The sequence below is a fragment of the Lineus longissimus genome, chromosome 5 (assembly GCF_910592395.1).
Source record: "Lineus longissimus chromosome 5, tnLinLong1.2, whole genome shotgun sequence".
NCBI lineage: Eukaryota > Metazoa > Nemertea > Pilidiophora > Heteronemertea > Lineidae > Lineus > Lineus longissimus.
The window spans coordinates 18,985,672-19,103,681 of record NC_088312.1 but is presented as its reverse complement, the minus strand read 5'-3'; the positions used below and the strand labels follow the sequence as shown (position 1 = coordinate 19,103,681).

Genomic DNA, 118,010 nt, shown 5'->3' with positions numbered 1-118,010 from the left:
AATAAACAACTGACAGTTGTAACGGAAAACCTTATAGTCTTATAGTGTTTGATCCTAACTAATATATTATTACAATAACATACAACCGTAAATATACGCACTACGATTGTGCAAACAGTCTTTTTGTCAATCTATAATCTATAGACTTTTGATGTAAAGGTATGCAATTGTATCCGGAATCAATAAGAACGCGCATCCGACTTGTTGCATGCGTCACTAATAGGTAATACATTGATGATAAGAAGGCGGCGATTTAGTTGCAGGGTGACATTGCTCGCGACAACCACGGAAAGGCAGCAACCCTCAGCCGCAAAGCTATTATTCATATCGCGGGCTTTCATTGGAGCACGCTAAGGTTCTTGACCCTGTGCGCAACCGAACATAATCCTGTCATTAGCCTTCAAATAGAGGTTACGGGACTCGCATTGAAACCGCAACTCCGCCGGCAACATCCATTAGACTTCCCGAAGGAATGACGATTATAGTGCAGATGTGTTCCGTTTGTCCTGTTCGTATCTAGTAGACGATACCGTGAAAGCTTTGATGACAATGACTTACCAATCTCAAGGATAATTTATATAATTAGCGAGTAACTCCAATCCGATTTTCGCCTTTCAAAACTCGCCATGGTAAAAGCTGATTATCTACAGAGCGTATCAAAGATGGAGATAAGTTGCTTGCCGTTTCCTTTGATGAGAAAATTGTGTTTATTCCCAGGGACCATATCACTGCCGAGGGGTGCATAGTGGACGTTAGCAGTGACTTCGGCTGTGACCATCTCTCCTCCTAAGCGAATGCGTTATCAACTGTCTTTCCTTAACCGTCCATTCCAAGGATACGGCATGCTGCTCTTGGTGAAGTCGATTTTGCTGTTAGCAAGTGCTGGTAAGTAATCTTTTGCAACTTACACCTTAACCTTTGGTACAGTGTGTTGACTTGCACCCCAGAGCCCAGCCTTGCTGCGGCCAGAGTCTTTCAAATAAAATTTATTGGAAAGACTCTTCTGACGGTAACCCCCAGCCACTTCCCATCCAGCCCCAATCTGATGGAAAGCTCTTTGAAAATCTTGCAATGGAGAAGATACTATTGTCTTTATGGAATGATTTCAGTCTGAAAAGCTTTTATTTTTGCAATGTTATCTTTCTGCTTTTGAGACTTAATGCAGGAGAAGAAATCACTGACGGCTGTACTGGGCCCAAGTATACTCCAATATCATCAAATCTGAGATGACAGTGCTCGCTCGGGCAATTGTATGTATCGCTAATAAAGTACTGTCTTGTTGAAGACCATTCCTGTCTGATATATTATGGTTGCTTTTTGATTCATGCAAAAAGAAACATGGCAGTCATGATCATTGCTGCTTAGAAAAAATTGGTCCGGTAAATGTTCGATTCTCCGGCCTTGCCCGATTTCCTCAGGATGGTAAAATAGTATCTTACATGCAGTTCATTGTTTATGATGCAAAACTGTATCGTCTTGGAGTTTTCATTATTTCGCACCTACGCATTGTAGGTGGCCCTGACGTAATTCTGAAAAACATGGCCGTAGTTTACGTATATCATGCCCTTGACCTTGGTATCAAAGATGATTCATTCGATTGCATGACAAGCAGTTTATTTTCTGTCTTCAATTGAAAACGGAAAGTAAAAATTGTTGAGGTAGAGAAAGAAGGTATGATGTTCTGTTCTGTTTGTGGATGAAAGCTTTCGATGCAGTGTCAATTCGTTGATCTGCATGCATGTTTTCTGTTACCAACCACCTATTACCACCCACTCTCATCTCCCATTTCCCATTTCCCCGAGTCAAGGCCAACCATCTCTCAAAGCAAATCGAGGCAATGCCCGGACACCCAAGATGCCATGTCAATGCCTTTAAACCAATCTTGTACCTCAGGCTTCCGTGTTTGAACTACGCCGGGTTGAGATGGTTGCTACGATTTCTACCATAATTAAGCGCAACACGCAACTGAGATGCAACATCGTTTTGGGTTTCCTGTAGTGTACATGTACCCTCCTTGCCGCAGTGACACCTTTTCTTAAATGTACTTTTCATTGATTTTGTAATCTTCTAGCAAGGAGAAAATAAGGTAATGTATAAAGAAAGATACATCATGCAATGTTATCGAATATGACCTACCCTTCTTTAACATTTGCAGTTTGTGCTTCCGGTCAGTACACGGATGAAGAGTTGAGTCCGCGTCTTCCCCGAACGTTTCTTCCCTACCACTACGACCTGGAAGTCCAGCCGGACATCTACGGCGAGGACGAGTCTGAGTTCTACAACCACGGACGGGTAACCATCCACATCTACTGCAATCAGAGCAGCGATCTTCTCATATTCCACGTCCGGGATTTGAACATCCAGGAAGTCCTTTTTGGCAATGAGGGCGGTTATTCTAAAAAGCCTGAACTGGTGCGTTGGGAGACGGACTCCCGACGAGACTTTTTCATTGGACACTTAAGTGAGCCAGCCGAAGAGGGGGTGAGATATTTCATCATTTTGAAGTTCAGCTCTCACATGAAGTTAAATCTAAAGGGAATCTACTTCAGCAAGTACAAAGTCAGCCAGTACAAAACGGGGTAAGTATCCGCAAATTCACATTTCAAAATGTCATTCTGAGTTCGGATTGGACAAAATGCGACTCGAGCGCAAATGGAAACAGAGACAATGCACAACTCGATTGGCCAAGACGCGTTCTCATTATCTCGCGGCTTTCAAACTGGCCAATAGTTTATGAGATTGTGGGTAACCGTGTATTGCGAGAGCTTGCAGGTGATAATGAAGGCTTATATGTCTGTTATTTAAGGCTTACCAATGAATTATTTTCCAAACTGCTTGTTACTGTAGCAGCCAGCTTTGTCGATACCAGGTACATCGAAAATCTGAGAGGCAAGTACGACGGTTTGGTGATGCTGAAAACGTCGTATTTACCCTAAGTAAAAGGGAAGTCATCTCGCCGAGTGAAATCAGGAAGTTGTTTGCCAAATGTATGAAAGTACTAGAAACAGTCATTTCATGCATTAAATTTGGAGACAAGTTTCATCTGGTGAAATATCTATTCACTGCACTCTGAGGGATATTTCAAAGCGAGATGGCCGTCTCGACGTCATGACCGCAAACAATCGTGCCATTATTTTGCGTGGGCTCCATGAGAAAGATTATGAGCTTCCTCACTTCAGTATATCATCTGAAGTGTACTGGATGGATGTGTCCACCAGATGGAACTTCTTACTTGAGCTGAATCCATCAAGTGCCTGTTTTGGGGTCGTAAATTTGGCAAATCCACTTTTAAAGTTGACAAAAGATTCAGACAAAATCATTTCCCCTCCCCGCCCTTTTGCTGCATGCGTTTAGCATGTTATGCTGCATACAGGCCTTGTGAGTTTTCTCATGGTGACTGAAAAAAAAACAAAAAAAACACAAAAATATGCCTACCTTCTTGAAATAAAGTTTATTTGTTTCCATCATATGGTCGAAGTTCTTCTGAATTCGCAAGCTCAAACTAGGTTAATGCTTCCACATCTATCACTGCTTTCCCGATTGGTTGTTGTCTCCTGTACAGACAGACCATTTCGAAAAATAACCGTAAGCGCATTATAGACATTTTAAGATATTTTCATCTCTAAGTTAGTGGGTACTCAGACTAATAAATACAAGATGATTATTGAAATTCTTTGCTCGATGGGTTTATAAATATCCAGTGTGGAAACTTTCTGAATCGATTTTTTGCCCACAGGGTATTTTTGATCAATTCCTTTCTAATGATGACATGCTATTGCGGATTCGATTGAGCAAAAATGTCAATGGTGAAATGAAAATAGCCACTTTCGATTTTTTTCATGAAGCCTAACTTATAAATATGATTTCGTGCGGGGGTTTTCTCAGGAGAGAAGAAATCATGGTCTATATAGTAAACGGTCCGATGCTCTTTTTGAAAATGCAGATGATGACTCGTGGACATTTCAAAACATTGTAAAGTTTGATTTTGGGGAAGGAAAGGGTGAATTTCGTCAAATTCTCAAATTTCCTATATCTTTTACAAAAGTGCTTAACTTTTCAAATATCATTCCCAAAATCTTAACAATATTTAGAACAGCAACAGACACAAACTTATGTCCCTTCTACATGTGGTCATGATAAATTGACCTTTTCAGCAAATTCTGTCCTCAGACAGTCTACAGTTGTAAGTTCTCAATTTTCAGACGGAGGACGGAGGGGGTCTGATGAACTTGAGAAGTTTTCTCGAATTTTACTGTGTTTCTAATTGTACACAATCCCTTTGACATAACTACGACATAGCTTGGATTGTGTCTCCCTGGTAAACTTTTCACATAAAACAAAATACGAGCATCAAGCCATACACGGTGAAGAAAATTTGATATGATGACAACATGATTCCATTCCGAGGCGTTTTCTAAAAAAATGTATTGACAGATTTATTTTAGCTATCACACTTATTACCGAAAATGACTTTTACATTGCCAACATTGCACATATAAGGCATCGCCGTCTGAGGCTTTGGTTTTTTATTTTTTGCCCACCAATAATGTCCATTACTCAAATTGATTCTCTAATGTACTCCTAATCCACGACGGTTGATAATCCTTCTTCATACTGCCTTTGATCTTAACACGTTCTTTCCTGATCCTGCGTTCGACGCAGAATAAAACTCAACTGATGATGGCTAGTGTTAATCTGACGTCATTGATTTTTTTTCTAACAGTTTAATGCCTTTAGAATGAGCAGAAAGATTATAGGTCAATGTCTCGTTCCAAATCTTTAAAAATGAGGCTATCCACCTTATAGCCTGCGTTGAGATGTAGCGTTAAAATGTAAGAAATAACCATCACGTCTGTCAACATTGTTGTCACTGGTGAGACTGGTCACCTGAACTGTCTCATATAAAGACATCGGCACCATCTTTAAAAGGCACAACGGTCAACTGCCATATTTTATAAACGACCGTTCGCCATGTTTTACGCGCCCTCTGGATATGACAGACTACTGCCTTGGTGTTGTTGCAACCATTTACATAATAATAATAATTATAATAATAAACTTTTATTAATGATTAAGGTTATAGTTTTCCTGGAGCAGTCATGACAACATCCACAATGCATTTCAATGTAAATTCTCATTTTAATATAATTGTGAACTCGTTCGTTGTTTTGTAATCTGCAACGGACCTGTGGCAGATGAGATGCATGGTTTCCTCCTTATTTACAAATCACAGAATTCTTGAGTGTTTTTCTTATCTAAAAATATACAAAAGTAGGGCCAAGTTGTCCACCACCAAATACAAATCATGTTGTTGACTGCTTTGACGACAAGAGATTTAATTCTTCGCACAAAGTTCAACTTCACAAAATAGCATATCAAACTAAACAGATCTGTCATTCTATTTCCTATTGCTATTTTCAGTTATGTAGCAGCCACCAACATGGCGCCCACGTACGCCAGGCGGGCATTCCCCTGCTTTGATGAACCCTCATTCAAGGCATCATTTAGAATCTCCGTACTCAGGAAGTCATCGCATGTCTCCATCTCAAATATGGGCCTCGCGGATACGGGAGAGAGGTAATTAATTTCCTACTTTTTGTCATTTTCAATCAGTTTTGCAATGTCAAAATGCCGACTTGATGAAATGTTGCAACTATTTCTGACTATTTAATGAGTAATAGATGGGTTACTGCATACAGTTTGGCACGAAATAAAACTTTAGCATTTTGTATCCTAGACTACAAATATGAATACTACAATGTCGTACCAAGCACTTGTGTACCGACCCCCCCCCCCCCCCCCCGCCCCCTCCAACCATACCCTCATCAGGTCCATTATCGACGTATTACTTTGGTCCAAAACAGCACTCGCAGAAGAAATTGGCTGTTTTTAAGGAATTCAACTATCCTCGGCGTGCATGGACTTTGCACCAGCCTTTTGGCAGGTTCCACTCTCTTCCACTGCTAGGAGAACAACGGCATTTCCCAGTCGGGAAGGCCTGAGCGGAGGCATAACGTTCTGTTGATATTTCAGGCACGATGGTTGGATCCAGGACAGATTTGAAAAGACACCCATCATGTCTACCTACCTCGTGGCAGTGGTTGTGGCTGAATATTCTTATGCCAAGACGAAAACAAAACGCGGAACAACGGTATGGGGAAACTTGAACTTTTTAAAATGTATCATCATTATTCTAAGCGGTCTCATAATTTCCACCATTTCTCCAAATGGACGTAGGAATTTACTTCCGAAAAAGCCTTTATAAGCATCGCTTCATTCAGTAATTTTCTTTTCAGATTCGGGTGTGGGCGCGGCCAGGAGAACTTCACAAGACTGGGTTAGCTTTACACAGAAGTAAACAGATCTTAGAGAATATGGAGGATTACCTGGGCGTGCCGTATGAGATTAACAAGATTGGTAAGTGAGAACTGGGCCCTCTCTCCAAACCCCATTTTCTTTTTCCTGTTTCTGGTTCCCAATGTTCGCCGTAGGCTGATAAAGACAATCTATGTTCGTGAAGAGGCGCCATGACCGCGTTGGCCAAGGGACATCATAGGGTCGCGTTTCAGGGATAAGCCCAGAGCAATCTGCTTGTTGCCCAATACACACGTAGAGTGCTTGGCGTCAGTCACTTTATGAGGGCCAAAGCCAGGAAATTATTGGAAGCAACCATATCTTTTAATTAACATTTTATAGCTCTTGAATGAACTACGTATCTGCTAATGATATGAAGATAAAAAAACAAATAAAGATAACAATCCCACTGCCTATATTATCCCCTTTAGCATTATGTTATTGGTGAGCAATCACAAATTATGTGCCATGAATTATTCTCTTAAATCTGCAGACCATGTTCCAATCCCAGACTTCCTCTACGGAGCAATGGAGAACTGGGGCCTGGTCACATACGCCGAGCCATCATTACTCTTTGATCCGCACAAGGAGGACACGGCAACGAAGAATGGCGTTCTCTACATTCTGGGGCACGAAATCGCACATCAGGTCAGTAATTTTTTTAAATCCATAAGATGATGAATATTTGGCAAGGAAAAATTTAAGTATCGCCTAATATCTGTATCATTTTTTGGCGAGTTCTTAGAGACTCCTGCAGTGTTGGGGACAATTGCGGTTGAAAGCCGTGCACTGCAGGCGGAGCACCACCGTCTCTGCAGACGTGGTGAGGACCATACAGCGGTAGAAAGCCACCATTGCTGGAGGAGTTACCACTATCTTGGGCAAAACAGAACCTGTTAGATAGGTCCGGGTTGAAAATCCACATAAAATTCCTATAAATTTTGTTAAGAATCTTGTAAGATTCTTACAAAAATCCTACAAGAATCTTGTAAGAATCTTACCTAATCGGATTTCAGTGGTTTGGCAACCTTGTCACGATGAAGTGGTGGAATGACTTATGGTTGAAAGAAGGTTTCTCGGAATTCGTGGCAGCTATGGTTCTTCCTGGTGTTGACAGGGACTTCTCTGAGGTAAGCTAGCAGGAGAAAGATATACCCGGGCTACGTTTAAAGAGAGTATAATAAGACCATGATGTTCAGGATGGCGGATTTGTGGCGTTGTTACCATTGTCTCCTTTGTATCTTCCCTGGTACAACCCATGGGGTCGTCGAATAAGCCAAACGAAGGTTAATCTTTCGTGTTTTGCGTAAAACGGTCCCAATTCAACCGAACACGGTTTAGAAAAAACAGCACAACAGAATAATAGTCTATGGATACGCAGCCTTAACATCTAATTGGCTTTCGGGTTATCACGTTATTACAAGAACATCAGAAATCTTCTATCCGGTCGTACAAAGAAACAGCACGTGTCTGACAAGTTTTGATAAAAAAACGTTGCGTTAAAGTGGGCTAGCAACTGCCAGATCGCAGCCAGGTCGGCTGAGTCGGCTGCGCCATCTAAATTTCAGAACAGATGAAACGATCTGGTCGCAATTAACAGACACAGAAAATCTCCATTTCACATGAAAGAACTCTGTGATGATAGGGACTAAGGGAATAATAGTCTTCTTTTTGATTGAAGGACAAGCAAGTGTTCAAACAGAGACGGTATGCGGGTATGAAGGACAGTTTCCGCTCCTCCCACCCAATGGATCATCCCAACATCAACTACGCCCGGGATGTCAGACTGGTGTATGACAGTATCACCTACAACAAGGGTGGACTTGTCATCAAGATGTTACACTTTATATTGGGGGATGCCACGTTCAAGGAGGCTGTTCGGGTGAGTAAAAAAGCCAACCAGAAAAAGAGAAAAAATCTCAGGGTTTTATGGTAAAATATAAATAAGGAATTACATCTTGCAAAAGAGTCAAACTGAATATCGTAATAATGATTGGAAACAAGGATCATTGAAGGGGCGTCCATCACTTTTAACATTTTCACGAGCGTACAAACTGTACACTTTTTACCAACTCACTCATCTAAATGTGTACTTCCTAAAAAGCAATACAGTAATGACGAGGTCCATATTCCGAAAAAAAGGCGGCTCGGAAACATTGGGAGTGTGAAGAGGAGAAAGCAGTGAGGATAACTGCCCGCAAGCCATGAACGCATCGACATTTTTCAATTTCAAGGTGTACGCTGGCCTTTACCCTCCCCATGCGCACGGTTTGTCTACGCCCGTGAAAATCAAAGATGGTGGACGGTCCCTACCTTAAAAAAATAGTTTTTCATAGTAAAAGCAATAGTTTTACCGCTTGTTGCTTAACTGGATATTCCCCTGTTTTCAGCTCTATCTGAGAAAGTTCGCCCATTCTTCTGCCGATCTGCAGGACTTGATCAAGGTTTTAGAACAAGTAAGCCATTTCTTAATCATTCGATTTCCAACATGTGTCTTGTAGTATAACTTCATTTGTCGACTTCGGGTTTGCAGTTTTTATTCGTTGTGTAGATATCCGGCACCCAATCTTTCAGATTCATCGTTAAATCACCCGGGGTAACTTGGGCGTGGTATTTTATCTAGTCAGTAGTATATTGTGTCAACTTGCCACTATGCGCCATCACATGTAGTGTCACACTAACGCTGATGTCTATATGGTTTTCGCAGTGTTCCAAGGCAGTTTTAAGTTTTAGACAAGACTTGCGAATTTCAGATAGGCCTGTGGTTACAATGCGTTCTAGTGAATTGTTTATTGCAGTATAATGATTTTCGATTTTCCTGATTGGAAGCCATATTTGCATAAAAAATCAACATATTTCATGCGCTACCTATCCCATTAACGTTTCTCATCTCACTCTCTTCAGATTATTGGCAAATATGGCGACCGAAACGGAAGCAGGAAACTTGATATCGGTCACGTGCTCAGCACGTGGGTGAATCAGATGGGGTATCCCCTGGTGACCATAACGAGGCAAGGCAGGAGAGCGCATGCGCTGCAGACTCGGTTCCTTCTCGACCCGGAAAAAACGTCTGTGAGGCACTTTGACACTGAACACGAGTAAGTACCAAGGAGAGAGAGCAAAGAGAACTTACCAGAAGGTGGCAGCAATAGTTACCGGATTGTTCCTTTCTGACTCTCACTATCCGTTTATCGATCACAGCACTGATCAAATGCTTTTCTCTCACAGTGCTGCCACCCTCCGATCTACAGAAAACACAAAATATAGTTTTTCACCTATTTTCAAACGAAAACGGGTTTTAAAATAATCGAATTCGGCCAGGCGTTCGTGCATTATCCTGCGTCCGAGCGGTCCATTGAACAAATAACTTAGAGAAAGCATTAATTTTCCTTTCACAAGAAGTATTTTTGTCATCTGAACGGTATACTTTCGACATAGGGCGCTATGCGATTTTCAAGTCATAGCAACTAGGGGGCGTTGTGCGAAAACACAAAAGGTATATTATAGGCTATATATTAATCTTGATTATCATTCCTCCAAAAATCACCATGATCAACGTTTTAAAATCTGGTTATTTGCTCACTCAGTGTTCATCTTATTTTGAAACATAATGTTCTATACTTTACAGCTATAAATGGGAGATTCCGTTGACCTTCACAACGAATGCCACATACAAATGTAAACCAGATAAGATATTCTGGATGCACAAGAAAAATGGTGCGTACAGCAATCAGTACATAGATCGTAAAATAACATTTCTGTGAGAATTTTTTAATCTTAGACTGATATCACTTTGGTAGTAATCCGTGTTCACCAAACCTGAGCTGGGAAGTAGTGGTTCGTTGATCGGTGCCTCGAATGCTGTTCTGCCACCGAGAAATTAAATCGTTTACCTTTCGCTGCGCCATATCCTGTGCAAGCTCCTAAGCCGAGAGTGGATGTAAGGGAATGAATAGCACACATCGGCTGCGGCTACTGTTGCTGCTGCTTCATACCTTCTTCGATTTCTTATCGCTTTTCCTCGCTTGGCCTTGCCGAATTCGATCTTACCGCCATGATTTGTTAGGCGGCCTATACTCCCCCATCTTGAACAAATCACCTCATTTCAAAATCCTTCAGAGTGAGCTGATATAAAACACTAGGTACTCAAGATACTACTTCCCAATGTTGAGAATCATTTCCGGGGCCTGGGTCCGGTTGTTAGAAGGCATGTTAGCACATAACATCATGCTGATATGTTGTTACATGTGCATTGATGTACATGAAACAAGATGTCAACATCATGTTATAAGCTAACATGCTTTCTAACAACTGGACCCTGGTTGTTCAAAACAAGTCTTGTCACTAACGCTGGCGTTAAATTAACAAGGCGTTAGGTCTGAGGGCTTAACTGAAGGAAACAACGCTACGTTTAGTTAACGCGTTAGTGACAAAATTTGTTGTGAAAAACCAGGCCATGTATTTGGTTTGTTACAATCATTACAACTGTTTAACCATTCCCTCTAGTTACCCTCGGCAAGATGCACGGTGTGTCGGCCTACCCGCAGGACTGGATCCTCGCCAACGTGGGCATGAATACCTTCTACCGCGTCAACTACGACAACAACAACTGGCAGTCCCTGGCCGAACAACTTGACAGGGATTACTCCGCCATACCTTACATCAACAGGGCTCAGCTCATTGACGATTCCATTACGCTAGCTAGGTTAGTTAAAGATGGTGCTGCTTGAAGCGGCTAATAGAAAGCATAGGTAAAAACTCCTTATTTGGAAAAGCTGAGTAGTAACTTTTCGACTGGCAAGGATAATTTATGCAATTGGCCTAAATATAGGTCAGCTGATGTGAGGAGTTTCATAAAGCGCCCGCAGGTAGCATTTGATTCTTCAATGAAATTTTGATCGGGCCGTTCAAATTTTTGCCTGGGTCGTTTTAAAACCCCCGTTTTATAGGCATTTCTTGACTGATGTTTTTTTAATCTCTGTATCACCCGCCATGGACCAGCAAACCCCAACCGAAGCAGGTTCCCAAGAGATGAATGTGACAACGGACAAGTACACAGTGAATGCTTTCCGATATGTAGACGGTATTCCCAGTGTTTACGATTAAAAGTGAGTTCCCCATATTGCCTTCCGGACGCTGGATTTCAAATAACGTCTTCAACTTTTTCCTTTAGGGCTGGACAGCTAGACATGGTATACGCCTTCAGAATCTGTAAATTCCTTCGCCATGAGCGCGATTCCTTGCCATGGAACATCTTCCTGACAGATACTCAGTATATGCGGAATATGCTCCGGTTCTCTCCATCGTACAGAGATTTCAGAGTAAGTAAACACGAAATTTCGAGAAAATCTTTCACGTTGAACATTTTTTTCCGAAAAAAAATAAATCAAGCACGTTGCCGTGGACAAAGCTCAAAAGAATCTTACGATCATCTCTTATTTCAGTCATATATGCTAAGACTACTTGGTCCAGCGTACAAGGAAGCAAGCTGGAGTCTTGACCCAAACCCTCAAAAAAGGTAAGCACCATAACATTAGTTTGGATGATCATAATCCCTCCCTTTTCAAAAAGCACCATTTGACTAGCGATTCCAAAACCAAGTCATCATTTCTGTATATGTTCTAAGAGTTTGACTGGCGAATCAAAAACCAAGTCGTCATCTATGTTCACATTCTAAGAGTTTGACTACCGAATCAAAAACCAAATCGGAATATATGTATACACTCTTTGAGTTTGACTAGCGATTCCAGTCGTCATGTGTACACCTTCTTAGAGTTTGACTAGCAATTCCAAAACCAAGTCGTTCTATATTTACACGTTCTAAGAGGTTGATTTTTGAATTCATACTTTGCTATATTCCAGCCAATGGAGTCTCGATATCATCAAGTATTCCTGCCGTTACGAATACGGTCCGTGTCTAAGGAAGGCAACTCAACTATATGACAACCGACACATTCTCAGGTAAGCCATTCCATGCTTCAAAAACACGCTTAGCGCAGAATACCTTCCTCAACCTGCATCATCAGCTACCGGCCTAAGGCCGGAGTTTTATAGCATTCACGTTGTCACTTGTCGAGTTTCACCTGTCACGAGTTACCTGACTTCGGCAGGCTTGAAAACACGACGTGAATTGACATCGTGAATCGTAGGCAGCCAACTCTTCTGAAATTTCTTGTTCGTTCTTCTATTCGTGTCAGGCATGCAAAGTGAAGATGTGAATCGCGCCCTCGTGCCTTCTGTGTTTCTCGAAGTGATTTCGGCTCATCGTATGGGCGTCATTCTCTTATAATCCTAATAAAAAAGGACGTTGCTACAAAAACCGTGTCATATACTCGTTCATCAAAAACAATACCATTGGGCAATAGCTACACCTATCGAGAACATCGTGCAACGTAATTTGGCTCTATCTCCTGCCAACAGACAGTCTCCCTCCAACATAGGAAACCTTTGCAATTTTCAGCATTCCCAAGGACTTGCGCCGGGTCGTTCTGTGTGCCACCATCAGCCACGGCGGAGGGGACAGGTGGAATAAGGTATACCAAGAATACAAGGCCTCGCTGGAGAAGGATGGCAACGTAGATGCGGACTACCTCGCTGCTCTTGCCTGCTCGAGACAACCATGGGTATTATCAAGGTAACTAAAGCAACAAGGACTTTTTTTATGTTCCGATTTGGATTAGACAGTTAGGGTATCTCCATGTACATATAGACAGCTGAAGTATAAATGCGAACAGATGCAGTAAAGTTTGCCAAAATTTCGATCAACTTGGTCTTTGGAGGCCGACAACAAATAATGTGACCGGGGTCTAGAAGCTTTGGAGCTGACCTGAGTCTGAAGGTCCCATCATGTCACGCCAATACCTCAGGATGACATCCGTCTTACTGGTTTCAGCTGACGTCTCCAGGCGGCGCTTACTGCTCTAGCCGTCGACTGCTACAGTACAATTTATGCTATCTTTAAGTAGCCTTCTACTTCTGTCGAAGATGGAATGGTGAAAATAGTTGATAGCCAGATAAAAAAGTCACTGAGAACATGTAGGCTTACATACATTATATTTCGAAATCATATTAACACTCAAATTAAAGTTTTCTAACTACTTGTCTTTGCAGATTGTTGGCAAGATCTCTGAACGTGTCCGAGGTTCCCCCAGATGCCACTCGCATAGTCTTCCAGGAAGTGGCCAAGAATCCAGTGGGGGTATCTCTCGCTCTGGATACCCTTCTCATCAACTGGGAATACTTCAAGAACAAGTAAGTCAATGTTGTAGCAGCATTCTCCGCGCAAACATGATACTCAAGCATATTCTCTCTGCCAGTATAAGAGATTTGTTTCCGATGTCTACTTTCGGCCATGAAGTGTAATGCAAGCAGAGGCAGAAACAACGATATCGACAACTAAGAGTTCCGGTCATGGGCCAGGAGGATGCATTTAAGATATATGTACTTACTGAGAACGGTGTCATCCCACTGCTGGCCAATGGCTCGGAAACATGATGATGATAATGAATGACACTATCGATTACTTACGCTGCACTTATGTGCATGTACACGAGTGGGCGCCATAGCCCATTAAAATAGGCTCCGCTGTACCTCATGTAGAGAACCAGGCCAGCCTATGGGCGCCAACAGCCTTCGCTTACCCCAATGATGTCACAACAAGCGCTTGTCGCGTCTGGCCGGAGTAACCTCCTCGCTGAGCAGGTGACTTGGGCTCCCATCCCTAGTATTCTGAAGTTTTGCGACAAGAAGGCAGGCGACTTTTTGCCAAACGAGATTTGCGATTGATGTGATAAAGTCAAATCGAAGTGTGCTAGTGATAAGTGTGTCCAAGCGTTGATGATGAACAGATATAACGAGTACAATATCGCAGTTCGATGTATTGTCTTATCTTCACCAATAGTTAACACTACAAACCCAAAAAACGAGTTTCAAAAATCGTAACGTGACATCTGCTACAGAGAATGTACTTAACATTAACCAGGCGCTAAATCGTTCGTTTCTACTGCGCATGCTTTAAAACTCTTTGATGCGTGCTGGGAGAATCGCGGCGTGAGTAATTCGCTCAATATTGTCGTTAACACGCAAAATATTGTTCCTATCAGCTTTCCACTTCATCAAATCTGATGCGTTTTTTTCCTTCGGTTTATGCAGGAAGGATAAGTCGTACGTGCTGCAGACGATGAGAGACACTCTCAACGGGAAGGAGAACCTAATATCTGTAAGTAAATAGTTCCAGCTCATTTATCGCTGCACTCATCTTTCATGTGTAATGTTTTTGGGTGTTTCCGATTCTGATTGTGTCTCCTTATTGTCAAGGGAACGGTAGTTTACATGATCATGCGCTTTTATCCTTGATATTCCGAGTGAAAAGACTTTCTGTCTAATGACGTACGGAAAATGCAGAGATGTAACGGCCTATTTAGTACTGGCCGCATGTACCTAGTGTATACTTAATTGTAATGCCTGCGCAGAGAAGAAAACACCATTCAAAGTCATGTCCTGTTCGGATCAACATTTTATATTGTCTTTGGAAGCAAATCGTGTAAAAAATATGTTGCCTGGAACAAAACACGATGTAGGAGCGATTTACAGAGGTGCGGTTCGATGGGTTCGAACTCCCCATTGATCTTGGTGGGAATTCGTTTTAGATACATTCTTGGGCGAAATGTGTCATAGCCGACAGTACGATGCTTTCTGACTTTTTATGGTCGGGAATGGCCTGAAATCGCATCTTTGCGCATCAAGATTTAAAAAAATGTCCTTGGGTAGGTTTCCGCTAAATGCGATTTTCTGGAATTGCAGTGGATGCGACATCGCAAACATTTGTTGGTTCGGTTTTAGGGCAGTGAAGGACTGAGTAACAGAGTCACGGCGCGTGCGTTCTCGGAATCGCCCTTGATGGAAATCTACCCTAATGTCCAAAGCCGTTGTCGCAATCGCATCTAGTAACGCCTAGAAACCTTCCCTTGGGGTTAACATATTGTCATTACCCCAGCGATTTGTAATGTCGAGAAAGAAAAAAATTTAAATAAACATAAACATAGACATACATTATAACTGGTGTTCTACTTCTTCTCGGAAATTCTAGTCCATTCGAATAGGTTAGAACTCCTTGTTTTAGGAAACTAGTTGTAATTGGATGCAGTATATTACACGTACATGTATTACTAGACTTCTAGTGTATCCTTGATCATATTGCTAAATACTTCATTATCAACTCGTCTGCCTTTCAGATTGAAGACTTTTTGGCCAGTAATCCCGACCTCGGAAATAGTAAATGGGAATTCGACCTCCTATTGGAAGCTCTTCAAACTAATCTACGCTGGATGGAAAAAAACGAACCGAAAATCAGTGATTGGCTGAAACGAGTGTAGGCCAAGGTCACATCAAAATGAACATGGAAAAAAGCCGGAGGAATATATATTTATTAATAGAAGAAACGGCACCCGTATCTAATCGTGGCGATTTCCTGTCAGCGTGAGCTAAAAGTGATGATGTTCACTGACGATTATGATGACGCGATAGCAAAAGGTGATGACGATTACCACCTGCAGCTCCATTTAACTGCAATGATGGAGGTGTTTGATAATAAAATAGAGAAATTTGTAAACAGAATTCTCAATAGACACAATTATATTGTAATTAGCTTCCATAACTGTGTTAGTCCGGACATCAAGATAAAAAGGTTGTCGGATAGCGTGCAGTAGTGAACCCGCAAAATCCACTTGTAGCAGAGATATTGAGTCGGGTGTAACAGAGATATTGAGTGACATCTCAGAGGTACAATTAAATTGACAGAACTGATGAGAGACCTTGATATCGCCTGTTGAGGAACTAGAGATGAACATTGCGGAGATAACACGCCATTGGGGACTCGGATCGTTACCAGTTTCAGTGTAGTTTAAAAAAACACAGATAATGAAATACTCTTCCAGATCATAACGAAAGGTGCGAATTAGAAGAACGATTATAAAATTGTACTGGAAGTATCATTATAGTGCGGTATATAGACTATTTATATTGAGAAAATACTGTAGCGTGATAATGCGAACTATGTGTAACTCATACGTATCGGGTACATTCATCTGCGCTGTGGAGTCGTTCTAGCCGAACATTGACAACTTATACTTGATAATGCAAGTGTATTTCTCCAATACCAGTTCACTTGGCTTTAGTTATGGTCTAAATCAACGTTTATGAGGACATTATGACCATTTTACGTCATCGTTGCTAATCGAAAACGACAAAATTGGATTCCACCTTGCTCGATGTGTTGATTTTATTATCATAGACACTCATAGACTCGACAAGGATTACTGCCTGCTTAAATATAAACTTGAAAAATTTGAATATGAATAGTAACTTCACGAGTACAAAGGAAATTCACTTTTTCTACCCTGTCTTGGCGTAATGGACTTCTTTATTTGATAAGCTTATAGATGTATACTGTAGTTAAGTGTGTGGTAGCTTTTAAGGGCGCTTATACAAAAGGCCTATGATACGTGTTATAAGCCAATGTGAAGCAAATAGCGTCTACATAGGATCTTTGTTGTCAATGTCGCATTTTGTTGGGAGCTTTCGAAAATTACTTGAAATAATTTTTACAGCGGTTGAGGTCATGTGTCCGAGTTAAGGGAAGTGTCCCCAAAAACCACCAATGCCAGCCTCGTCTCAAGTCACTGCGCCTCCGCCAATTCCTGACGCAAGGTTGGATTGTAGCTACGTTTGACCGTAGCGGTCGACCACCCAAATATCTCCAGATCTCGCCGCTCGGTTCAGATAGCATTTCGGTAACCTCGGCTGCCCTCTCGTTTTTGGGCAAACCAATACCTCCATTTCGGTATCAAGCCTTTACCTCAAATAGCCAATTACAGAAAGTTAGCACAACACATGTTTTCTGTAACGCAAAGCTGAAAATCAAGCAGTATTTTATATTCTCATCAGATTTTTTTGACGAGTTCTGAAAAAGAAATAACAACCAAACCAGCTTTCAGTTAGATATTATTGTCTTGCTTTATTGTGCATACGTTATGTTTGTTATCTGGTCATCCAAATAAAGGAACTATATGAAAATATCATCTTCCTATTTTGCATGATGACATAATGAGATGGTATCGCCGTGGTGGCGTTAAAGGGAGAGTATAGGCAGGAGCCACTTAGGTCAGATTAAGTTACACGAGCTGACCGATTGGTGTCTCCCCTATATCCCGTACATCAAAACAATTTATAGCTGTGCGAGGAATATAATCATCACTGAATCAATCCAAACCGAGCCCCGAAACTGAACTTATTAGCCACAGGAACACATCCAATTTGACCCCATAGCTCCTGCCCCAACGTTTCCCCAATGTTTTTTCAAAGTGACGAATCGTGAAAATAAATTACGGCAATTTCGATTCGCCATGGTGAAAACACATTCAATACGAATTTAAGACAGTCATCAATAGTTTCTACTTATAAGAGAAAGCAGCTGTGTGTGATACCCTTTACATTAAGCAGGTTTCGCGACACTTGCAGCTACGAAGTACGAAGCATGCAAATGCATTTTACTGACCATGGTTTTGGAGTTGCTGGATTCCTCGCGTAAATGAATTCGCGCAGTACTTGTTTTAACACCACAGAACTTCGTACTTCAACGTTCGAGGGGATTGTGAAACCTTCCTAATATGGACTTGCCTTCTTTATTAAATTTGTCAAAGGCACACTGCTCGTCGATGCGGTTAAAATTGTTGCTCATTCGCTTTCACGCTGCCACATATTGGACTTGGAATACAATAATCATATCTGACATCCAAAAGGCGAGCATGAGGATGTTACAAAGTATTTAAGAGTGATCATCAAGTGACACACGTCTTTGGTCACAAAAGAGAATGATCACTGATGCCATATTTCATCAGAGGATATGTTATTAATATCCCGATCACATCGTTGGTAACTAACGCGTCGTGGTCTATTGTCAGTTATGCAGCGGTCAATGCAAACCATGTACCCCTCCCAGGTTAGGGGCACTACTCACCGGCTTTAGTGTCTAGTTACCTAGAAAAAGGGCTTTTGATGAGAGAAAAAATTAATGTCGTCGACTCCTTCATTATGTTTTTTAGACTGTAATTTAGTGTATAAGAAGGGAAAATTAGAGAAAAATATGGTGAACACCCCAATCTGATTGACTGGTTTCTCATGCGCTGATTAAGCCGCCATATTTGTTTGATTATGCTTCGTCTCTTCCGGCGCTCCATATTTCGAGACGTCACCATTAGACACCATACTTATAGCGGTATTTCGCGAGTTGTTAGACATGGACGAACCCCTTTTACCTCTTTGTGTGAAGCAGCAAAGCTTCTTGCTGAGGTCACGCCGAAAGTTGGCACTGCTTATGCAGTATAAGTAGCCATTTATGCAGTTATTCAAGTCGAAAAGATAGTAGCTCGTTATGGCCAATCGAGTGAAATTCATGAAGCCGTCGCAGGTAGCGTACAGGTCTGCGAAGTCAGCATCTATGTTGTAGACCATTCTGGGTGTGGTCAGAGTCACGAACGATACGGAAATGACCAACATCGTGATAGTGACCTGGCGCTCTTTGGCGCTATCTTTCTGCTGACTGCCCTGTACCATGGCGGCCTGTCGCCTTCCGGCAAGCGCGATACCTAAGACGATGGCGAAGTTGCTCAGTACCAGGACAAAAGCCGGGATGAACCCGATCAAGGTTGATTCAAGCCAGCGAGACGGAATGGCCGTTGGATATCCTGTGTCGAGGTCGCACATGAAGCTGTCCCGGGAACGGTCCCACATGTAGAGGGTTGCAAGTTCTCCAGGTATCCTAAAGAGGGCTAGCAATAGAGTCGAAATGACCAGCGTCGTGACAGCTACTCTGATCGTCAAGATCTGCGTTGCCTTAAGTGGCATCATTACTACAATGACCCTCTGCACCGTCATGATCACAACAATCCATATCGCGATGCCGTCAAAGAAATAATTCCAGAAACTAAGAAGATGGCATCCAGCCTGTCCAACTGGGACTTGGTAGAGCTCTAGATATGTTGTGGCGTGTCGTACCACCAGAGCCACAAAGTCCATAATGGAGAGAACAGTCATGTACAAGTGGGGAGAGCTTCTACCCGCCTTCTCGTAGTTTCCTATAAACGCTAGGATGTTACCTACCAAGGCAATCGGCAGCATAACTATCCATTGGTTCAGCTGCAAATTTCGAACCAACACTAATTCGTCGATGTGATGTGCCACAAGGTATTGGTACGTACATCCGGCTGGCAAGGGTTGGGCAGCATTATCACTTGTGCTCGTATCATTGGGCATTTCACTTAATGTTATAAATTGATGAATAGTTGAAGTTTCCGTGAATACTGCATCTGTATCTGCCGTTCCAGTGTCGTCTGCAATATTGTTAATAGTGACGTCATTTGCGGATGTGACATCATTTGCGGATGTGACGTCACAAAATGTTGCATCAAAGCACAAAAGAAAGGAGAGGACGAGTGTAAAAATAATCTTTGGTGCTAACATGGTTCGACTTAGATCTCTATAATAAAAAGACGAAATCGCGACCAGGAGCAAATCACCACAGTCAAACCTGCGCTTATTGGCTGAAGAAGATCACGTCACCCGTGTTATTCATTCCAAAAATCAAATTGAAGATGTTACCACATCATTGGAACTGCGAGTTCATCTTTGACATTCTCCAACAAAAGTTACAAAGCTGCGGTGTACAGAGCAGTGGCCTATCCATAATCCTGGAACAATAGAATTTAATCCAATTTTACTGCACCGTTGTTTTTTCACTGTCTGAACGTCTGGCGTGTCGCTGACTTTAGTTCAGGACATGAGCATGTGCTTGGCAAGGCGTTCCTAGCGACAAGTCCATGTGGATTTTGTTGGTGAGATTTACTGCTATTGAAGTATCCCTTGTGCTACATCCATTTCTATTGTCATCTAGATTTTACCAAGTCCCTAAAAATATTAACGCAGCTGATAAAAAAAGCGTGCCAACCATTTCTGTGCACCTAACATGCTTAATAATAAACTGAAAAAAGAAACGTTAATTCCAACTTTTTAACACTATAATTTTGCTCCTTGTTTTTCTGGTAAAAATAACAAATTAGACTGTTATGTAGGCTTACAGATATAGTAGTTATCGACATGGTATTCAAATTTTTAGTCTAAAGCCTGCGTAAGTCACTTTTTACAAACTTCGTGTAACCCACGGCTACTCGCCTATAATGCTCGCAGGACTGGTGAATGATTTCTCAGCTGCAGCCGCCGCCCAGTGGGTGCCTTCATGGGAATCTTTCGCAAATTATTACAGGGTGTCCCAAACAAACCCGCCAGCAGTATAACCTTTAGCCAATGAAGAACTTGAAGGCGTAGCAAAGGGGTTCGAACGAGCAGCCCCCAACCCCGTCGAGAAAGATTCCGCCCAAGACGACAAAAATACTTTTGACTGTGTTTAATGGTTAATTCCATCGCATACACTCTTTTTTCAGGGGTTTCACTTCAGCAATATTTAGACTGACACCAAAATACGCTACTTTATGATTTAAAAAAATGTAAATAGAAAATATTAGAATGTCACTTATATACGGCCTTTTCTTTTTAAAGGGACGAAATGGTCTTATCTGCTGGTTAGACATAGATCTACAATAGGAGTCTGGCCCACTGGTAAACACAAAAGACTCATCTGTACAATCGTGCTAGGGAGTAGGCTCCAATCTTGGTCTATTAAAGAGCATGGACTATTCTCCATGAGGGGCTCATTTTACTTTCACACTGGTATGAAATTAAAAGAAAATGTACCAACCTGTGATCTACAGCCAGCTAGCGATTCTGCTCAAGATATGTCCAGCGCCGGAAAAATCCAGAGATGCTTTGATCGAGAGAATGAGATGACACGCCCGAGTCAGAACGGACAACCCACGTGATAGCCTCGGTCAGAACACGCGCGCCGGAAACCATTAATTACGTCACTACTGCTTCCAGGAGCGAAATGACTTTGTCGCTTTCAATGATTTGCCACGCGTGCCGAGAGCAGCGGAAGTGAAATGGGGAGTAAGGCGGTTCGAGGGACCAACTTTTAAACCTCCATTGTTAGGCAAGAGATTGTTTACAAACAGAGGTATACAATGCTGTACAAAAAGGTCACTGACGTACACAAAACTCACTTATTTGGAGGAATTAAATGACCGAACTTTACTTGAGCAATGAAAACATATTTTCAACATATGATCACATCAGATTACTACGAATGTTCATCCTTTAAGCGCCCAGCAAACGAGCGATATTTGTCGCTGCGACCTGCTATCATCATCGCGAGTGACAAAATATCTCGTTTGCGCTGGTCATCGCATGCGACAAAAATGGCTCGTTTAAGGGGCGCTTAAAAGTAAAGGTTTTTCTTTGGTGGATCAAACGGCGCTCAGTACAACGAGCATGGCCTTCCGCATCGGTTGTCAAAAACAACATCAACTTTGACAAGATCGAAGTCAAAAGAGTCCTGATCGAAACATTTAATGATCATCTGCGGTTGACCTGAGTAGACCAAAGCCCAAGCCATACAATACGTCTGCTGTCCTAACAGCTGGCCCGCGAAAACAAAGTTCGATTCTCCTCTCATCGGGATGAGCAACGTGTTGATATAGAAGTTTCAGTCAGCCACAGCCTTTTGCAGTGTGCGATCTTCTGAGGTGTGAGGTGTTCCTTCGATTCGGTGGATAACGGTTGGAAGCTGCTATCTCTTTGAAGACTTGACCAGCTTTTTTGCAAGATGAAAAAGGCATCGTTTTACGTTATTTTGGGGATTCTTATTTATATCTCTTTGGCTACCACTGCGGGTAAGGAGTGTGATTTGTTTTTATTTTCAAGTTGTAGGAAGGTCAAAAAGTGAGTAATGGATGTCTGGAGGCGGAACTTTAAACTTGGAGCACAAAGACGAGGGTAATGTCGGCGTTATCATGTCGCAGAGGTCTTCTCAATTCATCAGTACAGAAAAGCGCACTTTTTGTTTGATGGCATTGACTCAGACGACACAGTCCCACTGTCGCTGATACTGCGAAACTAAATTTTCAATTTCTATGAAAGAGGATTTCGCATGATCAGAACTTTAGCATTCTTTTGACATTTTCACCAAGAAAAATGTACCAAGAATTATACCTTCTCATTTCCTATTAAAGAGTCTGCCGCAGATTAGTTAGCTAGATTCGGCCTGATGAACAAGGGCCCGTAATAGGGTTTCATTCATAAACTAGCGTTATGACTTGATTCATCAATTGCCTTGCTACCGACTGAGGCGCGGGAAGGGCAATATATTCCTCGTAGTACAAAATTCGCTTTAATATAGGCGTTTTTTCAACCTCTGCGACACGACCTAGCAGACCTTTACCTCAGTGTGCCCCAAGCTTATGTCGGAACCAGGAGATCCACTTTATACAGCAAGCCCATTACACTTATTACATCGATATTTTACACCAACATTCGCTTCTTTGCTCTGATGATATTATCTTTTGGTATAGGCCTACTGTCATTTGCAAGTGCGGCCGATGTCGTATCAAATACACTCATTGTTTATTCTTGGTCATATCAACAAACGATAACTTTGTTTTAACATACATGTAGTGCTATCGCTAGCGAAAGTTTCGATTAAAACACCTACATATACATTTAATACCAGATCCGTGCCTGAGCAATTTCCATGGTTTTATGATACGTAATCTTTGGGTGTCGGACCAAGCATTGGGCAGCGGTACGCAATGGAAAGCAAGGGCCTAATGATCTATCGTGGGTTCCAATCCCGGCTGAGTACCTGCTTGATGGCCTTAACTGATTGAGTTCAAGTCAGCGCCTTATAACGCGCCCATTCGGGTATGCGCCTGTACGGATCGAATATCTCCCAAACGGACGTGCCCATATGGATGTTGTGATGTGTTACTAATATTTGATAACTCCTCAAAAGCACGGGTTTTTTTCTTTTGAGATCGATATTCATGTAATAATCTCACCGATTTGATCAATGTTCAATGCTATGAAAAACGCTGCAAAAATGATATATATTGTTAAATCTTAAGCTGGCGTTCATCTTTTTTTTCTTCAAAATGTTTTTTTTTGTTTTAGTTGACGAATTGAAAACTTATAATGAAATTCTGTCTATGCCCCTGCGGCTTTCGGCGACGTCTGGTAAGCCAATGAAAGAATCATCGTGCTTTCAGGAAATATTCCAATCTCGAAAGCAGACATGTTTTCAAGCAAATTCATTCTGTATTTTTCTGAAAAGCTGGCGTTTATCACGTTTTTCAAAAATGTCTTATTTTATTTTAGTTGGCAAATTCAAAAATGATACTGAACATTTGCCCACCTGCAGCTTTAAACCGCCGGTGACATCTGACAAGCCAATGAAAAATAATCTTACATATGCTACGAAAAAAGTGCTTACATAAAAATAATCTTCCTTTTAAGAGAAGATATTCCAGACAATATTCCATCCCCAAATTAAGTACGAATCCGTGACAGCGGCCATTTTCAGTTCTGAGTTACACTACACAATAAAGTAAAATGCATAGTGACTTTCCAGCATGGAAGCTGATACTGGCAGAGAGAATATGTTTGAATATTATGTCTGCGTTGGAGAATGGGTCAAAAAGCGATGATGGGGATGTACATGTAAGGACATATACTGTACATGTTTGTGTTGAAGTGCAAGTTCACAAGAAGGTCACAAGTACTTTTCAAGGCCATTCGGAAACATATTTGTTCAAATTAGCGTTAGAAGTATTGAACCAAAGTCATTAAAAGAGGACTGAACATTACATATTGAACAAACGGTCTAAAGGGGCGCGTCATCGGTGCATTTACTGGTGGCTCAGGTAGAAAAGAATGAACGCAGAATCGCTGAAACTTATTAATCATAGAATTTGCATATCAGTCTACACAACGCCATTGCTGTTCACATTCAGTGCGTTTTTACAGAATTATTCCAATTCGTGTTCAATATTGAATTATTTTATAGAACGGATAAAATCTGTAAAGGGACAAGTAGGGTGTGAGATATGTTATTTTTACATGCTAAAGTGGCATTTTGGGTTTTTCAATACATTTTCATGAATCGGCTCATAGCTATTTTTCATTGGAAAGTAGCTGGGTCAACTCTGACACCAAGAGTAAATATATAAACAAAGGAAGGCATCTGAACAACAAAATTGTTTTAACCAACTAACTTGTTAGACCCAATGCCAAGTCGTGCGTATCAACACTAAAAAAGAGTTGTCCATCTACAATATCCAAGTGGTGTATAAAAAAAATGCGACACCATAAACTTAGGCAACTCTAAACAATTTGGTTTCTCTTTGGGCGATTCCGATGTTCCTGTCTATGTTTAGGCTTCAAAATCGGTCAGCCAGCATGAAATCTTACTATTTTGTACCCTTGTTTTGAAATAGAATTGAACAGGCAACGCAGATGCAAAGATGACACTGATGAGAAGCAGGGCTGTGAGTACTGTATTGTGTCCATCCTGGTTAACCTCGCTGCAGTGGCGCTCCGGTCTCTTGTTGTTGTTGTCGTGTCGGATGAATTGGCCTGAAACCCTTTCTTTCTGCCAAGTCATCATCATTCCTGGTCCACGGGTATTTTGTCAATCCACCGCATATCCTCGTCCGTCATTCCGGTTACCCTGGCCTTTTGCATTTCTACATGTCTGCAAAAACTCGTTGAGCTCTGATCTTGACAGGATAAGCTCTAGTCGTGGAAATCGTAGGTGAGGTTTACTCATATTCTGTGCACGAGACGTCAAATACTTTACGGTATGCCCATTGAAATAGGCTCCGATCCGCTGTCAAGCTCTTGAGGAGGGATGGGCTTGGTGACCGTCTGTAAAGTCATGTATCTCTGCTTTTATTCCTTTCGCTACGAGAGAATGTTCGTAATGTATTACAAAGACCACTCGATCCAAAACGATATTTTTGCGTCAATCATACTTGGTCATGAAGATTTAAGCCGCCTTGTACAATTCACGTACATTGTAGCAGACATTTATATTGATTTCCGTTTGATTTTAAAACTTCTGAATTCGTGCACTTGTGATATACGTGCATACTACTAAATATTCGATCGGACCTCCAAAATACTGTAAGACTCATGGTATCAGCAATACATGTATGTATCAAAAAGAACATCGCAGCATTAGCCCATCCTGCTGGTGGTCATGACGATAAGCGGAATCTGTGGAAACTTAGGAATCTGCGTAAAAAGCCTCAAAAACAGTATACATTAAAGAAATAAAATATTTGTAATATTCGCCACCTTTTGTCCTTACCCAGCTGCAACCGATGTGGAAATGGTCCCAAAAATGCAGACCAATTTTCCATGTTGCTGTTTTCCGAAATGCTTGATAAATATCGCGGTTCAAACTATTTGATACATAAGGAATATTACAAATATTAATAACATATCTTATATCGCTATTCTTATACCGTTTGTACGTTTTGCTGTTTCCGCAGATACCGCAGTTTCCGCTGATTCCGCTAAATCGCCGCGGCCATGGTATTAGGCGGCTACGGTGATTTGATGCGGAGTTAAATCTAGTGAACCGTACTGCCACCCGAATTGGTTCTAGAATTTTGGGTATGCCAGAAAGTTCTCATAGCAACGCCTCCTATACGTCATTGAAATGACACGTAATGTTTGGGTCAGCGGCTCCGCATGATAAACCACAGAGAGATCTGATTTTTTTTCTGTTACAGATTGGTAATTTTTGTTGCATGTATAGGCCTGTGTTAGAGCATATACTAGCATATAACATGATCCACCCTTTGGAAACTCGCTGTAGTTGGCCTATCATTGAAATGGTAATCAATGGGAATAAAGTACCATCAACAGATCGATGGCCTTCGTATAAAACTTGCCAGATGGTGTTCCCATACCCTGCCAGTACCTCCAACTCTAATCCTAACCAACTCTCTTGTTCCTTCTTCCAATCCTTGTAGTATGGCTCAGTGACAACATGTACTTGAAAGATGTGTTCAGGATTACAAAATTATTGGGGAACATCTCGTCTTGAAAGAAAGTCTTGCATTTTCAATCCTGGTTGATCTGTCTGTTTTTGTAGTCGGCAATCTCTGCATGCAGGCTTTATTCTGATATACACTGAATTTACAAATACCCTTGGAGCATAATTGGTCAGTTCTACATTTGACCTCATGATGCCTTTTAAAACAGCAACTAATGATTTTCATCCTCGCAAACCATTGACTAAATGTACAGCTCGTCAACCTTACTAACCTGAAAATTGGTAAGATCAAGAATTGATAAAGATTTCAGTCGTTTTTTATTCTTGGTAAGATGGAGTAAAAGCCTTGCATGGTTGTCAATATGCGGTATCGTGTGACAAAGGTAAATCCTTGTCGCTGAGTGGTTGTTTCAGATAGTGATAGTGACAGATTTTGGAGAACCCACCGCCTGGCTTTTACTAGTCAGTTGCTGGCCTGGTTATGTAATCTAGTGTCAAACGCATAAATGGTTATATCGGGACAAATTGCATGGGGTTTTCTGTGTTGTGTGAATTGTTTTGTGCACTTTTCATATCCTCTTTGACAGCAGAAAATGGCAAAATAACTGGATTATTTATGGCATGATATATGTTGCAATATTCAATAAAAATATTTTTCATGCAATATTGATTTTTGTTCATTCATCGTTTCATTTTTGATGCAATGTTACACTTTTTGATGCAATGTTAAAATTTCCATTCAATGTGTGTTTATATTTGATGCAATGTTACATTTCGTTATGCAATGTTTACTCGATAATTGTTCATTCAATGTTTCATATTTGATGCTATGTTTCACTTTTTTCATTCAATATTCAAATTTTCATTTGATTATTGCCCTGATAATTGTTCATTCATCGTTTTATTTTTGATGCAATGTTACACTTTTTTTCATGCAATGTTCAAATTTTCATTCGATAATATGCATTCAAAGTTTCATATTTGATGCAATGTTTTCAATTTTCTTCATGCAATTACGATTAAATTTTCATGCAATATTTGGCAATTATTCATTCAATGTTGGCGCAACCTTTTTCTTTCAATAATCTGTGAAAATATTTATGCGAAAACTGCATTGTGGGTAATCTTAGAAACGAAAACGCTGATTGACTAATCTCGTGTAGTGGAATAGGAGCGATATACTGTAATATATATGAGCTATATGTGTTTATTTATCAGTTAAACTAGTAATTAAGTCTTTAACTGATTGGATTCTGTTAGAAAATGCAGGTTTTGATGATGTTTACCTTGGTCATGTTGGTTGTCTGCTAAAGAGCAACCATCTTGGATAATGCAATGTGGTATTTGCCTAGCGACCTTAGCAACCAATCAGAAGCCAGTTTACAATATTATAATTAGATTGGTGATGTCATTACCCAAATATGGTATTTGTCAACAATCAAACATGTGGGTTTGTTGTGATTTGTGACGCGTCTTTTCAAGGATTCAGAGTCCAGGTGTGAAGAGAACAAGTTGTGTTTTTATCTAAGAGCTGTGTTCTTTCAGTTATTTCATAAGGATTACAATACCACTAGCACATTGTACACAACTTTTTCCAAAGTCGTTTGATACGAGCTTGGAGGGAGGCTGTCACGACAATCACAATTGTATGGTTTGGTCTCATTCATATACAGCCATTGACAGCATGTACACAACAATGGAGTTTTTGGTACGTCTGTCTTATTCCCCGTCACGAGATTAGCCAATCAATGATTAGATTAGCCCACAATGCAGTTTTCGTATAAATATTTTCGCAAAATATTGAATGAAAAAGCTTCCGCCAACATTGAATGAATAATTGCCAAATATTACATGATCATTTTATGAAATTTAGAAATCGTTATTGCATAAAAAAGTGAAACATTGAATCGAATACGAAACATTGAATGATCATTATCAGGGCAACTATCGAATGAAAATTTGAGCATTATTGTATGAAAAAAGTGAATTATTGCATCAAATATGAAATATTGAATGAACAATTATCGAGTAAACATTGCATAAAGAAATGTAACATTGCATCAAATATGAACACACATTGAATGGAAATTTTAACATTGCATAAAAAAGTGTAACATTGCATCAAAAATGAAACGATGAATGAACAAAAATCAATATTGCATGAAAAATATTTTTATTGAATATTGCAACATATATCATGCCATAATTATTGGCCTGTATAACTGTATAAGTTCCATTTGTACAATTATTTTTTTCAGCCGGGAAGTGCAAGCCCCCCAAAGGCCTCGACGTGGTGTTTGTGATTGACAACAGCAAGAGCATACCCCCAAAGGACTTCGAAGAAGTAAAAAAATTTGCGGTGGGGATGATTGACGAAATGGTGAAAGCAAAAACGGACTTGAAGATCGGCTTAATCGAATTCTCTGGCAAAGCTGTTCCAAGCCTCTGGCTATCTGATGAGTTGAATAAAGAAAGAAAAACTTCGGCGATTCGTAAGAAATTTCTCTCGATAAAGCAGCCAGATGATAATTTCAACACCAATACGCACCTCGCCCTTTTTATAGCGCGGACGCAGATGTTGAATGTGAAGTATGAGGAAGGTGCGCGGTGCAACTGCGCAAAGATCTTGATCTTGATCACAGATGGCGCCCCCTCTTGGCCAACGTTTGCCTACACTGAAGCATTGGCAGTTATGAAACAGGGGATCCACCTCTTCGTCGTCGGCACGGGCGCGGAAGCGAATTTCCCCTCGGGAAATAGTGGAAGTAAGAAGTTGCTGAGTCAATACTTCACTGGTGGGGACGAGTCGAAAGTTTTCCGGGCGGACGAATATAAAAAGCTGCCGGGAATCACATCACAGGTCGTGGAGGCTACTTGCAAAGGTACGAAACCACGCCCGTGGAAATCCTGCGAAAGCGGAGTGGAATACTCGGCAGTGCTCATTTAATCTGTGACCGGTGGTAGAGGCCGATTCGGCCGGGGAAGGAGGGGGTCAGTCTCAGATTAACTACGGAAGAGGTCATCATCCGACTTATGCTTATCACACTTTAAAACCACGGTCTATGATCGAAACCTTTCAATAGAACTCAAAATGAGTTGTTCAATCACCGGCTACAGCCTGAGCACCCGGCTGAGCACTACTGACCGGTGTAGCGTTTTTGAGTGATTCGGATTCTGAGTGTTTCCCCTCATTGTTAGGTAATATATCCCAACTTAACCCCGACGATGGTGGAACCAGGCTACAAATCTTTTCCATGTTTTTCAGTTGTCCGCAGCTTGGAGAAGAAGGTGGCCGGCAAAATAAACACATTGCAGACTGGCGAGTATGAAAAGTTGCATAAGGAGGAAGAGGAAAGGGCTAAGACGCCAAAGAAGAACTAAGAAGAACTAAGAAGAAGGTGATGCCGCGAAAGTAACAAGAACACGCAAAGGTGTTGAAACTAATCACTGCCATTTTCAGTAAGGTTATTGTTGTCTTCGTTAAAGGTCCGACGCAAGCTCTCACAGCGCCGAAAAATGGCGTTTTCGGGACCAATAAATTTCCAATAACATACTAAAATGTCAGTGATTATTTCCCTATGAGCGATGCCAAAGGACTCGTTCGTACAACATTGTTCACCTGTGACCCTCTGGTATTGCTAGTGTTAACCTATCTCAAGAGGTGGCAGCAGCGGTGGGTATAAACTTGAGTTACACTACAGTGCAAAACATGATGGGTACACGCATGGTGCATTTGATAAGGTACTCACTTCTGCCTTATCCCTGTACATTGTACACTCGTAGATGAAAAGGTTTTTCAGCTGTTGAAAAAGATTTGTTCGGCCAACACGAATATGCACTCCGTAAAGGTTTCTCAGCGGAGTGAAAAACCCGTAGAGGAGTCAAAAACCATAAGGGGTTTGGAGCAACTGCAGAATAGCCGGCCTGTCCCGGCTATTCTGTAGTTAGGCCAGGGGTTTTCAATTTACAACCAAAAAAACACCACGGGGATGCATAGTTTTGTTGGCCGAAAAAGGTCAAAAACCTTTCTTTCTAAGTTCAGGGGGCACGGGTAAACATTGTACGAACGACCCAGGCATTTAATGGTCGATGTTGTGCATCCTTTCCATTCGCCACTTTCCCCAAGCAGCAATTTAGGATTTCCTGACAGGTAAAGACCAATCAGAAGAGAGCTATCATACTTGTTCGTCTATGATCATACGGGGGTTCGATTGGTCAAAACCTCTCACTTGACATGAATAATTCCCACATGATTTCTGCTTGAGGAAAGTGGTGAACAAATGAACGTTGCACGTGGTAATGGATATACTGAATGTAGTGTAGTCTAACTGTATTGTTCCTATAGTGTTGTCTAAGAGCATAGTTTGGTGTTGTGGTGCATTAAATTCATCTTTATTTAGGACTGTTTTGAGATGCAGGGCTGGCAATGCAGAGTTCCTGAGTAGAGGGCGCGACACTTGTGTGCAGAAACTTTTGCACTGGATTGTCTGGGTCCTTTTTCCGATACATCCAACAACTGGTATTCCATAAGCTACAGCAGTAAACACCCTCAGTGCCGGTTTATAAGTTTAAAATGTCCGAGAATAGAATGTCCGGGGAACAAATAGTCTCTTATATGCACTTTAATCTCTGATATATTGACGTTCGTGGCCTTTATAGAACTACATTTATACTAAAGTGTACCATAATCCGTCAGAATACAAAAGGGACGGACGCTTTTTACAGCGGGACATTTTCTACTTCTACATCGGCGAGATACTCCTTTTTTAATGAAAGATGATTTGAAGGAAGATTCTTCGTGGTAAGAGACTTTACTTCTGCTCATGTATGTGGCATAGCTATGAATAGACTAAATGACTATTGTATACTTGACTTAAATTGTAACCACATTCAATCATCATCTTCATCATTAAAAATAGCCTCGTAGCCCATAATTGAGCCGTTGCAGTATCTTTTTCTTTGCACGATTCTTATAAGGCCTATAAGGCACGATTCTTATAAGGCCTATAAGGCCTTAAATACTACAATTAGATAACATTCCAGGTCAGGTTATGATAGCACATTTATTTCAATCTTTAGAAAACACAAATATTAAAAAAACAGCACACAAAGAACTAACTTTTCTATATGTACAGATACAAGTAGGTGAGATATGTTGTTTTTTGCAAAAATGGCTTCCGGTCGAACCGTGACATCTCCTACATATAACAGCAATCATTGAAAAATCATTAGACTGCAATAAACACTTCTATTGAACGGATTGTGACGGTAGACCTGCCTCGCCACACCAACGAAAGTCATATATTAAGATACCAGTGTAGTAAGCTGTTACATGTTGCGGCATACAGTGGCGAGTTTGCACATTCTACCTTTTAGCCATCTATAGTCCCATGCCAAAGATGGCCCTTTAAAAGTCAAGAAGGTTTACACAAGAATGTCACTCCAGTTGTGTCAAATGGTGGGTATTTCCTCCCTAAGAATAACAAAGTCACTCAATGCCAAACGGGACGAATACTGTATTACAAACAGAATCAGTTTTCGCAGAATCAATAAAGCCGTTTGATGCTGATCCTGCCATATTTTGAATGTGTCTTGACGTCACTTTATTGGTCAGAACGGTATCACACGATAAATTTTGCAGACGTTAGACATTTTGATTGGCTGATGACGTCGACCAATCATTCCCCAAAATGAGAAGCAGAATCGCCAAAATGTCTGACGGCTCTTTGTGAATCCGGGTCCTTCTAACTGAATAATGGCCACTCTTTCTCGTAGTATTTCTGTGTCATTGGGACAGGTGGTGTGCTCCTCTTTTGGTCGTAATCTGAAAATACAACCGGCAGAAAATGAGAAGACGTTTCAGACAAAACGAATCAAGGAGATTTATTTGTACGAAGCCCATATTTGCAGTGTTGAATTTTCAGGGCGATCTGGGCTGATCGTTCAGTCCTTTATAAGCCGTTGCAATGCTGTTTATGTGTTTCCGTTCATGTTTGGAGAACGCTTGAAATCACAGTGATACGTTTTCATGGTCGCTCCAGATGTATCTTGAGAATTGTTTGGAAAACCTGAGATATAGAGCAGCCGATGATGTTACACCGCCGGGCCATCACGAAGTTGTGGAGATTTGATGAGGGCAACCGACGCGTTCACTGCCCCATCGGAAAAATCTCGAGCAACGGTCTGCTTGTGTAGTGGTGTTCAAAGGCGACTCCCCTCATCGTGTGCATGAGACCCCCGCGTGTTGCACCCTTGCGTCAATGTATCAACGTATTGCAGTGCAGCGAAAAAATGGTCGGGACTGGAGTAAAAGGAAACTATGGCACCTACCTCCACACATTTTCTTTACGACCACGTCCACGAACGATCCCAACTCACTCGCCTTCATCACCCGATCTACGCGGCGTTTGTCTCCATCGGTGAACATAGCTGCGAGATTCTCCACCGTCGCCCCCTGGAAATTGCTATCCTCTCCCATGGCCACGACGAAGATGTGGTATCCAAGCTCCCGCGCGACCCTGGCCTCGAGAAACGCGGAGCTCGCGTAGCTAGGGAACCCATCCGTGAGCAAGACAATCCCCTTCGGTGAGCCGCACGTGCATGTTGTCTTTTCGCTTAACTCCAGGCGGGCGAGGTTCAAACCGAGGTGCGTATTAGTGCCAAATTCGGCGTCATGTGTGATGTCATTGATGGCCTTCTGAAGTTCCGGTCGGGAGAGGTTATTGTCCAAGTCGACCTCCACGACAGCCGTAGCACCATATTTAACCACGCCGACGTCCAGTTTCGTCCCCTGCTCCCTTAAGCCTTTTATGATTGCGTTAGCGAATGTCTTCAGTTGTTTAAAGTCCTCTGGGGTGAGGCTGTAACTAGTGTCAAGGACGAACATGAGATCGAGGCGCTTCAAGTAACATTGGGACTTCCCTGAAAGTAAAAATCAGTGTGAATTTATATTTTAGGCCTGTAGGCCTACAGACACTATTCGACCACGCTTGCCAACAGGATTTTTCGAGTATCATTGGCAGCAAAATGTCAGCTCCACGCGTTAAAAAGATTGATTCCGCCCGGTCTCGAACCGGGGACCTTCTGCGTGTTAGGCAGATGTGATAACCACTACACTACGGAATCCGCTGATTGCACTACTTGTCAATCACAATTTGTTCCTATCGATTGGTACACCAACGCATCTCGCGGAGGGGGTCGATTATTTTTTCTTTGGTTTCCATTCGCTCAGTGTGCAACCACGGACTTAAACGGTTGGCGATGGCGTCGGATTTACCTGGTCGACAACATTGTCCGTCATTATCAGCTATGCAAAACAACGATTCGCCCGGCCAGAATTTGTGTAAACCTTTTGTGTTCGCCCAGAACTCAACTCAAATTCTACGTCGATCTCGATGTCGTATTCTTTTTGGGGGAGGGATTAATGGTTGACTGCTGCATAATGTGACTATCATGTGAACTAGCAATACACACTAGAGTTTCAGTTAGCGCTGCCGTTGACGTGTAGAAAACCGGGTAGGCCTATATGCTTGTCCAAAATTTGAGCACGTGCAGGGCAATGTGCTCTTAGTTTAAACTTTTACTTACCTTTTGCGGGCCCAGCTTCAGCTATCAACACCAATGACGCCAACACCAACGTTCCAAGTTGAAGAAAATTTGAAAAATTCATGATTCGAGTAAAATTTCTGCCTCCGATTAACTTTATTTCCAGGCCTGCCTAGGTATGTGGACTGACCGCCCAAGACCTGCCTAAATAGTAGTTGTCTAGGGCCTTGACCTGCTTGGGTAATGAGTTCTTGGCAGATGAGATGAAAACACTCGAAAATTTGGCTCAGAGTGGGCTATCCCCCATTTCGACATTTCAAATACGTGTACCACGTTGGAGGTCATACCAGATGGTATAAGAATTTGTGGTAAATCTTTTGAAATTCAATTTTTGCAAAACCAACACCCTTTTACAATTCATGGTGACGACGAAAACTTGACACTGTTTTCCTATTTATTTGAGCTCCTGATAAGCACATAGTGGCGAAACGTGATGCTCTTTGAATATGTATACAAACAATCAGCTTCCTCTTCAAGAAGTGAATGATTTGCCAAGGGCCTTCGAAATTTAGAAAAAATTGGAAAACCCACAGAATATTTCCGAAATGACTCAACAGTCAACAACAGAGAGATTACGATTTGGGTGAATCAGAAACAACGCAAGGTGTTTTTGAATCTTCCTCAACAGAAGGAATTCAATGGCGAAGGACCTCTTCAAGGCAAGGGTGGAAAACCCTACAGAATAATATCCGTGATTTTTCGGAGTGACTTTTCCAATGATGCATTGTGTAACTCGGCTGATGTGCCCGTATTCTTGGTATCACAACTGACAGAATGACGAGCAAGCTCCGATTAGATCATCTTCCGAGTTTTCAAGACTACTGTGGGAATCAGTGTAACCAAGCGCCTCGTAAGCAAGCGATTTTGTCGCTGCGACCTATGCCAGCTTTATTGCTGCGATTAGCGATAAAAGGATGGCTCATCTCCGGGTAAACCGGTAATCGCTGGGTTTGATCCAGTGTCTTTCAAATAAAAAAACTGGTTGATCGGAGGTAGCGGCAAACAAGGATTCTTATCGCAAGCAGCGATGACCACCGATATAAGCGATTTTTCTCAGATGCAAAATAATCGTTCGTTTGCAGTTGTCACTGCAGGTCAACAATGGGTAATCATAGCGACGATGCGAGCTGTATTGATCAAACCCGGCGCATACTGGCTTAACCCGCAGATGAGAGATCTTTCTGTCGAGCAGCCGAGCGACTATAATCGCAGCTCACTGCAATTTAAATCGCTCGTTTGTAAGGCGCCGCTTCCTGAGCCTTTTTCTATTCCCGATCTATCGCCCATGCCGATCTGGCGTTGCGCGTCACAAGATGTGAGTTTGACGGAATATACATGAGAACTCGGACGGGCACATGTATGGAGAAGAAGCCGTCTTTCATATTCTAGAGAGAGCACGGGGAGTTAAAGTTGCAGGGGGCTCCTTGAAGGATAAGACTCAAGGATTGACGCACACCGACGATAAATCAGCATGTCGACCGGCAATTGATAGGTTGGTTTTGGCTTAAGGAACTCTGTGTGGGCAGGGATAATATTGATCTTTCATCTGCTTAATTGGAGAATGTGAGCGGACCTGTCTGAGAACCTACTTTTTGTGATATGATTCGTTAAAGGGTATACACCGTTCGTTAAATATCTCAAAATTGTAGTTGTAATTGAATTTGAAAAAAAATCCAAATTGTGTAAATAATGAATTGGATATCAGTTTCAACAACACATTTGTGTAAACAGATATACAAATACATGTACTATAAATAACAAGTTTCAGCCAATTCATCGTCATAATTACTGCACTGTATATACGGCATTGTTTATAACTGCATTTCTATTTACCTGGACCACCAGTAATTACGAATGGTGTACCCCTTTAATCCAAGCCAAAATTAACATGGTATTTATTAACATTAAGCAAATACATGTCAGACCTACTTTTTTTAAGATGTTCTTTAAGATAACCTTTATAAGTCAATCAGTCGATAAAGTTGAATGACTTCATACGCAAGGTAAGCTAATATACACGTATGTCGATATTTATTTAGCGGTGAGTGTTGATGGATGGAGTGCCTAATATTTACTCAAGAAATCAGAAAAACTATTTGGTATGAATGATATTAGAGAACATTTCTGTCTGATGAAATAGGAATTTTAAGACCAACAAACTTCCATAAAACGATTCTTTAAAACGATCATTATAATAATGGGGTGGATAATGCATGATTGGCGTTACAAACGTACACTGTACGCAAACTATCACACACGCGAAGACTGTCAAAAATCGCGTCAATCTGCAATCGCCGTCAACGTTTTACCAAGACGATTTTCGTCGGGTGCGGAATACGGCACTTTAGCCCAAACTTTCATCGAGGCTTTAATCAATTGGGAATCATTTGGCCACGGCTTAAAAGGGACAATTTCGCAAGGGATTTACCTAGCCATGAGGATATTGCCCCTGTTTGACACCATGCGCCGCCACTGGTTACATTACATCTGTTAACAATTTTCGCCAGTGTTGCGAGGCAGTTTTGGACTAGGCTTGCAAATTTCAGGCAGGCCAAAGGCTACCCGCCGTTCTTTTGCATTGTTTATTGCAGTTCAATGGCCATGTCTTCCGAGAGGTGACACAGTGATTCATAGCCATGCAAAGTATAAGTCAGAATAACTGTCAAAGACTGTAAAATCTGCCAGGAGCCGCACCGACTTTCTAGATGGATGGAAATGCCCTGATCCTGATGTAAATGATTCTATCTTTGACGCTGTCGCGGCGAAAATTGCAAGAAGGGTGCTAGTATAATGTAGGGACAGACAAAGGGTGTTCTAAAATCACATTGAAGATTTGAGATAACTTTTTAAGTCCTGTCCACTTTGGCCCTGTCAGATGGAAACGAGCAGAGGCGGAATCTACAGACGTTTTTGGGTAGTCTACTGTAAAATCAGCCCAGGGCCGTCCCGACTTTCTACATAATAGAAACAATATCTATTCACTGGTATCTGTGAAAAATGCATGTGGAACAAATTTATAAACCTATTTTATGGACTTTTATCCAATACGATTATTCAAGCCCGTCGGTGGAGACATTTTGCGAGGACAATACGTCATGGCCGACTGACGACGGAGTGGCCGCAAGGGGTATTCAGAAATATTGATATATTGATATGCGAATATTCACGCGCTGTAGGTTTGTATGTCTTGTTTACTGGAATACGATATGGCGAGTCGTCTCTAAAGACTGGAGGAGGAAAGAATTTCATCAATATCAAGAAGACGAGAATAGGGGAGGCTGCGCTCGGATTCAGGTAATATTCACGTTTGGTGAACCCGAGGACTTATCTGTTTTCTCCCAAGTATGTTGATACAAAAACGCTTTCTCACAAGTACATGTATGTTGATACAAAAACGCTTTTAGGCTTGGACTGATCTCACCTCACATAAATTCGGCGTCTAAAATTGACGACATGAAATTCATGAAGTATCGCGTTTCGTCGTCGAAGTCTATGTTTTTGGCTCAAGTTCAGTTAACATTTCACTGCTAATCGAAATGTTGTACCGAGGTAGGTTTAGAACCGTCTCAATTTCAGTTATCAGGACATCATTTCGGATCTCAACCCGAATTTTAAAGAAAGAAATTGTCACAGGTTAAAACTTAGCTAATGATGGTCGTCAAGAAAAGAACATGACGCCCCGTTTCGTTCTCCGTCGTCTGCAGATTTCAGGCGATAGCTTATTTTGTCCGTTTTAATTTCTTCATATAGTGAAAACACAATAAATGAAAGGTATCAACTAAAAATGCTTTGAGCAACTGTCAAGATGAGCGTACACGACAAGCCGCAATCCCAGACGGGTTCAAGAGGAAAGCAGATGCCGGAAAGCCATAGACCTTCCCAATCTGTACAGGGAGCCCAGGACGATCCCGACGACCCTGGGAAGCCCGTCAGTCAGGCGGGGTCTCAGCGAGGGTCACAACCAGGAACGCAACCAGGGACAGCCGCATCGAAACAACGGGACAGGGGAGGGAGGAGGAGACCTCAGCAGGTTGGTGCAAGGATATGCTCGAATTCCAGCGTCAGTCGCATGCTCCTCCCCTCGCATTTGTTACTGACCCTGGAGTAGCCTAAGCTCAGTCATGAGTGCCGAGTGTTGCACTGAAGTGTAGGGTGGTGCAAGGAGTGCCAGTTTTATAGTGTCCTAGGATAGACTGTCCGGGTTGCCTAGGATTCTTCTATGCCCTGTTTAAATCTCTATATAGGGAATTGATTGTCAACAAAACCAGTGATTTCACACAATTTGAGGTCTGACAAATGCTTCAAGGAGAGGTTTGGTTAGGGTTGGCCAGTTCTGCAATTGAGCCTTATTTGACATTCAAAGCGTACACGGGTCAATTAGGCCTCTTTAATTGACTTAATTGATAGTATATGCCCTTTTGAACTCGTACAGTTCTCATTCAACAATTATACTTCAGTTTGCATAAAACCCGCCGTATGGCGGGGCGCTGTAGTCTGCAAAATGGCTGCGCCCGTGATTTGGAAACCAATGTAAACAATGCACAAAAAATCGTGTTTTAGAGGCTTTTCACATAGAATATTTGACATCTAATTCTTTATTGCAATAATTGAATACATGCTCCATACATTGCAATCATGGTTAGCATTGAATATTGTATGATTTCTGTTTGTTTGAGGATTTTCTAAATGTGTCCTATCTACTCTATATATTCACTGTACATGATGTACACGAACTCCTGTGCTCCTAATTCGCCCAGGGTTAAGGCTATTTTTGGTCATTTTACAGTATTTTGACACATTTTGTATTGTGGCTAGAAAATTATATTGTTTTTTTGCCTCAATCCAAGTTTCTAAGAAATTACTCTCACCCCTCAGACAAGGGGTTCATTCCTTGGCTAATGTCTTTTGCTATTCTTTTTTTCAGGGGAATGAATTGGCTGGTATGACAGTCGAAAGGCAACAAAAATACCTGGAAACAACACCATGTATGTATAGTAGCTACTAGGTAGAGGAGTTACATACATCTTTGTAACTCCTCTGCATAGTCACAACAGTCACAATCTGATATATAGTCACAATCAGAGACATAGTCACAATCAGAGACATAGTCACAATCAGAGACACATTGTCAGTTGAGACAAGAGGCAATGGAGTAAGAGGACAGGACTGCGAAAAGGAACACCTAGAGACCACAAAAAGAGCCTCCCTCATTGCCTATGGGAGTCGGGGGGGGGGGAACCAAGCTTTTTATCTCTGGGTAAAACTGTGTAGGTTTCAAGCAACCAAAACTCCTGACTCTGCAACATTGTGGCAGTTTCCCATTTTTGCACCACCTGTATTAACAATCTTGTCTCTGGTTTCAGTTACTGAAAATGAATTGAGGGCACTACTTTTAAAACAGTACACGGTATATGACAAATCAAAAGGGCAGGACGGCATACCGATAGACAAGTTCCTAAACATACCGGACTTTAACGGGCACCCATTTATAGCAAGGATAACGGAACTTTACAAGAGGGATCCAAGGGATGTGATTATGCCTGAGGAATTCTTAAATATCTGCTCAATACTTTGTTCTAAGCAGGAAATAGAAAAGAAAAGACGATGTAAGTATTGGAAGCAATTCATGTCCTTTAAAAAATTATGAGTCGCTTGCCAGAATAAGGAATTAGGAAAGCTGGATGTGACTTCATATCATCTATTCTGTAAATCAATACATTTTTGTAATAATAATTTAAATTTTTGTGAATTTTGCAAATAACCTAGATTCATGTAAATGAAAACTGTGAAAAGTATTTTTGGCTGGAAAACCAAAGGAAATTTTGTGATCTACTGAAATAAAAATAGTGAAAAAAAATTTCAGATATTTTAGAGATCGCAATACGACATCAGTGTGAATGCTCATTTAATAAGTGTTAAGAAAGCCTTTTGGAGTGGGGGATGCATGTGTTTTCATGAACAAAGAACTTGTCTGTACCTCTGTCAGATGCATCTCAATCGACTACATCAAAAAAATTTAGGGTCCAGGTTGACAGGTTCAAAACATGTTCTTTTTTCTTTCAGTGGCCTTCAAAGTGTTCGACGTTCACGAATTAAACTACCTTCAACATGATGAAGTCTTCCGCATGTACAAGATGTTGTTCAGTGGCGCCATACCAGACGATTCGATAGTCGACTTGGTGTTCAAACTCTTAGAGAGGGAGGGGTTAGAAACAAGTGGAAAAATTACTTATGACGACTTTTCGAAGGTATGAATTCAGTTTAATCCTGATAATTTTGTATAACGAGAAGGAATGGGGAAGTCTCTCTTTGATATAAAGTGTCAGACAACATAATTTGACAATATGAGCAGTTGTCACATCCACTAAATGTCACAATCAGATTCGGGAAGGACAGTCACTAAACATTTGTCCTCATATTCAAAATGTCAGATTGTGATAGACAATGTCACAACCGAGAGACAAATTGTCACAACCAGAAGCAGGTGGTACAAGAAGTCATTATCAGATAATGGATTTAACTTAACACGTTTTTGTGATGGAACATTGAATATTAAAGTGAATGTTGTCCTTTTTTCAGCTTGTTCCCGATTCGGAAATCAATACAAGGTTCACAGTGGATATTCAAATCAGGAAGTGAAAATTCAAAGCGACTTTCGAACAAGGGAGTAGGAGGCACAGTGATTTATTGATCAACATTGTCCTTCACTCCGTCCACCATCTGTGCAGTGTGTGATGTGGATAATGACAAGTAAATGCTTTTGCTTTTACTTCCTGTACAAAAAATGAAGTAAAAGCATTTACTCGTGTTTATTGGTAAAAACTACCTCTGCAGTTACAGCATTGGAGATATTATGTGGTACCTGCACAATACAGCCAGGGCAATTGACATTTATATCTATAGGTTTATTTTATTCTTTATTGAGTTTTTTCTCCGCTATTTTTTAGAAAAAAATAAACTATTTTTGAAAATGATGTTGGCTGCTTTTGATACTTCTTCCAGGCATCATGTCTGGGGTACTCCGAATCTGGTCAAATAGCCAGCAAATAACGTCACATTTCTGACTCTGCCACATTTGGGAGCCATTTTCATGACGCTGAAGATCAATCTGGTCAAATGGCCAGCAAATGACGTCACATTTGTGACTCTGCCACACTTGGGAGCCATTTTCATGACGCTGAAGATCAATCTGGTCACATAACCAGCAAATGATGTCACATTTCCGACTCCGCCACATATTGGAGCCATTTTCATGACGCAAAAATAACTGTGTCGTGCAACAGGGAAACATTAGGTCCTCAACAAACTCCTCCATGCTCGGACCTGCTGTAATTTTTTGATGAATTTGAAATGACCACCAGATGGCATCACAAGCAATGCATCTGTATATCAGGCTACAAGCTTCTGGTACTTTCTAGTTTTCCGAGGGCATAAACCTGCATCATCATATAGCAGTCCGTGGAAACCCCATAACCCCTCCCCCCAAACAATCCCTGGCGAGTTCCAAATTATTCTACCAACCATTTCCTGGCGACCGGTCGAGAAAATATGACGCTACATCATTGGATCGGGCGTGGTCAAATTTGATCCGGAACTTCAAAACATAACCAGTATGTCTAGTCCTGAGAGGTTCATTACCAGGCCAAAATCTCTGTAATTTCTGAATGGACTCTCCAAGGCAATACGGATCAACTGAAAGCATAGTGGAGATTAGCAGGATCATGTACCAAATTTGCAACTGGAGCTATTGATTGAAGTGCAAAATAATGACACAAAACATTCATTTATTCTCATAACCTGAAATAGTAACAGAGCAGCAGCTGCTTCTTAAATTATTATTATTATTATTATTTATTTATTTAAGTGTCATCCATAATATATAATGGCCAGCCATATCTGGCTTACAAGACACTATACTATATGTACGTTTCGTTTACGGCTGCCGCGAGAGCATGGAGGAAGCAGACTTTTGAGAAGTCCCTATAGATAAGTGCAGAGTGTCATGAACCTTTTCAAGGCCCATACAGAAAGCACACGGCCAAGAGCTGATGACATGGAGTCAACTGCTGTGAATTCAAATGAAATGGCAACATTTTGCCATCGCTGTTACACCTCGCTGGTTGTTTTTCTCCTACCAAAACTTCCCTCTTGATAAGCCCCGATAAGGTACATGACATACCGCACTTCCGTGTATTCAACCGGCCACAACCTCATCGAAACACAAAAAAATAACACTGATATCCAATTGCAGTCTACTTCATTTAATCCACACAGCACATTGCTGATTTAACATTAATTAGTTACATATTTATCTGTACACTGATATCATCAAAGTCCCGTGATCACAAATAACAGGTCATCTACATGGCCACAGTCAAATTTGAGAAGAGGATCAGAGAAGCAAGTTGTAGCATGTACTTTCCCTGGAACTGTTCTCCAGTTTGAAATTTCCCAGGAAATTTTCACTATGTTGCACTTTCCCAGGAATTTTTCTCTATTTTGAACTTTCTCCGGAAAATTTCTCAATTTTTAGCTTTCCTGAACTTTTTCTCTCTCTATTTTGAACTTTTCCAGGAAATTTTCTCCATATTGAACTTTCCTGGGAAAATACTCTCTATTTTGAACTTTCCCAGGAAAATTTTCTCTATTTTGAACTTTTCCAGAAAGTTTTCTTCATTTTGAACCCGATGACTGTCACTATTACACTTTATGAACAGCCATCACAAAAATCGATATGCTCAAATTTTGATCAAATTAATTCATTATTGATGAACATGATGAAGGCATTCCGCAATACAAACAGGTTACACTCATTTCCTCAACCTTCACAGTTGCAACCTTGTCCCTCGTTTCGAAACAAGCACTTGGACAAGTCTGCTAACTTAGCTAGAATAATATGGTCTCATTTTTCATTCATTTCAACCTATAGTTTTGAATTATTATTGATTTCAATCACAAGAAAATGAATCCCAATTTGTATATATATGGATTATAAAAAATTAAAACTGAAATCAGCATGCGAAAATACTTCTCTGGTGCAATTCTTGATAATATCATTCTGAAATTTGTTGTTAGGTCGACAGTTCCAAAGAAACCACTGGCAAATTTATTATAATTATAATATTATGTCAATATCTGAAATTCGAGTAAATTAGCACGATTTCTCAGATACTTTTTGAAATATTTCCGTGGAAGGTGGCGTGAAATTTGAGTGTTGACCATGCAGCATTGCGTCTTTTTACTGACAAAGTGACCCCTGGTGGACAGGTCGTAGACTTCGGCCCGCACCTTGGATTCATCTAACAAATATACACCTTTATACAGCTTTATTATCACATTTACAGACTCCTAACACAAACATCACTTTATAATGGATACAAAATTAGGATCGTGATAGTTGAAGCTATTGTTGGGCAATAAGTGGCGACGATTATGGACTGCAGTGACTGGCGATGCAGGGGAAGAACTAGTTCTGCCTCCAATGCAGCATCGATGGCGTGAAAGTAAATTAAGTCCCCGTCTAGTAGTCCTATTTATATATACAGGAATTGTACTGGGATTTTTAGCTCAAAAGGCCTTGGCCTCAAGACTATGATCCCACGGTACAATCTGCTGTCAGACTGGACTACTACACCTGGGTTTTCAATGTCTGTCACATCAGCCCAGCTCAGAGTTTTGATAGAACTTCACATGTCTGCTCAGATATAGACATGATAGAGGAAGTAGGGGGTTCCTTAGTGCAATATTCATTTTACAAATTCGGTTCGACCGAGACAAGGAGAGCAGTTTTAGGGAGAATTGGTCTGGTGAACTACAGTATTTGCTATCAGCACCCCATGGCTTCTTTTTATCAAATACCCCACTCAAAGACGACGCTTACTGCCACCACTCAATCCCAACACTACTCAAACCAAAGAGAAATACACGTATCATTGTAGTACAATATTTCATAGAGATACGAGCAGAACAGCTTCAAATAAATACGCACACCGCCGGCAAAACGACTACTGGCCACAAAATCTGGTGAGAAATCTACGTGAAAACTCTTACAATATATAGCTAACCCCACCAAGCTTTGCCAGAATGATAATTCTTACAAACGTCAGTGAAATAAACTCTATTATGCGGCATCAACCTAGCGTTTGGAATGTTGTTGCATACAGCATGAAGTTTTGTTCTGTAAGAAGGCCATATCTACACTGTGAGTCACTACACACATTGACTCGTACACAACACTTCCAAAACTCTCATTAAAGTGATTTTAAGCCGGACCCTAAATGCCGTCATCATGGTGCTAGTTTACGTGTAGTGATATTTACCCAATCTCCAGGCTATGTAAGAGCTGCAACTAGCATTTGAAAGGAGAAGCAAAGAGATAATGCTGGGCCTATACCATTGATACTTACAGAGACCCTTCATGGAGGACATTTTGCAGATGCCTTAAAAGGTCAACTCTTTGCATACACTTTGGATAGTTTACCCACGGTGCCCTTCTACAGAGAAATACTGTAACTATCATTAGTCTCAGCCAGGCATCATCCCAAGACACTAACCCTTTAGCGTGAATCAGCACCTGCGTGACTAAGCAACCTGGACCCAAGGATTCCATCAATCGACTACACAGAGTATACAAAAGTATGTTTGCTGTTGATATCTCGAATATACATTGTATGTGAGTTTTATACCATTACATTCATGCGTGCAGAAATCGTTCCACTTTAACCAATGTAGAAAATAACAACACACTGAACACTTACTGCATAATTTTTCACGATATTGGTATGTGACGTGTGACTGCTTATGTCACTCCACAAGATATTGATTACGGATTAAATCAAGTTCATGCACTAGTGAAGGATTTCATAACCATTTTGATGCACAGATTATAAAACAACCCGTTTTCTATTTCATGGCATTCTTCAAAACAACCTGCTTTCTAATTCATTTCATTATTTAAATACCAGGGTGTCAGCACTAGTGAAGGGTTAAATAACCATTTTGATGCACAGATTATAAAACAACCCGTTTTCTATTTCATGGCATTCTTTAAAACAACCTGTTTTCTAATTCATTTTATTATTTAAAATACCAGGGTGTTATAATTAAGACCAAGCACCCCCCTCCACTCATGATATGTACGATAAGAACATGGCCAGTGAACAGCTTTTGCCAAATATTGAAATGATCCGGAAATCTTTGCCATAAACGCGACACCCATTCATTTAGAAGCAGTACTTAAGAAACCATATCGAGTGCCATGTTCAGACACAGATCCAGAGTGAGATGTGTGAGAGAAACAATTAGGGGTTTTCATCAAGTACTTCTATGTCAAACTGAAATTTTATGAAATGGAGGCTATTTTCAGATTCTGGCACTACCCCTTTCCTAAATCCTGCATCCCGCCCTTATATTTCCAAGCAAATATCAAAAGCGAATATCAACACCCCAATATGTTGATTAAAGGGCACCTAAATTCAGTTTTTAAATTCCAGGTAAAGTACATTGGATACAGCAAAGTGTGAAAATGTACCGTGAACCTCTCCGAATTCTGTGATGTGTATTAGAATGCCCGCCCGTTACTTTACAACAATGTTACACTTACACACACATACAAGTTCTATATATATAAACACAGCAGGTTACTTTGACCTGCTGTCTTGTTATTTTTAGCATATACAATGGAGCCATATATGAATAACAGCCATTGCCACACACACTGTGGAAATACACACCTCAAAACAAAACAAAATAAAGACAGTTGAGTTTTATAAAGTCAAATATGTCTCTCCTAAAATAATGATAAGCATCAGAGAGATTACAATCCACAGCTTAAACAGATGCTGAACAGAAAGACGACCCCAGGCCAAATTGGATAAGTGCCGCATGCCACATGGTGCATTCCCACAGACTGCACTCAAGTCATCGGCAGGAGAAACAGAGCCACCCAAGGGAGGGCCTACACGGTACAGCATAGAAGGAGATGAAGCAGACTGCCCGACCAGGGAACCATGGACCAGCAGGCCACCGACTGACAAGGTGGAGAATAATAGTAAAAGCCTTATGTGCCTCCTCAGAGTACAGAGGGACCACTTTCAGCGGACACCACTATTTTAGGACAATGCATTTGGTCTCAAATTGGTTTCTCGTTGAATCTGACCTCTGTAATTAGGACATCTCCCAATTAATGACAGCATTAGTCAGTAACAAGACTATCCTTAATAGAGAGGTTCTATTGTACATGTTTAAGTTGCTAATCGTAACCTCCCTCTTAACACATCCGTGTAACTTATGTATCAGTGGAGTAAAGTGACAGACAATTCATTAACCCCTTAACGGTTTTTTCAAATAAAAAAAAGAAAACAAATTATCCAACGAGGTGATCATAAGTTACGACTCTGTGCAGAACATCTACACCAAGCCCACTACAACTCAAAAAGCTAAAGTCATTTGGTAACAAACATTACAATTTTGTTGCATGTGAATTTACGATCAACTGCAGTTACTCATTATTACTATGGCATGTATGGTACGAACAGCAAACAATGGTTTCCAGTAAACATTTCTCATCGAAACGTCGGTAAACGCATTTAGAACCAACCGACAAGTACATACCTGACCAGTCACAACAAATCCTGGCACATGTTGCTCTAATCTTGGCAAGTTGAGACGGACTGGTTGTTCATTTCACTGTTGTCTGCTTCTTGCGAAGTCGGAGTTCATCAATTTCTTTCGTTATCTCCTGGTGTCACTGAGGCACATTTTCTGTACGACACATGATAATTTTGCTGCGACGGGTCACGTATTATTTTAGGCATTATGTACTGTTGGATTCGTTCCAGTTAAGTGAGACATCATCGCTTACCCCCCAGACAATGCATTTATCAAAACATCTTAAGGATTGACCATGGGCACGACAATTTCGACTAGAACTTGAAATCCTAAAGCAGTAGGAAAAAATCAAAATGGAACAAATGCCCATTAAAAACCTGGGTGGCTGTTCTCTTGAAGATCAGACCTCCACTCTCAAAATCAGAATTCACTACATTTTAAAGGGGTTTTGATTGATTTAGGATTTCAAATTCTAGCCAAAATGGCAGTGCATTATAGTCAATCCTTAAGGAGTCACACCACTCAGAAACTCGCACACATAAATGCCGTAATCAGGCCGCAAGAAATCTCCACACACGCTCGCCATAACTGAGATTCTCCAACCGCGTGGAGTCTACTTTACACCGAACTTATTCCTATTTTTAGATTTCTGCAGAGTATTATGATACGCTGTCATGTACATCACAGTATGTTATACACAGTCTAGCCCTATGTCTAATACAGACTTTTACCTCTTGGCAAACTTGTCCTTATAAACAGCTAAAAAAGTCTATCTCGTCTGTACAGTTTATACTAGAGTACTTGATACACGGTACATTATATACATATCCTTATATATGTGACAGGCACTGGCAATATAATGAGTCCACAGGGCAAATATTTTGAAAAAGAAATAGAAATATGGAATGGTTCCTCAGAAAATTACTTTTAAAATGATCTATGATGTGAGACAATCTCTTCAGGATTGCCTGAGATAACGGACTTTGGACTACAACACTCTACAAAGTTTAAAGAGAAAACCTCATCCAAATTTCGGTTACTTGTTAGGAAAAGCATTTGAAAGAGGAACTAATTTGCCGTATTACATGGCTTTAGCGGTATTAAAGTAGAAAAAAAACCTTACTAAAAGGTTACTTTATAGCAGGAACAGTATTTGAAGGAGGAACTTATTCACAGTATTACATGGCTTCAGTGGTCTCTAACCACCTCCAGACACAGTTGAAGTTACCCAGGGAAGTCATCACTCATATAACAGGTTTCACTTTTTCTTCACTTTTTGCCCTTTTCTCAAAATGCGACATGCGGCTCCTTATAGTCAGAACCCGTCACCTATAATGATTGACCTGTACACTTTGAGTCTTTGATATCTTGCAAGCATTCATACATAGTCAGTCACAGGACTTTTGGTCTGAAAGGAAAAGAATACACTCGTTACTAATTCATATCATCATCATCATCATCATCATCATCATCATCATCATCATCATTATCATCATTTCAAACGTCGTAATCCTATTGGATTTTTGTAATGTTACACAGCTCTTGGCAACTGGTGTCATAGTTGACACAGTGATAGAGCATCGGTTAGGCCTAGTGTTTCTAGTGTTGTGCAGCACCACTATCTTTTCAATGTGATCTGGTCACATTCCTGAGTTCAACAAAGTACCTTTGGCCAAAACGATATGAAATACACTACAAAGGGCGACAAAAAAACACTCGTTACTAATTCATTTCATCATCATCATCATCATTATAATTTTCAACGTCGTAATCCTATTGGATTTTTGTAATGTTACACAGCTCTTGGCAACCGGTGTCATAGTTGACACAGTGATAGAACATCGGTTAGGCCTAGTGTTTCTAGTGTTGTGCAACACCACTATCTTTTAAATGTGATCTGGTCACATTCCTGAGTTCAACAAAGTACCTTTGGCCAGAACGATATGAAATACACTGTAAAGGGCGATAAAAAAATGAAAAGAGCCACAATCATTTTTTTTAACACCACGCCTCACTCACCTTGTTTCACAATGACCCAAACGGATCAAGGGGCTGTGACTGTTGCGGTTTTGCCGGTTGTTGGAATAAATTAGGTTGGGGTGCGCCCATCATGGGCTGTTGTTGTTGTGTTCCTGGTGGGAACATCCCGGGCTGCTGAGGCTGCATACCCATCGCAGGCCGGGGTCCAGTCGGCTGGCCCTGAAAGCAGCAACAACACCGGCTTTAGAAGGAAGACAAGATATGCTGAGATTCCCCAGCCTATAGGTTCTTTCTAGTACATGCACCACTATAAACAGTATACACTACTCAACCTTTATCCGAGCTCGATAGTTTATAGTTTGAACAACTTTTATTTGGCAAAAATATACAAAATACAGGTACATGTAACGTGTAATTGCAGACGAAGACACTGATGCTTTACAGCATGAAGCTTGATCTACTACAGTGACACCTTCCTCAGCGAACACCTCTGTCAACAGAACACCCTCTCATTTAGGGACAGTGATTTTGGTTCCAGATGGGTCGTTTCTGTACAATGTGAAAAACTCTACCGAGGACGGAATTTGTCAGTTCAAAGGGTGTCTCTGATTGAGAGATTACTGTCTCCGTTAGATATTCCTACTGTATTATGTTATATGTTATACCAAGTTATGGGAATACCATCACAATTAAGTCAGCCCTATCAGAATGTTATTTTAGCAAGATAAACTGAAGCCAAGTTCGAAAGGCTTTATTAGTTTTTAGAAACAAAATGAGAGGTTATGTTTTAAAACAGAGTGTATTAAGAAGGTTTGCTGACATCCGCTCTGGTTTGTTATCAATTGGTGAGAAAATGCTAGTGGATCCCAACAACTTGTTAGTTTGAGGTTAACCGTGCTTTAAAACATTTTGTGTTTGGACTTGTTATTTTTAAGACCATCTACAAGTTATTCGTGTTGTAAATCTATTTTACTTTGGTTATGCATCGCCTCTATGTGTACACTATATTGTTAGATGCAGCCTCGAGAGTGTTACTTTCTATCCCAAAATTACTTACAGGTACAACATAAGGCTGGTTATAACCATAATTCATGTTCATAGGCGCCATTGCTGGGGACTGCGTATAACCCACTGTGTACCCCGCACTCATATTCGGCCGCGGTGATATGTAGCCATTTCCTACGCTACTCATTGTCGGCTGTATATAGCCGTTAGCAACCCCACTCGTGGTGGGATAAGCCTGGATCCCATTTTGCTGAAACATTTTATAACTGATCGTAAATTTGTACATTTCACCACAGTACATGCTTTTACCAGATACATGTATTCACAAACAGAAGGCAAAAAAATTCAATTTAAGGGCACGACTCAAATTGCATAAGACTTTGAAATACCACTTCGACATGTAGGGATCAATGGGGACACTGATAACAACTACTAAATTCTGCAAAGGAAACCTACGTTCTCAGAGCATTTCCTTGCTTTATTCCTATTATTTCGGGTCAGGTTTCGGGAACAGTCAATAAGGGTATGAAGTCACTCCAAGGTAAAAATCCTTGCCAAATTGTGTTGTTTCAAAATTTGCATCCAAAGGTATAAAGTCACGCAAAGAAAAATCCTCAACTAATCGTGTTGTTTCAACATTTGAGTCCTGGGTATAAATTCACCCAAAGAAAAATCCTTGACAAATTGTGTCATTTCAAAATTTCCATCCTGTTCCCAATGAAACCTGCATCACCCCATATTCTCACACGCACTGCCTAATCGCTCGACAACAACAGGCACCAACGCAAAACAACAGTGACACACACTCATAAAACCTACCACGCCTGGCTGTGACCAAGATTGAAATGTTGCGGCGGGCATTGGCGCCTGCCAGTTGGCGCCACCAGTTTTTTGGCCTTTATTGGCAGAGGGACTCCACTGGTGCTCGGTTCTGGAAAAGAAGAGAAGATCTTAGGGGAAAATAGTCAAATATTTTGGATCCTCAGTAACCAAAATAAGCATGTAGAAGAATAGAGGTCGCATCTTTTCGTTCCAGCAATTATAATCGTAGGTTAAAGCAACAGAAACCGCACCTTTGCGCCTAAGATCACTCACTTTTTAAGATGCTGTCCAGGCCCGTTGATATTTAAATTGCCAACAATGCTGGCCAAGCTGCTGTCTAAATCCTGTTTGATGAGCCTCGAGCCTTGCTGTTGCTGGGCTCGCTGGGAAGCAGGCTGCATGACATCTCCGAAACCATCATAACCTACAAGAGTGAAAAGAAATTAGCAAAAGGATGCCAATTACTATTTTCTTTCTACATAGCTCCGTGCAGAGATGAAATACAATATTTTGAGCATTTCTAGTATTTTCCTTTTAAATCTGTGAATAAAAAATTCTGGCTCTGGAAATCCAAGAGTTTCCCGACAGGTTTCATCTCTGTCAAATATATTTTTTACTCATTTGGGATTTCGGGTAGTCTCATAGATTTACTGAAACTGACAGGAAAGTTTGGAGCAAGGCATACTATTCTCAAATACAAAGTGGGGATAACTGTAAATGATTGTAAATGGAAAGGAAGACAGAAGACTCTGAGAAGGCAGGACAAGTACAACATTTCAAACTCGATGAACTATGACGCAAAGGATGAGAAAAGAAGGAAAAATTCTCAAGATAAGTTGGCATGAAGAGAGAACTCGGCTAACATCATTTCCAGGTTGAACAAGAAAACACAACAACACCACACTAGACCCAGTACCACCAGCACTTCACAACTCTAAGATGAAAATTGATTCTACAATCAGGTCAAAGGAGTCTTTCCCTGCCAGCACAGAGTTCCATAACAGCATAAGATCACAGGCATGTGAAGATTCAAACGATCAAATTAATGATCAACCAGCCCCAACCAAACCACACATCCCTTGACATAAAGAGTGATGTACTAGTATCATTTTCCATGTTGTGTGTATCTGTTAATTCGAGGCTAGATTGCTACGATTCTGGTATCTTCATGCGCCTGTGATCTACTGCACAGACGACACAGTAGCGGGTCCAAAATGGCGGTCTGAGTTGGCAGTCACAGAACACCATCATCAATCCAGTCCCGGGCAGCGTTAACCAAAAATTCTACAAAAACGAACCTAACATGAGAGGTTTATCTTTAAAATAGTTAAACAAATATCACCACCACACCATCACTGTACTCCCAAAACAGCCCATGCATTGTTCATAAAGTATTTCCAGTCCATGACAATTCTACACTAAGGAACCCGATTGGTCTGGAAAGGACAACTACACCACAACACCCTGAGAAGATATTTATTAGCTATACCTGTGTCCTTCGTTCCTGGGGAGACATTGCTAGGGCAAACTGGAAAAGGGCCAAAATTAGAAACCGTGCATCCATCTCGAAAGAAGTATCATGATTGCAAAGAAAAGTGAGGGCTGTTGTCAGACCCGCAAAAATTTATTTTCAAGGGTCCCAAATAAATTTTGGAAGGTCCTTCATGTTTTTTTGAAAGAATTCTCCAATTACAAAGGGTCCTTTCTTCATTTCAAAGGGTAAAAAGACACTTTTGGGGGTTAACGGAAGCCCTGATTTGAAATCTGTCACGTTTCTTTCGCATTTCAATAACTGAACTCACAGACAAGACTGATACATTCGCTCAGGTGTTAAGTATTCCAACATTCCTGAGACACTTAGACAGAGGCCAGAATCTACGACTCGCAGAAATTCAACGCTGCAATGGTACACATAGTGTTGTTGGTAATGCAGATCAGACATCAAATCAATAACTTTAGGGCCTAAAAAAATACAAGTTAAATGCAAGCGCATTATAATGTACATTATTCTCAAAGTGCTTCACAATTATTTGGCCTACCACCAAAGATAGCATGCACTAATCTGGACACAATACTGCATCACCAGTTCTATCATAAACAACAATATACAAATCCTACCCTTCAAGACACAGTTCAACCCAGAGAGTCTGTCAAACTATTTCTTCCAGAAAACAATAACAAACTGACAAAATAACCTAAACAGGCACAATAATGTCCTGAGATTTGTACTAACAAAGGAAACAACAGCCTATTTGACAAAACTAATTCAGAAAAGTCAACTCAAGAGGTCATGCATCAGACTTCAGAGCACAAGAGAGTCACAAGAAGTATTAAAGCAGTTTTCTTAAAAATTTCATTTTCCCTTGAAAAAATCTTTCACTTTCCCAACCACCCAACACTTTCCCAAATATTATCATCGACCGTTACAGACGTAACATAAAATATCACAGAAGATGTTACAGTATTACAACGACAGCCAAATATACTGTACGAAGACCTGTGTTTAGAACCCACCTCGAGCGGGGGAGAGCATGGGGTCACCACTGAGATCCCCAAGGCAACCGAGATCTGCCATACCTACAAGAGAATTACACTTTTAAAATCCAACCTTCTTGCCAGTGATCAGCATTTCCAGCTGATGACAAATATATATTGTGTAGAAGCTCAAGAACTACAAATGACAACTCTCGCTGGAAATACATTGCAAAACAAGAACTACCAATGACAACTTGCGCTGGAAATACATTGCAAAACAAGAACCACAAATGACAACTCGCGCTGGAAATACATTGCAAAACAAGAACCACAAATGACAACTCACGCTGGAAATACATTGCAAAACAAGAACCACAAATGACAACTCACGCTGGAAATACATTGCAAAACAAGAACCACAAATGACAACTCACGTTGGAAATACTACACAATTAAATGATGATACACTGAAAATACAACTCAAGAACCACAAATCACAACGCACGCTGAAAATACAACTCAAGAATCACAAATGACCTTGCTAAGCCAACAAAATTTAAGTTCTGACCCTGGTCTATCCTGAACGATCAGCTGCTCAATCAGAGCTACAACATGGGTATTTCTGACCAATACCTATTCATGTACCTGGGTGGCGTATTAAAAGCAAATCAGACAAAGAGACCTCAAAGAGACTGAGGGGTTGAAACCAGGACACTTCCCCTCAAGCTGAGAGTCCGAACAACTACACTGGCTTCTGGTCACTGTCTGGATGGCAAAAAGGATTCTAGGCCTCGAAACGAATATTGCAATATTTAAATTGCATGGACTCGTTTTTCAGGATGCTGTGTAGGCAATGTACTGTTCTCGGAATCTTTCAATACAGCAAGCTTTCAGGGTTAAATGCAACGGCAGGTTAAAGCAACCAAAATGAGGATATTGGGGAAAAACAAAATCAAACTCATCCTTATCTGACTATGAGAAGGAAATTGAACTACACTTGTAATAAATGAAGGACATGTACATTGGAGACCAATTCCTGGTGTTATCTGCACAAAATGATGAGAAAAGTTAAACAATGAAAGACCAGCAGTCTTTAGGTGTACCAGGTTATCCCTGGGTTTTATATTAATCACTGGTCACAGCAAATTGTGGTTGCAGGCACTTGCGATGAAAAATGCAAACAAGCAATTTTTGTTGCATGCAATAATTATCCCAGCTTGCTGCAGACAACGCATTTTAGCATAGCTCAGTGTAATGTTTATAGCATGTGACAAAAATTGCTTGTCTACAGGGTCACTGCAAGCGCCTGCAATAAGGATTAGCCATTGCTGAAGTGTGAAATAAATGTATGAACTGTTTAATTTTATCACAGACAGTGGCAAACAATTTTATTTTTAAGACAATCAATCTTTTTATTGCATAAATGTACTGCAGCAATAATTATCGCATGTTGCTGCATATGATACAAAAAGAATTAGTTCATACTGGACTACAACTGTATGAACTGTTTCCAAAGAATTGGTTCTTCCAGCTTTCTGGCAAATAACACCAGGTCAAGAGTTTTAAACAAACAAGCCAATGGATATCACTGGTAGGGACTATAACGCACCACAGACAAGCAGATTCCCTTGCGATAAAACTCGCTTGTCTGCGGTGTACTTGAAACTACAACCTGCAACACAACACGTCCAAGACAACATTGACAAATATTTTGAACTTGACTAACCTCCTGGGATAGGAGAGGGGGTAGGGGAGATACCCTCCAGCCCGCCAAGACCGGGAGACGTAGACAGGCCCTCCAACCCAGATAGTGCGCTTTCCTGTCCAAAACTCTGATCAAAACCCACCCCGGTATCATGGCCCGTGCTTCCCAACGACTCAAAGCCAGGTATCCCTACGTCTTGGTTCCCACTTCCAAAGCTCTTATCAAAGGCTGACCCAGTGTCCTGCCCGAAACCACTACCCGGTTGATCATAGCCAAAGTCCAGCCCAGCGCTCATTGCAGGGGAGCCACTGGGTTCGAACACACCATGGTCGAACCCAGGAGCGGGGCTAACTCGCCCGGTCAGGCCTGGCGCTGGAGAGATGCTTCTACCACCCATCATAGGTGCAGGCGAGATGCTCCGGGTCTTAGCCGGAGACGCCTTGCCGAGTCCCATACTAGAGAATGTTTCCATAGCCAGGTCACCGAGAGGATCTGCCGATGAAAGCCAAGCAGCATGGGAGAGAAAGGAAAAGAGTAAGGGAGAGAAACGGTGACAGATCGTTGACAAATCCAGCTTTTACAACCACAAGGACTATCTGCATGCAGATGTTGTATTTTTTAGGTTTTGAACATGTTTTAAAGGCCAGATCTGTTAAACTCTCAAACTTCCAGCTACACGTACATGTACCTGAAATGTAAATTTCCAATTATATTATGTTCCAGCTTCGTAAATAATTTTCAAAGATTTCGTGAATTGCATGTACTTGGTTCATACATAACCATGATTTGTGAAAATTAATTGAAAAAATTTTGTTTTGATGGGGAAAAGTGAAAGATGTATCATGATCTGACTAAACACCTTGGATTTGTCAACTTTTTGTGAACATGGTGAAGGTATGAAAAGTGTTGTCGATTATCGAAGATTTCAAGAAATCCAAACAAATTCCAAATCTCAAGAGACCGAGTGTCATCCTTACAAAGACAACTTAGTCCCTGTTTTCCTGTCTTTTGCAATTTGGAATCGATTTCTGAATCAGGACTGTGCAAGATGTGATATGACCTGGAATAGAATGATCCTGTGAAACTGGGAAGATTAAAACTTTCGATGCAATTATTCAATTCAATTAATTCTCCAAGTCGATCTTGTCTCCGATACACACTATATGAAGTTTACTCTGATCAACATGAAAGGTCTACTGCTGCCTATCAAACTTTCTAGCACTATTCAACCAATGTTATATCAAGACTTTCTTGTACTGTCAGACCAATGTTATATCAAGACTTCTTGCACAATTTGACCAATGTTATATCAATACTTTCTTGTACTGTCAGACCAATGTTATATCAAGACTTTCTTGCACAATTTGACCAATGTTATATCAATACTTTCTTGTACTGTCAGACCAATGTTATATCAAGACTTCTTGCACAATTTGACCAATGTTACATCAAGACTTTCTTGCACAATTTGACCAATGTTATATCAATACTTTCTTGTACTGTCAGACCAATGTTATATCAAGACTTCTTGCACAATTTTACCAATGTTATATCAATACTTTCTTGTACTGTCAGACCAATGTTATATCAAGACTTCTTGCACAATTTGACCAATGTTACATCAAGACTTTCTTGCACAATTTGACCAATGTTATATCAATACTTTCTTGTACTGTCAGACCAATGTTATATCAAGACTTCTTGCACAATTTGACCAATGTTATATCAAGACTTTCTAGCAAATGCGGATATTCATGATCAAAATACCAACGGTACATCCACAATATTAAACTGATGTGACTTAATACCAATATTCACAGACAGGTTCACTCAAAATTACAATATTATGCAACTCCAGTTAGTTGTGACAATATCGAAACCCGAATTACAAATTGACACAAATCTCACAGGTCATATTTAGGTGACACCTGGGTGTGCAGGGAAGTTACAGGGCTGAAGACATCATTACTTAATATTGGGACGACAACTATTGGTTGACAAACATGTCGTCACGGACAGCAGACGTCAGCGTAAACAGAACAGGGTGTGGTTGCACAATCAATTCGCAGTTTACATTGGCGTTAAGTCTTAATACTGCTGGTGTAAGCTAAATTTACTGAAGGAGACAACACAAAGTCGAGCTCATACTGATGTCCCCCAACACCAACAAAAGAGCAACTGGATCAGGCCCTCCATGACATCGTATACCAAGTGTGTCTCTCAGTTTTTATAAGTCTATTTATCGATGAAAATTCCACATTTCTCAATCATGTTAAATAAAATCATTTACTGGACAATATTGATAATTAGAGTTCTGAGAATGAAAATAGCTGAAATGTACATGTAGTGTTAGTGATTATTTTGTGTCTAAAAGTAAAGTTAACACTATGAATCGAACTAATGGCCTAAAATCAAAGGAAAATTTTCTATTTTTTCTCCAAATGAAATGAGACAAACCTAACAATGAGAGGACTAAGATTTGAGGAACTGACCTAACTAACACAGAGAAGGCAATGACCAAAAATCTGTTGCTGGAAAGTGGAGTCTAAGCTAAAATTATATCAACACTTGTGGTGGAATTTCAGGAATTTTCTAAATAGAAGAAAAATGCCTTTTTAGACATAAACAGAAAATCTGAAAACAGGTCTGACCTGTTTGTCAGTCGGAAAAAATTTGAACTGGAAATTTTCAAACTAAAAATTTTCCCCACCAACTGGATTGGTGACAACTAAAGATCAAACGGGCAAAAAAAATCGATGGGTGAATGAATGTGTCGGTCAAATGGAAACTATACTCCATTGAGAACTCTATCTGGTTACGCATTCATTGAGTTATTGAGCACATAACAGACATAAAATCTGCAATTTTGGATCAGGTTTGCACACAGCAGGCCTAACAACTCTCCCAGTCTTTTCAGAAATGTTGGGAAATTTCTGATGATGGCGAAAAATGACTGCTAAATGGTGACTATAGTAGGTCGAGGGCCCATAATGACTGCTAAAAGGTGTGACTATTGTAGGTCGAGGGCCCATAATGACTGCTAAATGGTGTGACTATAGTAGGTCGAGGGCCCATAATGACTGCTAAATGACGCGACTATAGTAGGTCGAGGGCCCATAATGACTGCTAAATGGTGTGACTATTGTAGGTCGAGGGCCCATAATGACTGCTAAATGGTGTGACTATTGTAGGTCGAGGGCCCATAATGACTGCTAAATGGTGTGACTATAGTAGGTCGAGGGCCCATAATGACTGCTAAATGGTGTGACTATAGTAGGTCGAGGGCCCATAATGACTGCTAAATGGTGTGACTTTAGTTGGTCGAGGGCCCATAATGGCCTTTTACCAAACATAGACTGGATTCCACTTCACCGAAGCAAAATGTACATCAAAACAACAAACTCAATGTTAATTTACTAAAATTGACAAGACGATCACAAGAAAAGGACAATTTATAAAATACCACCAATGACAAAACAGGTTAGTACTTATTCGGACAAAAGAGGGCAGTGTGCAGCAAACATAAGAATTGTGGCCAGAACTTGTAGAAGGGTTGAAGAAGCAAAGGTGACTTTTAAACTGGTCTAAACTGTGCCAATTGTGATTTATCAAATCGTGAAACAGCCATATAATTGATTTTTCAAAGCAGTCAAAAGTGAATTTATGAATAAAACTGAAATTCAAATGTTCAGTGATTTTTACAGTACAACATGTTAAAATTTATCATCTCAATTAATACCAACTGATGAGCAAGTACTTCTGAATAACCTCCCTTCTTCAGGTTTTACAAATGTCTCTAAAAAAACTCTGACAGGTTTGCTATTTCATCCCAGGATTGGATGAAAAAATCAGAAACTTCAACGTCAGACGCAATTCCTCAAACCCCTCCACAAGTTCCAACACCACAGATATAAAAGGTCACAACAGCCACGCAAACCAACACATGCTCTCCTGGGGAACCCTAGGGAGACTCGACCAACCTGATCTAGGTGCGGGCGCTGCCATGGGCGCGGACGCTGCCATGGGCGCAGTGGGAGGCGCCGCCATCAAGCTAGGAGAGCCGGTCTGAACTAGACTCGGCGAAGTGGCCTGGTTAGAGCCCGGGGATGTGGGCCGCATGCTGGGCGCATTGAGACCGAGAGGGTCGAGGCTCTCTTCCAGGGCCATGGAAGCAGCTTCAGGAAGGAAGGAAAGAGAGAGTTTATGCCTAGCGGACAGACGGCAGGTATCGATTAAAGCCATGTGGCAACAGTGTGATGATGACATGAATAAATCGATGATGGTGGGAGTGATATGCATGCAGTTATTTGCTCATGAACCAGAAATGACTTGTGGCATCAGCTCTGTAGAGCCTCAATGGTAGGCACTTGAAGGATTTAAGTTGTAAATTGAAGGGATGGAATGAGAGCAACTCTCCAACTCAAGCCTTCTCACAGCAGGGATGGACCCTATGCTCACAGTGCCCAACAATTACTAGGACAGGCCTTAAATCACATATGTGACCCGCTCTACCGAAACTAGGCGCTTGTCGCATCTGAACTTGACAGGTTGATACGGACTTGTTGTTCATTTCCCTATTGTAGACCTTTTGTTGAATGTGACCAAATCAGTTTGTAATAGATTTCACAAAAGGTCAACAATAGGGAAATGAACAACAAGTCCGTATCAACCTGTCAAGTTCAGATGCGACAAGCGCCTAGTTTTGGTAGAGCGAGTCACATATGAGAGCATCCAGGCGTAAATATTTTCTGGGGTAGGCCCCAATACCCTGCACAAATCAAAATGATCCCCAATTATCTTTCGAATGTTGCTCTTTCCATCCCTTCAAAAATATCAATGCCATTATGAATGATATCGCAGCAATAAAGGAAGCTATGGCAAATGGCAAAATAATTTAGGCAGTAAAATCTGATAAAATTGGCATTCCTGAATATTTTCGGCAAATAACACAACATAACTGGCAATAAACTTATGAACGTTGTTTAATAGAGAACACAGGAGAAAGGCACTTTAACAAATCAGTTATTAGGTGGTGGCTGTTTGTTTCGTCCCTGACAGGAAAAAGGAACTAAGATAGCCACACAAAATCCATCATTTGTTGATATCAAGTTAAAAAAAAAGTTATACACCTTTCCAGAAATGGGGCGCTGAGTGTCTGAAATAGTGATGTCATAAGGGGAAACTAGGCCTTATGGTAGAGGGACAAAGGAGGTCGTCATGGTTGACCAACACACTTGAATGCCTTTAATGACGGACAAGGGGGAAAAAGTTAGTTCCAATGCAAGCCACCAATTTCGGGAAGCATGTATAGGCTATAGGCATTAACAGAGATCATGGGAAAGTTGGATTTAGGCTTTTAGGGAGGGTCAATTCAATGCTAGTCTGATGGTTGGTTAAGCAGGAAATTAAGCTGGCGGTGAACCATGTTAGGAGGCAGCCTCCTCATTCCACATATTGGCGTACTTATCATGGGTTAGAGGCACTGACACAAAGAACACATTATTCTCAGAAACAAAGAAAGTCAGATAAAATTGAAGCACTGAGAACTAAAACTGCACAAGCTCTTGGGTTAAGAAGCTTCGAGCTTTACGTTGCTCTAGCACTTAAAATCTACAGGGTGGCCCAGAATTATTTTCCTACGGACAATAGAATTCTATTGTGTATCCTTTGGGTGAAGGAAAATAATTCAGGCCACCCTGTAGTATCAAGCAGTGTTTACAATCAATGTGAGAGGAGTCTTGATTATGCTAAAAGCCTCAGCAAATTCATTCCTTTAGGCCATTATACCTTTGGAGAACCAATTCCCAGATTGTCGAGAATCAGGCAGGCCTTCCAGCTTGCTGAGCTGGCCTGCTCTGGGAAAGGGAAAATGATATAATATTGCTCCCATTTTGGCTGTTTTTCTTTCGAGGCAGCCCTTCTCCCAGGGCTCAACAGCACTATCCAGGGCAGGCTGCTCGGTAAGTTGGAATGCCTGATAAGATTCACAGCAAGCTGGGGAACTGATTCTCCAGGGTTGATAATACTAGGAGGGAAACAGCTCGAATTTAAGCAGGCAACTTGTACAAACCTGGCGGTGGCAATACAGAGGAGCTAGCAGGAAAGCCATTGGCTCTTGCTCCAACGCCTGAAACGTGACGTCAGAATACAGACAGTTAGCATGCGCGAGGAATGCGGAGGGCAGGGACGGATGACACCAGCAGACTGGCTGGGGTGATGATGTAAGCAGTGATGCAAAAGTCTTGACGTATTAACAGGCAATGGAAAAACTATCAGTTGGTACGAGTAGCACTGTACATAGATGATCGCAACGTCAAGATACTTTGCCCACTTGTTGATGAACCCAAACAACAATGGTGAGTCTGTATCTAACTATTCAGCATACACAGCGCAAAATCATCTGATTTCATCCGTACAACTCAAGGGGATAAAGACAAAAAGATTCAGAACTCAATGGAAAAAATTGCATTTACAAACACATAGTACTAGCAAAACAGAACATTTGCAAGTGAATAACAAAAGGGTGTCGGCCATTTACAGTTGAAGAAGATTTCAAAGCTTTTGAAGAGCCATTTCTGCAACCTAATTGCTTGGCAGGTTGACACAGTTTGTATACAAAAGCTTTAGAACAAAGCAGAGGAGTAGAGCTGTCAAGCTTTAGCTAGCTGCCGATTTCATGACAAGACGTACTGATGACAACTTAGGTTGATACAACACTCTAGAAAGTCATCGAGTATCCCGTTGCCACAAAACCGAGAAAATTTAACAGTTGTCCAGAAAAAAACTTAGCAATTTTGCTATTTTGGTTCAATTCTTGGGTATGTTTAATAGCGGCTCATTTCTGAAAGCCCCCAACGCAGCCAAAGTTGGCTAACAGGTTGTTAATTTCAATGCTATCTATCCTAACCAAATATTGATGGCTTTCGGAGATTTTTATCGAAGTATTTTCGGGCATCCCCGAGATCCCAAGCTGGATCATAGTGAAGCAGAGAGGCAGTGAAGTGAAGCCATGTTTTTAAGGATTTGACGTTTACCTGGCTGGCTCTGATTCCCGAAGGCCGCTTCAAAGTTTATCTCATTATTCGTGGCAGGTGCGGACATACCAAAATCTGAAAATGGAATTTTCAAAATCAGGTTTCCGGAAAAAATGTCAAATATAGCAGTGATGACCTCACTTGACCAACTTTATTGAAAGAGAACTCAGTAGGCCTTTAAAAAGTTGCGTCACAGTGGGAAAGATCCTGATCCACTTACTCATATTATTATTAGCTGCCGGTTCCGTCCCAGCCCAAGGATTAGTAGTCGACGATTGGGCCATGAAATTATTCGCCGGCTGTCCCGGCGATGTTGTGGTCATGCTCGCTGCGAATGGGTTACTATTGCCAGTGCCCAGGCCGAGTAAGTCATCACTGGGCATGCTCGCTGGCTGGGCCTGGAATGTTGCGCTGCTTCCAAACAGATCCACGGTGTCGTTCGCAGAGGAGGTGGCAACAGCTGTGGCGAAGGGGTTCGTCGACTGGGTAGTCGGGGCCATCGTCGGCGACCGCTGCTGGTTCACGTGCTGCTGCTGGAACGGGAAGGAAACGTAATATTTTGACCCAAGCATTCCTACAATCACGACTCTACCATGTTTTTAAAGTTGCAAACAAGAGACCATGTAGGTGATCACTTTTTTTAGAAAGTTATTTTCAAGCAAGTTTGTTTGATTCTTGCACTTTTCAAATCCTACAAATTACATACATGTATCCAGTTATAGTCCAGCAAACGTTCCCCAGGTGAATAGATGCCTTTTTGTTTTGATGACCACAGAATTTCATTATTATCAAAGACTGATTCCTCAGTAGCTGTCTCTGTTTTTGACGTTACTGTGGTTGCCTACACTTGGCTCCAGCGGGTATTTAACAAGTCAAATTACTCGGAGCAGAATTATCAAGTTGGCCTTTACATTAATTTAATTTCAAGTGTCAATTAATGTAAAGGCCAACTTCATATCCAAATTAAATCCTTTCAACTGCACTCTCATTAAGTATAGCATTACTAGAATAGATTGCTATTTACAATATATATTTGCTATCTAAAAATTACCACTGTCATTTTGAAATCACTCAAATATTCACACAAAGTCAGCAGGCATCTGGAACATACCATGACATAATAAACATCTTTGAAATAATTTTTTTCTTCAAATGTCCTGGCATTGGTAGTATGTCTACTGTTACTTTTTAGTCATGGTAAACTCCAGTTGCCTGTTATAAATCACATTATGCTACATTGAATTAGTTCAGACAAACACTTACCTCATCCGGCTGCTCAGAAATAGGAAAAGTTGTTGTAGGAGCCAAACAATTAGTTTTAAGTTTATGCACATTTTAAGCCGATTTTTATGTGTGGCATGATACAATGCACATGAAACAAGGCTTGGTGCAATTAGGGAAAAATGATAAGTTTACTTTTTTTTTTAAATATATTTTTCATCTTGTTATCAGGGATGAGGCAGCTAGTGCCCAGAACAAACAAAAAATTCATGTTAAAATGCAGCTTTTGGAAAGACCCAAACTTGCAAAATATGCTTTCAAAATAGTTGTTCGATTTCGAAATTTCAAAGTTCTACGGAGAGTTTTTCTGCTGTCAATCAAACATACTAACATGAACATGTAAGACAACATTCCAAATTTTATTTGGAGAAGTACGTTTTAGTACTATGTTTTGTCACCTGAATGAGTTATCACCACATCCCCAGAAAAAAAACAGAAAGAGAAGGAAAAGCACAACAATTAGATAATCCCAAATCAACCACTTTTGCCGATTTCACACAGAACCTATTGACATTTCCAATAGCTGTCAGAAAGCGCTAATTGTTATGCTATGGGAGAGCATGTGAATTAAGTCAATTCGTGTAAAAAAAGTGTGAAAAAAACAAATGGAAGGATTGGAGAATAAACAGGTAAACAGTGGGTTGACTTGGGATTGTGTTCATACTGGCTCATCAGATTGAAAACTTCAAACCATGAAATTTTTGCCATGCTAAAATGAAGTCCATGTACTTTTATAAATTGCTGGATTTCTTGTCAATGAATCTATTTCTTACAGATTTTCATGTGTTTTATCTTGTACTTTAATCCGTCGTAAAATTTGTGACGCTGAATGCTCGCAAAAATTCCACAGTTTCTCAGTACACCTGCTACGGACAGCAATAGACTTGCCAGGATTTATTGTGGCATATGAAATTGACAATTAACCGCTGCCACTAAAACGAGTGCAATGTACACTGTAAACAGTTGTGCATTGTAACCAAGGTGTTTTAGGATATGTCGTGAATGTGAAACTCGTCTAATGTGGCTCGTAACTGGTATCCGCAATTCGATGAACCAGCGTGGTGTTAGATGTAAATAAAGCTCACCGGCATTGGTTGTGTGGGGGATGCAGCCATCTGTTGACAGAGAGAAGTATATGAACATTCAGGGGAGGGGGGTGCATTCAAGGGGAGCGAGAGGTCTCTGGGGTGTCGGGGCGACATTGACGGAGCAGTTATGAAACCGTGGCCCAACAAATTGACAAGGGGGCGCAGTTAATCGTGTAACTTTTCAGGGCTCATTGGGTTGGTTTTTATGCCAGAAAACGACAAGGATGGCGAAACCAATTATGTCTCGCAAGATCCATAGCATCATTGTCACGTCATTGCCAACCCTGTAAGCTCTTCGTTAGCTCATCTCGCCTGATGATGAAACTACAAACAGATGACACAGCGCCATCAGCTTTTGACATTGTCGTTACAATGTTTGCATGGGCCCTGAAAAGCCGAACAACTTTCTGCGCCATCTACAGGAATTTGTCAAAACTCCACTTGCTTGAAACAGGTTGAAAATCAAACATGAAACATTTTCTCCAACATTATTGCTAAAAGTCAAATATTTTTCTGTATTTTATATTTTTCTTTCTCCTGGTTGAATGCACCCCACAAAGTGTTGGCATAATGTGCATAAAAGTAATGTCTAACAGAAAATAACCATGGAAAAAATAAATTTTGGATTGGCCGATATGATTTACGAAATGTAGGGCGATGAACTAGTAACTATCAACATAACAGTACAAGTGAAACTAACTACGACAGTGCCCTCTATATTACGTTTGACGCTGCTTTTAAAATACTGCCAACAATTGCTGAATTAGTACTTCTTGGATGTCAATTTCAAGTTAGTTTATCATACAAGCACAGGTCACTTAGAAAACCATGCATCTAACAGTCTTGCAGCGATCATGTGTTATATTATCAAGCATTCAAATATGCAAGAACCGTAGTTGAACTAGCATAGTGAGGCTATATCGAGCATCAAATTTGACGTCTTCTTAATTTCCAGATTAAGTGCACTGCAGACAAGCATTTTTACTGCAGAGATGTGCAATATCTATTGCTGCAATGAGCGATAAAAGGACAGCTCGTCTATGGGCAAAATCACTCATTGCTGCAATGTGTGATAAAATCAAATCAGTTTGATATTCATCCCATGCTGCAGCATTGCGACATTGCACATTGCCAGTCTGCAGGGGGGGGGTCATCAGAGGTGCCTGCAACAACCTCTGAACCCAGAGTATGAATTCCTCCTCATGCTCTCCATGACCCAGAATGTCTTCCCAAGGTAGTCCACAACCCACCTTTAATTGTTGCATGGTCTGTTCCTCCTGTTCCAGAGCCTTCCTCCGCTCGTCGTCTGTGATCCCGCCCAGCGTCGGCGACACGCTCGATGCCCCAATGCCACCTGACGAGGCTTTTGAGAAGTTATTGACAGTATTTGTGAAGCCAGCTGGCCGGGCAGTGACCTCAGCACTGCAATAAAAGATGGGAAAATGTTCAGTTATCCAACATCTTGATAACTTCCAAAGAACTGTATTAAAAGATGGGAAAATGTTCAGTTATCCAACATCTTGATAACTTCCAAAGAACTGTAATGAAAGATGGGAAAATGTTCAGATATCCAACATCTTGAGTACTTCCAAAGAACTGTAATGAAAGATGGGAAAATGTTCAGTTATCCAACATCTTGATAACTTCCAAAGAACTGTAATAAAAGATGGGAAAATGTTCAGTTATCCAACATCTTGAGTGCTTCCAAAGAACTGTAATAGAAGATGGGAAAATGTTCAGTTATCCAACATCTTTAGCATGTTGAGTACTTCCAAAGCACTGTAAAGCACTGTAAGAAAAGATGGGAAAATGTTCAGTTATCTAACATCTCGAGTACTTCCAAAGCACTGTAAGGGATCACGTCCAAAGTCCGCACGCGAATATTCGCTGCGCGAATCGGGGCGAAAATTCGCCTGGTCGAATATCGCCACACTCATTCGCCTCCAAATCGCTCCCTGCTTCGGCGATTCTATTATGATCAGGCGAAAATTCAGACTAAATAAAAATCGCAGGCGAAAATAATAATCGCGCCTAATTCGCTCTCACCAACCATCGGAAAGATATTAGAGGCCTACATGTGTAGTAGTATGCGTATTCCGACATCAGCTGATAGCAGACCAAACAAAAACACAAACTGGAATTCCCGGTCAACCTGACTGCAGTAATCATATACATCACATCTATCCACGAGGAGCTACACAAATTTGGCACAGAGGTTTGAGGTTCTTAGTATTATGGTATGTATTCCGAAGGAGTGTGGCGGAATGTACCGAATCATACAGCTAATCATAGTTAGGCTTATGTTTCCGAGTCTCAGCCAACCAATCAAGATCGTTGTAGTATCCGGTTATCCTAAACAGCGCCCACCAGCGTTCACCAGCGTTCACCAGGTTTAAAGTCGGGTATAAAGTCGTCAAAATAAAATTTTGTGGCCAAAACGTAATATGTACACCATAAAAAATACATTTCATGAAAATTTCATGCTTATTTCGTTTATGACCATTAGATTTTACTTTGATGGCTTTAATGTATGTATGTGTTTAAACCTGGTGGACGCTGTTTAGTATGGCCCGATTTGTTTACGTGACTGCACTTTTCCGCCAATAAAACAAGACGAAAGTCGTTGCAAAATCGTTCCGAATATCGGACAAGCATGCAAGAGCCACCAATTTCGTAAAATCGCTCCATTATCGCCTGGAGCGATTTTTGGGGCGAAATCGAAGAAAAGGCGCGATTGTGGGCGAATTTCGCATCTGACATTCCGGCGATTTCATATTATCGCCTGACATTCGCCGGTCGATTTTCGGACAGATTTCGCAGGCGAAATACTGTAGGGTGAATTTCGCCGGCGAATATCGCGTGCGGACTTTGGACGTGATCCCTAATGAAAGATGGGAAAATGTTCAGTTATCTAACATCTCGAGTACTTCCAAAGCACTGTAATGAAAGATGGGAAAATGTTCAGTTATCTAACATCTTGAGAACTTCCAAAGACTTGGATCTGAATCCATCATGTGTCAGTAAAGGTACTCTCCTTCTTCAGGGTACAATCAGGGTACGACTCAAACCCATTTCCATGAGTTTGGCGCTTGTACATAGAACATTCCTTACCCGCTTCCAGTTGGTGTAGAGCCTCCTTTCTTCCCTTCCAGAGAGGCCAGGTGAGACTCGAGAGCGTCCAGGAGGCTGGATGGGGCCTGGAACGAGGGAGAAATAAAGATAGTTAGAAAACCTTCAAAATTCATACAGATATTGAAACATGTTACAAAACAACACAAGAGAAACATATGACGAAAATAAAGTGAAGCAGCAAGCTCAAATTTTGGCCAAAAAGTTCACAACTGACTATGAGCTTGAGAGATTATTTTCTGTACTGCAAGCAAATATGTTTTCAAACAAAGTCCAGATTCTAAAAGAAAACACTGAAGTTCCCTTTAAAATTAGATCAGGGGTTTAATATGGGAAGCCAAGGACAGGCATCCCTGTTCAAAAAGGCTACGAAAGATTGTGGTTGATTAAAGGGGAAGGCACTTTTTACAAAATATTTTGAGATGATTGTGTGTCCACTCCCTCCCTCCTCTCCTAGGCCTCAAACATGTCCAAGATACACTATTTACAATTTCTGACATTTCTGTACATTTGCCTGACCATGCAAACTGTACAGTTTGCTTGAACCCACATGCTACGTGATGAATACACGCAAGCTGGCGTGCAGAGGAGTTTCGGCAGATGTTTGAGAAAGAAGTGCACAAACCACAAACAAACCACAGCATATACACAGCTTTCAAAGAAAGTTCGCAGATGCAGATGATTTGGGGTTCAAAATGGAAATGATAATGATGAAACTAATTATCCCCGAGTGCGTCTGGCATGTTTAGAGAGGGTGCGACCAAGTGCTGGTGAATCAATTTTTAAGTGGGGCACGACGTGCTGTGCACGTCATCTGCACGTCACGGGGCATGTTCACGATGTGCTATTCACGTCACCTACAGCGAAAGGGTAACAGTTGTACAGTATCGACCCCAGCTCTCCCACAGCTACATGGAGATGGACAATGAAGGAAAAGATCCTCAGGACCAGGATGATGATGATGACGAATGGCGATGAGACTGGATGACATACGCAGTAACATGATTCCTGACCCCCTGCACTACACAAAATGAACAACAACGAAGAATGAAGATGATGTTCCGCCCCCGGGGTCTATATCACACAGGTTGCAGCGCCAAGCATGATGCACCGAAAGCCGGGGGAGTTTCGACCAACCTTCGAAGGATCGTGGAGAATCTCGGTAATCTTAGCAAAGATTTTCTCAAACATCTGCTGAAATCATGCAAATAATTTCATTCATGTATCAGACGGCCAGGAGCACTCACTACTACGGTGCCTAATCGAACAAATGTACTGGGTATGGGGCCACAAAAGACTTGCCCCAATCTTTTCTCAGATGAATCATAGTGGGGCGAAACGCACTATTCAAACCTCTCAATTTCACCAGTCACAAAAGATCGGGCTGGTCTATTGTTACCAGAAATCTGGTTCCCGCAATACGGTTGATCAATTGGGCACTGTGACTACACAAGTTAAATACATAGCTGAAGCTTGAGGGGCAGTTGGGCAGAAGCTCTCAGAAGGTCACAGAAAAACGTGACTTTCCATACCAACTTTTGCCTCATTAATGCCACAAGTGACGTTTTCTGTTCCTGAAAGGATCAGGCACAACTCTTGCAATTTTCAGGGAATCCTTAATATAACATATGCGTTGAGCTGACTCACAATGCAGGGGAACGAGCACATTCCTACATGCATGTAGCCTTACCCTCACCCAAACTGAGCACTCTAACCATCTCATGCAGTCAGTCATTCTAAAACAGGTCAGAAGTGCAAACGCTTCAGAAGGTTTCCAGGGGGCCCACCAGGGGGCACTCTAGCAGTCAAAACACATGATGTCCTGTGCCTGCATTTCAGGATAGTGACTCTGATTCGAATCAAATCAGGTGATTGAAATGGCCCATTGAGCACGACGTCATGATACAGGAAACAATCAGATGTTTGACAGAGGTCGTAACTGAATTTGCGCAAATTCCTGCCAAGCACAGCCCATCATGCAAGGGTTTATACAGTTTCTGGCAAGGACACGGTACAACTGTAACCTTTCTAAGAATCCCCAGCTGAACGCAGCGAATGTGGCAAAGATCCCATAAATGTATTTCTTTAAGAGAGTAATGACGTAAAGATTGACTCACTCTTTAAGTTTTATTTATTGTCACCAAGATTTGGAAAAAAAAGAACCTTTGTAGATAAAAGATGTACCTCAAGTATGAGTGAAAGGCATCAGGCAGTGTCACAAGAAGACCCAACTCCCTGAAGCCAGCACATATTGTCCCAGTGAGAGTGACCATTCTCCAAGCAGACTGAAGGATATTCTCTCTGCCAAAACAGACTTCCATTACGCCATGTTGTCACAGGCACGTGAAGATATCAATTAGCAATCAATCAGCACCCCCAAAACCCACAGAAAACACATATAAAACCTGGACATGACTGATTTTATGTGCGAATTGTTTTGTGCCTGTATGTCGCGCAAGTTTATTAGGGCCTGTTGATTTATCGCTATGTTTTTTCCTATTTTCACTCGCCTGTGAAAACCTTAATATTCTGGGAGTCTTCAGTAATGGTGGCCTGCGATGGCAGGCACGGAATAAGTGTCTGTACGGAGACGACCCAGTGACCTTCCAAAAATGGTTAATAAACTTATTACTGATATTAATGTGTTCCCTTACCGGGCTATTCCCCTCCTGGAAAAGAATAACGGGTACTGAAGGGCATTTTTCAAAAGTTGTCACCACAAAAATGTGGATAAAACCAGGCTTTTGAAAGCTTATTTTGAAGAAATGTAACAAAATTTCCATAAGGAAAATGAAACGAAATGGTGGACAGCTCTTGTGAGAGCTAAGATTATAAGATTTTAAGTCTTTGGCAAAATCTATTGTTCTGTCGATTCCATTATCTGGCTCTGTCGGGTTGAAACTTCGATGTTTGTTCTATTGCATGATAAAGTACTCCTCAATTGCTATATTTTCTAAACTTTTAGTGGAACAGATCTTTCACAGTAAAGTTATCCACAAAGTGTCAAATAAAAGAGTTGGATAGAATTCCCCTTTTAAAACTTGCCCTTAACTGGTTCAAAAATCAAGTCCCTTCCACAGACACCAGAAATCCATAACGGTTCTATCAAGAAATTAGAAATACATGCGGGACGTCAAGGTGTGGCAGACAAAATGCACAAGATCAGGAGGTATAAATGGGAGAACCCTTACTCCAGATAGGTTCGTAATGTTCCTACAAGATATTTTATAACACCACAAGCTTGGCATTGTTTACCTGAATCAATTCGAGAAGGAGTATATCGATATTGATGCAGGAATTTAGAGACTTAAGATTTCAGCAGTCATACTCATGCCAACATTCTCAATGTCTGATGAAAACTTCGCACTAAAAACATGTGTTTCCCTTTCAGCTAACACAGACCTTGATATCATGACTCCCCTACACGATTTTTGGCATTGATCACAGGCACATGAAGATAACAGAATCATAGCCCTCTGTAGAATGTGACTCTATCTGACATTTCATACGATAAAATTTTGGACCAGTTTTCATCAGACACCGACAACATAATTCTTCCAAAATGTTACATTAAAAGTTATACTTGCAGATAATATTGTTCTCACTCTCTTTTATCAATATATATAATTTGGGGAATTGAAATTAGAAATAATGTGTTAACTTTGACTTTTGGCCCAGGATTGAGTCCTTGCAAAAAGCACTTTACACCAAACGCTTAACAAATGTTACCAAAAAATCCCAATCCTGAATATTCGCAATGGATGCGTCATGTTTTTTGTATCCATCACCTAAGATGTTCAGGGTATTTTGCCTCCCCTCATCCCAAAGCTAGGAATCCATGGACACAGATGTCTGATACTAAAAGGCCCCCACCCATTGGCACACTGATGCTCCAGAGGTCAAAAACATCTCTGGCCAGTCACATCTTTACAGAGTTACTTGTTATGTACAGTCTCTGGATCACAAGAATTTGTTTTTCACATTGACATGCCTGAAATTTTTCTAGATATATTCACATCAGTTACCAACATATCTTTCATGTTTTGTGGGGTTATGGTCATGGTGCAGTTAATGTTAAGGCCTGGAATTATCAAGGAGTTCCCACAAAGCCCCCGAAAATACAACACCTACCCCCATTGTTTGAAATTGTGATCAGGATGTCGAAGAATGGGGTTGGCATTGGCGTTTCAGGGGCTTTGCAAAAACTCAATATTATAAAGTCAACTTGAACCTAAATAACGCATGCAATATTATCCCCACAAACATACCTTATTCATTTTTTCAGACGGCTATAGGAGAAAAGAGACTGAGGTATTACGACAGCCTCATCACGACAAAAACGATCATCTTTTCACTTTTCAAATCTTTTCCAGTTAGGTTTGATAAGGAGTCTAAATTTCTCTAGTTTGCTGGGTGGATAACTTGAAAGACTTCTGAAGACAGCAGCGACTTTTCACCTTTATTCTGTTTGCTGCTTCAAAAAGCTCCTAAATTTTGCACACTTCATTTAGGAACTTTTACCATGACGGAATATAAACCACTTCAAGAAAGGATTTCCCGACAAGAATGGGAGTTCGTAGCTTGTGTTTCAAGGTTCTGCACCAAAACATCACGTCACAGCATGACCACACAAGAAATTTCACTTTGAAGATGATAGTGATGTCAAACTAACTACAAGCAATGGCGTGGTTTTACGTGAAGTCATCATACACCATGCTGGAGGGACAGATAAAAGAAAGCGAGCCCAACTGACCATAGCACCATGTGATTCACATTAGTCAGGCACGACAAATCATTGTTCTGCCCTCCAACATGGCTGACCGTGAAAACACTCTCTCGACAATATTCTAGTTCCACACTTCATGCACATCTGGACCAAGCAGAGCCTTGTTTTTTCAAAGGGCTTCCCCAATGAGGCCATTGACAACTTTCGATGATCATGTGGCTATTCATTTCAGTTTTCCAAAAGGGAAAGTATGGTAAGGTGTCACCCATTGTCCCTATGGTAATGCATGGGTAATGTGACATCATCCATTCCAGAGAGAAGGCCCATATGCACAGATCGTGTCTGAATATGTCAATTTCTATTTTGTCTATAGATATAAGTCATTTGTCAAACACTGGCTTTTGTGATGATTTTGTAAATAATTTGGAACTGCTTCAAACACAAAGTCATATTGTGGCCTCAAGAGCCATAAACCAACATGAGCAAGCGCCAGAACAGCATTTGAATTCAATTCGTAACTGATACAGTAGGATTGGGACAACCAGCAGCAATGTTAAAAAGAAACATTGAAATAAACGAAGTTTAGAAATGAAACATATCAGATTCTCAAACATTTTGTCACAGTGCACCACATGCAGGATGGCCTTGCCATTATGCAGTTTGATCATACTTCAAATAGATCACAGAATTATTAAATAAATATGATATCTGCATAAACGAATGGAATGAATAACTGGCCAGAGAGCTATATCAGTGTATAGCTCAAGGGTACTTCAAACATTCATATCTCTTCGCATCAAGTTATTTTCTTTGGGAGGAGCAATATTTGTGATATGATATCAGAATTGTATGAACATACTGGAGGAGCATTTTCCAAGGTCTCTCCCTTCAGTTCACCGACTTGCAACAAGTCCCATTTGCAGGTTTCAGGAAATGAGCACTTTGATATATAAGTGAGGTTTGATGGGTAGCATGCAATGGACACACGATCAAGTCATATTAATTGTCTTCCCAGATTAGCACCGTTTGTGGTAGAGTAGCCAATTATGAATTATGAATTATGGGCTCAGCCTCTGTCGATTTCAACATTACCGCTGACGTGATGTCGTAAAGATCAAAGGCTGACGCCATTAGTTTGGCCATTTTGTTTTCCAACAAAAACTTCACACAAAAGCCAGATTTGACACATGAAATGAAATGTGTTAGTTCTTGGTTAGCTAGTTAAATGGTTGACCCCTAGTTGGTCGAACAAAAACACAAAAACGTTACACTCACTCCCTTTTTAGTATTGACTTGCATATCCTAGGAAGTAAATTAGTCCGGTGGTTTAATGAGGTTAATGATAGAGAAAGCCTAGCACGTGAATGTACATGCCATCAAGTGGGTAGCAATAGTCAGGGCTATTTCATGCAAAATTGGCCATCGTCCCTGAGCGTCACCTCATCAAAAACACAATAAAATGCTCGTCTGTTGACTTTGACATTTGGTTTGTTCACAGGAGTGCGACAAGCTTAAGGTTGCCCAAGACAATGATGAAAACCAAGCCGTAAATTTGAGGAAAGTTGATATGGTTTCAGGTGTGCACAGCAAGCTAATTGTAAAATAATGAAATCAAAGAGCGATCAATCATGCCGTGTATACTCTGGGGGAAAATACAAGGTATTTGATGACTTCAAGTATCCCCCTGGGCCTACCCTGGGAAATCAGACATTCCCACAACTCGATTTAGGGTTGACCATTGACCATTCTGGCTAGAACTTGAAATCCCAAAGTACTTCAAAATGAAGTGACAGCGAAGTTCAAGGGTCAGAGTCTGTTCTTTGTTTTCCAGAAAACTGCCTCCCACATATCCCACATATCTTGGACGGGGTTCCTGCTCCACAGCCACATAAACATTGAGGAAGGATACCTCTGATAAATCCCAGCAGATGGCAGAGTGAGTCACATACCTTTTCACAGCGAGTGCAAACATCGTAACAACTACGACTACAGCCGATGACCTAAATCAAGTCACAAGACGTCATGCGGAAACTACAGAGTTAGCTGAACAGAGCAAGCAAATGATGTCACGCAGGGACAACAATGGAGTGGATCTCACAAGGCTGCTTGCCCTCCTGATGCATTCTCTTTATTGTATTCCGATTATGTGGTTTTATCTAGTTTATTGTTTTTCGGGCGTTAAACTTCCTCCGTACGACCCCTGAAAGGTATGCGACTTACTGCGCCTCCCAGCAGATTCCATTCCTCACTATGCCACAGCACCCATGGATTGCCAGCTCCAGGAATCATATAAACAGCTCACAATGCTCAACCGTACTATACACATCAGAACAGCGGAATGAGACACCAAAGCCAAGATCAAACCTCTCAATCATCCATTCAGCAGGATACTCACCTTAGCAAGATCTGGTATGTCACCTCGGTCTACGCCCATATTCTGGAAAAAATATCAACAGGAATCATTAGATCACAGTAATACCAGTTTCACACGCTGCAGAGTATAAGCTGATTGATGCCTTTAATAGTCAAGCACCCAATTGTAAAGCCTACAGTAACACCTCTATCAAGAACACTCCGGGACTGACAAGTGTTGTCATTAATAGAGAGGTGCCTGAATAGTCGTCAGTTTCAATGGAAACAACCACTTTGGGACCAAAACTAGTGTCCCCAGAGGTTGTCCTTAATGGAGAGGTGTCCGTTTAAAGGGGGTTCCGCTGTACTCACTTCTGCGACTTTCAGGAACTCAGATACTTGATCCATTCTGACTAGAAATTTCTTGTAAATATCGAGACCTTCTTTGCACTGCTTCTTGTTCATTTCAAAGTACTTTTCTGAAATCGAGGATGAACATCAAATATTAGATTGTCATTATCGGAGAAAGCATGCGTACTGTAATGAAACAAACACACAAATTAATCATCTTGTTTAAAAAAAAAAAATCACTACATATGTGGCAGATTCTGTAAAAGAACTGGTCGTTTCTCATCAGTGGACATCACCAAAATTTGGCAAACACCAAGCTTTAAAAATTGGGAACTGACCCATTTTGGGCAAAAATCACTGTCCTTACAGAGAGGGTGTCTTGCCAACACGGGTGTCTGCTAACGGAGTTTCTACTGTATAGATACTCGATAGTACTCTAGGGAGTCTATAGGCTACCCGACATCAGTGGAACATGACCTTCGAGGGCATAGCGGTAAACGGACGAGAGTTCCAGACAAGAACCTTTGTACTGTGTCAAGAGCCTGAACCAGTACACCACTGCCCTCTGGCTCCCATTCACTTACCTAATAAATTAATTGTCCCCTCATTGTAGCATGCAAATAACCGTATTAAATCTCGGAATAACATTATAAATGCTGAGTGTATAATGTTATTCGTCATTTCATTTGGCTGTGCCTGAAATAAGAACCTGTAGACTCACAACACTGGACAGGAGCGCCGAGCTCTACCATGTCTACCACGGCCAGATTCCTAGCGTTGTTACAGCACCAGGTCATGGACTTTACCCGGTACGCAGAATGAGGGTTTTCACCGGATAAGAGTGGGCATACCTCATATGAACAAAGACATCGCATTTACCAGACGAGCCACAGATTTGTCAAATCAGAAATAACCACTTTGACGGGGACTGCACATTGATTTGGATGATGTTTTTATTTTGTGACCTGCCGAGAATGTGATTGTGCGTAGTCCATGACGCTTCCACAGGATAGTACTGTTACAGATGCACCACTTTTTGCCATATTCTTCAAATGAGGTATGCTCTCCCATATCAGGTAGGATCCCACGTTCTGCATACTAGTACCATCTTCGACCTGCCCAGAACAACGCTGGGAAACTCGGCATTTCTACAAGCTCAATACGATTCAATTTTGCCTGGACACACGGATTTTTCTAGGCCTGGGTTAAGAGGTGGCAACACTGTCTGTTTTTGGAAGGCTTTTTTTCAAACCCTTTAAATTTTTCAGTGATAAACACAAAATAGTGGTACATCCAAAACATGCCTTTTCTCAAATGGACCCTTGTCAAGGGCATCATTTGTCCATGGAACTTGCAACTGCAATGGGACAGTTTATCAAGAGAACTTTTGCTGGTGAACCTTTCGCAAAAATCTTTTCCCTGAAACCTCGAAAACCACATCCAGGCAAATTTGACACGCATTGAGCGCACCCCAACCACATGGTGAAGTAGAGTTAGCAGGTTAGGACACGCTGACTTACCTAATAGGTTAATTATGCCATCGTTATAACAGGCGAACAGTCGGATGAGGTCTTTAAACAACAGGATAAAGCAGGTGTGAATGACGTTATTGGTTAGTTCATTTGGGGTCGCCTGAAAAACCGGAACGAGAGGAGATCGTGTATGTACAAGAAAGATGAAATCCGACGTATCCCAAAGTCGCCCATTTCAAGTTTGCTACCAAAGTGGTGCATGATGCATTGCAACTGAGATGTAATATGATAGACTATAATCCACCTTAGAGTTGAACGGAAAAGTTTTCAGTATGTACAGGGATAGTTTTTTGATTATGTACAGTAAAATAGGTGATATGTGACAGAACAAAAGTCATCCACTTCCAGACCAAGTGGTGATGAGTTCTTGCTGAGAATAGAACTTGGTGGGATCGTTTTGGTGGTATTTGTTACGTGTCAGGTCATGACAGAAGCATCAAATGCGACCTCCACCAGTGCTTGGTTATAGATAGGAAAGAAAATGATGAGATTATAGAGTAGAAGACAACATGAAAGATGGCAAAGACGTGACAAGGAAAAGTAGCAAAAATCGCGAAGATTTCACAATTTATAGTGTGTTGTACGATGAAATAATCAATTACGGTAATAACCTCGTAAGAAACTGTCATTTGATCAACATCGAAGAATCACGGATATTACTGATCATCCATACTTTTTACCAATAAATGTTTTAACGTCCAATTTGATTGTATCAGTGATATTCAAACAGACTTTTCAAGTTCAGTGAGGAAGTTCAGCACAGACTATTTCTGTAATAATGCCCTATCTCGAAGAGGCTAGTCACACAGCCATACTTACATCAAACGCAATGAGTGCATCTAACTGAGTCTGTAACGTTGGCAATGTCTTTAGTAGCTGTAAAAAGAAAACGTCAACATATCATTGATTGAGTCGTAAAAGCGATGTTTGTAAGGTGACAAAGCCGATTTTCGAAAAAGGACCTGCCAGGATCAGATAACCTTCCTAAGGTCAGGTCAGGTTAGCTACCTGCCACTGGTAACCTGTAAGCCAGTGCCACCTGTCTCAGGTGGGTGACTAGTCACCCAGGGCGGATGAGCTCATCTAGAGCCAACGGCCATCTAGTTCTCCACTAGCATAGCCTAGTGGAAACTAGATACCCAGGCGACCAGACACACAAGTGACTAGTCACCTTGGGCAGTGGAGAAAGTTCTCCGGGGGAGACTGGCCTCCTTAGCCTTGGCCGGCAACTAGTCTAGGAGATGGAAAACTCTGATATAAAACCCGGGCAGATGCCGCTCGATCAGCCTTGGCCAACAAGGCAAGGCATCTAGGAGAAGGAACACTCCAAAAAACAAACCCGGGGAGATGTCACTCATTAGCCTTGGCAGGCAAGAATCTAAAGCGGACAGGTGGAGCCCGAGAGCCCTGACAGGCAGTCCACCTAAGGGTAGAGGAACCCCATACAAAGCCTAACCACCGAAGACGGAGGACACCAGCCGACACGGCGTGGGAGAAATCGGGTGTCCACGCGTAGCAGATGATAACCATGCAACAAACCTTAGATCGATGTGGTGTCGTCATTATGGGTAAACGCCAGGTAACAACGATGCCGGGCCTCCAGCCTCGAGGGGGCCCACCAGCAGCTACTGGCACCTCTGTACCTCCCAATGTGACTGGGGGAGGGCAGAATAAAGCTACTAGTCACAAGATGAAAATTATGCAATGGAATGCAGAAGGAGTACGACGTAAGAAAACCGAACTCCAACAATTCCTCAAGGCCCACGAAGTCGATGTATGCTGCATCCAAGAAACGCATCTCAACAGTGCACACCGGTTCTCTATCAGAGGATATGAATCCTACAGACAGGACAGAGCAAATCGCCCAAAGGGAGGGGTGCTTACACTTGTGAGAAACAACATCGCGATAGCAGAAACCAGAAGATCAGGAACAGCAGAAACCGAGTCACTGACTGTAAGTCTAATCCTACCAAAGGATAACTTTACAGTATGTAATCTTTACTCACCAACTGACAAAGCAATGCTGCAATCACCAGACACGGAGGACTGGATCACTGTCGGAGACTTCAATAGCCACTCACCAAGTTGGGGATACCAGGACCTAGACTCAAAGGGTGAGGAGGTAGAACAGTGGATAACAGACAATCAGTTGGTCCTCATAAACCAGCCAGACGATGAACCGACCTTCTACTCAAGAGCCTGGAGATCGACTAGCAGCCCTGACCTAGCCATAGCGACAGACAAGATACAGAAAATCACCAAAAGGGAAGTCTGCGAGCAGTTAGGTGGCAGCGATCACAAACCTATCATCTTGACCATAGGCAAACAAGCAAAGCCAGAAGACCAGTATCTGCCGACCAGCTGGAACTACAAGAAGGCCAACTGGCCTCTCTTCAAAACACTGACCAACAGGACAACATACTCTCAAAGCGAAACGTTGACAGAAATGCAGCTGTCTTTAACTCTGCCATACTTGAAGCAGCAAAGCTTTCAATATCACGAGGGAGACGTAAGGACTACAAGCCGTATTGGAGTACTGCTCTGGACAACCTACACAAGCAACTGTGTGAAGCAAGAGGGATAATGGAGAATCACCCATCAGACCAAAATATCGCCAAACATAACGAAGCTAAAGCACTTTTCAACCGGGAAAAGTTGCAGCAAATGCGCACTAGCTGGAGTGAGAAAACTGCTTCCCTAAACATGGAGAAAGACTCACAAAAACTTTGGCAACTAACCAAAACTCTGAATGATGACAACTGGAAAAGAGCCAAAATCACTCTACAAACTGAGCGAGGCCTAGTGACTGGTAAAGCAGCTGCAAATGCCCTCGCTCACAGCTATCAACAGGAGAGTGAAACCAAAGTCACCAGGGAGAGAACAAAAGAGGTGAGAGAGAAAATGGAAGAAATCAAAGGGAAAACAACATCTAAGCCAGAAGCATGCATGACTGAATCCATTTCCCTCAAAGAACTGGAATCAGCCCTAGGAAAACTAAAGATGAAGAAAGCCCCAGGCCCTGATGAGATTACCAATGAGATGCTAAAAAACCTCGGATCCAGAGCCAAGAACGTACTCCTCCAGATATTTAATCACAGCTGGAAGACTGGTCGAGTACCAACCAAATGGAAAGAGGCCAACATCACTCCTATACACAAGAAAGGCAAAGACAAGCCCGAAGAGCTACAGACCTATAAGCCTACTTAGTTGTGTCGGTAAGCTGGTGGAGCGAATCGTCAACAAAAGACTTATTTGGTATCTAGAGAGCAAATCACTCCTTAACCACACCCAGTCTGGATACAGGCAACACAGAAGCACTGAAGACCAGCTCGCCTACCTAGCACAAGACATCGAAAATGCCTTCCAGGAGAAGAAACTGTCTTCTACGATCTTTCGAAGGCTTTTGACAAGGTCTGGAAAGAAGGACTTCTCCTTAAGTTACTCGAGATAGGAATCCAAGGGAAAATGCACAACTGGCTGCGAATCTTCCTCCACAACCGCAGCGCAAGAGTGAAAATTGATGGTACCACCAGCAACCTCGTGAATTTGAGAGAAGGCGTTCCACAAGGAGGAGGTATCTCACCCACCCTCTTTTTGGTGTACATCGATACCATCACAGCATCCTTTGAAGAACACATTGGCAACACACTCCATGCAGACGACCTTGCAGCTTGGACTGCCTGCCGATATCAACAGCCATGAAAAGACAGCATCCACCAACTTGACAGAAAAGGCCAAGTCTCCATCTATCGACTCCGTACAGGGCACTGCAAACTCCACCAGCACCTGAAGAGACTTGGGCTCCATCCAACTGCTTCCTGTGAATGTGGACTCGGCGACCAAACGCCAAGGCACATTCTGCAGGACTGTCCCTTGATGAAAAGAAGACAGGAATTTTGGCCGGAGCCATTGTCACTGAAGAATAAGCTATGGGGAACAGCTGAAGACCTGCAACAAACAGCCGATTTTGTCGTGGCTCACGACTTGAGGTTATAATGGTTATGAAAATCTGAACGCAGAAGAAGAAGAAGAAGAAGATAACCTTCAAAGCTCTGACGAAGAGGCAATGTTTTTATACAAAACTGATAAGGAAATTATAGAGAGACTGGTAGCAGTACCAATTTTGTCATATTGCACGTATTGACATTGATCTGTAGGATGCTTCAACAAGCTACAGTTGTATTTTGAAAAGTCTACAGGGCAAGGCTCAATGTACTTTATTGCCAGGAATCTTCTTCCTCTCCTTCAGCAGTTTGACCTTAAAAGGCCCAGTGCCCCAACTTTGGCCGGAAGCCATGTGGGAACCAATTCTCATCTCCTACCTTCTCTCCGTTCATCGTTCTAAGAACACCGTCGTCTTTCCTGAAAAGAGAAAACATTAAAAATGTGTTTAAAATCAGGAAAAAAACAAGGTTTGTGACCAACATGTCAAAAGATTAAGCCAATACACAGCTTTAACAGTGTCCATCTGACAATGGACAGATGCAGAAATAGTAAGGGGGGTTATTTATAGGACAGCTCAGCACCCTCGTGGAAATGAGGCCGCGAAAAAAAAAGATAGTCATATCAACCAGCAGGACACTGCTGCCATAACCTCTCTATCAATGACATTCTTTGGGATTGACAAATGTGCAGTAAATTGGTGTCACCCTGCCGTGTTCATCAAGGGATGCAACAATCTGTACTGATGATGAGTCAGATGTTTCTGCAACAATCACACTTTTAAAATCTTATTGTTCGCCTTCCTCAAGGCAGAAAAAACTCAGTCGAAAACCCATCTTTCCATTAGCAGCAGATACAGCGCTAGTGCTAGCCTCAAGGGGTTTCAACCACGTTCTGTGAGAGATGAGCGATATGCTTAAGATATACACTGCCAAGAGCACCACGCTGAAATTCAAAATCTAACACGATTTTGTTTGGCACAAATTGAAACGGCCAATTAAGAGGAAGAACACAACTTGAACAAAGAATTATTTTCTTTGAAGAATTGGCGATCAAGGGAAAATGCTCGAAATTTAGTGAAAAGAAAAGCTTTGAATCGTAAGTATTACCAAGTATGGATTAATGAAATCTATACTTGGTATGAGCCAAATGCAAAGAAAGAGTGTGTTTTGTCCAGATCATTATGTTGGTCCAGACGTTGACTGGCGCATTTCAATTTTAGGCACGCATTGGGCAGGAAAGAGTTGATTACATTCTCAGTTGATATGGCTATAGTCGAGACATGTTCTCCCAGAATAGCCCCCATCCCAAGACTGCATAGCACACCAGAGGCTCCTTATATGAGAAATCAATGGAAAATCAATGAAAAAGTCAAAGTGAAACGGATGGATATTGGTTTTTGGATGGATGAACTAGTCCTTGGCAGATACAATATGTAAGCCAATGAAACATATACAGGATTGAACGCAAACGTGAGGACCTGAGACTTTTACTATGACATGTTCAATGTGTTGTGCATTCTCCACGGATGAGAACCTAAAGACTCAGGTTGTAGAGAGCGAGACGCCCACCAATAGACCACTAAACGTTCGTAAAAGCTTCCCTTCATGATTTCCTGTGACCTGAATTCTGCAAATCAGCTCATTTTCTAATGACGAAACCAATACTGTGACACGCGTGCTTCAAACCGCAGTTGCAATATTGGCAAAATTCTTCGCTTGCCAAAATTTTACAGATTTCATTACACAATTGAAAGAACTCTGCTACATGTAGGTCATTTGGCATGTCGCACCGGTCACTAGCGAATTGCCACATTGCTCACTGTCACTACTCTCAGCTACAAGACCCCACATCGTGACCACCGATGGCCACAAGTACCACCGCCAATGATTATAAGACTACGATCTGCTCAGAAGTAAGAACACACCAGACGTTTCCGACAGATGCCACAGTAAAGGAAGAAACCCAACATGAACACCTATTCACAGCTGAGAGTGTGATTGGAAAATGTCATCCAATTTCTCTGTGTGGTCCGAATATGGAAGCAATCTTTTCACAGATCCCAGACAGATCTTCAAGTCTTCTGTAGGATGAAGCATGGTATCCACCTGACCTTGATCATCATCTCCAATAGCTATTCAGGATCCTGAATCAGAATTAACCATGGTGTCAGTCCAGACCTTGATCATCATCAGCTTTACTTCGAGGTGGTTCCAGTAAGATGTCAAATGAACATGGGGGGGAGGGCAATCCCATTGACCTTGATCATCATTACTCCAAGCGGTTCCAGTAGGATGCCGAATGAGCATGGTGTCAGTCTCATTGATGTTGATCATCATCACATCTAGGCAGTTCAAGTAGGATGCTGAATGAACAAGGTGTCAATCCTAATGACCTCAATCATCATGACCAATAGGCAGTTCCAGTAGGATGCTGAATGAACAAGGTGTCAATCCTAATGACCTCAATTATCACGACCAACAGTCAGTTCCAGTAGGATGCTGAATGAACAAGGTGTCAATCCTAATGACCTCAATCAGCATGACCAATAAGCAGTTCCAGTAGGATTCTGAATTAACAATGTGTCAATCCTAATGACCTCAATCATCATGACCAATAGGCAGTTCCAGTAGGATGCTGAATGAACAAGGTGTCAATCCTAATGACCTCAATTATCATGACCAACAGCCAGTTCCAGTAAGATGTTGAATGAACAAGGTGTCAGCCCAATTGACCTTGATTATCATGACCTCTAGCCAGATCCGGTAGGATGCAGAATGAATGTGGTGTCAATCCAATTGGCCTTGATCATCATCACCTCTAGGCAGTACCAGATAATGCCAATTGAAAGGTGGTGTCAATCGTGATTATCAACTGAGTAGGTAGTTGCACTTCAGTATTGATTATTGCACGTGTTGCAAAGACTGGCTAAGCTATGCAATAGCAAGCAAGATGATGTCTTGCATATTGGAGAATCAGCTGCACACTGCATTGTCATACAACATGGCACTAAAAGAAACTTGTTCCAGAAATGTTACATCGATCCAAATGCAAAACAACCAGAGCAGTCCCTTGGTGACTGCATGGCAACATGCTTTGGGTTCTCTACTCAACTGCTTTTGAAGGCTGTGACCTTTCCTGCAGTCACAGGTTCAAAATGTCAAACACCGACTCCTTTGATATCATCCCTTCAACCCTTCCCACTTGCCACCGAAAGCCCCTCTCAAAGGCTTCTTCCCCACGAGGCACCAAAATCTGCCCTCGATTCTGCCAATACCCCAGATACATGTACATATTTACCCAGTTAGCACAAGCAGATCGATGCTTATTGGATAGCTCTCACGTTATAATAGTGCATACTCTCGGTTCCCAAGCACATCGAAGCCCAACGCACTGCCTAGCAACTGTACAATATGGATCTGGAGACTGAATTACAGCGTGGTTGTACTCAGTTGGCACTCAGATGATGTATCAAAGTGTTGAACACTCGCTGGCCGCGCTTTGATAATGCAGTATCTGCTTGATATCGAAGTTGGTTCTCGAAGAATGATAGATCAGTCACAAGAATAACGGCTCAGTCTCTTCTATTGCATTTGTACTGTGCTGGTTGCTGGGGTTTATAGATTTCTGCTTTCATATCATGTGACTGATCTGGGTGTCACTCAGGTCATCTTTCCAGCATTGCAGCTACCTCATCAAGATACAAAACAGCAGTACCTCTCTGTGATGACTCACACAAATCGGACATTTTGGGGCTCTAAGACTAGGCTAAACCTGTCGGGGACCTTGGGGCTGATTTGAGCTCTATAGGTGCAACATACAGGTCCACTGGCATCTGGCTGCATCCTGGGACTCACCAATCCAATCTCCCATATCATTACCATGCACTTTAATGACTTAGTTTCAAGATGCAGGCCACTACCATTTACTGCTGTCCCTCATCAACTCTTCGCACAAGGACAGCAGGATATCGATCTGGATATGAAAACATATATCGACATATCCCAGACTAACTGCTTTATCAAATGCAATGTACATGTAGGCGACCATCCAATCCCACAAGCGCTTTAGTAGAATCTCTGACCTTTACTGTGGTCCCTCGACTCATCCTGTGTTATTTGGGCGGTGACTTATTGACAGGAATGTCTCAGCTTAATCCAAGTTGATGTATGCGATAGGAGATTAATTGCTTTGGAAGCCAACCTAGCTTATATATGATAGTCGATAGTTAGGGTGTGTTTCCATGAGGCCACAATTTCACTCTTTCATCACCCACTCATTCTGAAAGGCATTTTCTAACTATTCAATTCGAGGATTCAAGCATTTTGTCCGCAATGCCTCACAGTTCCCATCTTCTAACATACTGCCAAACAGTTATGATATCAGGTGGCCCTAGGTCAATGCTGCCACAAAATTAAGATGAAGAAGTGAACAACGGCCTGAATTCAGTTTCATTTTTGTACTCCTCTAAACCATCATACTCAATATTTCAAGTGTCATTCTTGTATACTATCCTCTAACTGGCCAACTTCGATATTTGATGCTGCAGACACGACTAAACTGAACTTGAGAAATTGATCTGCAAGATCCTTTCCAAGCAGCCTTATCACGAGCTGCTCAGACATCACACCATGAAATTATACCATAAAACAGCTAATGCTCCAGCAAGGGAAAAGCATCATACATTTCCCTGTCATGTTTACGATATGATCTTGAGACTCATAATTATTGTTATTCTTAGAAACATTGCAGATTGATAATTTTCGGGACATGGCGTTGTGAGGATATTACTTTTAGCCTCTTAGAAGAATAGGAGTAGATTTATTTTGGTACACAGAGCATCCTATCCAGGGGGAGTTATTCTCTCAAACACTTTTTTCACAGAAACTAGGCAACGTTCCGACTTGATTGAACCATTCGGCAAGACGGCTACAGATACCGCACACATCTTACATTGTACCTTTCTGTGAGAAATGCCACTGCATAAGAAACATTTTTGCCACCTCATTCATATCTGCAACTATGGACCACCTCAAGATCTGATAAAGGCCAGACTGTCATAATATCATCTGCCAGAGGAGAGGGCCAGGAAATCTCAGCCAACAAATGTCATAACGTGGCCTTCTATTTGCCAATCTAGAAATTGACTCGGAAATTTTGAACAAGGAATCGTTCCCCAGAGACGGTTCAAGATCAATATTCTAGCTCATCTGAATAATTATTGTGTTGTGGAAGTTATCGATTGACGTCGTCGACACATGCATGCATATGAAGCTAGGCTAAAGATAATCAGGTTGCTTCGACCAGCACACATTATTGAGAAAATAGCTTGATCTATTTTTTTCTGTTCACCAGATGGCACAACAAAATGACTAGATTGGTCATGACCACCATTTTGAAACCATGCTGTGTACATTTCGTCTGTGTTCCAGATGTAACAACCTTAACCTTTGGCTTTTCAGTTATTCAAAATGGCAGGCATGACTGATCTATAGTAAACTCATTTCGTCCTGTTATCTTGTGAGTAGGCCAGGTACGTACCAAGCTATGCATTTACCCCTCAGGGAACACCAAACTCAAGCCAGCACACCAGCTCGAACTCGCAGCAAACACCAGTACTACTTTTCTACGTTTGAATTCCGCAAAATCAACAACGGCACAATCACCATTGACCTGAAGGTATGATTATTGGCATGACTGCTGGCGTTACGCCACTTCTATCAAACATGCACACGCCATACATTATTAGCTAATTACGACTTCAGATAGCAGAATGTGATAAACTAGATTTGGTACGGTAATATTCTATGGCACTCTGGTCTGTGGAATACCTTATTAGCAGCAGGCTGCCCGCAGTGATCAATCGTTGGTAGAATGGGGGGGGGGGGGAAGTTTAGCCATCTGCAGTACAAGATTTGGGCCAAATGACGTCAAAATTCAAGACATCTCATAATCATTTCAATTTCATGTAATTTTTTCAATCCCCATGTCGATTTTAATGAACATGCTCATGGAAAGTGATATCTGACACGTGAAATGTGTGCTCTATGTAAACTTCAACATAAACTCTATGTAAACTATACATCAGCCAACATGAAACATGAATACAGACTGTTCTGCACCTCATCATACTAAGTCACTACCTTTTGATCAAATAACCCACACCAAAAGCCAACCTGACGAGATGCACAATCTTAAAGACCCAGAAGATTTAACCTTTGTGGTGATTCATGATGATGAAAAACATGATAAAGCCCTTAATCAAGTGAACTTGTCATACATCATAATGTCGGTATTGACTGCCTCTCAAAGTCGTGCATGGAGGAAAGGTTATCTTCTCCACACCAAGTGTATTCTTGGATCTTGGAGATGCTTTTGAGTGGGCACAGTTTATTGAACTCGCGTCTGCTGTACAAAAGGATCATATATAACCAGAACTGACATCAACATGGGGACATAAATGTAATCACCCCTCTTCGAGATGTGTACTACAGTATCTGTTGAAATGTCTTCTCTTCACCACCTACCCAAAAGATGTCTGGTGGTGGTGGTGGGGGAGAAAGATGAGAAAAAAAGGCGGCTCAAGGTCAAGAGTCGTGTCTATCATCAGTTCCAATGCTGGAACCCGCCCACTTCCACCAGAATCTCATTCAATTGATTTGATTATTAGGATTAGGAAGGCCATGCAGTGAGTGGGCTACACTAAACACACCTTCAATGGCAAACCCACAAATGACAGTAACGCCACTGGCAGATTTGTTCTTCTCATCTTTTAAATGAAAAGATTGCTCGTGGGAATCAGACAAATAAGGTATAGAACAGTTAGGATATCACCAAAGGCAATCCATTCATTCCAATTGGTTTTTACCAAAGGGGGAGATGAATGATTATTGAGTGGGCATGAGGCACAATCTCATCACCAACCATAAGATATAAGTGTCTCAACTCTTAATTGTCATATTGCAAATGTAGTGTTATTTTTCCATGAGGTTTTGGCCCCAGAAACACTGAGCTAAGTCTCTGATCATGTTCATCTTCCCACACAATCCTGCTCAGATACTCAGCTGAATCTCTGCCTTTATCTAGGAGTATGTCTTCCTGGAGTTCCAAAATTCCGGACACGTCTAGTGATAAACATTACCTCCTAACACAAGACATGACTTTAAAGTGCTTCTGACAAGGGGGGCCATCTTCATTTTTCAGATAAGAGGAGAATATTCTGAATGATAGGGCCACTGAGCAATGTACACTGCCCCTTGAAACAGAGTCCCGCCATCTCTAAATTCATACACAGGTATTCTTTCCCACAGACCACCGGCAAGGTCTCACTGGGGTTGGATTAGGGAGCGACTCTGCTGCAATCTATGCCAGGAGGAATCTTCTTCTCAACAGATTTGTACCGGTGGAAATCTGTTTCTCAGCCACAACATCTGAACTCCTCCGATTCTAACACCACAGAATTACCAAAACAACACAGCATATAAAGAAATCTTACTTACCCTCGCTTAATTTTGCAGAAGTCGAATGCATTTATTCTGTAGGAGGCAGATTTTTCTTGGATATATTTGGCGTACCGCTGGATAAACTTGGACATATCCGCAGCTGAAAAAGAGATTGAGTACAGAATAGTTTTCAAAATGTCTAGAATTCTCCATTAAACTTTCATTCTCGGATGACATCACGGTCACTCGTTAACCAATGATTCTTTTGCCGATAAAGCAAGTATCCTCAGTTGCTAGGCCTGCAATCAGAACAAAAGCACCCCAACCTTTGTTCATCTGTAAGGAGCCGCCGTAAACAAAATGTATTCATACAATTTCATGATGTTGCATGCATCCTCAGCATCTTCTATTGAAGTTTAGATAACATCCTAGGGCGCTACAGGTATTTTTCAGGGGAAACCTATCCTGTCTATCCTCAACATTTTAGGGAGCGGTCATGGTTGGAGTGAACTTTTGAATGGACAGGATGTAAAGATTCATGTGGGATAGATTTGATAAAATCCGTACAAAAACTTTTGAAATGGGAGCCATATGAACAATTTCTCAACATCTAGAGGCACACAATAACCTGGCAGATCATCTCTGGATGACTGTGTCTGGTCTTGTGATAGTTTTGCATGTTCCCATGAACTAAAGGCCTCCTCAGATGACACAAGCATGCAACATTCTTGCCTTGAAAAGCCTGGGGACCACTTTCGGGATGCTGTGGCACAGGTCTGCAGCAACCTTGCAGATGCTACCCTTCTGTCAATACTGTTTGACCAGACATGCCGGGGGAATACACGCCTCACATTCCACATAGGGTGTTACTGTCAGGTTATACCTCAATGACAGGGAATGGTTGACTGCAAACCTCCACAACCCCATTCTGAACCTCTTGGTCTTATACTCCCGTTAAGGCTTGCAGCCTACCTTGGTCATCAAGATGCCACAACCGTGCCACAGCCAAGAATCATTGGAATCTCAGCCACAGTAGCCTACATTGTTTCTTAAGACAATCATCCCATCTCATTTTTTTCTGCAATTCCATTAGTGCTTGTACACTCAATCATTATTATCATAATGCAACATTATTGCAACCCTCACTTCCATCTGAAGATGTCAAATATACATCACGTACACACATGAATGGATTTTCTGATCGCCTAGCGGATGTTCACATTCACTTGGTAAAAGCTATTCTGTGATTTAGGTATAATTCACGTATTGTTAGTCCAGATGATTAGTAATTCAAGGCTAATGCATGAAGAATTTATTACAACTGCAACGTTGGACAATAACGAATCCATGTATTGACCTTACTTGGGTTTCGTATGCATGCTTCTATAATAAATGGCATGTGGCATGTTACTGTAAACATGCAAGCACTCGCATTATTCACAGTGCAAGGAATGTGTTTATTCATATTTGAGACTAACAGGCATATAACACATGTATACACTGTACAGACTACAGTAGAACTGCCCAATGCAGACACCTCTCTAAGACAACCTCTCCATCAGGGACACTAGTTTTTGTCCCACAAATCACAGACTTTCAGCAATGGGTCAATGAGGAGAGGTTAGGAAGCCTGCCTTTCAGAGTCACTGCAGTTCGTTTTGTCTTCCATACAGATCATTCACCCCCTTCCCAACACAAACACCACCACTAATACATAGAATAAAAGAAAACACCTGCTGAATTTTAAAATCCCAGTGCAAAGAAAAGAAGTATAATGCACAGTTGCCATTCCATTTACAGTGATATTGTTTGTATGTTGTTTTGAGCAGATATCAGGTGTCAGATGTGTCGCAATCATTTTTTCTGGTTGTGTTCAAACGAATGTACATGTCTTTAATAAACATGGCAATTTCAAGCTAGAAGCAGAGGAGGTGAGGCTAAAGGACTCCGCAAACCAGAGATTTTTATGGCTGCAACCTGTGACAATTTTCGATGCGATGCCGATGAGCAATAAAAAGATTGCTTGTATGCAGATAGAACTGTTTATCACTGGGTTTTATGTTAATCTCAAGTTGCATCGACCACTGATTTTGGTCGCAGCCACCAGCGATGACCACTGCAATTGAGACATCTTTATAGCTGCATGGGATCATGATTCCAGGTCAGTGACAGAAATCTCTCGTTTGAGGGGTGCTTTAAATCAAAACTCCATTCACACAGGAAGCTGGGCAGAGCAGAAGCCTGCAAGAAGCAAGGAAGCACATCCCAAACCAGTTTCAATCGCTTCTGAAACAGGACTCTTTTTACCAGGGAATGTAACTAGAAAGTTATTGAATTTATGCAAAGCGCAAACGAGCAGTTGAAATTGCACGATTATTGTCGCACACGATCATGATCGCAGGCTGCAGCAATTTAAATCTCTCGTCTGGGGGCACTTCATCAAGAGAGGCAGAGCAGATGACATCATAACAGCAAGACACCGTTTTGGACGTCAAGATTTTTGTCACAGACCCTGGTGGGGCACTTTGGCCTAGGCGCAGCAATAGCAGAAGTAAGTGAGGGGAAGTCAACCTATAGAGGTCATCCACATGCGGCACACTTTGTAGGCACCATCAGCAGGGTCAAAGACACGGACTGACGCCAAAAGGATGCCTGAATGACGTCACTGCATGAATTCTTGGTTGATGAACGAGGTCTATGCATGGCAAAACCTTTCATGCTAATATTGTTAGTTCAAGTGTTAGTCTGAATTCAAGTTTTTAAGCGTTACAGACAGGTGAATTTTATTGCAAAACCCCATAACTATTGCGTGCAACAAAAATTACTTGTCTGCAGGGGTCATCGCAGGTGCCTGCAACAAGAATATGTCATTGAGCGACCTGAAATAAATGTTTAAAAAAGACATCAGGTTTTACCTGCAGACAAACAATCTTTTATTTCCTCACTTACTGCAGCAATAATTATCGCAGGTCAAATTGAAAGTTTTTGGGGTACTTTAGGTGCACACATGCAGTAGGTTAAATTGAACAAACATCTTGATCTCTTCCACCTTACAACTAATATTGCATTGAAGACTGGATTTCCCCCTCAAGTGAGCATAAAGTTTGGCATGTTATCTTTCCAATCCTGCAGTCAAGGCATGGCCACGCCACACGAGGAATGCAGTCTCAGATTGCATGGATTAGAAAGCTACTGCTACTCTCCACAGGAGCAAACCTTGAATATTTGAGTCTTTCCATTTTTATTGAAAGATTCTGATCTTTTCAAGGTAAAATCATTTTCAAAGAGTTTGACATTAGTGAGAAATAAAAATTCTACCAGACCAAGCTAGGAATAGAAACCAGGCCACCACATGCTTTGTAGCTGCCAAGCGGAGGGAGGCCATTCAGTTCATATTTTGGCGATGCAGGATTTTTCAGGCAAAATCAAATTTAGGCTATCAAACAAATGATATTTATAGAAGACAAAATGCCGATTTTTGATAAAATACATACTCTCCGCGCCTCCAGTTTCTGAAATTTTTCATGAACAACATGAGAGAGTGATGAACCCTTGCTAGAAGTACCTACCAAAAATGTTTACCAGTATTAAAAGGTGTTATTGCATTTTTTCACTTTTTATGTTTGGCCCCCTAGTGGCCAAACCATATATCATATAAGACCACGATTTTGTATCTGAGTAGCTGTCACCAGGGGAACACAATGTACCAAGTATGAGATCAATAGCTTCAACGGTAATGAAATCTGCAACCAATGTCTTACGCCGACGGATGCTGCGCTATGACAAAGGGTCACAGGCCCCTGAGAGTGAGCGAGAAATCAGAACAAACATTTTTATTCTACATTGTAACTACACAGCAACTGCCACTGCCAAAGACGTAATACACTCACTGACTACCACAGTACATGTGCTGGTATTTGGTATCACAAAGAAATCAATATTGATAAGAGCTAATAATGTCAATACTGGAGTGGCCACTTGACATGACTGCTACAAGACAGGTAAGTAAACTCAATGGAAAGGTATGCCAGTACTGTGATCTATGGAATTTGTAGGATATCAGCACTTTTTTCGCCAAAGGAAATATTTGGCTAATACTGTCAGTCCATAGAATTCGAATTTTGAACGATAAATGGTCAGTTTTGATAGCCAAATGAAATGTTTGGATGGTTGTAACTCTGAGCCACTTGTACTCTAAAACTCCATGCATATCCGGTCCACCTCTACAGACTACACACCCACACCAAAAATCTTCCACTTTCAGAAAGCTGTAAGTCTGAGTAGGGGGCCGACCCACCCAGCTTACAAACCCATACATATCACGGCAATTCTGGAACCAAGAAATTAGGCATGCCTCATGCCCTATTTTCCCACTGATGGGGGGAGGTACCTCCCATTGGTACTCACCTTGAACTGTCGTTTTGTCAGAGAATCCATCCAGATGGAATCCTGTGTTTGATGCCAAGTATTGTGTAAATCTCTGAAATGATGATTTTAGAAAACGATGAAATAACTGAATCAGAGGACATTTTAAGACCAAGGAATGTATCATAAACTAAAGCCATTCACACAAAATGCCACTTTTTATCTCCTCTTTTAGGTTGAGTTCTTTACTGCTGGCCATGACTCGAAGAGGTGGGAGATATTTCAAGGTGGCAGCAAATTTAAAGACACCGAGATTCTGGCACTAAAAGCATGAAAACCACTTTGTGATGATTTTTACCTACCTCGTTGCCATAATTCATCAAATTGTGTATCGTGATGAGCGACTTGAAGACGACCACCCATTTCTGTTCCTGTGTCCTCTCTATAAGCAGGTTGGCCAACACCGGTATTGATACGTTGGGTTCTTTTGTACATTGCACTAAATCTGAAGAGGAATCATGAAAGGGTCGTCAGTCAGTATAAACTTTTTTAAAGACAAAACGATCAAATTTTAGATCAGTGAACTGAAGAGCACCAAACTTTTGATCCACTTTCCTAAAGCTTGTAGACCAAGACTGAAGTTGATGTTGACCTAATTAAGGCAGGACGAAGAATGTAGTTGTCCACATCAAGCCAACAAGTAGGAACATCAAACCATGCCTTGAAATAATTGTAACATTGTTCAAACACTGTAGATACTCTCACCTGTACTAATATTGCAGATTCTTTTACATTTTCGATTTCAATCAAATGATCAAATCAATACCCTGCTGTGAATGTGATTCAAAATTTACAAGTATACTTCAATTTCAATATGTCAACGAATTCAACAATAACATGTTTTTACATCAAATCAATCAGGTCAGAAAGTCTTAATGTTGGATTTGCAGGCCTACTACACATTTGACAGCACCTCCGGCTATGAGCATAAAGAATGTAGGTAAAAAAGGTACAGGTAAAAAAGGTACAGGTAAAAAAGGTACGGTAAAAAAGGTACAGGAAAAAAAGGTACAAGAAAAATGGGGACTAGGTAAAAAAGGTACAGGAAAAAAAGGTACAGGTAAAAAAGGTACAAGAAAAATGGGGACTAGGTAAAAAAGGTACAGGTATGGTGTCTTTGCTGTCAAATGTTATAAATTGCCCGTCTTGTTTATTGTAAATGAAGTCAAATTTTGGGTTATTATGATTATTATGTAGATGTTGTGTGGTGGAGGTAACTTATACTGAGATAGGCAAAGTTTAGATATGTTTTCAATCAGTCAGTCAAATGGAAACCATGTTATGTGTTGGTTATTTGTTTTTTGTGTATCCAAACTAATTACTTCCTTGCTAGAGTAAAGTTGATTAACTTCTAATTGCCAAAGCATAATTATGACTACTGTAATTAATCCAATTAACAATCAATCAGAAAATCCCTTGTCCAAGGTGGATTGTTCCAGGTCTGGTATTAATTAGGAAGGTCTTCCCAAGCTGATACCACCTGGAATATTTATTTTACTGATACCAACGGTTTTGAATACATTCAGGGTTTCTTTCGCACTTTTGTAACTATGAAATTAAGGGCTTCTAACTGTAAATGAGTAATCAAAGAGGACATTGGCCATCAGTACCCATTCAGTCAATGTGAGAATCAACGAATTTCATACAATAACTTTTTAAAAAGTGTCTGTACCTTTTTTACCTAGTCCCCATTTTTCTTGTACCTTTTTTACCGATACCTTTTTTTCCTGTACCTTTTTTACCTATACCTTTTTTACTTGTACCTTTTTTTCCTGTACCTTTTTTACCGTACCTTTTTTACCTGTACCTTTTTTACCTGTACCTTTTTTACTGGATACCGAGCATAAACCGTCAGTGTATGCAAGCACTATGGGCTTCCAACTAATGGCTGCTCCCCAATACATGCAGAATTCCCATACATTGTACAATGTACATGCCACAGTGAAGGAATACTGAAGAGGCAGTATTGATTTCTTCCTAGCACTTAATCTTCCCATTACAGTCTCTGCCATAAAAACTCCCCATTCGGCATGTTCCCTCAATCATGGCACTCGCATACAGAGCATCAGATGACGTCGTAATCGTATGCTTGAATTGAATGGCTCCTTTCATCCGATTCATAATGACTCTGACCACTAGGACTAGGCCCTATCGAGATCAGGGTCATGACACCGACAGATGAACATGTACATGCAGGCAAAGTCATTCTGAAGCTACATGAATGTTGTGTACAACATTAGCATAGAGCTCTGGTACATGTATAACGTACACATCATTGTACATACTGTACATGTCAGGATACCCCTTTATCTGTTAGCGAAAACACATGTAGTTTTTCCATTCATTTCTATAAGAATTGTGCAATGTCTATTCACACCCCTAAAGTATGCCTTTGTACATTTGTACAATGTTAACTGGTTGGGAGAAACAATGAATGTATGGCCTTGTTTGGCAGATCTACAGGGTGGCCCAGAATTATTTTCCCTTGCACAATTAAATTCTATTGTGTATCCATTGTGTGAGGGAAAATAATTCTGCGCCAACCTGTACATGTATCCCAGCAGGCCTCACAGGCACTAAATAAATTTGAGATTAGGCCTACAAGACCCTTTCGTAATAAGACTATCAGCTAAAAATATTCTGTTTACATTTTTATTGGTATTTGTAAGGTGGCTATATTGTGCATGTAATGTTATTCCGGATCGGAATGTCTGTTTGACATTCGAATTCGTTTTTCTGAATGCTAATAATACTGCACATGAATTTCATTGCAAAGGCCTAGATACAGACATGACATATGTATTTGACACATGGTCAGAGCCCATTAAAATACTGTCACCGTATGCTTCGTCACACCTCACAAAAAAACCCAGGCACATGCTGTTCCACATACTGAGCTACACGCTTGGCAGGTTGAGACGGGACTGGTTGTTCATTTCACGGTTGTCCGCCTTTTGTGAAATTGATTCTTCCATTATCATTTAGTGTCATTTTGTCTCATCATCTGAGCGATAAGCGCATAGTTATGCTCTGACATATCTGATGGGTCACATTTTACATGACACATGTCTACAATAACAGCTCAAAGTGACTGTACATCACATGAAACCTACTAAAATGTAGCAGCAGCGAGGACCAATCACCGTTGAATACGTTAAATAAAAATTTAACTTCCGAGTGGAAAATATCGCCAAGTATTTAAAATCATACCAGAGTACACTCAGTCTCCAGCAACGAGAGTATATTACATATTTTATAGCAATAAAGCATCTTCTCTACCACTTGACACAAAATTCCTGAATAGCCAAGTTCTTCATGAATAATTATTTATAAAATATAATCCTGTGACCTCTTTGGATTTGATATCCAGGTTGCTGCACAACAAGAACTTGAAGAAGTCTTCAATTAGTTTAAATAGACCAAGCGTTCATTTCCTTGTGGAAACAAGCCATTTGAGAGGAAACTACCATTTTTTGAAAGTAGTCGAGCCTGGCTTACATCCTGAATCCCTAGATGTAGGTATTTCCGGCTGTCATAAATAAGGTTTTTTCATGCAGATTAGAGCTGAAAAAGGATCTCCCTACTCAGGACCAAGACCCTGAACACACAAAACATTTCCACCCTACCTGTGCATGCTAAGAATGTAACTGGGTTATTGGTTCTTGTAAAACAACCATTGTTTCAATTCAAAATTTATCATACAATACACAAATGTAACCGAGTCAAGTTACCAATTATAATCATATAAATCAATACACCATACATTCCACCATCATGCCAATTCACAATCTATACTTCAAAATGAAGTGGAGAGATCAAAGTACACACACACTGTAAATTCTTCATAATGTAATGGCCAGAGTTCTCTGGGGTGGTACAGTAATTACTGGCAGGTGCAGTTATAAACATGGTGAAGAGTGACCTCCGGGACCAGGTTGTCCACTTGCAATACAGAACTTTTCTGATAGAAGACAAAAGTGTGTCAAATAAAAGAGACCACAAAAAATTTTATTGTATAAAATTAGCTCGCCAAAACTAGGTCTCACTACTATATTATTCCAAAGCAGAAGTGAAATTAACATACAATGGTACATGTGCATGGAACAGGTGAAGGTACACATGTTGGTCATCCCCTCCACACTGTGAAATGAACTTCATCATACATGTTATCCATGTATTTTTAAAATGTACTATAAAATTTAAACAAGTCTGTTTTACTTCATTCATTCAAACTGGCTCTGGTTTTATGTCAGCACACGTAGCCTTGTATTTTCTAGTGCAGTTGTACCAACCATCAATATGTGTACATATGTACACAAAAGCCATGGGCCCACAGCTGATTTTTGTTTTGATTGGTGACCAGCCGAAGTACATGTAAGCCTACACAAAGAAAGCTTAGTCAAAGATTGTAAGCCCTAAACAATTTTCAGTGAATTGATTTGGAACAATTTGACCATGCACACTCTTTTTTAATTCAAGCATTTTAACATGCAGGCCACATAAGCTACATTTAAACATCGAGTAAAGACCTGTTGACATTTTACCAGGGTCCCATTTTCCCATTTGTCTGTTTGGCCTAGACAACCAAATTACAAGACACTTTGAGACAGACAAATGCAAAATTGCAACTCACTGGCAGTCTAAAGGCACCAAGCCATGAATAGACAGTCAGCATAAATACTTTGGGCCATTTTGTTATGCCCTTTTCCCAAGGCAACTTCGAATTTGTTTACCATGACGTAAAAATCACCAAAATCATTCAAAACATCATGAACATTATAAGACATGGGCAACGTCCAGACCTTCTGTTGAAAGGCGTACATTTGTGCTTGCGCGCCTTTGCGCGGCCCAATTGTCACTTTGGCCGCGCATTGAACTGCGCGCCTAGCTCTTCAAAAGGTTTTAAAATTCGCGCACCTGGATATCCCGACTGCAGCGCCACCGATAGGCATATTATTGTAACTACATCACAGACTGAAACAGTGCACGCCATTGGTCAATGTCGGGGGTCACTCGGAAGGCCAACCAATGGAATCGCTCCTAGCATGGGAATCCGTGATTCTCATTATTATCATGGCCGCCGGGCACAAGTTGCAAACAGCGACTTTCAAGAATTACGTGCCTAGGCTATGAAAATAAAAGTTAGGCGAGTAAATATTTGCGCACCTAGGTATTTTTCAACAGAAGGTCTGAACTTCAATAAATTGCTTGAATAAGTGTACATCTGTTGTTACTTTTATGTCATAGCAGACTTACGTTGCCTGTGAAAAGGGCATAACAAAATGACAAAAATCATTTTTGCAAACCATCTATTATAAGTTTGTTTTCAGAGCTGACCAGTCATGCGTTGCACCTTGAACAAAGTGGACTAGAAATTTGAAATTTGCTTGTCAGCAAATTTGACAGCCCCCACAGGCCCACACAGTACACGAATGGAGGAGTGAAGTCTATTCCTTTTCGCGGATCATCTATTTCTGGACAAACACGCTCGCGCTTTCTCAAAATCACACGCTCAGTAACATTTAAACTGCACCCTAACCTTTTCAGATGGGCAGGGTGGATCATCGATAAGCATTTAAGGCTATTCCTTTATTTTATTCCTTCATTCAACCATGTCAACCGTCGTTCTTTGCTCAAAATACTCGACAGCTCGCCACTTCGGCAAAGAGATACCGCCGCCATGATGCATGAGGATATGAGCTTATGCTAATATACGTGTGATTGACAGAATTGTGCCGGAGATTTGAAAGCAAATCAGAAAATCGGCACATAAAAACGCTTCAAAGTCATCAAAATTATCCGAATTTCGAAAAAATCTTTGCCAAGTGCACTAGATCGAGTTTAGTTTGATGGGACAGGGGTGACAGTTTTTCAGTTGAAATAGCAGTTTTGCTGGACTACCTCCATAATATAACCTGGGAAGAATGCAGAAGCCTAGTACCTTCTCCTAGTAATCTCAATATAGTCCCCACATTTGTTGTATGTGGGGTCTATAATTATGGCTTCGTCGATAGCCTTCCGTCTCTGACTGTTCTGACCGACTGTGTGCAGTGTTTTGTTTGGGGCCTGGTTTGTCTTCGACGAAAAGATCCATAATCTATACATAACACATGCCAAAGTAATCTATGTTCGAAAGTCAGCCAGCGAGTGACAAAAAACATTGCTAAGAACATCTCGACGGTACAGTGGGGATTTTCGAATGTGGTCTTTTCTCATGGCAGTCATGAACATGTCATCTTGTAACCTGCATGGCTTTATCTGCTCATGTATTAGTATTGCCAATAGCATGGTACATGAACAAATGAAGCCATACACATACAAGTACCATCCCAATAAAGGATGGGTACATGGACATGTCATGCATCATGACATCATTCATTCAAACAGGACACACGTCAAATGTCAGCAAATCACATTTTTCAAACCGCTCTCAAAAACAAACCACAACTCCTAAGCAAAATACAACAATTGGATACAAATCTACGGACGTTATACTGTAGAAATACGAGTTCATTTACGTCATAACATGAAGAGGTTTTTGGATAACCGCACTTACAATCGACATGCTTTTTCTTGGGTCCTAAAATTTCTTCAGTGGTGGCCTTGCATACAGATTTGGCTAGTCCCCGGCCGGCAATACTATACTTTGCCGCATTTAAACGGTCAACTATACTTTGACCAGACATTTTGACGATTGGAAATATATCCTAGATGTCTATTCACTCCATATATTATGCTAGGAGTACATTCCTGGGTATGAAAAGGGTCTAAAACAGTGAATATTCCTCTTCAATTTGAGGGGTGGGTGTCCTGGTGTATCCAATATGGCGACCTTTAGTGACATCCTCGCCTCGAGGTACAAAGAGAACATTGGCGTATCTTGAATGTACAGGGAAATTACGAAGTCCTGCAGAGGTTGAAAATGCTAGGCGATTTAAAAAGTCATGTGACTGGGGAGAAATCATTATTTTTTACTGTGATTTGTAACTGAGCTAATATAACTGTGATGTTATGATACTGATAAATGGACGTATCGTGATTTATGACATTCATTCATTCATTATGTCATCTTTTTCATTTATTTATTTTCATTTATTTCAGAAAGATGCGCAAATAAATAAATATGACCTGCCATGATTATTCAGCTAGAGGATTCATACTGGAGGATCCTGAATATTGATATTGATTATAAGGCCTTTCCCTTACGAAAAATATCTCAGATTTAACATGCTCATCATTCACCGTTCACCATGGTGAATTCAGAGTTTACCATACTCACCATGGTAAATATTTCTCACCGTCTCAATTCACCATGGTGAAGTGCTGTCAGTTTACCATGGTGAATTGTGGAATTAAGACACATTTTTCGTAAGGGTTAATATGGCAGGCAGTATTCAGTCCGTTAAATTTTTCTCTTCACCATTAAAGGAAAATCATCACGAAAAGCTTTAGATTTTGGAAAAGTTTTGAACGGCCCAGTCAAACTTTATATGTGACGTGATAACTTTCCATTAATTAATCTTGACACCAGAGGCACTATACATTAATATTGGTAGTGGAATTTTGGACTTGAATAAGAAGTCAGTCACTAATTGAATAAGATCTAATCTCTATTTGACTGTTACTATGATCAGCTGATCCATTTTAAGTACCCCGGGAATACACTCCCGGGGCACTCCATTGCGTCGTCCTAATCACATCTCAGGACAGAACGAGGCCGGTCCAATGCGTCCGGAGTGTACCCGGGATAAATAGTTACTCCTTAATCAGTTCGTTTAAATTTCACCCTCAAGATGTTGAAGATTATTGTCAGAACTGGGTCATTACAATCATCGAATACCAGACTCAGTGGAATGCTCCTCTTCTCGCACACTTTTCGGTTATGGTCGGCCCGAATGTTGCACTGCAGTACAGGATCCGTATTTGCACGACTCTGTTTATATATGCCTCGAGAACTGGTGCAGGAAAATCAGTCCATAGGATAAAGTGTCCGGCGACTAATAATTCTTGCGTGAAGTAATTACCGGATTTTCTATAGAAACATAATCTTAACTGCAACCGAGCAAAAGTGCAGAACACTCTGTTCATAGCCGGGACATCTAAAACAGTTACACTGGTACCATGTCCCCGCCCATGTCCAACTTTTTTCCTTTTCCCGCGCTTTTATATGCGCTCAAGAACGCCATGTGCATGGTAGGGGTTCCGCCCAGTCATTTTGCGTTTTTCAGTAAACCCATCTTAGATTTAATTTAATTTAATCACGTGACGGGCCACTTGTCAATTTCGGAACAGCTGATTATCATCACTTTCTCAAGTTTCCGACAGAGTTAGGTAAGTTGATGGTATATAATCTGACAACTAAGATCGTGTTTAGTGTATCTTTTAGCGGGTCTTGTTAATTGCGTTTTCTTCGTCAGGTTATATTAGGGGGTCGCCTTGCCAACGATTGTCTCTAATGGCGACTGTGTATTAACCCATGCCATGCATACTACCCAAGCTGAGCAATTAATGCCAATAGAAGGCATGTGTAGAATGCGGTTAGCATTATGAGTTCGACTGGAATCTGAGAATGAGCCTAGCTGCTGTTATCAACTTGGCCTGTATGGTGATATCAATGTCACTGATAAGGTGGCCTTCGTCTCTTGCTGCACTATTGCGCATCAAAGGGATAGTGCCAGTCCGGCCATTTTGAAAAAAATGTATGCAAGATGAGCGACAGTGTGCCTGATAAAGCATTAATTATTATAACCCATTAGGCCGAAGCCAACAGTTTGTCACTTTCAACACTATGAAGTAGTCTCACTACATGCTGGCACTAGGGCTTAGGCGTCTATGGCATGTTTTTTGTAGCAAAATTCGATTTGAGCAACATTGCAATTAAAATTCGATTTTTGTGCCTATCTATTCGATTTTAATCAACTTTGTTCGATTCTTCCCTCAATCATTTGATTTTTTTGCATATTCATTCGATTTTTTTCAAACATTTATCAACAAAAAATACTGTTCTTGTTGTATATCAAATCAAACACTATAAATTCATAATCGAATATAACTTAGAAAAAATCAAAAGGTGAAAGAAATAGATCAAAATCAGATTCAAATATATCGCATTAACTGGTCAAAAAACGAAGCATTTTCGATTTTAATTACACCAAATCTTTCAATTTAATCAAAGTATATTCAATTTCAGAATCAAATAAGAAGTATATACGATTTTGAAATCGAATACTCATTCGATTTAAATCGAATAGGTCATTCGATTTAAAATCGAATAGACCATTCGATTTAAAATTGAATATGTCATTCGATTTTTGTAGATTTCTATTCAATTTTGATTGGTCAATCGTAGTCACGTGACAAACTAGCAACCAATTAGAATCGAATGGAATAGGAGCAGAATCGAATAGACCATTCGATTTAAAACCGAATAGGTCATTCGATTTTTGTAGATTTCTATTCGATTTTGATTGGTCAATCGTAGTCACGTGACAAACTAGCAACCAATTAGAATCGAATGGAATAGGAGCAGAATCGAATAGACCATTCGATTTAAAACCGAATAGGTCATTCGATTTTTGTAGATTTCTATTCGATTTTGATTGGTCAATCGTAGTCACGTGACAAACTAGCAACCAATTAGAATCGAATGGAATAGGAGCAGAATCGAATAGACCATTCGATTTAAAACCGAATAGGTCATTCGATTTTTGTAGATTTCTATTCGATTTTGATTGGTCAATCATAGTCACGTGACAAACTAGCAACCAATTAGAATCGAATGGAATAGGAGCAGAATCGAATGAGACCATTTGATTTAGAAATCGAATACTCATTCGATTTAAATCGAATAGGTCATTCGATTTAAATCAAATAGACCATTTGATTTTTAAATCGAATATTGCTTTTCATTTGATATGGAATCGAATGAACATTCATTCTTAAAATCAAATTATCATTCAATTTTTTGTAAGAACTATTTGATTATATCGAAATGTACTTTAATCTATATGACGAATTATGCGATTAATATTGAATAGGTGATTTGTAAGAATCGAATGAGATTGTTTGATCTCGGTCTTGATATTTTAAACTCTTTCCAATACATTTTTGATAAAACAACCTATCATTCGATTCAATTGACAATTTATTTGATTTATTTTTCACTAAAGAAACTATTCATTCGATTTCTGACTGAAATATTGAATGAATCAGTGAATCGCATAGTGCTACACATAACAGGCCATAGGCGTCCCTAGTCTACAAGACCTTGACCACCAAGGTTTGCATCTGACAAGATTCATCCCAATTACAGTTAAAGGGACCCTTGTTGTTCCTTATTTACATTCTTCCACTTGGTGACATTCTGAAGGGCTGCTCCATTAGTCGCCACGGCTACGCCGACGACATCCAAGCGTACAGGGCACTCGTGTGTCTTAGGGCGGTTATTCAATGTGCAGAACTTGAGCAAAAGCTGAGCAGCATTCAGGACTGGCTAACTGTGAACACGTTGAAGGGTAACCCCGACAAGACGGAATTTATGTTGTTCTGCCACCAACGGGCATTACAGTCAATCGTGCTGCCAACTCTCACCAATGCTGGGACTGTTGTTCATGTATCAAAAGTTCCTGTTCGAAATCTAGGGGTTCTGTTCGATTCGAATCTGTCGATGGATCCTCATGTGTCAAGCGTCGTGCGCGCGGCTTCTTACCATCTGAGGAATATTGGTCTGGTCAGGAGACAGCTTACAACTGAAGCAACAAAGAGCCTGGCACAATCCCTTGTCCTGTCCAGGCTAGACTATTGTAACAGCAGTCTCGCCGAAATTTCCGAGAAATCACTACATAAGTTGCAGCTTGTGCAAAACGGTGCAGCGGGTCTTATCACCAGGACCCCGCGGCGATCCCACATTACTCCGGTGCCAAGTTACACTGGCTGCCTGTGCGCGAGCGTATAATTTTCAAACTACTCCTCCTGACCTTCAAAGCATACCACCGGCTTGCACCAATTTACCTGAACGATCTCATCCAACATTACGTGCCTCCTCGTTACCTTCGCTCTGAATCTCAGGACCTTCTCACTTACAGGAAATATAGATTGAAAACATTTGGAGGTCGAGCATTCGCCACTTTAGCACCTCAAATGTGGAACTCTCTTTCCCCCACCTTGAGAGCTACATCGGATGTCTCAACCTTTCGCAAAGAACTCAAGACCCTTCTTTTCAATAGAGCTCACCAGCGCCGGTGAACATTTGTTTCAAGTGATACAGGCGCTTTACAAATAACAATTTATTATTAATTTATTATTAAAGGGAGTATAATACCATGAGGTTGAGCAAAACCAAAACTATTTCATGACCAAAACTATTTAATTTATTTCATTATTTCATTTCAGTTTGTATCGGTAGCCCACAAGGGCCTACACAAGACTGCAGCATAATTATACTTCAAGTTCAACGATGAAGCACAAAGAGTCTAAAACTGCCACTAGCAAATCCACTGAGATGCGGAGTGGTAAACCTCCCCATCCTTCTTCAAGAAGATGGCGGGAGCTGACAAGTTTGATAGATGGCCAGTCGGACTGGGGTGTTGTCACAACGATGGTGGTTTCAGCAACAAATTTACGGGTGAGTGAACTTTTTTAAAGGCATCTTTCCTTTCCAGTTTAGAGTAGCCCATGCGTTCTGTAAAGTCAGTTTGCCCGGTTGAGACAGTTTAGTTGAGACACCTCTGCTAAGATCCCCAGTTGAGACACCTTTGCAAAAATCCCCAGGTGAGACACCTCTGCCAAAATCTCAAGTTTTGACACCCCTGCCATAATCCCCAGTTGAGACACCTCTGCCAAATTCCCAGCTGAAACAACTCTGCCAAAATGAGACACCTCTGCCAAAATCTCAAGTTTAGACACCCCTGCCAAAATCCCCAGTTGTGACACCTCTGCCAAAATCCCCAGCTGAGACACCTCTGCCCAAATCCCCAGTTGTGACACCCCTGCCAAAATACCCAGTTGAGACACCCCTGCCAAAATCCCCAGCTGAGTCATCTCTGCCAAAATCCCCTGTTGAGACACCTCTGCCAAAATCCCAAGTTTAGACACCTCTGCCAAAATCCCCAGCTGAGACACCCCTGCCAAAATCCCCAGTTGTGACACCCCTGCCAAAATCCCCAGTTGAGACACCCCTGCCAAAATCCCTAGCTGAGTCATCTCTGCCAAAATCCCCTGTTGAGACACCTCTGCCAAAATCCCAAGTTTAGACACCTCTGCCAAAATCTCCAGCTGAGACACCTCTGCCAAAATCCCCTGTTGAGACACCTCTGCCAAAATACCCAGCTGAGACACCTCTGCCAAAATACCCAGTTGTGACACCTCTGCCAATATACCCAGCTGAGACACCTCTGCCAAATTCCCCAGTTGTGACACCTCTGCCAAAATACCCAGCTGAGACACCTCTGCCAAAATACCCAGTTGTGACACCTCTGCCAATATACCCAGCTGAGACACCTCTGCCAAAATTCCCAGTTGAGACACCTTTGCCGAAATCCCCAGTTGAGACACCCCTGCCATAATCCCCAGTTGAGACACCTCTGCCAATACCCTAGTTGAGACACCTCTGCCAAAATCCCCAGTTAAGCAGGTTTCGGGAGGAGCTGAGGATAGTTTTAGGATTTCGCCAACATTTTTTGGGACAGGTCCCCTTTCCCCTGTCTTGTGATGTCACAATGTCTTTGTTCTAGAACTTGCATGCGCTGTAGATGTAACTCTGTTTGCCAAATACCGGATGTGTATAACCATGGCAACCAGTGATTTGAAATTTGCTGAAAAATGTCCCTGTTCTTTAATTTTAGTCAAGATCAAAATCCCAGACAGGAGAATCATCCCGAACCCAAACTTCAGTGAGACAACGTGGTCAAATCATTGATGGGATTGTCGCTGCACCTCAGGTTGATACTCCTATGCCTAAAGGTCAAGCTCTGAGACTAGTGCCAAAGGACCAGTTTGATGGGCCTACTTCTCTGTCAGAATCTCGAGTCAAGAAACCTGCTCAAGAAGGAAAGTCAGATCAGCCACAATATGAGTTTCAGACATCTGCACAAAAATCTCGATTAGAGAAACCTAAATCTCAAGTTGAGACACATCTGCCAAGACCAGAGGTTGATACCCCTGTACTAAAATCTCCACTTGAGACACCTGTACTGAGATCTCAACTTGAGACACCTGTACTGAGATCTCAACTTGAGACACCTGTATCACAACATTGGCTGCATACAGCTGAGCCACAGTATCTGATGGTTACACCAATTCCATCATCTCAAGTTGAGATACCTATTCAACAACTTGAGTCGCATAGAGCAGTATTAGACACACCAGTGTCAAAACCTCAAATTGGGACACTACCAGGACTGTTTGATACACCAACACAAGGGCAGAGTGGTGAAGCCCCTGTGTGTTCCGAATCACCTACTGTTGGACAGTTTAACAAGTCAGATGATAAAATATCCTTGCCATTTGGTCCTCGGCTTTCTAAGAATGCAAGACGACTTGGTGTAGAGCCTACACTGACTGGAGACTCCGGGTTTCAGAGGTCTTTCAACGAATTTGTAGAGACTGGGAAAACGTTGGCGTTGCAGGTGGAGGATGTGCCAGTAGTCACTGGGGTGAATTGTCAACTGAATGACACAACCAGGATTACGAACGTCACCATCCATCAGACCAAGCCCCAAAATATCGAGAGAAGGGAGCAGCCCCTTAGGAAGTGCCAGAAAGCAACACCAGTTCCAGGCGGAGCCAGAATTGCCACCAGAGCATCGTTGGCATCAAAGAAATTGGTAAGTCTTTAATGTTTTTATTTAACAATTCGTGACTTGCTTTGGCAAAAGTAGATGCTTGTAAATTTTTTCAGGAAAATGATTGTCTAAGTCGTCCCTGGCGGCAAAGTAACATAATTGGATTGGAGTTTCAAGTCCATGCCAATCTAATCTCTGGTAGAACAGAAACAGAAAAACAGAGAGATAAGTGCGTCATTGACACATAACTCGCGCGAACGGATGTCTGTTGTGATTTGGACTGTAGTCAATGGCGTCGTCAAAGGTGGGAGTTTCAAGATCCTTGCTTGACTGGTTGTGTTGGACCAGTTATAATTTTGTTTATTTCAGGGAAAATACCCAACTTTCCGCCGCAAACCCAAGTCATACGGCCTGAGGAAACGTATTTCAAAAGTGATTCTCTTTCAAATGAAACATTCTCGGTCAAAGGAAACCACTAATCAGCTAGTTGCCAGTCACGTAGTGAAACGTGAAATGTTGGTGGCATCTAGCAAGACAAATGGTGACGCTGAGCGGTTATTGTCATCCAGCAAGAAAAAAGCCAGGCCAGTGTCCAAAAATGATTCTCCTGAGGCCCTGGCATTGCCTCTCAAGATGGGAATTGCTGAAACTGTGGCTAAAAATGGCGATCGAGCTGAGGTGATTGCTTCCCCTCTCAAGAAAGGAAAGGCCAGGCCGATGACCAAACCTGGTTGTCATGCAACATTAACGTCACCTCGCAAGACTGGAAATGCAGAGGCAGAGGCTGAGAAAGACAATGGGTCTCAGGCGATTTCCCCTCTCAAGAAAGGAAAGGCCAGGCCGATGACCAAATCTGGTGGAAATGATATGTTGATGTCACCTCGTAAGACAGGAAAGGGTGAGGAAGTGGCTGAGAAAACTGATGGGGCTGAGCTGTTTGTTTCCCCTCTCAAAAAAGGAAAGGCCAGGCCGGAGACCATACCTGGTGGCCATGAGACATTGACGCCACCTTGCAACACAGGAAATGTTGAGAAAGTGGCTCATAAGGATGACCAAACTGAGCCATCTGTGTTGCCTCGTAAGAAAACGGACAGGCCAGTGACAAGTAGAGACGAAGATAATGAACCGACAGTGTCATTACAGAAGACAAGGACGGAAAGGAGCAGGACCAAACGTGATGATGAACAGGCCAGGACAGAGGATAAAGAAGATCAAAGTGAGCCATCTGTGTCATCTTGCAAACAAAAGGAAAGCCTTAAGACCAAAAAGGATGAACGTCAGCCAGGGGTGTCATCACAAATGGGAGGAAGGGGCAGAAACGAAAAGGATAAACATATGTCACTGCTGTCAACTCAGATGAAGAGAGGGAACAAATTGGAAACCATTGAAGAAGATTATGGAGTGTTTTTGAAATCCCGCATGAAAGGAAATGCTGAGATAGAAAGCTATGCGAATAAGGATGATCATGAGAAATTTGCATCACCTCGCAAGGCATTGAAAGCTGGGACCAAAAAAGGTGGTCAAACCGATTTGTTAGTGTCATCTTGTAAGAAGAGCAGGAGCGGACTAGAGACAGTTAATGAAGAGCTTGAGTCATTGAACTTGAAATCACCTCCCAAGACGAGAACTGCCAAGAAAGCAACGAGCAAAAAAGTTCAACCTGAGCTGTCCATGTCATCTCATAATAAGGAATCGCGGTTGAAGACAGTTGGAGAAAATCATCTGACGTTGGTGTTGCCTCACAAGAGGAAAACTACCAGGGCGAGAGCCTCCAAAGATCCCCATCTGTCTATCTTGACTCCCAAGAGGAAAACCAGGATAAGGACGAGTAAGAAAAAGTATATGTCGGTTGCGATGTCATTCAAGAAAGGAAACCAGAGGACCATGACCAGTAATACTGCTGACCTTGAGTCGGTAAGGGAGGGTCAACATGAACAAGAGCCATTATTGACCCAGCATGCAGATGAAGAAGATTTGGTTTTGACATGCGAGACAGTTTCGGCGGGGCCACTTGTTGTACAAGATCGGGATGAACAGGTGTGGATGGTGACACTCAATGAGGGTGAAGAACAAGCAGTTTCTCCTGTTGCTGATCAGGAAGAATTTAATCATAATGAACAAGAACCTAATGTGGGTGAACATGAACCTAGTGCAGATGAACAAGAACCTAATGCAGATGAACAAGAACCCAATAAGGATGAACAAGAACCTAATGCAGATGAACAAGAACCCAATAAGGATGAACATGAACATAATGCAGATGAACAAGAACCTAACGCAGATGAACAAGAACCTAGTGCAGATGAACAAGAACCAAATGCAGATGAACAAGAACCCAATAAGGATGAACAAGAACCTAATACTGATGAACAAGAACCATTTGTGGCTCCTAATGCTGATGAACCAGAACCATTGGTGGTTCCTAACACCAATGAACAAGAACTATCAGAGGCTCCTGATGCTGAAAAACAGGAACTTTTTCTGGCTGATCCTGATGAGCAAGAACTATCAGAAGCTCATAGTGCTGGAGAAAAAGAACCATTTGTGAGCTCTCCTATTGCTGATGAACCAAGGCCAATGGTGGCTCTTAGTGTTGATGACCAAGGATCACTGGCAGCTCCGAATGCTGATGAACAAGAATCTTTGGTGGCTCCGAATGCTGATGAAAGAGAACAGATCATTGCCACCGGTGATGATGAACAAGAGCGATTGGTGGCTCCTAATCTTGATGAACAAGGACCATCAGTTGCTCCTAGAGTTGATGAACAAAAACCATTGTTGGTGCCCAATGATGATGAAGAAGAAACAGTTTTGACACGCTCCAATTTGCAAGACGAAGTTGTTGGGCAGAAAGTGTTGATGACGTGTAGCACTGATGATGAGGAGCCATTGATGACGTCTGATGGTGAGAAATCGGACCCTTTGATGACATGCGTTCCTGAAGAACTATTTGTAATACTTAACAATATTGAACAAGGGCTACCAATGGAACATAGGCCTACTTGTGAGAATGAAGAACCAATCTCGTCGCATGGCATTGATGAGCGAGTGCCAGCTTCACATGATGGAGAAATACTATATGTAGCCATGCGTGATGAAGTGGTAGCTCAAGAACATAAAGCTTCAGGTACTGAACAAGAGCATTTGGCGACGCCTAAGACTGTTAAGAAACGAAAGTACAAAAAACGTCAGTCAGGGCAGCCAAACCAACACCAACGTTCATATGGCCTTAGAGAAAATGCACCAAAAGTGGAACTATTCCAGATCAAACCTCAGGAGAAAGGGAAGAAACGAGTTATCAATAATAATGAAGAGGCAGATATGGAACCACCAGCGAAAAAGCAAAGGGGACAACCTGCTGCATCTAAACCTGCTAATTCATCGGCTAAATTTACTGCTGCCCCAGCGATGGCGCCACCAGTTGAGAAAAAAGGGGCAGGAACATTGCTGAAACGACAGAGGGGATGCCCTAGGACAGCTGACCATTGGAAAGCGTCTGGGGTGTCTGAGGCTGTTGCCAAACCTGTGGAGCCTTTGAGAGTTGAACTGGAGCCAGAAGCATCTAAGAAGCAGAAGAGGCGACAGTCAAAGGTAGCTGACCATGGGAAAGCGTCTGGGATGTCTGAGGCTGTTGCCAAACCTGTGGAGCCTTTGAGAGTTGAACTGGAGCCAGAAGCATCTAAGAAGCAGAAGAGGCGACAGTCAAAGGTAGCTGACCATGGGAAAGCGTCTGGGATGTCTAAGGCTGTTGCCAAACCTGTGGAGCCTTTGAGAGTTGAACAGGAGCCAGAAGCATCGAAGAAGAAGAGGCGATGGTCAAAAGCAGCTGACCATGGGAAAGCATTGGCAGCGCCTACTAATGTGCCTGAGGATATGGTGCCATCAGTTAATGAGCAGGTGAGCAGGAAAATTGGGGTTGTCAGTAGTAAGGGGTAGATAAGTTATATGCAATTGTTGTTATCACTTTCAGCACTAATGACTTTTTCGTGCAAGAATATGGCTCTTTATTCGAATGCCTTCCACTCTTTTGTTTTTGGTTTGTTGTAACATAATGATAAATCATTATAATTGAATAAACACCATGTTTGCACTCTTGGGGACAAGTCATATCCTGTTGTCTTTCTCAGGAAGAAATAGAGGAACCAACACCAAAGGCTCCGCGAAAACGGAAACTCTTCTCAGATCAGCCCACCAACCAGCGTAGAGGATTGTACGGCCTGAGAGAAAATGTACCAAAGACAGACCTGTTTCAAATCAAACCACCAGAGCCGAAGACGAAGAAGACTGCAACAGAGATGAGTGGAGAGGATGGGCAGGATGATGGGTCGGTGGTGAATACAAGATTAGCCGATTCCCCGAAACCTCCTGCAGCATCTACCAGTGTGCCGAAACTGATGGAGCCAACCACAGACGAACAGGTTAGTTTCATTGGGCATTACTTCTCCTGAAAATTCTGTAGTGGGTGTTTGTTGCGTGCTACTACGGTTGGGTGCCAGTTGCATTATTTGTCTCATCAAATATTCCTCTTTTAATCAATGCTTTCACTTTTTGCAGGAGCCACTCCTTGGAAAACTGGTGTGGGCCAGATTTGGTGGCCATAGATGGTGGCCCGGTATCATTGTGCGTGGGAACATGTGTTACCTTCGCACTGCCAAGTATGGTAACTCTTGGATATATTGGTTTGGGGACCACAAGGTGTCTGAGGTAAGACATGTCATAAGTTATGTTGCCATGATAGTATTTCGGAGACATGTCATGTTATGTTTCTGTGATAGTATTTTGACTAAACCAGGCCCAGTTTTCTAGTCTTAACACGTAAAAGATGGCAAAAAAAGTTTGAAAATTGGATCATTATTGACACCAAAAGTAATCAGCGGTGTTACCTGGGCCGGCTATGTCGATGAGTTACCCGGTTTGAAAGATTTCAGTCAGAGGAAATCCTCAGATTATCGTCATCCTTCCATGGCAGGATTAAAGAACAGTCTCATTTAGCAGTATAAACTCTTGGACCTGAATTGTGGTAGATATTTGACCTAGTGATTAGAAATTCACGTAAAGAACACAGGGACGCCACCTCTACCTCCGTCTCCTGAATCCGCCCCTGTGCTTGTGTAGAATGTATCGACCAAGAGGGTAGCCTACAGTGTTTGATTTTAGTTGATCTTCTAAAAAAATTTCTTGATTACCGGTATCATGATACATTTCCTTCCCAAGGTTGCTCATGGCAAGATCCGACCTTTTACCATTGACTTCTTCAACTACTTGAAGAAAAGTACAACCATGGCCAAGACCTTCCACAAGGCCGTCGTTGAGGCGATTCAGGTAAAGGGGGGTTCAACATTTTCAACGTTATCACAGAAGACCAATGGGTATGCTTAGGGGAGGGCATCCTGAGGAAATCAGAGGTTGATGCTTGCTTCTCTAACCCTGCAGCACACGAACCCCTGACACATTTCCCTCATTGGCTGAAGCACAGGGCTGGTTTCTCTTGGCTACTGATTGCTTCCGAATAGAAACTGCCATGTTGATGTGTAAATAGTCATCTTGTTACTTTCAGGTGTGCTGTGAAAGGGCTGGCTTCACCCCCGGGAAAGCTGAGGAAGATCTGCTGCTGTGGGCAGAAAATGGCTTCAAAGCCCGAAATGGGAAATCTCTTCAAGGCCAGCTTGATGAACCCAAGGGTAAGTGGTCGGGCTTAAGCAATGCACAAGTGAGCGATTTAAATCTCTGTGACCTGCGGGTATAATTGCTGCTTCATGCGAAAAAAATCTTTAAATGTTGATAATACCAGTAATCGCTGGGTTCGATCCTGATTGCAGGGCACTGCAGTGGCTGATTTTTTTGCGGCACCTCCAGTGATACCACCATTAATGAGCAATTTTTGTTCATCTAGATATTCAATCCTGGGTTCCTCCCCTATATCAAACCCGGGCCCTGTTGCGTGGTAGCCAGCAGCTATGAAGTACCTCTCCTCTCTATCTTAAATGTAAGCTTTAATTTATTGAAGGCAACCAGCAGTTACCAAACTTTGTCATCGAAGGTGTCGCAGCACTCTCGGCCAAGATTAAACGGAGTAAGGAAGTCAAGGAAAAGGAGGAGAGAGTCACAGAGTCGGAATTGAAACCAACAAGATTAGAGGTTTTGGAGCAGAGGAAGAAATCCAGTCCTGGTTAGTTTCATGTGAGAGTTTGCTCTTTATGCCAATGAAAATTTGGTTTTGAGATACTAGAGACACGGCACACCATCCCTTTTCACATATTATGTCATCAGTTAAGAATGGGTAAGAGGAATCATTTGGTATACCGTTTCAAATGGGTGTTCAATGCCATCTTGGTGTTGCCAAGGCCCTGCTATCTGTGATTTCAAAATAACATTGCAATGTCTAAAGTCCCCATTTAACTCTTGTATTTCGAACTTGTGCAGAGGACGCAGTGGCTGATATACGAAGTGGGAGAAGAGCTATTACAGGTAAGTTTACCAGTTAGGTGAGGATCTCTGAACACATTGTGCCGAGACACCACCGTTTGACTACCACCTTGTCTGGGATCCTGACTGCCTTCTCACGATTACCCTTATCATTTCTTCCCCTGGACTGGATGGACATGCACTCCCACTCCCAGTCGGATTAGGGTGCGCAACCTCTCAATCCCTCAAGAAATGTTGGTCTCTCCTTCTCAGAATGGATAGTAGTCAAATGAAAAGAAGTAAAACTGGATAGCATAACTGTAGTTTACAACAATGTCCACTGGTCCCTATTGTTGGGCAGTTGTGTTGCTCCATCAAGGCACGTTTCTACCCCTCTTGGCTTCATCAGGGTGGCACAGGTTGACTAGCATCTGTCTAGTTTGAAGTTCACAGTCTGAATGACAACCTGACTCAATGTGGTTTCTCAATGACGTTTTGACGTTGTAGACTTTGTTGCGACTCTGTCATTGAAACAATCTCTCCTTTTCAGACACCTGTCTTGCCTGTACATCCACCTCCGCCGCCGTGGTTGTACAGCACCCATTCTTCGAAGGAGGTCTGTGCGAAATGTGCAAGGAGGAATTGATGGACACCATGTTTGCTTTTGGTGCTGATGGAACTGGGGTGAGTTTGACGAACTAGTCATGTTGACCTCTTGAACAATGCACAAGGGGCAATGGAAGGTCACAGCGCAAAAGTTGTTGATTTGACACCCTATACCAAGGTATAAGAACTAACTTTCGTGACCCCACCCACCCCACACACACACACAACCTATAAAATGCTGTCGATGTGTTTCAGGTTTTCTGCATAATCTGTGGAAACGGTGGAGACCTCTTTGTTTGTGATAAGACTGCATGTAACAGGTCAGTACTTCTTATCAATCGATTCATTTTATTGTCAAATTGCACTGGAACGTTGTACCCCTTTAAGAACAACATTGTACCCCTTTAAGAAGAACATTGTCACCTCCTAAGGGCATCCTAAACAATGATTCAATTGTAATATTCTAAGATTTAAAAAATCTCTCGATCGCAGGGTCTACTGCACCGGTTGCATCGTAGCACTTGTGGCGCCATCAGCAATTGACCTCATCCACAAGACGGAACCATGGCTATGCTTCATGTGCTCTGAGCACAAACCAGAGACCCACGGCATATTGGTCAAGAAGGCGAACTGGAAACAGAATGTCCACGGTCTTTTCAACCACACCATTGGCTCACAGGTATGTACACTGATTTTACAAGGTGACCAGTCGGGCAACAATATATGTTTTATGAGTTGTCACCAATTTGGAGAGTTTTACCGTTCACTCCAGCAGAATCGACTGCCCCCTCATGTCCAAGTTGTGTCTACAATAGATTGACTTACGAGTTAATTGTAAACATCTGCACCCATCCTTGTTGATGGGTGCAGATGAATTCAACGATGAATTCCCAATTTGTCAATCAGTCTTAACACCAGTCGATATTTGACTGCTCTTCTCATCTCCAAGTTGTGTCTGCAATAGCTTGACTTACGAGTTAATTGTAAACATCTGCACCCGTCCTTGTTGATTTCAACAATGAATTCGTAATTTGTCAATCAGTCTTAACACCAGTTGATATTTGACTGCTCTCCTCATCTCCAAGTTGTGTCTGCAATAGCTTGACTTACGAGTTAATTGTAAACATCTGCACCCGTCCTTGTTGATTTCAACGATGAATTCCGAATTTGTCAATCAGTCTTAACACCAGTTGATATTTGACTGCTCTCCTCATCTCCAAGTTGTGTCTGCAATAGCTTGACTTACGAGTTAATTGTAAACATCTGCACCCGTCCTTGTTGATTTCAACGATGAATTCCGAATTTGTCAATCAGTCTTAACACCAGTTGATATTTGACTGCCCCCTCATGTCCAAGTTGTGTCTGCAATAGCTTGACTTACGAGTTAATTGTAAACATCTGCACCCGTCCTTGTTGATTTCAACAATGAATTCCCAATTTGTCAATCAGTCTTAACACCAGTTGATATTTGACTGCTCTCCTCATCTCCAAGTTGTGTCTGCAATAGCTTGACTTACGAGTTAATTGTAAACATCTGCACCCGTCCTTGTTGATTTCAATGATGAATTCCCAATTTGTCAATCCGTTGATATTCTGTAAGGTTTAGCGAGATGCTGTATGTACTTTCGGCCACCTGTTGGCAGAGTTACATCTACGATAGCTTCTTCCGTGAAAGTCCCCGATCTAGCTAAGCCGTGGTATCTCCATGGCATAGATGATGCTCTTTGTAACAGTAGGCCTCATTTGAGTTGGAGTTGTGAGCAGAACACAGATAACACACTTGGAAAATGATGGCAATTTTTGTTTCACTGATGTCTTTTCAGCCTCCGACACCCGAGGACCTCCCAACTCATCGGATGAGGGTGTTGTCCCTCTTTGATGGAATAGGCACCGGTAAGCATTGAATTAGATTGTTATTATGCATCTTTGGAGGATTTCATAACATGCACCTATGGAGTTCATTGCATCAAGGGGCTGGGAGATTAAGCCCCCGCTGTACTGCTCTACTCTATTTCGTGAAACTTTGGGCTACATCCTTTGAAAAATATATATCATGGTGCTTTCTATCTAGCAGATAGTGAATATGACTCATTTTTCAGGAAAATTTGTCCTCGACCAGCTTGGTTTTGACGTTGAATTCTACTTTGCTAGTGAGATTGACCAGGATGCAATTAACGTAACTAAGATGCATCATAAAGATAACGTGACCCATCTTGGTGATGTGAGGACTATTACGGTACAAAAGGTGAGGGACCGAGTTGCCTTAAGATCCTCTTATGAGTTGGGCAGAGAGCCACAGTGGACTTGATCAAGCTGTAGTCAGTCAGATTGCAAAAAATGACGAACAATTTTACTGTGAGGAGTAGAATTTTCAAATCTGATTGTGAATTTTCATATGATAGAATGACACAATCTCTTCCAGCTCAATGAAATCGGCCCAATTGATCTGCTAATCGGTGGTTCGCCTTGCAATGAACTCTCCCTTTGCAACCCAGCCAGGAAGGGCTTGGGAGGTATGTAGTCCCTGAATCATCAGCTACCCGTTTGATCATTGTGACAACTGGTGAAAGTGTCATGTCTCAACTTAAATAAAGTCTTCGTCTAAGGAAATCTTAACGTCGCAAGCTGTTTGACGTCCAAGGCATTTGTTTTTGGGTAGTGCGGGGTTTAATAACAAAGACCTTGGGTGTGAAACCTCTTTTGGGGAGGCTGACCTCTCAAGCCAGGGGCAGGCAACCAGGAAAACAGTAAAGCGCTAGTGTCTGCATGCTACCATCAGTTATGATAGGCATATAAGTAGTCCGTGAACCCTCTGCATCTCCCATACTGCTGTTTTGGACATTGATAAGGATCTCGTCTCCAGCTATAGGAGTCATGGATTTGAAGATGTTCCTCCATTTCAGATGGGACTGGCCGTCTGTTCTTCGAATACTACCGAATCCTCAACACACTACAGAAGTCAAACCGGGGCAGGCATCTCTTCTGGCTGTTTGAAAACGTCGTCTCAATGCCCAAAGAGGTCAAATCTAGCATTTCAAGATTCTTTGGGGTATAGGAACATATTTATTGTATCCTTGAGCAGATCTCTTAATGGGAAGTGCCATCTATTTTAGGGCATCTAGGTGGGCCCTCCTAGTGGAGACTTCATGATGTTGGCCTACATTGTCGGCAGTTCTGGTCACAGATGATAGAGGAAGGAAATAAGTTAATATAGGCAGCATGGCTCTGCCCTCCTTCATTGTACTGAAATCGTAGTTTCTTGGCTGAAGAGTTTTAGCAGGGCCCAGCACCCTGCTTTTTCTCAATTTTCCCCCCTTTTGCCCTGCCTTTGTCATAGTTGGCTGATGCATGTCCATTTAAAGTAGGGCTCTACACACATTCAGCCTTTTTTAGGCCGAGCCCTTTTCAGCCCTACCTTTCAGATATCAAGCTGAAAGTTTATAGCACTCGGAGGTCAGAAATTGTATGCAGTTTCCGTTCTTGCTCTTTTCAGTGTGAACCAGCCAAGTTGAATTCCAAGTATTTCTCAGCCCAGCAGCGTGCTCGATACTTCTGGGGGAATTTGCCTGGAATATATTGGTCGGTTTCATTTTGGATTTTCACTCCCTGATCTTGAGCAAAATGTCTCATGATGCCTTCATGTTACATCTTGTATTAAAGTTAATGATGGCCGTGACTTTTGAATAGCATCTTTCAATTTTCATCTGTGTCAAAGCGCTTCATGATAACCGTCTCTGCTATATGTCTTATTCAAGGTACTCTGGTGTGTCTACTACCAGTACTGTCATTAATTCAGCGCTCCTTCAGCTGGATCGGTGAAGGATGAAGCAACAACCAGCTCAGGGTTCGAAACCCATTACCCTTGGACTATAAGATTCAGACGTCTTTGTACCATACTCCTTCCTCATTGTTCTTTCCCCAGATACATATCTTATCCTATCTTGTGTTTCCACATAATATATCTTTAAATCTTTCATTTTTAAACATTTTATATATCTGCTCTTTGTTCCAATTGTATCGTGCATCATTCGGTTTCCTCGATTCATTTCCAGCCCACCCCAGCTGGACCACTTCACAGAGAAGGGGGCCAACCTGAACAACGTCCTCACTCCATTCTGCAACAGAGTGGCTCGGGTAAGTGATAGACACTGGTACTAGTAAATGATAGTAGGTAGTGTGGTAGGTCGCTCGGGTAAGTGATAGACACTGGTACTAGTAGATGATAGTAGGTAGTGTGGTAGATGTATTAGAATAGGCACTGTGTTTTCCTAATGATGAAGGACCATGAAATTCTCAATGTCCTTTTTCTACCACTTCCAGTTTGAGAAGATCCAGACAGTAACGACGAAGAGTAATTCCTTCCGACAAGGCCACAAAGACTCGAGAGGTGAACTGCCGGTCATGATGGATGGAAAACAGGATGGACTCTGGATACCAGAGGTTGAAAGGTGAATTTTCGTTACCGTGCTACCAGTGGCATCCGCAACTTCCAAAATATCGAGACATTTCAGACCTGGTTAAAAAATGGCAAAATTGGTGTTTGCCCCAATGGCCAGAATCCTAGACTGCCCTGTGTTTCTATGACAGAAATTGACCAAGAAGAGACTTGAGCATATAACAATAAAAAGCAGCATCACATTGTGCCTTAGTGCCAATAATCTCCTAGCCGAACTTCACATCATCGCTTATATCTCTTCTCAAAAACTTTCCAGGCTGTTTGGTTTCCCGTCCCACTACACAGACATCGGATATCTGGGCCCCGGCAAACGACAGAAGTTGATTGGCAAGTCCTGGAGTATTGGTGTCATCCGCCATCTTTTTATGCCACTGAGACAGTTCTTTGCTCTGAGGGATGAGGTGGAGAGTGGGGAGGTAGAGGGCGTTGAGCCTTGTCTGTAATCCTAATGAATCTGAAGCTCTTTTAAAGGCCTCATTCCACAAGGAGTCATTTTCCTACTGTAGTTGCGGCCCCAGGAAATATTCAAGGCCCCAACAAGTATTGGTTGCGAATACTTGTTTGGCAGTGGTGTTTTACCTGTATATGGCCTGTGTGTAACCGATGCCCTCCAGCTGGCTTAAACGCATCAATACAGTATATTTTTTAGACTTGGACTGTGTGGCTTTGTTCTCAGGTGCTTCTGAATCAAAAACGTTCCAGCGAGCAGCTCTGACATTTTATCGTGATTTCGCTGCTTATTTGATGTGCTTTATTCTCAAGTATTTGTATTCCTATGTAGCTTTTCGAACAATCATATAGTGCAATATAATACTCTTTCAACTCCTTGTGTATGGGTTTTACAGATTATGTATCCTATGGACAATTAATGTTGGTACAGTCAAGTTGGAGTACTGATTA

At 41.5% G+C, this 118,010-nt stretch overlaps 7 protein-coding genes and 1 non-coding gene across 26 annotated transcripts; 4 read left to right on the top strand and 4 right to left on the bottom strand.

Moving 5' to 3' along the window:
- Window positions 1-270: 270 nt before the first annotated feature.
- On the top strand, window positions 271-17,427 carry LOC135488668 (aminopeptidase N-like). Its single transcript, XM_064773329.1, has 19 exons — window positions 271-885; window positions 2,156-2,579; window positions 5,422-5,577; window positions 6,034-6,151; window positions 6,297-6,417; window positions 6,848-7,002; window positions 7,371-7,484; window positions 8,036-8,236; window positions 8,745-8,810; window positions 9,259-9,452; window positions 9,983-10,071; window positions 10,861-11,059; window positions 11,528-11,675; window positions 11,799-11,872; window positions 12,217-12,315; window positions 12,815-12,988; window positions 13,465-13,605; window positions 14,506-14,572; window positions 15,588-17,427. The coding sequence occupies exons 1-19, from the start codon at window positions 795-797 to the stop codon at window positions 15,726-15,728; spliced, it is 2,772 nt and encodes a 923-aa protein (XP_064629399.1). The 5' UTR covers window positions 271-794; the 3' UTR covers window positions 15,729-17,427.
- A 76-nt stretch (window positions 17,428-17,503) lies between these two features.
- Window positions 17,504-21,223, bottom strand: LOC135488669 (rhodopsin-like). 2 transcript variants are annotated; one of them, XM_064773330.1, is made up of 2 exons: window positions 21,164-21,223; window positions 17,504-20,316 (listed from the first exon to the last, which is right to left on the bottom strand). In XM_064773330.1, exon 2 carries the CDS (start codon window positions 19,870-19,872, stop codon window positions 18,541-18,543), a length of 1,332 nt encoding a protein of 443 aa, XP_064629400.1. In that variant the 5' UTR covers window positions 19,873-20,316; window positions 21,164-21,223; the 3' UTR covers window positions 17,504-18,540. The 2 variants fall into 2 exon arrangements, with proteins under 2 accessions (XP_064629400.1, XP_064629401.1); XM_064773331.1 differs by having other exon boundaries at window positions 17,504-20,099; window positions 21,164-21,222.
- A 764-nt stretch (window positions 21,224-21,987) lies between these two features.
- On the top strand, window positions 21,988-30,877 carry LOC135488429 (collagen alpha-1(XX) chain-like). The gene is made up of 3 exons (XM_064773038.1): window positions 21,988-22,193; window positions 28,618-29,241; window positions 29,625-30,877. Exons 1-3 carry the CDS (start codon window positions 22,127-22,129, stop codon window positions 29,738-29,740), a joined length of 807 nt encoding a protein of 268 aa, XP_064629108.1. The 5' UTR covers window positions 21,988-22,126; the 3' UTR covers window positions 29,741-30,877.
- Window positions 30,878-31,345: 468 nt separating this feature from the next.
- On the bottom strand, window positions 31,346-34,089 carry LOC135488431 (collagen alpha-6(VI) chain-like). The gene is made up of 3 exons (XM_064773039.1): window positions 33,947-34,089; window positions 32,690-33,280; window positions 31,346-32,183 (listed from the first exon to the last, which is right to left on the bottom strand). Exons 1-3 carry the CDS (start codon window positions 34,026-34,028, stop codon window positions 32,104-32,106), a joined length of 753 nt encoding a protein of 250 aa, XP_064629109.1. The 5' UTR covers window positions 34,029-34,089; the 3' UTR covers window positions 31,346-32,103.
- On the bottom strand, window positions 33,412-33,484 carry Trnav-aac (transfer RNA valine (anticodon AAC)). Its single transcript has one exon. It is a non-coding gene; the product is annotated as a tRNA-Val (tRNA).
- A 3,050-nt stretch (window positions 34,090-37,139) lies between the features above and the next one.
- Window positions 37,140-40,938, top strand: LOC135488215 (uncharacterized). The gene is made up of 6 exons (XM_064772714.1): window positions 37,140-37,258; window positions 37,715-37,994; window positions 38,889-38,949; window positions 39,328-39,570; window positions 40,028-40,212; window positions 40,544-40,938. Exons 2-6 carry the CDS (start codon window positions 37,770-37,772, stop codon window positions 40,601-40,603), a joined length of 774 nt encoding a protein of 257 aa, XP_064628784.1. The 5' UTR covers window positions 37,140-37,258; window positions 37,715-37,769; the 3' UTR covers window positions 40,604-40,938.
- Window positions 40,939-42,209: 1,271 nt separating this feature from the next.
- On the bottom strand, window positions 42,210-98,684 carry LOC135488722 (phosphatidylinositol-binding clathrin assembly protein LAP-like). 18 transcript variants are annotated; one of them, XM_064773452.1, is made up of 26 exons: window positions 98,419-98,684; window positions 92,165-92,307; window positions 91,845-91,917; window positions 90,932-90,949; window positions 87,495-87,597; window positions 80,376-80,415; window positions 76,873-76,929; window positions 76,042-76,153; window positions 74,543-74,649; window positions 74,214-74,255; window positions 71,361-71,381; window positions 69,747-69,761; window positions 67,075-67,160; window positions 65,214-65,385; window positions 63,961-63,990; window positions 61,815-62,127; window positions 61,595-61,669; window positions 60,631-60,687; window positions 54,582-55,052; window positions 52,895-52,957; window positions 51,870-51,908; window positions 50,654-50,804; window positions 50,378-50,489; window positions 49,611-49,808; window positions 48,593-48,772; window positions 42,210-47,981 (listed from the first exon to the last, which is right to left on the bottom strand). In XM_064773452.1, exons 1-25 carry the CDS (start codon window positions 98,546-98,548, stop codon window positions 48,599-48,601), a joined length of 2,802 nt encoding a protein of 933 aa, XP_064629522.1. In that variant the 5' UTR covers window positions 98,549-98,684; the 3' UTR covers window positions 42,210-47,981; window positions 48,593-48,598. The 18 variants fall into 18 exon arrangements, with proteins under 18 accessions (XP_064629522.1, XP_064629524.1, XP_064629526.1 ...); XM_064773454.1 differs by lacking the exons at window positions 69,747-69,761; window positions 71,361-71,381 and adding an exon at window positions 73,094-73,120; XM_064773456.1 differs by lacking the exon at window positions 69,747-69,761.
- An 11,270-nt stretch (window positions 98,685-109,954) lies between these two features.
- On the top strand, window positions 109,955-117,766 carry LOC135488589 (DNA (cytosine-5)-methyltransferase 3B-like). The gene is made up of 17 exons (XM_064773232.1): window positions 109,955-110,061; window positions 110,198-110,347; window positions 110,858-110,965; window positions 111,201-111,324; window positions 111,651-111,812; window positions 112,067-112,111; window positions 112,599-112,732; window positions 112,910-112,974; window positions 113,147-113,333; window positions 114,478-114,547; window positions 114,754-114,899; window positions 115,077-115,167; window positions 115,558-115,703; window positions 116,148-116,233; window positions 116,707-116,788; window positions 116,975-117,102; window positions 117,367-117,766. Exons 1-17 carry the CDS (start codon window positions 110,038-110,040, stop codon window positions 117,551-117,553), a joined length of 1,935 nt encoding a protein of 644 aa, XP_064629302.1. The 5' UTR covers window positions 109,955-110,037; the 3' UTR covers window positions 117,554-117,766.
- Window positions 117,767-118,010: the final 244 nt, after the last annotated feature.

Bases quoted from the DNA above. Each gene is read 5' to 3' on its own strand.
- LOC135488669 (XM_064773330.1), bottom strand. From the start codon at position 19,872: ATGTTAGCACCAAAGATTATTTTTACACTCGTCCTCTCCTTTCTTTTG.
- LOC135488429 (XM_064773038.1), top strand. From the start codon at position 22,127: ATGAAAAAGGCATCGTTTTACGTTATTTTGGGGATTCTTATTTATATC. The intron at 22,194-28,617 runs GTAAGGAGTGTG...TATTTTTTTCAG, and splicing joins CTCTTTGGCTACCACTGCGG to CCGGGAAGTGCAAGCCCCCC. The intron at 29,242-29,624 runs GTACGAAACCAC...CATGTTTTTCAG, and splicing joins CGTGGAGGCTACTTGCAAAG to TTGTCCGCAGCTTGGAGAAG.
- LOC135488722 (XM_064773448.1), bottom strand. From the start codon at position 98,548: ATGTCTGGTCAAAGTATAGTTGACCGTTTAAATGCGGCAAAGTATAGT. The intron at 76,154-76,872 runs GTAAGTATGGCT...CCGGTTTTTCAG, and splicing joins ATGCACTCATTGCGTTTGAT to GCGACCCCAAATGAACTAAC. The intron at 74,256-74,542 runs GTGAGTACAGCG...TATTTTTTCCAG, and splicing joins AGTTCCTGAAAGTCGCAGAA to AATATGGGCGTAGACCGAGG.
- LOC135488431 (XM_064773039.1), bottom strand. From the start codon at position 34,028: ATGAATTTTTCAAATTTTCTTCAACTTGGAACGTTGGTGTTGGCGTCA. The intron at 33,281-33,946 runs GTAAGTAAAAGT...TTTTACTTTCAG, and splicing joins TGAAGCTGGGCCCGCAAAAG to GGAAGTCCCAATGTTACTTG. The intron at 32,184-32,689 runs GTAGGTGCCATA...TTGTATTTTCAG, and splicing joins CGTAAAGAAAATGTGTGGAG to ATTACGACCAAAAGAGGAGC.
- LOC135488668 (XM_064773329.1), top strand. From the start codon at position 795: ATGCGTTATCAACTGTCTTTCCTTAACCGTCCATTCCAAGGATACGGC. The intron at 886-2,155 runs GTAAGTAATCTT...TAACATTTGCAG, and splicing joins TTTGCTGTTAGCAAGTGCTG to TTTGTGCTTCCGGTCAGTAC. The intron at 14,573-15,587 runs GTAAGTAAATAG...TCTGCCTTTCAG, and splicing joins GGAAGGAGAACCTAATATCT to ATTGAAGACTTTTTGGCCAG.
- LOC135488215 (XM_064772714.1), top strand. From the start codon at position 37,770: ATGAGCGTACACGACAAGCCGCAATCCCAGACGGGTTCAAGAGGAAAG. The intron at 39,571-40,027 runs GTAAGTATTGGA...TTTTTCTTTCAG, and splicing joins AATAGAAAAGAAAAGACGAT to TGGCCTTCAAAGTGTTCGAC. The intron at 40,213-40,543 runs GTATGAATTCAG...TCCTTTTTTCAG, and splicing joins CTTATGACGACTTTTCGAAG to CTTGTTCCCGATTCGGAAAT.
- LOC135488589 (XM_064773232.1), top strand. From the start codon at position 110,038: ATGGAGCCAACCACAGACGAACAG. The intron at 111,325-111,650 runs GTAAGTGGTCGG...AATTTATTGAAG, and splicing joins CCAGCTTGATGAACCCAAGG to GCAACCAGCAGTTACCAAAC. The intron at 112,733-112,909 runs GTGAGTTTGACG...GATGTGTTTCAG, and splicing joins TTGGTGCTGATGGAACTGGG to GTTTTCTGCATAATCTGTGG.